The 144,179-nt window shown below is 44.1% G+C and overlaps 1 protein-coding gene across 1 annotated transcript; it reads left to right on the top strand.

Moving 5' to 3' along the window:
* Positions 1-47,142: 47,142 nt before the first annotated feature.
* Positions 47,143-143,051, top strand: LOC122403558. The gene is made up of 7 exons (XM_043407149.1): positions 47,143-47,175; positions 109,887-110,172; positions 132,605-132,707; positions 134,069-134,091; positions 140,600-140,758; positions 141,410-141,764; positions 142,658-143,051. The coding sequence occupies exons 1-7, from the start codon at positions 47,143-47,145 to the stop codon at positions 143,049-143,051; spliced, it is 1,353 nt and encodes a 450-aa protein (XP_043263084.1).
* Positions 143,052-144,179: the final 1,128 nt, after the last annotated feature.

Genomic DNA, 144,179 nt, shown 5'->3' with positions numbered 1-144,179 from the left:
AGTCCTGGTAACGTCCACTGGAGAGATTCAAGCCGGTGATTTTGATAACAGCGACACGCTTGCCAGGGGTATAATGTATTTAATACGAAAGATCGGCCCCTCGATTAAATTTGAGCCGCGATACGCTGGTCGCGAGTCGACATCCGAACTTTACCGCTAGACGTATCTATTAATTGTCCCAATTTTACGTCACAGCGATATCGCGATAAACATCGGGACGAATACACTCGGCGAAACGAGTTTTAACGAAGCAAGGAACGCGTAATTAGTCGTTGTTTATTTCGAGTCCTGTTACTGAAACAACATCCAGCGAAGGAGAACTGCATCCGGACGATTTAATTTCCCATCGTCGATGGTTTTTATTTAATTAGCCCCCGTGTCGATTTACTTTTTGAAGCTCACGCGCGCAAAGGACCGAGACGGCTCCTACCGTGTTAGCCTTAATAGGGTGGCAGAAGCTACCCTCGCTTAATCTCGTCTGACGCTGATGATTAACGACGGCGAGAGTGATCAACTCTGAAAGCGACCGACCGACTCACCTGCCTTCCACGTTCCGAGGTTAAGTGGGAAAGCCGGGCGCAAGAATGTTGCATTCCTGCGGACCACGGGGGAGAATCTCTCGAAGATAAATAGACCTAAGACAATGGGGACAGACGAGTGTTCTTGCGGCGTTCGCTGGGCGGAACAGCGAGTTCACGTGGTTGGAAATTTGCATTCGTCCCACCCCTCGATCCGTTTATAAATCACTCGAGAGGTTCGAGCCCTCACCCGGCTCTCCTGTCCACGACATTCTGCGCAGAGGTCCTCCAATCCCCACGGGGAACAAAAGACGTCCACGCGCGGGCTGGTGAGATCCGAGCACGCGGTATCGACGCGTTCGGGATCGGTGATGTTAAGACGAAACGTCTCTAAGCGATGAACAGCAAAATTAAAGCGTTCGTTTATTGTATCGCTTCTGGGCAACGATAGTAGTTGAATATTATTTAAACGAATAGTTAAATAAATTATATAAAGTAATAGCATGGTCTGAATACGTAAATAAACATTCAAATAATATTTTATTTTTACTTATTCTGTATTATGCACTCATGAGCAGAATTGAGGAGTCACGAAAGTATGATCGAAAATTTGTCGAACTTTTAACTGCTGTAACTTCGTAATGAAATATCGCATGGCAATCAGATTGGGTTCATTTTAAAGCTTGAAGTCTTTATTTTTACATCTGTGAATGATTAATTGCCGAAAATTTTCTTACATCAAAAAATAGAGTGATGAGATAAAGAATATTATTTTTAAAAAATTTCAATATGTTCAAACGATTCTACACATTTCAATTAATTTTTTGAGGAATTGATTTTGCAATGTGGTTACAGGGAGAGGTCTCCCCTTTAAAATGACTCCTTTAAAATCGTTGTACGATTTTTTGTTGCTGTTTTATCGCAGTTTGAATGAAAAGTGTACGTATAGTGACTACAACAGTTCTGGAGATTTCAACGCATGGTAAGAAGGTGCTTTCAACGCGGTGCACTTAGCCCCGCTCGAGTGATTTCAATGCGTGGTAAGCACAGTAACAGACCAAACATCTGAAACTAGATATGTATTTACTTTAATAACATTCGCCATAAATGTTTTACTTCATCTATCTACGAAAGTATTTATTTCCTTTAAATAATCGTTATTTTCAATTAAAATAGTATAAAACCGATGTGACTTGAATTAATTTCAAATGTAAACTTGTCTTGCGATAATCTTAGTTTTATCGAACTTTCACAGTGTAAAGCCGATTTGAACTTATGAAATAATGCAAAAAGTTGAAAATTCTCTAATATTAACAAGTTGGTATGCCGCAAAAAAAAAAAAAAAACTCGGAAACGTCCAATGAAACGATCAAACTCGACGCTCTTTCGAACCGTTCGATCGTAAAACGAATTTTAGCGATACGGAGCATGATCGCTGACCTTCCCTAACGCGTCTCGGGATGATCGCAAAGCACAACATACGGCCTGTTCGAATTTATCGCGATCGCGGGAGCGGCGCGATTACGGCGTTAATGTAAAACACGCGCGGGGGGCACGGCCGGTATTAAAAGCAAGGATTATACACGGTGTAAGCAACGACGGTCGACGCGAGAGAAAAGGAGAGGCCCAGCTAGCGAGCCACAGATTCTCGCCCACTGTTCTATAATTTTATAGTGGTCACTTTTATCCGGCCTCTAATTAATGGCCTATAAATTATACGCGACGAGTCGTTAATGGCCGACGCACACACGTGCGTGCCTTTTACGATACTCGAGAATCTTTCCACGCGATTCCACGCTATCCAATTCACGTTGTTTTCAATAAATCGATTGATCAATTGTGTTTTTGGCCGACAAGTGTTTAATGCTCGTAAACAATCATTTGCCAAATTAATGCAGCGACCTGATAACTTTGTACATGAAACATTCTTGATTGTGGGGAGTAATGGCTTGTTCAATTTGCAATTCCTATGTATTGAGGAACAGAATGTGTAAAAGTTACGACCGTAATCGTTTAATTGTTGCATCGTACGAGGTAGCATTTGATGCTTGAGGCTGAAATGCTGCTGGTTTTTTAAGTCTTGCTACGTGAAATCTAGTGAGAACTAGCAGTGGAGTTTTATTCTCACGAAAAGACATTTTATTTAGAGTCTCTGAATAGATCATACATTATTTGTATAATTCTTCCAAAGACAAAACTCGATGAACTTTTGTTTGAATTATTTTTTGAGCCTATTGGAAATACCTGACTAATAATGACGACAATTAGGTGCTTGTATAATACTGCCGTAATATATATGTGCTACAAAGGAAATGAATGAAGGACGCTGTGTTCCAGTGTTGCCCTGGGCGTCAAATTACCTAGGCGCGGCCTCGCCCGTTGCTATTAACACTAACTACCATGATCCTTCAAAAACAGGCCAATCTATAAGAATCTCTACCGTGAAAACTATATAATCTAGGAGGATAAAATTTGAGTAAATCAATTTAACTACTTTGGAAGTGTGTTTTAAAAAATCTCCGTTAAAAATATATTAAATCAACGATGCAACAAATAAAGGAAACAATTTTTCGAATTTCGAAGACCTCAAATTATTTTTGCATCACCAAAATTTAAGACTATTAAAAGAGTCAAATTTATACACAATCGGAGAGTAGTTGGACCTCTAAAATTTTTAGAATATCGTCAGTACGAGGAATTTGTAACGTTTCAACTCGTACAGAGCCGCAACCATCGCCAGGTTCCTTCGACGATCGACCTTCGCGAGCGAATTGACGAATTCCTAAAATCGTCTTTCGTTTATCCCCCGGTATCCACGTACTCGCGATCGTTCGTGCCCCGAAAGACACGAGGCAGACCGCCTCGAACGTATTCGTACGTGCGCGTATATGTACGAAACGGTACGTACGCGAAGAGAGAGAGGCTCATTGCCGAAGCATGCAGGCTTGTCTTGTACAATTTGCTCGAACATGTCCGTCGCGGTCGGAACGCTCGTTTGAACCGGTCGGGGAGCGTCCTCTCTTCCACGAGGAGATGAAGAGGATACACGCTGCCCTCTCTCGGTCCCGTGGGATCGAGCAGCGACCAAATCCACGGTGTAAATTCCCCAAGTCACTCTCCTCGCCTCTTTCTGTGCTCTTGCCCCGTTTGCCCCCCCTCTTGGACCGCTACCGCTCTTTCCTCCTTCCCCAGGGAAGTCGGACGTACCAAGTGGACCGCGATAAATCTGTGTACCCTGCTCTACTACGACGATCCTGAGAAGACGACATCGATACCGGGTCCCGATCGTAATCCTGCGACGACGACGTGGATACCAAACTTACCCCTCCAAGTGATCGAGTTTTAAATGCTCTTTTCGGGGCGTTATTCCTCCCCTCGATGAATTATTTCCTCTAACAGCTGTCTACACAAATTTTAACGTCGTTTCAATGGAAATATTGTCTATCTTAAACCATAAGTGCAACTGTGGTCAAATTTCGAAAGCTGTTCGCTTCTTGCTATTTATTGTATTAACAATAAGAAGAATCACACAAAACCCCCCACAAATTTGCTCGTTCGTCACTTACTTTTTTTTAAATAACACGTTAAATGTTACCTATTTTTAACGGATTTTAATCTGTCTTCAGTTAAACCAGAAGTAAATTCCTACGTGTACCCCAATAAAAATTACAGTTTGAATGATCGAATGCAGCAATTTATGTATAATAATTATAGCTGTTCAATCTAATGAACGTCATGAATAAATTGCTACACGATGATTTTATTCGTCGTCCATTAATCGAATATATGTTACTCATCTCTGATGAGCGTTCACCGATCGGCGATATCGATCCGGCGCCGAAGCAAATTGAATGCTATTCCTGTAGCGCGTGAACGACTACTTTGTGCGTAATTTTATATTACAGGTTCGACTTACCATAATAAGGACGTAATTATTATCATCGTTACAGTTTTCCGTTATTGCAGATGGCAAACATAACGGCCAATGTTACAACTCCCTGCACCGATGTTAAAATATTCTAAGTGTGTTGACATCTTTTATCATTATATAGACGAATGAAATTTCCTTGGAATAAAAATAGAAAGCTTAGATAATAACAAAGGCTAACAAAGATATATAATTCTACGGATAGCGGTCATTACTGCACAAGTTCAAAGGAAGTGGATGGTTCAAGGTACGATTCCGTGCGAACATCTCTTCCTACCACGCCTCGAATACGATTCAATCGCATAATTAACGTCTCGTCCTGGAGACGAGCAATGGCCTCGTTATCATCGCCATAATTCCATAGAAGTGCCTAATTAAAATACAATGCTCAGCAAGAATTCGTGATCAGTGGCGGAGCACCGGCAACTCCGGAAGCGGAATTCATCTGTCAGAATGATTAACAGTGGGTTAATTAGGCGAGCAAGACACGAATTTCACGGGCCATGTTGAAAGCTCGATGAGAAATGACTGAGTGTAAAAACTAGAAAACGTTCTATATTTAATACGCGCGCGATTAATGTTTCGTTTGACGTAGATATTCTGGAAACGTCACGTGTTACTTTCAAACGGAAATTAATAGATGCCAGAATTTTTTTTTGGTAACAGGCAGTTACGTTGAGAAAGAAAAAACGGTTTCGTTAACATCGTCAATAACGGTGGGTTTCAAAATATAAACGCGATATTAATTTTATTTACACGGTATGAAGTATTGGGGACTACTGACTTCGATAATATATGAGACATTAATATTACAGATCAAGCATGACAGACATGGCTCGAGGCAGTGTTTGTTATTACTGTGGCCTGCCAATCCCCAGGGGTCTACGCGTGGTTGACGAAGGTCTGCGAATTCTCAGAAGAGAAAAAAGGAAGCATATTATATAATGGAATAGAAATATTTCGTACAATCCTCTTTTTATTAAATCAATTTTTATCCAGTATGGACAATTAAGTACGTGTAATCGATCCATGGAGTGTAAACGTATGAAATGATATTCATTTTATTATCGCTGACAGAATAGGCAGAAATATGCAAGTTTTTGTAACTGCTGTGTTACCAGAACTATTTCAGAACAAATTCATGCAAGTCATTTTCGCGATGCACTTGTAGCTCGTAACAGATTAAATAACAAATTTTCTCAGCGTTGGATCCGGTCGTGGTACAAATACTCGATGGCCTGCTCGCTCGCTTAAATGACTCGACTTGTCTGCGAGGAACTGTGAAAGCAGTCGTTTATAACAATATTTCTATGACGCCAGAGAGCATGAAGGAGCGTATTAAAACAGCAGATGCTAAAATATTACTGTGTGATTAGTCAAGTCACTATGAGAAGGGCCAGAGAATCTTTTATTTATCGCCCACGGAAGTGCGGCGACGTTAATGGCCACCATTTTAGACATTTACAAAAATAAATTCTTTAGCTGCACCAGTTTTTCTATCGCGATCATTTTTAATTATTTTCATGAAGATCACCCTATTACATAGTACTTTTTTGTAAATTGTTCATCAAATAAAATTAATCTGATATGATGGGATGATTCATACAAAATATTAATAATCTTGAAATCTCAGAAAATCTAATCTTGATAAAACAGTTCTTCGAACCGAATATTCTTCTTCTTTGACGTTTCTTTATATCGTCAATAACAATATAGATATTTAAAGTGCACAAATTAATTAGAATCCACTGTACAATTTGCAGGAAAGAGTATTGCATTTGCTCAATTTACGCGATCGTAATAATTCGATCGATCGCTATATTCAGGAAACGCTCTGTTATTTTATCGTGATCGTAAACGTTTCTCCGCGAGAGACAGTTTTCCCGGGATGATTTTATGACGAGTCCTCGAGCGCTGATCAGCTCGCATGACGTGCGAGCGAAGACTGATGCCCGCGGCAAGGTTCACGGGATTGATTGCTGCAGTCAATAACACACGGCTGTGTGTATTGATGAGAGCGCGGAACGAGGGAACGTTAACAGGTCAATGAAATTATACCGTAACAAAGATTGATGCTGGTGTGATTGATGATTGATGATACGCCGACCGTGGAAGTGGCAAAAAGCACTTTTCACCTGATCAACGTAACTCTATCCTATTTGTACGTCTATCGTTACAATTTGTATCCGACTTTTGTGAGCGTAAACGCCCACCGGCCGTCTCCTCGCTTCGAACGAGCTCCTCCATCAAACTCCGTGCTTCGATCAGCTTTCATCAGTGCATGGTCAACGTTTAAATTGCTTTCCTCGAGACGGACCTGGTTTAGGTTAACACTACTGTTACTGTCTGCCCTCGGTTCCTCAACTACAGTTCCTGTTCACAGTTAGCAAAATGGTTTCGTCGAACGATAGTCTCCTTATTAACGGCTATGTTACTCTAGAGGTTTCGAAAAATTGAATTTCGTTCACACCAGAAGTCTCAACTAGAAAATAATACAATATGTCCGAAAAATGAGAAAAATTGAAAAATTTTAGCTAAAACGAGCTGAACTTGAGGGCCAAAAAATGACCGTACCCTGTAGTTTGCTATCCGTAACAACGAAAAGTCCCAGAATTAGTGATTCCCCGGCTACACCTCGCGACGAGGACGAGAGAATCGTCCGTAGGGAGGAAAAGACAAGAGCCGGTGGCGCGCAATAAAAGAATCACGAGGTCGCGTCCCGAAAACTCATCGAGCCCCCTTTGTGCGATCGGGCCCCTGGCTCGCGCGAGCGTCGTCGGTTCAATCGTTCGGTGGTTCGCGCCGACGAGGAGGTGGACTGTTAGCGCGGTACTAATAAAAATAATTACGGTATCCGTCGTTGCTCCACGTCGTCCAAATCGAAATCTGATAAGGGCCTTAATAAATGCCGTGAGGCCGATCTTTCGAAAGGCTTCGCGGAGGGACGCCGTTGGACAAGCCACGTCGAGGGCCACCGGATGATCCGACGACGACTCTCTGCCTCTCTCGGTGCCCACTGCGGAATGCGTCGTCCCCTGGGCCCTAATGATTCCCGAACCCGGACCCTCCGGGGACCCTGATGGTATCTAGGCCGGACGAGACGTTTCTCGGACCAGCAGCCAAAGGACCAACTCTCTCTCGCTACCGTCTCCCTGCTAAAGTCTCCCTGTCGTACTGTCGACGCGTCGATACCGGGACGGAGGCTCGATAGAATTCTTTGGGAGTTAAGTGTTACTAATTTAGCGATTACGATATTAATCATCCGGCTACCGGGACCACGACGTACTCTCCCGACGAGATGGATGATCGCCTTGACGTTGGGATGCCTATGATATACCGATTCGCGCGCAATCGAGCACCGTAAACGAGCCTGGAAGTTAACGACGATATACAATATTCTAGACGTCGATAGTGTACGTTTTAACCATTATGTCCATAACCAGATATTCACGTAGGGGAGACACCGAGGTCAATAGTAACACTGACTTTGGGATACAATGACTCAAAAAATATTACACTTGGAATAAAAATTGTTGTATGAAAATGTCACCTACTTATCTGACAGTATTCGCTCACAGTTACTTTATTGTATGCCAAGTAATACTCAAAAATGGAAGACAGAGAAAGAATTACAACCGTTCCTTATCTTGAGACGATTGTAACACGACATGGGGTCAATAGTAACACAAAGATAAAATTAATAAACATAAAAAAGCTAAATATAAATCAAATTTAAAAAAAGAACTAAAATTATCTGTAATTCTTATTCGCTTTCACAATTGCCAATAATTGGGAGCACGTTAATCGGGCTAAAATCCGCGAGGCTTTGCACCTGTGCAGCGAGATCCCTTTATAGTTTCCAGTAAAACAGTCGAGCGTCGTGCGCACTTACGAGACGTAATCCTCGTGGACAGCCGGGAATCTTAATCGTCCGAACAAACACGAACTGCTTAAAGTGCTTTGCATAGAAATGTACAACTTCCACTCGGGTATTAGCCGACCGAACCTTTTCAGCCCCTGAAAGGCTTTCCGTCGGATTTAAGGAACCCGTGCGATGAAGTGACTGTGAAACGCGGATAAGTGGTGATTCATGCAAGAATTCGAGAATTAAACGAGATAGAACCTCGGGCCGGCGACGTTAAACCCTTCGTAAATATTGATCTAACTTGGTCAGATTCGTTTTACGCAATCGCGGTTTGTTTTAGCGAGGAGACTTTAAGGCGATAAAATCATCCAAACGTGTAAATTATCCTGAAACTTCCGAAGAAGGATATGGGACATCGTTATTAATACTTATTTATGAAAAGATTTAACAGCAACCTCGGTAACTCAAGAGAAGGCTTAAGAATCATTTCGATTCTGCATTTTTTAGATTTTTAAATACTGTACGGAGGCTTAAGATTCTTACACGTCAGCCATTTTTGTCTAAAAGTAAAGTAAAAGTAACTTATTGTTAGGCGTATCTCTCGAAGCTGAACTTTTGTACTGTCCAAGTATCTACGTATACCTACTTAATAAACTATTAAACATTAACACCTTTGTTTGAATTAGTATTTGTTTTCTTTGCGTAACAGTTAGAAGAACGAATAAATTCCCGTTATATCTGAATTAGTGGCGCACTAGTATTTTTGTGTTCAAGTTTCTAGAAATCCATCTACGACCATTTTATGGTTAAGAACTACTGCTTTATAGTATTCAAGTCGCAACGCTAAAACGATAACACAACAAAAAGGAGCGATTTCGGTAACCTTTGCTACGCCTACGATAATATAACGAGATCGACAAACCGTTCTAGGCAAACGTTACTTTTCCAGGAGAACGTACGAAAGTACAAAAACAAAAGGCAAACAGTAGCTGGCTGGCTGGAAAGTCGATTCCTGTTGGGGGATCGAGAGTAAAGGCCCCAGCGTTCAGCTCTCGCGAGTAAATTAGAGAGATAGTGCGAATGAAGGGAACAGAGGATGAACGTGTGAATGGATCGAGCAGAGCGGAGATTCCGCTTTATAACGCGCACGGTATTGGGGAAGACGCGAGCCAGACCGTTTCCACATGTAAATTGAAATACAAACTTACTTTGGTCGCGGTTCGAGAGACATGGTTTCGTAGAGGGATCGGTTTGAACGTTATTGTCCGACGATCGTTTTCCTGAAATCCACGCTCTACGCGGAGGGTGAACAATGGCGCGTCTCGGAGTAACTGCCAGTATCGGATTCGTTGATCGCGGCATTGGATCGGCCGGACGGGAGGAAGCAAAGGGTAAAAAACAAGATTCTAAAACGACCGTGGCTCGGTCCTCGTTGCGTCCCCCTCACCCGTGTGCCACGGTTGTACCGCGACACGGACGGACTTTGCTTCTCCTTTTTCTTATCAAAATAAAAAGTCCCCGGTAGTATTAAGCGTACGCGCGGCAGCCGGGGTCTCGACGGCGTAGGTTTCTCGATCGGCGCGAGAGAGCGATCAAATAAAGGGAGAGGCGAAAAAAAGAAGGTACTGGGGTACCAACGGGTACGATTGCTGGATGAAAAAGGAAAGAAAGAGTCGAGGGTCTCGTCGAAGAAACGACTGCGCGGCGGCTCCCGCTGAGACAAAGGGCGAGAACCTGCACTCAAAACAAACATCACTCCGGCCATTCATTCGGCCAGCGGATTTCGAACATTCATCCCCTACGGTTCGTGCACGGGGCGAGAGGGAGGGGGAGAATGCGACGCGAGTCGAGGGGACCACCGAAAACGACAATGCGTTGAGATCGAGCCGCCTCCCGCGGACCCCCTCTCGCTTTAGGCCGCATTCACACGCGGCTGTGAAAAGGAAGTGGCGCGCGGAACGTCGCGAGGACCAACGCGAGCAGAAAGAGCGTGCGACGACGCCAACACCTTCCTCTCGCTAGGCGTTAAAACGAGAACGAGTGCCCCCTGCCCCTCGTTTCTTCGCGCGAACGCCGCTTTTGTGCGCTCGTGTCAAGCTTTTGCGAGATCGAGATCGATCAACGGATCCGCGCCACCGGGGATCTACGCCTTGGGTACCTGTTATATGGGAAACTACGCCCACAGGATGTTGGATGGACGAATTCGGGCTGGCAAAAGAATTGTATTCGTTGGGCGTTTAGGTGACAATTGACTACTAGTCATTTTTGAGATTACGTTTTTAACCAGTCAGTCAGTCAGTTTGAATTGTAATTTTAGCGAAAACTAAATTATATTCGTAAATTTCACTATGTATAATAACGAGTCTGACTCGTCACAAGTTCTTAATGTCAAGTTTCACAATCATGAGGCTACTCACTTGTCATCCAGTCTTATATATGAATACAACACATCAAATTTATACAAAATCAAATAGTGCACGTTTGAAAAATTGCCTGGAATGAAATCGTACGTCAAGGGGTTGATTCGTTCCCCTATCAGCGTGACAAACCCAGAGCCACCCCAAACGACCGCAAGAAGCACCGTTCCACGAAACGGTGGCCGGAATTCCTGGTAGCGCGAGATCCATAATCTGCTCCCAGCCACCTGTCAATTTCACCGTTGAGCAAAAACTTTCGTGGCTCGTAAGCGTCTCCACCTGTTCCTCCATCAGGGTCCCAGCGTTATTTCCCGGTAGTTAACAAAATTCACAAACGAAGGACGAAACGGAGAAGAAGAGAGAACTTCGAGAGGTGGTAGAGGGGGGGTCAGAAAATGGAAGTCGGGGGCCAGAAGAAAGGGGGTTGAGGAAGGAAGGAAGGGGCGGAAAGGATCGGCGGCGTGACGCGACGTCGAGGGCCCGGTAAATTACCGGCGTACGCTGAAGAATCCGAGCGCGGCGAGGGTAATTCCACGGACGGGCGAGGTGGTATCGGTGGGTCGCATCTCCATGACAAATACTGGCAGGACCTCGCGCGGACGCAGATCCTATCTGCATTTTATCCTCGCAGATAAATGGACCCGCGTATAATGCCGCCTCTCGGTGGTTGCGTACACGTGTACGAGGGAATAGAAGGCCACCGCGAGCCGATATCGGTCGCCGCGACGCAAGAAACGCTTCCGAACCGCGTCTCCGACGGACGTCCTCCTCTGCTGGACACCTTTAAGACCAAGAGACTCGCCGCTCCGGGAACTCGCGCGTTTCCACGCTTCTTCAGTGCCTCGAGCCTCTTCCGATGGAATGGAGAACAGGTCGGTTCGTTTTCCCTCCGACGACGACGCGCGAAGAACGCTGCGTTCTGACTTTTCTGTCTCGCGGAGAAATTCCTCCTGCTTGTTCTTACGATTCGAGGTGCTCGGTGGCTTTGCGAGACCTTTTCTTTTGCTCTTTGAACTCGTTAAGGTCGATACTGGAGTTTGTTTTAGAGAAGTAATGGGGCTTGAACGAGATCAATAGCATGGACTCATTCGTTGACTTTAATATGTCTAGCTGGATATTTTTCTGCATTTGTTTTCGACAGTCGAAAACAGTAAGGATACATGACGATATATTATACATAGGAAAGGAATTCTGGGACAAATACGAGATGAGAACGTAGGATTATCTACCTAGCTTTGAAATAAAAAAAATTGATTTTGTTAAGGTTCTAGACTAGAATGCCCCCTTAATCGAGAAAAATGGAGATGAGCAAGTTACACCACTCAATTTGCATAAGCTTCCAAGGTATGAACCTTTGATTTCATTTTTCTCGAGTCACCACGCCATGACAGATATTTTCAAGTGTCCCGTGCTCTTATCAGTATAATTTATCTTCGAAAGAAATTCGATCTGCCCATCTCGTGGCTAAACATTGCTATTAGAAAACATACAATGTCCCCAGGTGCACCGTGGCGAGGTACTTTAGCAATTTTCCCAGGTTTTAGAGTAGACTCGGTACGGAGGTAATAGACATCCCTTAACCGAACAGAGTAATTTTGTAATATAATGTAACATAGTCGCGTGGATGAATGGCCAACGCGTAATGATGGCTTTCTGTGTTACGTGGAGGCCTGACGCGTGTAGTCGAGGCTGCACGCATCGATACCAATCGCATGCAACATCGTCTTGCTAGAAATCCGCTTTCGCGGACACGCAACGAGTTTCCTTGTGGAATTTTTCTTTACTGAATAGTCGATGAAACCATAATCTCTGTACATGAATGGATAATGATTCCGTGACACATTCAAGCGTATATTCATCTCTGAACAATCGCGGTTCGCAAAGTTGGACGTATCAATTTTAGTTTCTTGAGGTTAAAGTTAATATTAGTCACTATTGATACTATAAATGAAATAACTTCAGTATAATTCTCTGTTCCGTTCTTTTATCTTTCGAGGAAGATATCTCTCTCTTTCAAAACATTTCTAAATTAACCGACTCGAATGACAAAATCTTATACTCAAGATTAATTCTTGTTTCGAACTAAACCTATTTTCTAATAGTCACCCATTTCGTTTGCATTAAATGATCCCCCATCGCGTTCTAGATAACACTTTGTGTTTATAAATGGTCTTATAATTCTTCTAACTACAATAACTTTTTAACGAAGTAATGAAGAGATTGTCCGAGTCCTCCGGCTATTGACCGAAGGATTAAAGTCGATTAGTGAATATTCAGAGTACTCGAGCAATTACTTGTTTATGTACTACCAGGACATCCTCCCCAGTTCGTTAGAGGTCTTAAGTTAAGCGCTTTGCTCGACGGTCGATAATTACTCCGAAAATATGGCCGCGTAATGAAGACATTCGTATCGAGTGGTGCAACAGCCTTTTCCTCGAGTAATTTAAACTCGTTCCCAGTGAACCAGCCCGTGACAGTTAAGCCCAGATACGATCGAAACGGTACCGGTCTCCCTCCGATTCGAACGTCCGCCAATCCGTTGCGGCGAACGCTAATTAATTCCGCCCCTTCCCGAAGCCACGGTAGCCCTCTTATCTCCCTCGATTAACACGATACGCAGTCTTATCGGCCAGGAATTAGCTCGTTCGGCGAGAACGAAATAGCTGATATTGCTCTGATACCATGGGCGAGGCTTTCGAAATTACTACCATGATCTAGATCAACGTTATTGTCTGTGGAAAAAAATTTTTCGACATACACCCCGCGAGGAAACTATAAACCACGCGAGAATGCACGGGAAAAATGTGTTTCGCCAACGATTTCCTGTTTCTTTCATTCCGAATGCTATAGTTTCGTGTATAATAGACTGCAGATATTTATGCGTTTGTGGGAAATTTTAATTCCCAAACAACTACAGAATGCACTTAATATGCAAAAATGTATTCCACCAACGATTTCCTGTTTCTTTCATTCTGAATGCTATAGCTTCGTGTACAGGCTCTGACAATGCAATAAATAGACTGAAATTTTAATTCCCAAACAACTACAGAACGTACTTAATATACAAAAATGTAAAAAATACATAAGATACGAATTATTGTATTTAGGGAGTTTTCATTTCATTAATTCTATTAATCAAAATATGAATTTACTTTGACATGATAAACTTTGTCATTTTTGCGAATTTTACTTTAATATTTTAAAGAGTGATTCTTAAAACCCCAAGTATTGAAAGGAGATAAAAAAAATGTTCGACTTTTTCAATCCGCCACAGTGGTTTCCCTCCTTAATTGAAATTGTTGTTTTACATTTTGTTCGAAGCTTCGAATACCTGCCTTACCATACTACACGCTAATTTCATTACGTCTATTTTTTGCCTGAACAAAAATTGCAAACATCGCCTCGTGTCTCGCCAACCATGGTAGCCTCGAGAGCCTCTCAAATGAAAATACCCGAGACGAAAAACATTCATTAGCTCGCCGTCCGAGCACACAATCGCCGCGCCAGAAGTGCACAGTTTAGAGCGTAATGGACACCATATTCGCGCTCGCGATCTTTTCGAAAAACTGTTCTGTCCTCCCCTTTTAAGCGCAGCGTATCTCCATATATTTCCATGGAAGCGGAGCCCTCTCGCCAGATCCACGGGTTTAAAATATTCCCGGTCAATAAAAAGACACACACGGGTCGTGTGCAGAGGCTACTTGCAACATGCATAATTTGCACCCCGGTGCGCCATATACGTAAGTAGGTTGCCGGCTGGTCCCCAGGCCCCTCGGAGAAGATGCACCGAGATCGCGTTGCGCGGCGTGCAACAGAGATGTAGATAAATAAAGTGTGAAGCCCGTAAGGAGGCTGCTGCGCGCGGCCGCTAAAAGCCTCCTCCGTTGTCCTCTTCGGGGCCTGTTGGGCCGATTCAGGTGTGCGAGGTCGAGAGCCTCGACGAAAAAGAGAAGGAAGAAAAGGCCCGGCTTCCACCGCGGCGTCTAGACCCTAATTGGGCCGGGCGCGCGGACCAGCTGCCACCGCGGCGTGTGTTTAATTCAAATCGGTTCCCGGTAAAAATTCGGCCCGATCGAACCAATCGTGTATTACGCAGCCGTGCGCCCGCGACCTTGATCGACGGAAATTACCGGGACCCGCGATTTGTCTTCCTGGCACGATAAAAGCACGGATTCGTCGGGAACTCGCCGCGTCGCGGCCCAACATCCTGCGGGCTATCGTCGATCATACCGAGAATTCAACGCGAGAGAAGAAGGGAGGGGGGCGAAGAGCTGCCGGGAACGATGATTTTGCAACCTCATCCAAATAGAGTGTGGATTCCTATGTATCGAGATAATCGATCTTAATGGACGAGGCCTCGCCGCTAATGAACGCGGCCACGGGAAGCGAGGGATCGACACGCGCTTCAAAAGCTACGCATTCTACGTGGAGGAAAACACGCGCTGCTCGAAGCTGGTGAGTTGGCAGGCGGAAAGAATGCGGGTACAATTGGTCGAAACAATGTAAGGCGGCACATTCAAACGCAAACAGTTCGATATTGGTCTCAGATATAAGGGTCTGTGTGATCTAGATGATCAAAATCAACACATTTGACAAATTATTTGGGATGAAATCGTACGTCAAGGGGTTAATATGGTAAGAATGCAACCCAAACGTGCAAAAAGTTGTGTAAGAACCGCAAGAACTTTCTGACTAACCTAATATTAAGGAAAACTCGAGCAAAAGTATGGCGGCGAGTGTCAAACACCGTAAACCAGATACGAATCGCTGCATTTAGCATTCAAGAGATCCCGATGAACCTCGACCAAGGCAAGACCGGCGCCGTTTCTTCTAGGGGCCCGGCCACGCAATTACGCTTTATGTTTCGCAATCAGTAAAACTCTAAGTACGACCCCGGCGCGTAGTTTGCCGGGCGTAATTTCACCTTCGATTCCCCGCGCGCCGAACACCACGGGTCTTGTAATTTCGCGGGAGCGGGAGGGAGAAGAACCTGGAGCCTGGAAGTGTGCAGGAAGGTGTAAGCAGCGTCGGTAATCAGCACGTACCTCATCTTCGACGATAACGCGAAATTCCTTGCGCGTATGCGTTCCGGTGTTTTTTCTGCCGCATCCTCCGAGCTTCGACCGATGTTCAGAGGCCTCGAGACCCCATAGCTCGAGACCTCTTGGCAGGAGGTGCTAGAAATTACCATGTTGGTTTGTGCATTAAAACCCCCAGACGAAATTTCTTTCCCGTTTCGCCCTGGTGTGCTCGAATATACGCTGTGGGGTTCTAATTGTGCCGAGAAATGGATCGAGAATCGACAGGGGAGGGTAAATCAGGTTGGAGGTTTCAATGGATGGAAGGAAAAGTGTTTCCATGATTCGATAAATTGAAATCTTAACTGACAAATAAGTTAGTGGTCCTTAACACGTTCGTTCCTAGATCAAAATCGTAATACGATATACAATGTCTGAAAATTATTGACATAACAGTGAAATCGTTTTTTGAGATTGTAAAGAATGTGATTGTCGGGAGAACGAAAGTGCTAGAGGAAAAGAAAATCTGCACGACTGGTTTAATGTCTTCTATGGGCTAGTAACTATGAATAATTGTACTGGTACAAACATAGCAACGTGGGTACCGTATTTACATAGATGTTCGACCGATAAGCAGACCAAGGCATAAAATTGTCCTCCAGGAACAATCTAACCGGTGAAAGCAGTGGTAATGTAATAGAGAAAAGCTGAAACAAGTGACACGTTAACACTAGAACTACCGGCACATATGGTGTATTTATTTGTACCAGAGAAATTAAACTGATAGATACTTAAAAAAATGTAAATTTTTACAATTTTAACATTACTATTGACACGATCCAACTGTAACTACATAAGGATGATCTTCACGAAAATTCTTAAATTATGTAAACTCGTCATTACAGTACTATACTCTACAAATATTAATATAGAATGAAATTGTACCGTTCATTAAAATGTTTTATGTTTGCCAAAATTCTTTTGCGACCTCTAAAGGGAGGTTTCGCTCTGAATCGCGAAATATTTAGTCGCGTGGAGTCGCAGCTGCGTCGCGAGGGTCGTTCGAAGAAAATGTATGCCCCTTTGGCGGACATTAACGTGGCATCGGCATAAATTTGTACGCCGCCGATACACTCCGCGCCGCCATTCGGTACCTCTTCCGTTTTCTTCCTGTTTCACCAACTTCTTCGTGCTCGCGAGACTCTACGCGGGGCGCGTAGACGCATAACTCTTGCGTCTGGCCGCTAGGACACCGTATAGGATCGAGAGCGATCATTTTCCCTGGCGGCGACGCGCAACAGGAACGATCGCTTTCGCGAGATCCGACGACGCCTCGCGTCCCCTCCGCCCTTTTCCTCGCGGCACGGTGTACGCGTCTGTTTCAGAGGTTGTTAAGTACACATTTGGTTTCGACGTTAACGCTTCGGCGAGTGTACCGCCGGACGCATAAATACGTGTAGGCGCCATGTTAGCGGAGCGCAACGCGTCCCGATCGTCCTGTAAGGCGCGAATAGTTTTCGTGTTTGCTCGTCCCTATGGTGCGACCGTTCCTTGTAATCACCGGAATAAATCTCGTTCGGATTGGTAATTGGTCTTTTCGGAGTCCTCTTGTCTCGTAAATGGAGTACTCGCTAATTGTTCAATTTCTATCACCAGTTTCATGATTTTAGGCTACGTGAATGAATGGTTTCAGGCGTCTTTAGAATTACTGATTGCTACTAACGCGTTATCTATCAGGTAAAATCTAAGCAAATTAAAATTTATAGTATTCTTTCTTTTTCCTTAAAATTTTAACTCAAGAATTTTTTTGGCTCCTGAATATTTAAATAAATCTTTGTTTACTTTATTACGATTTAAGAAAAAACCAGTTAAAACAGAAATTCCTGTTTATAAGACTGACTTTTCCTACCTACATGCTCTTAAAAGGTACAAAAAGTGCTCAAGCACTTTTAAGATCTCGCCTCTTCATTAAGGTTATCCAATTTATCGAGATTCTACTTTGTGAACGTAAGCTTAAGCGTGCGAGGATTAGAATAAGAGGATCACGCAAGAGATCCAATTTCCTCGAAGAATCTCAGTCTCAGCTCTCTCAGTTTTACAAACTTCCAACAATATATCACTGTAACGCAACTAATAGATCCGAGATTTCTATCAAACCCGGCACTGTCTACGTTTCAGATCGTTAAATCTGATGATTGCGCGAGAAATGACTGGAATTTCGCACATAGGTTCTATTTATACTTTGTAATTACAAATGTATATCTTGGATCTTAGAACTTTGCCTTACCGTTAATTACAGAGTCTGAAACGCATTCGTAAAGTACATCAGATGCCAAAAATAACCATTCTTAACTTTCACAAAATGTTCGAGCTTGAAAAGAACAAGCAAAATCCCAAGTTTTGCCTGTCTTCCTAGTCGACTAACAATAGTGTCTTATAATTTTGTCCTATTAGAAAATTAAAACATTACATTTCTTCCAAGTGCTTCAACACTTTGTGTTTGTTTACATCGTGGTTTCAAGAAATTAATCTTCCATGTCTTCATCATACTTGCTACGTATTCGAGCTTATACATATGCTCTAAACACTTTGACTGTCACGTCATCCATATATGGGTAACAAAACTTTTAACAGTGGAACTAAAACAATTAATGCTCCCACTTATATTTCCTGAATATAGGAAAGAGAAATCGAACAAGCCAGACCTAGTACGAACGCTATTCGCGGCGCTCGTCGGCGACGTCGCGGCGATGAGACTTATGAAAGGGCCCGAAATTCCCGAAAAGATCGTTATCAGTACGGCGGTTTCGCAATAAGACGAGTCGCGGGAACGTGTAACTTCCCGACAGTCGTATGTATCTTGGGAGTACTCGGCTCGGCGCAGCTACGCCGCAGAACGTCAGGGACGGAGATTTAGAGGCCGCGACGGCGGACAATGCACGACACCTGCAGCACCTCGAAAAAGAAGAAGGCGTATCGGGAGTAAGGAGGACGGAAAGTGAAAGGGTGAACGAAAGGAGGGAGGGAGAACCAGGCCCCGGGGGCCTAGGCGAAGGAGAGAAGAGGAGAACAGAAAGGCGGGTTCCTCGCGGAGGCAATAGCAACGGCGCTCGCCTATGTGTAGCGCGCCACGGAGAACGGAAACTGGTACCGGTAGCGCAACAGGGTAAACTTAAGAGACGTCTTAAAAGGTCCTTAACATACGTACCCGGGGAGAAACGAGTTACATCGTTCCGGTGAGAGGCCACGGATGCATGAAAAACGCTTATCCAACAAAGGGACACAAATCAAAGGACGTGGCGCGAAGGGCGGACGTTCTCCACATTGTTGCAAAGTACCGACAACCGGCTGAGTTCCACGGTGAAATATATAACTCACGTTCGCAGACTTCGCGACGACGCTCGAATGGAACGTCGGATTACGAATCGAATGACCCACTGTTATCGAAACGGGACACGCCCCGAGTAACAATTTCCTGCTCCTTTCATCCGTCACCGCGTTTCAAACGAACTCTTCTGGTGCACTGTTCTTCGCTGGAACGGTAAACGTGGACGGCGTTTTGAAATTTATTTAACGCGTTAGAGAATGCTCGAATGTGCTACTGTTTCGTTTAGATTGGCTGTGTTTTAAATGAATGAAAAAATGTGACATACTTAGTGATAAGGAATAAGTGGTATGCATTCATTTGCCATGACGAAGAGAAGTGTCGTCTGGATCTACCCTGTACAAGCTGCAATTTGAATAACTGTCAAAACTGTTCTATATACATATGTATAGGAGCAAATATATCCTAAAATAGAATATCCAAAATATCTCTCAAATTCAACTAAAATATTTAACCCACTCACAAAATGCACGAAATGCAAAGAAAAACCCCATTTTTTGAACTGTCTACAGTAAAGAGACCTCTTAAAGGTTATCCTGTAACGAGTTTCCAAATTACGGGAAAAAATATCCGATCGTGCGTATCGAGAACGGAAAAAAAAGAAGGAACAGATAATTCGGCGGTTCGACGAATCGTGTGGCTCCGTGGGACGTTAGTTCGGTGGAAAATCAATTATCCGTCCGGTGGTCGATCCCAATCGCGATCTTCTTGTTGGCCGGACGCTTCTCCCGAAAGGGTATTCGGTAGTTCTGGACCCCCGCTGACGGAGCACGCGGCGAACCGAGCGAACCAACAACAGGGAAAGAGAAGTTAAACGACGGAAACGGGGCTACCGAGTGAGACAGAACGACACTCTCACAAGAGGGAGAAAGGAGGATACCTGAAGGGGGGCAGAATCTCGCGGAGGCAAGAGTTTTTTATCGAGATATTAATTGGACAGCCAATTATATCTTACGCGTCGAGGCATAAATTCATAACCATCGAGCTCGCAGTTAAAACGAATCAATTACCGAAGCGGGGGCCAATGCGTGCACTCCTGCCGGAAAGCAGCCACGCGAAATATCCCTCGAAATTGCCGGCAAGAACCGAATGGCCCGGGGAAAACGATTTCTTCGTCGCCGACGAGACGCATCCACGTCCCTGTGCGTTTGAGCTGCGAGAAATACGCTTACCGAGGAAGATCGTCGAGTCATTAAGAACGAAAGAGGGAGGGTAAAAGGAGCATCGCGCGCAGCCCGAGCTATTGGTATTGTAATGACAGGACGCGTACAAGGGGGGAACGAGTGCCGGAACAATTATTCAATTACGACGACGGATAATGAGGCGCTCAATTAATTTACATTCGACGATTAGCATTTTATTAATGGATTGGAATGCCCGGATACCGTTCACGCTAAGAACAGATCAAGTGGAAGGGCTCAGAAACTATCCTCCGACGAGATCTGTCGCCGCTGAATTACGCAGAAGTAAACATGTTCATGACAAATGTTCAAGATTGAAAAGAACAAGCAAAATACCAAGTTTTTCCTGTTTCTGTAGTCGACTAACATTGGTGTCACAATTTTCTCCTACCAGAGAATTAAAACATTACATTTCTTGGAAATGCTTCAACACTTTGTGCTTGTTTATTATACATATGCTTTTAAAGAGTAAATGGGGTGTCTTATAATTTAGTTCACCAGTGTATTTAAGTAGCTAAGCGTTTAAATGGTATTCGAATTTATATTTCCTGAATATTGAAGTGCAAGAGAAATCGAACAAGGAGACCCCAGACCTAGTATGAACGCTATGACGAAGGGGTCAGAAGCTGTCCTCCGACGAGATCTCGTCGCTACTGTGGTCGCTGAATCGTGGCTCTCTTATTTTGTGAACGATGGGTCTGGATTTATCTGCAGCTAGAAAGTAGGTGCCTTGAGGTGTCCTTTTGATCCATCTTAGAGCAACACCGGCCTTCAGGACCTCCATTACCAAAAATCCGGCTCTCGAATACGTGATCCTCATGTTCTTCATCACGTACTGCACTATACTTTCGAACCTAGCACCCTCCGTCACCTCATTCATCCTTTCGATTCTTGGGTTCTTGGGTTCTTGGAAACCTGCAGGAATATTTCAGGTCTATTTTCGCGAGATGCTTTGTATTATTGCCTAGTTGGAACAGTAATATAAATTCCAAGAAGATATTGTGAACTATTGCATAGTTGCAAAGCCAGTGAAGCCTACCATAAAGCTAAATAGACAGTCATCTAGAGTGCAGGCCTCACAGAGACTCAATACTGACTTCTGAGCTCTTATACGAATTAGTTGTTAAAAAAAAACGTAATAATAGAAAAAGATAATAAACTAAAATTCGTCATTGAACTTTACAAAAATTGTTCAATAATTTTGCGATGAATGAAACATCCTGCACAACACATTTTTAGTTAATTTGCTTCGTGGCTATTTTCGGAGCCTGAAAACGCAAACTCGGGAACAAAGGGTCCCCTGTCTTTGGAGAAACGATCGACGAGGTGCGAAAGCAAAGGTGCTGAAGCGATTTTAAAACGAGGAAGTCACTTTATGACAAGTTCATTGTACAATGGAAGTGCTAAAATTAGACAGATTTGGATTCTTCCGCAATTACACACCACGTACCCAACGCTGACAATCCTAAAAAAAGAGTGATTTGTTTCCTCCTTAAACGTTTATTTAAAAATATTTAATTTTATGATTTTTCTTTCTATTTAACGAGCAAGAGTTGTTTATCTTTTTCACTTGTTGTGCAAAACTTTTCCCCGTCTCTGGGAGCAACTACTAGAAACAAGAACCCCCACTTGGATTCGTTGAATGCTGATCCGAGCATCTGAACTGCCTGGTCAAGGTAATAAAAGGTGAAAGAATTTCCCCGGACGGAGCAACTGGCGGGAGACCTACCAAATCGACTCTTTCATTTGCTGGATCTTAATGGCCGGATCTCAAGCTAGAAACCTATAACCTTCTTGATTCGAAGATCACGAACGTATTCCAACCCTTGGCGTACCCGGTATCAGAAGATGTTCGACTCAAAACAACTAGCTTCTTCATCGTTATTAGAGTCGTAAAGAAACCGATACCGAAGACCCACCAGACTCTACTTAGCATCACAAATTTTCTCCCGACTCATTTTTACTGTTAAAGTCTGATACAATTTCGCTAAGGATTTATTGATATCAACGCTGGTGAATTTCCTCTGTCACTGCATAAAGTGAATAGTATTGCATAGAGTTGAAAATTTGACCAAGTTTGTTTATTTTGAAGTTCTTGATGCTTCTGTCACGCTGTTCAATAAGAACAAAGAATCAGGTCGTCAATATTTTTAAGTGCCAACTTTCCAGCTCTGCGCAGTACATCTCCAAAGATGGCAGCCTTCGTATCGTGGCTTTGAGCCCTACACCTCGTATAGCTGATTGAAACGCGTATAGATCGTAGATGATATCTATCGATACCTGTAGACCGCAGCGTATTATTAATAAGAATATTATTAAACATCGATCCGTTACTAACGCGGGTTTTAATCTTGATCTACGGAGCCTATTAAATTCTTTTCCTCCGTTTGGCGTCCGTTTCACGTACGACGCGCGAGCGTGTATATTTTAGAGCGAAAGTATAGAAGCTATCGGCGAGAACGAATCACAGCGAGCACGGATCTAATTGGATTACACACTCGCGCCGTAGGAATGCGCTGAGAAAGAATACGAGCGTGCTCGCGGGAGGACGCAGCGGCGGACCAAGAGACACAGGCGGTATCGCTTTTATGGCTCGTATATTAATCCCGTAATTGAGATATGGTTCCTGTCGTGCAGCCACACACGCAACGCCTTTCGACAAGAACGTGGCCATTATCTAAGGCGAGCCCTGTCGTCGAAGAAGTCGCGGATCAACCGCCACAAAAGACAATTTTGAACAGACGTTCTGTTGATGATATCCTTGGTAGCAGGCAAGACGCAGGGAAACGTGTGATTACCGCTCTCCGGGGAGAACGGTAATTAAGAAAATCATAGATAATTCGTATCGATTCGAAATTGTTGCACGAGAGATTACCTACGAGGCAAGTAAATCGCCTCGATATGCAGACCGCTCCAAGACTAATTATGTTTCCTGTGAACTTTTTGCGTTGACCTGCTAGAAGACTTTCTTGCCGCGATTCGATTAGGGAAGGATGCGAAATAGAAAAAGGTTAATGAGATTTCTTTTTGTAGTAATCCACGGTCATGTAATCTGAGATCGTTTTAAGCGCGGTCAAGTACGGACTTCCGTAAATTAGAATGGAAAAGAACGAACATTGTTAATTTTAATTCGCTCGTAGAGGTATTGATCTTCGAATAGGTGTGTAATGCAATCTTTAATAAGCTAGAAAGCATTTTTACCCTTACTATTCTATTTACTATTAGTAATTTCAAACGAGTAGTGTTGAATTTGCATTAGTTATTTTCTAAATCCTGACTTTGAGTCGCATGTTAGTGACCGTAGAACAGTGAAGATCAGAAAAAATCTTTACTACTCCTTTTCCTCTGCAACAGAAATTTTGATATAAAACATACCCTAAATTACAATCTCCAAGACAAGGTTATCCAGCCTGTGTTTGAAAGAAGTTTAATTACTCAATGTTAGATCTAAATAAAAAGAGTGGTTGTCCGAATAAAGTGCTACGAGCGCGGTATGCGCCCTTCTCGCAGATTCAATTTACAACAGCAAAGAGACCATCGAACCGAAACTCGAGCAAACAAACGGTCATGAGTCCACGATGACGAACATTCCCCAAGGGGTGCAAGGGCTGGTTTACGGTCGACGACAAAGGAGCGTTTTTCGTCGGTCGACATGGAAGCAGATGATTCCTCGGCCTAATTGAAGGGCGCCTCGGTAACGTGTAATTATCGGGTAGAACGAGCTCGAGAATGTGGCAGCCCAAGCGAGAATAGAGACATTATTCCACTGGTATCTTACCCCTTCTTATCCCTTCCGTTTCTTCGGGGCGAATAGGAGGCGGAGATACCGGATCGCTTGCTCCACTTAGCCGTACCTTTCTAGTTTCTTTCACGGGTCTCGAGTCGCGTTGGCTTTGCTACCGGCTTTCCGCCTGACCGATTCATCGGGAACAACCGTTGGCAGTGTTAAATCGTGGTCTCTCCTACTTAAACATGCGCCATTGCGTAACTATACGAAATGTCTACGGAAAAGGAATCTATTATACGAAACAGCCTCTGTGCTTTCAGTCTTACACAGTCCAGTGTGTTCCATCGATATCCCAGAAGCTTTACACGCGGTCACCATTTTGTTTCGTAGACATCAAACTACTAAATAACCTAAAATTTATCTTTTTAGTAATTGCAAATGAATATTATATTCTTAACCACTTCAGAATATTCTAAATTACCATTTTATACGGAGATTGAGGTCGATTAAAATTTGTTCGAATTAAAAATTAGGATACCTGAGGAACTGTGTCAATATTTTCGATTTCCCCAGAGTGTCATAAAACGATTGTGAAAAGAATTTATGATCAGACTATTCGGCAATATTCAAACAGGACACGTTGGTCAACTAGAAACAGACGAGGATTTCGAGAACGATGACGACATTGTTGCTCTTAACATAATTCAAATTCAGACACGAAGGAATCGATATAGCTGTCATAAAGAGATAAAAATAAATTTATACTTCCACCGAAAATAGTTACAGTAAATATTGAAGGACACGCGTGGTTTTGAAGGTACAAGTTAACATCAAACTCACGTAAATTGTATAATACATCTGTTGAAACATGACAGATGTGATCAATTACGAGCAATTTGAATTGGTTGAACAGTCACGGCAGATCGTTATCAACACTATTTATTTTTTGCGTTAAATTGGTTCTAAAAGGAATCATTTACTCGTCATAATGCTGCATGACAACGCTTGGTCACACGTTGTCCAGGCGACGAAGAACGTAATCTTTGGCTGAGAACTTTTTCAGACTTGGGCCCCTTTCTGATTGCCACCTGTTCCGGTCGTTTCAACATTATTGGCCGACTCACGCTTCAACGAAGCTAATAAATGCATCGATGACTTTATCACTTTGAAACTAACTTGGAAACACGATGGAAGCAGTTGGCAACAAAGACTGTTTCATATTTCGATTCCCTTAAAATTGAGATTGAATTTTGCCTAGAAAAGTACTCGTATTCTTTTTTGGAAATGAAGAGCATCAATAATACTTGTGAAGATTTCTAAATTAATTGTATGCTAGACAAACTTATATTCTCCAATTAAGCCCTTTGGGAGTTGAAAGGTTTAGATTCTGTATACTACAAATTGTAAAACTATTAAAATAACAAAGGGGTAGAAAATTGCAAGGGACTTAAAATCAGTGGATTCGATCGTGCAACTTGAACGACTGACTGGCCGAAAAATCGTTGGTTTCGCGATCAGCTAAGGGGTGGAATCGAAGGAAGATGGTGCCTCGCAATCCCCCATAATACAGGGCCGACGGTGTTCACCAGGACGCCGCGATTAAAAGCACATAGTGATTCGTGGAGGCGCAAATGGCCCCAGATACGGGTTAAGATAAGATCGCTGATCGTGGGCGAGAGCAACTTCTCGCGAAAGAGAAGTGGGAACGCGCGAGGATCGTGTCTTCATTCTCCCCGCGGTTTGTTTTACCGAAACGGACGAATTCATTTTTGCGTGGACAGGAACATTCCTCCTTCCTGGAAGAAACGTTTTACAGGCGCAAAAACTGCCTCGCGTTTCTCGAGCGCCCGATCGTTTTTTCGCATTATTACTTGCGACCAGTACTTTCGGAGGTGTTTAAATAGTTGAAGAAACATTCGCGTATGTAACGACGAACGCATTGATAAACTACATTCCCGGGTTGTTTCGGTGTGTGATTGGCTTAAGGCCCACGAACGAATTCGTTTTTTGTGGACAGAGACATTCTCCTCTTTCCTGGAATGGTTGCATCCGAAGAATTAAAACTGCTTCGCGTTCCGGCGCAGAAATGCTTAATACTTCCCTGCTGAGAATTTGTCGTCATCAGCCTTAATGTCTCTATTCTTTTTTGGAGAGGATTAAGACGAACGGTTTTTTTCTTTTAATCGTAAAGTTTTATACGCGCGAGCTGAAGGAGGGGAAGAGTTGTGCAAATGATACAGACTCTTTTTAAAAATGAATATCCAAAACGTTTTTACGATTTAATGTTCTCAATGAGAAAAAGGCATTTGGTATCTGATTTTTTATGATTTCAAAAGATAAGAAAATGGGGTAGAAAAATTATTAGTAAGCATTAAATTATAATGATAACGTGATCATGAATGACACAGCTGATGAATTAAATTTTTTTTAAAGTATTGAATAGAATTGCTACAGCTTTAGGGTGTGTTAGCATATTCAAACAAATGCATGATAAACTAGTTAAAATTATTTGACAATAAACTGTCTTTACTAAAAATAGGATCAAGAAAGTTTAGATTGTTAAATTTCGATGACTATTTACAGCTTTAATGAACGGGTGTATGAATCTAAACAGTATTTAAAAATCTATTACGAATCTACGAAGTTTGAAAATTATTATATTTTATTTCGATGAAGAAATTCGCCTCGTTTGAACAAACTGATTCCCATAGTCGACAAAGATATCTGGAGTAATCAGAATAAGAGGACCACCTTGTCCGTTCTTACTAATTCAGTGTAAAATTCCTTCCTGGAAGAAATACTCGCAAGACGTAAAACCATCCTGCAGTTTTTGCAAGCATTAACGATTCCAAACATTTTTATACGAGGTCAGTATTTAAACAATTCTCGATGTGAAAAGTACATTTACTACCAGCAATTCGTATACAAAGAGACGAGATTATTCTTCTCACTGCGAAATTATTTCTTTATGCAAGCAATTACCAATTCCAAGATCAATTTCTTTTTTACTTCGTTGTATATTTATTTGTTTATCCTCCAACGCAAAAATTAAATCTCATTTATTGCATACGTAAGCCACATCATTAACATACACTCCAAACGTTACAGCTACTATTATATATTGTGAAAATAATTAACTTCTTCGCACGTTGGAAAGTACAACGTTAATTTGATTTAAGAATCGAATCCTTTTTCGTTCCAACCGTATTAAAAAAACTTAATTGGTTCGAAAGGTGTTTCATTATCGTTTATTCCGTTAATCCGATTACTGTTACGGTGAATATTATGTATGTCGCTGTAGTGGCGCCAATGGAGTGCCAAGCGTTCACAATATCCTTTCAGTGAACGGTTGGCTTAAAACTCTCGAGCGCCCGCGGTGCCCTTTTTACGTTCCACTCGCGAGCTGTCCGCTCAGGAGGAATCTCCCCATCTCCGAGGCTCGTCACGCGACGAAAACGAGGACCGAGACCAATTAACCCATCACTGCCGCTAATTGCCCCGACACGGGGTAAGTAGGCGCTCTGTGTATCCAGACTTCAATATGCAGACTATTTATTCCAACCGCGGAGTTAATTAGATACTCTGAATCGATACTGGTGTGTCGACGTGCCCTTTAGTTGGCACGCCAGTGTTAAATGTTACGTGCATCTCCGTTTCTTCCCTCCCGCCGGAAAGATCTTTCCAATTCCCACCTAGACGAGTAGGAGAAAGAATCACGACTCGATTGGTATTGTTCGAGAAGTTGCACGATCGAGATCCTCGACTCTGTGCTTCACCTTTGTTTCGAGCGAAATGTTTGACATTTTACCATCTTCGAGCAACTTGTCGGGTGAATTTTTGCAAATTTCAAATAAAACATATCTAATTCAGTGGATCAATATATTTTAAGGTGCTAGAAAAGTACAGTGACGTTAACTCCCTACTCATCTAAGTCTCGTTAACACTAGAACTACATTATGCGTTTCTTCGTGTATCTATCGTTTCAATTTCTTTGGTACAAATAAATACGCTATAGTTATCTGTAGCTCTAGTGTTAACATTAAAGAGTTTCATATAAATAAAGAAGTGAATCGTAGGTTGTGTTCTACCCTTGTTAGCCTCCAAGATACTTCCACTGTGCAATTATTCTCGTTCTGGCACCTAGTCCGATAATAATTCCGCCGACGTAACGCAACTCGCGCGAGCAATTCCAAACAAGACAACCGGCGAGATAGATCAAACCGCGCGTACGCCGTAGCGCTAACAAATCGGTATTACATTCGTTATGTCAAACGTGGCACGTGGTCGAGCTCTGAAAGCCGCAACAGAAACGAGAAAGTAAAACCCGGTCGCACGGGTATACAACGATCGAGACTGCACGCGTTCCCAGTACGTGTAAAACACCCGTGGCTGAACGGTTGCAGGCCCGTTGATCCCTTCCAAGTGCACGATAGTCGCGGTCAACCATAGAGTCACGGACTATTACCGTAACATCGCTGGTTCTTCCTACCGCGGTCCCCCGAGTAGAACGCGTCGCTCAAGATAGAGTCATTACATAGCTGAGAGATAACTTTCCACCTGCGCCGCATAACTCGTCCGTCTAAACACCTGTAGTTGGGACGTCACGGATTCGTCAGACCTCGAATCTCACGTTGATGCACAATATTTTGCGTCCATTAGTTCCAATCCACCGTTTCAAGTAGTATACTCACTGGGTGAGTCTATAATCTCTGAGGATAAAACAAAATCTACTCCCTGGTCTGACTCGTCATAAGAAGTCCCTGTATATTAAAATCTGCACATGTCCACCTTCTTGAACTATTTGTAAAATTAGTTTGTCCATTTTTTGTGAACTCTACATGTGTGAATATATTTAATAAAATTAAGTAGTATAAACTACGGTTAATACCGTATTAAAGACAGTATTCCATTTTTGAGATACTATGCATTCAAGGGTTAAAATACCAATGAAATATAAACAGTCACAGAATGCATAATAAATACCAAAAACATGAACCTCTTAGAATGAAAAAATAGGTGTTATCTGGGTCAAAAAAGAGCCACCATTTACCGTGGGAGCGTTGACTAAATTAACTTAGCGTGTACCATAGTCAGAAGTTAATTTCCCGAGAATTAGGCTCGTCAAAATCACCTGGATCACGAACAAACTTATCAAAAATGAATTCTCTTAGAAAACATAATATAAAAGATTGAGACCCAAAATTGTTCCCATATCTATTACTTAAAATGGAGACTCTGTATTGCTGAGACGAACAATTCCACTGTGAATCTGGCCGTAAACCATCGTTCAATGCGCGAAATTCGAGAGCGGCGTAAATCATCGAGACGTTCGCATAATCTCGAGCCGCGGGTTCGTCGATTTCGGTAACGAGAAAGAAATTTTTCTGGCAGCGCAACGAGGAGAAAAACCGCCGAACGGATCGGCCCTTATCTTCCTGGGAATTTATGGGCGCCGAAGACCCTTATCGTATCATCGTCTCGCGCAATTTTGCTGTCACGATACGTGCGGGTTAAATTTTAAGACTCGTAATTACACCTATAAAGTACGCGTGTCAGAGGGATTGGAGCACGGTTACGGGGCCCCGACGCGCTTTCGTAGCGAAACAGCTCGAATACCCGTTACAGCGCGTTCGACCAATAAACGTCAACGCTCCCGCAGGTGCACGGGATTTCGACGTGTCCACCTCGAATTCTTAAGCATGAAATACTGCGCGTCACTGTTACAAACAACAAAGTGCTCGTTGAAGAAACCAATAAACATAATGTCGATCATTTTCAGAACACTTTCATTTTACCGCCGCCACGGTGTTTCCAAATCGTAAAAACGCGACCCAAAATAATGGGACTATTATTCTTTCTCTTATTTAGCGCGAATCGCGGCTATTTGGAGTTCCTTTCACTCGCAGTATTTTCATGTCAATTTTTATTTATCTAAAATTGTGTCTACAGTTTCGAAACATGAATCTCAGAATTCGTGACAAGAATTTCGAAGTAATCGTGTTTCTAATATAAAGTTTCTAAAATATGGTCATCATGTGCTTCTTTAATGTTACTTTTTCAGTTTCTGACGCATGGCCGAATTTTTGTCGTTTGTTTTGTGAACCTTAGAAAATGTTTCGCGAAGAACAGTTAGATTCGAGCTTGCAGGTACGTTTATACCGGCATTTCCGATTAGCTACGTGTTCCAGCATCGCGATGCCAATGCTCTATCGTTCCTTTTCGGATTATTATTACCATCTAATGACTGCTTTCCCGTATCCTGCGTCGATACTGTAGAATTACGTCCCGCTCTTTGGCCTTTCTATTCACGGTGCTCGCGCGCGGTGGACTGTCGGCCGGCGCCATCCCCAGCCGAGGTCGGCGTTAATGCAACGATTCACGGCCACCTCGTCCTCCTTGGGGAGGTCGTCCCATCACGACAACCAAGTAATCGGGATGGAGTCATTAGGCGAGCGGCGAGCATTCCGCGACGACTTATCCGGATACACGGATAACTGTGCGTGCGGTTGCGGTTAATGTGCGTGCACCATCTTGCGTGGGGAAGCACGAAAACGTTGACCGATATACGTACATGCGATCACGAGACCAGGGACTTAACCTTTTCGTTACTGGGGACCATTGCTGGCCCAAACTGTGACCTACGTTCGATACTAACGGGTTAGATTACCTTTGTTTATTGACAAACTTTAACATTTTTTGTCAATTTTTAGTCGAAGGTAATCTTGATGTGCTCATAAAATACCTCATTTAATTTAAATAAAATTGCATGGAATATTTCTTAAAATGTTATTTGAAAATTTGTCGTACCCGAGTACGATTTATTTCGATTTGGCTGGAGCGTCTGATCATTACTCACTGTTTCTACTGTGCGCCCACGAGAAGTGGTTAGAGAAAGGAATGCGGGTTTGATTGGGGCCTGGATCCCCACTCTAGTTTAGAATTAGCTTAATTTTCCAAATCGAAAACGTTTGATTAAATTACCAGTCTCCTACTCGTCTTCCACAACGATAATCGGCAATGTCCCTTCGTGGAAAGAGATGGTAGTTGTTACAAAATGAAACGTTCGCTGGCAACGAGTTTACTGGAGCGGGAATAATAAAGGGACGGTACAAATTGCGACAATAATAAGGCAAGCACATGCATGGTCATCAGCCGAAACGTGCACGCGTTTCCGAATGTCATTGAAGAAGTCTGAGCAACAGGAAGAGAGCAATCCACAGACGAAATGATGATAATAAACAAAATAACGTTGAAACCTACTACCCACTACAGGAATGTGTGTTTAGTCTAAAGATACTAAAGAAATACCAGGGTAATCGTCTGTGATCGCATACCGTACGCGTACTGAACTCCATCGGAAATACCATCTAGATTCGTTCGATTCGCAAACATCTCACCGCGTCAGATAAACTTGAATTAAGGACAAACCTCAAGATCCATTCTAAAGATCACGTTCGAACCAGTGTTTCTCCTCGAGATTGCCGATAATTCTGGTTTCTCCTTTCTCGAGGAATTACGACGTTCGTTTCATGAGAAATTTAGTTTCCAATAGACATTAATGAAAGTCATTTAGTTTATAATACACTATTAAAACTGAAGCTATCATCACAGACGTTAAATTACTACCATTTATATATAAATATATAAATAAGTATCAAAATAAATATAGAAGACAGCATAAATTATAACAGCAGTCATATGCATTGGATAGAGGATTAATTCCCTTTAAAGTGAGCCTTCGTTCAAGTCGATAGCGTAATTAGTTTCGGAGATATAGCGATTTTAATTTCAAGTCGATGCGGTGGCTAGTTTCGGAGATGTAAGGGTTCGAAGCGTTTGTTTACGTTTCATTGTTTACGTCCCGCGAGGTCAATGACCGCGCGCGTAGATAGTCAACAGTGCGTAGTAAATTCTTGGAAATACTATGGAACTGGGTCACGACAGTCACGACTCACGTGCGTCAAATTAAGAAAAATATCCTTTTACATAAATTATGATATCTCGAAAACGGAAGGTCGGATCGACATAAACCAAAAACCATTTTAAAGGGGAGACCTTGCTGCTTCTAACAGTGATTCAATTCTCTCCTTTTATCTTTTCTTATACTTTCTATTTACCCCAGAAGCTAACCAGAACTTTATACCAAATTTTGTCCAGTTTTTTACAAAAAAATATAAATCCTTCAACCGGTTATCTTATCAGCCTTGGTAGGTTTAACGTTAAACATCCACAGTGTAGTAATTATATGTAAAAACATATAATCATACATGAATTATAAGAGCAAGTGATGCATAAACATTTTCGATCTGCTGTTCGCTGCTAACAATCATCGTAATCGTACAGACACGATTCAAAGAGATACGAGAGATATCACCGGAAATCGATGATTAATGTGCCCCGATCGGAAAGCCCTCGCGTTCCACAGACGCATAAAATCGACGGTAACAGTACGATCCAGCATGGAAATTTTTATTGTCGCGGCGTTGGACGGGTTTTATTAGAACGCTTTTAACGAAGCTGACTGAATCGGTTCGCCGCATCATCAGTCTCATTACGCGCCGCTGAAGCTTCTGTTCTTCTCTTTCTCTTCCGTCGTCCTTTTTCATCGTTCCACCACCGTGATCATGCCGCGGTAACAATAATTACGTTAGGAATCGGGATTTTTCGCCAGGTAAAACCGGTCCGGACGTCGTTGCGCATTTATCGGTGGCACGCGGAGAAGAAAAATGCCAAGGGAAGCGTCATTGGTAGCGCTGCTATCAAAACTGACAAATAATGTTGCGCACGGACGTCTGCGAATACGAGATTCCCGTCGGATTAATGGACACCGTCCATGGAAAAGTTCGATCATTTTGTTGCGTCTCCGACGCGCCTGTCGTACGGCATTCACGACTCGTTGACGATCGGTAGAACTTCCTAGGGACGCGGTGAATTATTTGAGTGACGTTTGTTTGAGACGCGGATGAAAGCCGTCGCTGCGTAGGAAAAGATGCATGGAAGCGTGCAAGTCATTCACGGTTTTGAATAGGGGTTCTAACACTTTACAGATTGCTATTACTTCGCGAAGAATTTATTTTGGACGATCTTTTACTTTATCTTTCATTGCACGGAGTTGCTATACCTTGCCATTTGAATATAAATGGTTCTTTCTATTAACAACCGTAGAAGTATACATTTCTTGTATCTTTCAAACCTATATTCGTTCAAACCTTACAGTTTTGTGAGTGAGAACCACAAAACACTGTCTGCAGATTGCCGTTCTACAGGCGGAACTTCAAACGTTAATAACTTGTTAACAAAGCCTCAATCAACAAATTGGTATTCTTGATTTTCGTCTTATTTTGGTCTCTAGAATCTCTCCTTAAAATTTTTCTCATGTGTGGATGAACTGATAGTACGAGTACACTAACAGACCCGGAATGAAACACACTACCCTTTTCCTTTCCTATTTCATCTCATCAACAGAACCCCATAATTGGATGATTAATAACAAAATTATAGCAGTTTAAAGTTTGAGTAAATCTTTTGGAACAGTTATGTCCGACTTTTCAGTGCAAATACCCCATCGTGCACCGTGTGTCGAAAACAACGGTCGAGGTTCAGCCAGAGAGGATAACTTCGCGTCGAATAACTTTAAGAGAGAAAAATTGCGGCACTTTGAAATAATTTACTCTGCGGAAAGTGCCGCGTGAACGAGCACAAGTATCGGCGCCGAGGAAGCGGGTGAGGCAAAAAGGAAGAAAGGAGGGCCCCGGTGAGGAGAAAAAGGAGCGCAGGAGGAGAAGAAAGGGTACAAAAAGGAGGATAGAACGCGTAGCCCCGTAACCGAGAACAGTGCAAGAAAGGAAGGGAGGCCACCCTGCTTGAGGATTACCATAAACACTCGACGGGTCGTGCATGCGCGTTAGTGCTGCGCTAGCAAATACACGTGTAAATCCCGTGTTTCAGCTCTTATTCCGCCTCCACGGCATTCCCCTCCGTCGGCGCGGCCCTCTCGGAGTGCTAGCCTTCCCTTCAATCCCCTTCGACCGCCTCCTTCCTGCCCTTTCCCTCGTCCTCGATCGAGCCGAGCCTCCTCGTGGTGCTCGTGCCCGGTGTACGAACGAATCGGCAAAAAGAAGCCCCGGTGTATCGCGGTCGCGTGACTTTCATGCTCGTCGAGCCGTCTTCTTCTCTCTCCGTTGGGCCCCAACGCGGGCCCTTGGCGTCGTCGGATGTGGGCCAGTGCCGTATTACGACCTAGGGCCAGTTTTCGATCGCGTAAACCCGAGAGAGGTCGCTCGTTCCGCGAGACTCTTTCGTTCCGGCCCGATTTCGCGTCGAGTCGCGATCTAGGAACGTATCGAAGCCGATTCCAGGCCGGGAAAAAGTTACGAAAGGCCCCCGGTGCCGATCCGCGTAAAAGTACCGCGCGATCGTCGGCGTTCCGTCCATTGGATTCAAAACAGAGGCCTAACCGCCATATATTTCCCAGGGAAAGCATTGTCAGGTTCGAAACGGGAATACAAAAGCGCACGATGAAAGATAGCCGGGCAGCCCCCTCGAACAGGTAAAACGCCATTACGCGTACGCTCGTGAACGGGGCATTAAGGCGGTCGAAATGAATGTCTCTGCGCCGCGGAGCGTTCGATCCGGCGCATATAAATAACCGCGGCCGAGGCCTGTACGCTCGGTTTTCTCGTTAAAGAAGCGTAGTTACGCTACTGTATCGCGGCGCGCTGCGGTAGGTTTCCTAGATCTGAAACAAACGATCGGCGGGGAATCGCGCGCGAGCCTTTCCTTCTTGCGGACACGATATCTGTTTCTTCTTGGGCCCGCGAGATATCTGTTTCACGGAATTCCTCCGCCGCGCCAGCGTTGCCCGATCGTATCGTAGAGAACGAAACAAAGCGGGCACCGGCCGTTAGATCGACGCAATTAGGGGTTCCCCGGCCACACACCGTCGCCGATTTGTCCGTTCGGTGGTTTAATGGTTGTAATTAACACTCGCGGCTCCAACGCGATTTATCGCCGCGTCGATAGCGGTGCTTGTTTCGTTCGATACTCGCGTTACATCCTGAACGCGAGTTTTGTACTACATCCGGTCGACACGGAGGTCCAATAAGAGGCGTGTTTGTTTGATCCAGTCGCAGGAAGTTGCGTGTCCTTTCAACGATTTCCAAGAATTTCTTGCATAAATTACGGTAATTATACGTAGACGCAATTTTAGAAATTAAACTTGATTTTTGTGCGTGGGAAGTTGCATATCGTTTTAACGATTTCCAAGAATTTCTTGCATAAATTACGATAATTATACGTAGACGCAACTTTGGGAATTAAACTTAATTTTTTCGCGTGGGAAGGAAATATAAAAGTAAATATTTTAGTTGTTTAGTGAATTATAATATTAGTGCAACCCGCTATTATAAATCTGGTTCAAGATTTCATCTTAGACGGTCATATAATGCCTATAAACACCAACAAATGTATATTTATTTACAGATATGACTCACTGGCGAAATCTTTGTTTTTATACAAGACAATGGCTCTAAATACAGTTATGGAAGAATTAAATAAATTGGAACTAATAATAATTTAATTCGATCGTCTGTTTCTCCGACGTTTCACCGTTAATGGATGGCCCTGTAGAATAAGGCGAGGGCGTGAATCTGGGAGTAGACAGATTTTCACCTTGGTAGATCTTATCTTCTATTTCTCTTATCCGCTGCTCGATCCTTTGTACCACCATAGTCGCGCACTCGTGACGCACCAATTAAAGCCAATGGCCTCCCTATAGCCGAGACCTTCGGCCACGCGTCCTCGCGGGTTAAAAGCGTCGGGCGATAAAGTATTGCAAACATTACCGTGTATCGATGACTTATTGCCGGACGAGGAGCAACGTATAGTTACGCGGGGTTGTAATCATTCGTACACATGTTATAATTACCGTTGCACGACCGATTAATCACACATGGCTGCCCCAACCGGGCTGCATTACTTTGTTGCTTCTTCGAACCCGTCGTGAACTCGCGAATTCGAGTGATGATTTCGTGAGCAGAAAAAGGCAGCCACGAACGCCTCGTACACGACGCCGGTACCATCTTCCCTCCGTGTAATAACGGTAACTCCGAATAACGACGCGTATCGCGTCGTAAATATTGCAGCGCCTCGATTATACATTCTTTCGATCGTGCAGTTACATATCGACACGCTCTTATCGTGACCTTATCGTAAGCTTATCCCACGTGCTATTAAGTTCACCCAGGGAATTGCAATCTTCCTCCATAACTGGTATCTTAAACGGTCCTAACTTATTTTATCGAAGCGTCGTTGAAAATTCCTGTCATTATCGTTAACTAGCCAAGTATTTGACGACGCCATATGTTACGAGTATACGGGATAACATCAATGATTCTCGGTCAATGATTCTACCCTACAGCAACGCTGGTCCTTCGCTGATTAGAATGGCAACAACTCTATTTATTGGAACAAAATTTTACTCACAGGGACTTCTTTCGATTTCACGTATGTTGTGGCACGTATGCTTCTTTTTATTTCTGAGAATGTTAATTAACGTTCAAAACGTTGATAGTTTAGGGAATACTCCTCTCTTTAGTTTAATTTATCCTTTTCCGATATTTCTCATGTTACAAAGATGTTCAACAAGAAATAATTTTTTTCAAAGAGTAATTTCACCCCCTCGACGAGAATAACCAGCTTTTTCATTTTTTCCTTCTTTCTAATATCTTGCAAACTGCGCTACTTGTGTCCAGGTTGTGGAACCTCCCCTGTGAGTCACTGAGATTCCGTTCGTCGTGAAATAAAGCAGTCGTTTATATAAGGAAATGCGTTCGAGGTCCGGCCAGCCGTCACGGAACGTGTTGCAATTCGTTCCATCGTGCGTCGAACGAACACCGTTTCGCCACCGGTCGTATAACCCGTTACGATTGTTATTAACGCCTCCCACGCGCCACCTTGTATTCTATTTTCCCTCCGCCCCGACGCCGAGCGACTAGTTTTAAGTTACCGAGGACGAGCGGATTACCAGTTAAGTAACACAGTTATTGGACACCATCCCTGCTCGCCCGCGTGCAAGGTGAAGTTCAAGTACGCGGTAACGACTCGGATAGGACTTATCGAACGATCGTGCTGACTGTGCCTATCCCCAACGTGATCCTCCACGCCCACGCGATCGCTATTCGGCGTTTCGAAGGCAGCTCAGACCGCGCGTGGATTGAAAAACGTGGTTAATGGACCGAGAAGTCGAGAACGTGTTGCAACGAGCACGTAATATCGCCATGTCGAAAACCTGTGGTGCTAATTATGGAAACGAAACACAGAATAATTAACAAATTCGAAAGCAACGTGCAGCTTTCAATAGACTGAGAATACCAATACATGTCTAGACTTATCGTACGTCGAAAGGATTCTGAATGGAAATCCAAATTTCAATATAAAATGATTTCAACATTTGACTTCGACATTTTTCAGTATTTGAAAATTTAGAAATAGGGCTAAGTTGTATTATCTGAAAATTGTTTCATTCAAATACAAATGTTCTACTCTGTTTGAAAACCGAGCTCTGAAGGATACTTTTAAACCAAAAATAGAGAACTTAGCTGAAAAAAAACCGATAGTCAACGTCTTGCGAGGTAAAAAGATTAGCGCAGGAAGACATGGGTGCAGGTTATCGCCGAAAGTATTCGTAGAATGTTTGCCATCGCCTATTTGCTAGCACACGAAGAGCCTCTATCCGTCAATTCTTATCTTTCCCGAGAAAAGGTTGTGACCGGAAAACATATCTTCTCGTGTACTCCCACTGAATCGAAACGTTCAATCTCCGTTACACGCGCCGACTAATGACACGGTAAACAGAGACACGTTTTTCACGGTTATTAAGCGCGTTCCTCGGTTTCACCGCGAGCACGTCCAGAGGTGTTCAGAGCGTAGAATGTATTTTATTACGTCGGCGTTTCGACTCGATACTGTGGCCACCTCCAACTGGTTTTCGACTTCCTCGTTTCCCCTGGGATCGTGGTCTGGGCAATAACGATATACATTTCTTCTTTTTTTTTCCTGTCCAAGTTGTTTAGGAATTTGAGCTTTGTTGTTCTTCGAGAAATACTGGTCGTTCAAAAGTCGGCTTTAAACGATCGCGCGCGCGTCGATTTTTAGTCTCGCGACACCCACGTGAAATTCTCACAGGACAGTCACACCCGAGGCCAATCAAAATTCAAATCGAGAACGTTTAAACCGCGATAACGTCGAGGCGATTTTTTATCGCCGATGCGACGGCGAACGGTCGACGTCGTAAATCGCTTTTACATATTAATTCAGGCTCGACGACAAAATTTACGACAGACCCGCGAATGTTGCGCAACCGGGAGATAACGAATCGAACTTTCCCTCTGGTAGATTCTATCGTCGTTCCGTGACGCTTCGATCAAAATTCAAGCGTCGCGATTGTTAATGCCCACTTGGTCACACAATTGAACCACGCGTGTCGTTAACTTACGATTTAATTAGTGTTTTTTAAAATGTATAATATTTAATTTTATTTGAATTTGTTTATAAATGCAATGTTCACGATGGATTTGTTTTACTATTCCAGAAATTTCTAATTGTTATTTACGTTAAGTTTGCTATGTTTACTATGTCGATGCAGTTCCAGGAATTGATGGAGATGACTTCACGAACTACTGTATAAAGAACTTATAACGAGTTAGTGTTGAAAAGGTTATTTTAAAACCGTGTTCAAATCCAATTACCAAAGATCAAATATTATATACGATTGTCGTGTAAAATTCCCGAATACTTAGTTACAATATCAAAGGCTTGCAAGTAAACTACTGGGTACATATGCAACCGACGTTTCTTGTATCGACCTGATATAAGAGCGTAGATTGATTCCATTGAATTCCCATCGTCCCACCGTTCACCTTCGTAGCAGCGAACTAAACTAAAGTTGGCCGTGCAGGCGAGTCGTACACACGCAACGTGCACATACGCGTACACGAGACGCAGCATCTGCAGAATCAGAAGTTCTCGTCGAATATAAAGAATTCGTTGGAATGGATCCGTTGCGCCGTCCAACAGCGGCGAACAATGGCTGGAGATTTCTCAATCGTCCTGGCACGTAATCGATTACGGTCCTTCCCCTCGAAAGCGTCCTATCGGATTATCGTGGCTCAAGGTGCGCCCGAGCATTCGACCGGGCTAATTGAATGCGAATCGATGGAACTTCGCGTGTGGGATTCGCGTATAATTAACGATGATCGCGGCGATCGATCCCGAGGCGTGCCTCTACGCTGCTGGATTATTTAACGGTATAGGAAACCGTAGGAATCGCTCGTTAGTTGGTAACCATTCGATTTTCCGTATCGAGAAACTTTTCAACGCCGGTTTATCGGATTAAAGTGCATCATGGCCCGTTTTACGCCTCGTCGGCTTCTCATTATCGCCGCTGGTTGCTCCGCGCAGCGTTAGAACAGACAATAACCCGTCTGCGATAATCACCTGCGCCGCGAATTACCTTAAGTGCTGTTTCATTGATAGAAATTACCGTACTAGCTGTTCGTATCAATATTTCAGATACAATTTGTTCCTTTCGAGACGATGATTGGTGTAATAAATAAATAACAATTATCGAGGATACCGTTTTACGGATGTCAAGATCGAATGCGTTTACTTTATGCTTTTGTTTATGTAATTTTATAATTGAGAAGAGATAATGTTCTATATTCACTTTACGAATAAAGCCTGGTGTTCATTTAAAGAATTATTCCTGTATACAAATCTACGCTAGTACTCTAGTATGTATTCTTTTTTAAATATCGTCTTTCACACTTCAGTGACTCCAAGAAGAATAGAAATATTCACCTTCCAAATCGCGTGCTTGGTGTTGATTTTAAGAATCATCACTGTATACAAATCGTCGACACTTCAACTCATATTTTACTTAAATATCGTTTTTCACGCTTCACTGACCCCACGGGGCTCCCCAGTTGGGCTAGAAACGGTCAACTTACGAATCACGACCCGCGTTCACTTAAAGAATCATTACAGTACACATTCCCTCCGACAGAGAAGGTTATCGAGCTCGTAAAAGTGGAATAGGGAATTAATGGTGCCCAACGCGATTCGCGGTGGATTCGCAAATTGATTCTGCCGCGATTATAGGCTTTCCCACCGTCATCCGAGCCACATATTTCTCAGCAACGAGCCACATGGCGCCGTTCATACGCTGCATTCTCTCCCGGCCGGTGTGTTCGGCGTGTAACGCGCGCCGCCAATGAGCGTAACACGACGTAGACGGAACGCCACCCTCGCGCAACCTGCGGAACTCGGACGATACCGAGCCATGTGCACCGCGTACTGCACACGGACTCTCACCTGCGCCTCGTGTCCACCACACGCGTGCACCCGACGGTGCATCGCGCATTCCCGCTCCGAGTGCACGCGTTGCAGTCGCGCACCGACCCGCCAGCGATCGTTCCCTCTCGTTCTCTCACAGCGTCCGCGATCCTCGTCGAGCGCTGACCGAGTCCCTCGACGCTCGTTCCTCTTCCATCGGGGCCGGTGTACGTGCGTACATAAGCAAACCTGTTGTTACCGCTCCTCCCCGCTATTATCTCTCTCACGCATCGGCGCCGATTTTTATAGGCGAGGTGATTCACGAGGCAAGTTCATCAAGTCTCCTCCCTTACCTTCCGTGGGCACACAGCGCGCGCGCTTTCACGGGGGATTACAGAGGACGAGTTTCCTATTTGTATCCTCGTTTCCTGCACCGCTCTGAACCGCGTATCAAGAGGGTGGGGGGAGGAGAATAAGGGCCTGATCTCTTGCGATCGTTACGACGGAAGAGGCGATGATTCGACGCTTCCGATTGCCTAGAAATTGTTTCGATCCATTTTCTCTCTGTATTTGTGAAGGGTGCATTCCTGAAAACTCTCCCTTTTCTAGGTATTTTGAAAGTTTTTGGTTCTGAGAATATCGAGGTGAAATATGAACACAAGGTCTTGAAAACCTCTTCGGTTTTTAAAGTTTGAAAAATGCAAACGCTGTTATTGAGAGTTAGGTTGTTACTCTCGTTTTGAAAAATGTAACTTTTTGTTACATAGGGAATCGCGTACAGATACCTCCATGTATTTATTATTAATGTATTCCTTTTTTAGATCGATCGGTATCACGTAAAGAATGTATAATGGCACGTTACAGAATCGCATGAAAAATGTGATGCGTGGACGTTGAGATATGAATAAATAATACCGTATGTTTTTTCCAAGATTTCTTTTTCTACCCTTATCGTTTGACCAATAATGAATAATTTAATGAGACATAAACCGCCGTTCGTAACTCCCCGTACCACCGCTTAGTTAATTATTCACGAATGTGTTATTAATCATTGACGTTATAGTAAAACTTTTCTAAAGCTTCGTACCGTAATAATGGGTGCTATAAAATTACGGATCTCGTTAAGCTCTGTTTAAGTACCTTCTTGTGTGTCATGCGACCTAACAGACCAGCTTGCATCGCGTTGCTTGGAGCGTTCACTTTTAGATCCATCCACGCGTTCTCGAATTCCTGTGTAATCGCTTTGAAATATACTCCATTGTGGATTGAGTACAATTAAACCTCGTGTAAAAATGGTTTCGAATGCTGTGGGCAAATTCTACCAGTCGGCGGTTATAAAATTTATGCTTTACTTAAGTAATAACCCTTTTACGGTTGATAGGTCGATTTATCGTCACCTTGAGTATTTTACAATAGAATATATAGGTTACTAACAGTTCTACAAAGTAGCATTAAATAGATTGATCCGTAGTAGATCTTTCACTCAACAAATGGCTGGTAATTGCAATTCCTATTCATTGTTTTCTTTGCACTTTATCTGTGTCAAATGAAATTTTAGCGCTACTATAAAGTAATCGCAGTATTTATCATTCTTAAAGTCACTTCGCTGGTTTTATGTTAATTTTCAAATTGTGATTAGGAGCTTCCAAATGCAAATATCGTCTTATTATGGAACGTAAAATCACCGCCTTAAAAGATTGTCTACCTGTAAGAAAGTGCACTATGGATGTACTTCCATATCATCGACTTAATTGTACGTTCCTCCTCACTAACCAAATAAATTGATACTCCACACAGAGCCCCCACCAAGGTCGAAATGTTAAATATTAATATTGTTATAGGACTTGCTCATTTGCCCTAATACCACTCATCTTCTTATATTGATTAATGCTTCCTAGCTGTACAGGATGAGAGAATCTGTGTTCCGTAACGCTTCAATAGTGGAAGAGAAAAGGACAAGCAAGAAGGAAAGATGAAGACAGGTGGTTCTACTCAATAAACGGAGAAGCAAGAAATAAAGAAAACGTCGGGGGATATCTGTGCTCGACGCAAGAAACAGAGGGGCACAAGAGGTCAATGCGAAATATGGGAAGGAAACAGCTCTGGAGATAGGTATCGATCAATGGAGATACGGGAACTTGAGGTTTCAAGTTCCATAATGACGGAGGGAAGACAAACTGAATTAAAAAATAATAATCAAAATAATTTAATCCTTTCGAACTTGAACTTTAATTGCAGCTTCCAGTTGAGTATCAAATCGATGACATAAAACTTAAATGAGTGTAATGGGTACATAATATGAAAATCTAACGAAAAATGTAAACAATAAAATGTTTAAACGTTCATGATGGAACATTTTTATATAGAAAGACGAAAATCTGAAGAACAGTTTTGAGTATACATATATTGTAAAAGAAAAGAGCTCTGCCTCTTTCTAAAACCACCCTTCATAAGATAATTGCTTTTAAAATAAAGTAAACACACGTTACCAAAAGGAAGCAGAGGATCGGAAGCAAGGACACGAGAAAGCGGGATACTGTGCGCGAAAAGGGAGCCGAAGCAGCGAGTGGGAGGACGACCGAGATACGGTATCGTTATCGTTACACTTAAATCTAATACGGATGAAATTCCAAGGCAGCGGGCTTACAAATGGACGCCAGCACGAGGACGTCCGCGGCTTCCTGCTCCGGCGTTCCGATCAACGGCGACGATCAGCTGTTACGCGGCCCACCCACACACTCACTTGCACACCTGAACACACCGGACCCGGTCTCGCTCGTGCACCAGGCATCCGATCCCGTTGAGACGTGTCCGTAACCAGTCCACCGCGCCAGACATAATCGGGACACTTCTTTATACAGCGATTATTACGCTGACGCGCCGTGTTCCTGCTTGTCGTCGTGATGCGTGCTCGAACAGCGCCGTGTACTTTTTGATAACGTTTAAGAACCGAGATCCCGTGTAATCGATGGACACCGTAATGATTAAGTACCCGAAACGACGCGTGTTTCGTAGAAATGGATACGCTTGATGCATGCAGTGTACCGATTTCGATACTCTGGCGTTCGAATCACCAGTCAGCCCTCGTTAACGTTCGCTGGCTCTGTCTGCGAGGCGAAGAATAAAAAAGCTAAGAAATGATCCCTGTTTATTAAAATCTCAACTCATTACCTTAAAAGTCGAAAGAAACACTTGTCTTTTCTGGATCCTTGGTCGTCTATCAACACACCAGAATCGAAATATCGAAGAACGTCATTGTCAATACGTTGTCGCGTGCAACTCTCGTCCGGAAATAAATAATACTGTTATCGATCCAGGAAGAGGAAGTTCGAAGGCTGCAAAGAGGGAAAGGGCTCGAGAATTAAAAGAGATATAAATATAAACGGATTACTTTTCCTTTCATCGTGACTGGAAAGACGGTGCCGCTGTAAAGCAGATCCCGCCTATAATATGACAATATGTATGCTTAGAGAGCGCTGTAATAGAGTTCACCTAAATCACGACCATAATACGGACCGGGGTGGCTGGAACGAGAACTGGGATTATAAAGACAATGACCCCGAAAAGCAAGTCAGGTACGAACCGGTACGATAACTCAAAAGGATATCTAATTCATACGAGAAACTTGTTTTTTATTCCCGCTATAAGAAAGAAGTCATTCTAGATGGGAGGGGGGGGGGGGTGGAAGGGAAAAAAGAACAGCTCCCGTACGACGAATAAATTACCAAGTTTCACAACTTCCGCCGCCATGGAATCGTGAACGCCTCTCTTACGACGACCGCCGCTATCCAATTCGACCTATCTAAAAAGATTATGGTCGACGGAGGTCACCCCTATGCGTTGGCGACGAATCAAGAGAAATCTAAATGGACGAAAACCCGCATCATGTCCTCGCCCTCTGGTCACAGGCCTCTGGAAAGAGGATCGAGAAGAGGATTCAAGGAATTAGTTGTTCCCTGCAGTTCCAACCAATAGGGTAGACCCACGTTGTGCCAATTGGAAGAAAAGTATAAATAAATATGTACATATGACATAGAAATTTTAATACTCTTAGGAAAACTGATCGTCATTCTGTATTTATTAGGATCAGTGTTACTCAACCTTTTCCTCCCCCCAATAGGGAAAACCTCTAGGTCATTTTAACCCTTAACTGGACTCTCAATCTCAACTGAATTATTTTACTTAATGTTGATTTTTATCAAATTAGTAAATGGAAATTAACTTTCCTTTAAAATATTTAAAAAATAATGAATATTAAATAATTGTTAGTGTGAACCTGCAGAGGGTCGTAGTAGCTCCAATAATTCACTTAAGGGTTAAACTTTTGGCACAGAAGCTTAACCACTGGAATTACTGGTTCTACAGTGTATAGGAACATGACTCTAAGAACTGTTGCTACGAAAAAAAGCAGAAACTTTTACTTTGAGAAGTGTAGCTAATAATAATATGAATAATAACGTCAATATATATCATTATACAGAATGGTGCAATAGGCGAAGCGTAGCTACGCTGTTATTATGAATAATCTACAAGGGTACAGGGACGCCAGTTGAAGATTTACGAACAGATTATGTAGCTAAAGATAGGTTAAAACAATGAAAGATGATTCAGGATGAAGGTATTAGCCATATGCTTAAAGGAAATTGTAGTGGGAAGAGAGCGGATACGATTAAGTAAGAGATTGTAATAGTGACGCGTAGCGTGTGTTAAATAACTACTAAATTTGGCGAAGTGAAAGACAGAAGGTTCCCAGATTTCGTATCCTTTGGTTTTCTTCTGTGGGATCATGTTAAAACAAAAGTGTAAAAACAGATTACGTAGGACTCAATGATTTTTTCGTAACAATTAAATTTGTCAATAAATTACCCGCTGCAGCCATAATGCATCGCCACAAAATACACGACCACAATTTGTTAAGATTGATACGTTGTGTTTCTCTGTTTACATTTGTTATAAGATGCACATAGTGTAAGGTAAAATGGAGGAGGTAAAAGGGGTACGAAAGAGAGGAATGGACGAGAGGATAACGAGAAAAAATGTAAAAGAACGAAAACTATGTAAGAAAATATACACTTTGGTGTCACAGGGTTATATGTATAACACCTACGCACCCTAGTAAAGGAAAACTGAAACTGAATCATTCTATAAACTACTATAAACATCCACTCGATACCGATCGCTCTACCCCAAACACTCTTCGTTCGAATCTAGTCATACCTACAGATAATAAATAAATAATTAAAGGGAAGTGACTGATTCAGCGTCGGAACAAGACGTGTTTACCTCACACGGTGCTCCCCCAAGCACCTCTTCGCACAGAAGCGACCGGAGGTCCCAGGCTTCGGATCGGCTGGTCGCATAATTCACGGCGTCGGAGACGTTGCCCGCGCGATTCGATCGCGCGCCGTATTCGGCGGAGGCGCGAGATAGCGAGCGGAAAGAATAAGGGCGCCGCGAGCCCTCCGGTAGCGTGGCGAGCGTGTGTACCGTCCGCGACCCGAAAGGAGGGGGAATCCGTCGACTGGGCGTTCTTTAAGATGGCCGATCTCTTCGCGGCGCGAAATCAATATTGTTGGATTGGCTCGATAACGCCTCGTAAATATAATAAAGCCCTCGGAGAACCCTCTTTCCCTCGTGGTTCGAAGATCCGCGCGGCGCGAACGGGGCGAGCGCAGCCTAACAGAGATAATGGTCGAAGCCCTGGGCACCCGGTAGGCCTCTGGTGGAGGGGTTCGCGATGGAAGAAGGGCCCCAACCCCCTCTACTCGCGTTGCATCTCGCTCCCTCCACCTTCGGACGCAACACGTCGCGGCCAGACCCGCCGGCCACCGCAACAACCGAGTCAGTGAGATTCAGCCCGAGCCGGCGAACGGTTCGCTCTCGGCGCGTCCTTTGCATCCGCTCGCGCCAGCGTCGCGTCGCACTCGTCGTAATCGCCGTGTCGTGTTCTACGAACCCCCCGACGAGCGTGTGTGGTCCTCTGGCTCCGCCACCGGGCGCGCGGTTCTCCAGGAACGCGATAAAAACGAAACTCTGTTCGATCGAACCGGCCGATCGAGGGGGGGGACCATCGAGCGCGACACCCGAAGATCGAAACGGTTCGGGTGTTTCTCGGTGAGGGATCGCCCGGGTTGTTCGACGGTGTTGAGTGTCCGGAAGGGATCCGTGGTCGTCGACGGTGTGGATTCGAGCACCGGTGGACACGGATCGCGGCGGAAGGTCGCTCGAGGAGCAGTCGAGCGAGCAACGAGCACGCGGAGACTTCGACGACCGGTACGAGGATGTCGCACTCCGCGGACCACCCTGACTGTCGTTGTCGTCACCGTGTACCGGTGACGACGATCCTCGCGGCGATCTTGCGGTGAGATCGCGACCCCCGCGCCTCGAGCTCCGTGCCGTGTAAATGGACGACTTGTCTTCGATTTCGTCGCGATCGGTACCAAGTGGATCGGTATCAGTGTGGCCCAGTGAACGACGGGGAAACGTGACAAGAGTCGCGGCGAGGAAAGTTACGAAGGATAGCGATATTTTTTTTTAGCGACGAAGAGGAATCGGTTTGTTAAAAGAGTGGCATGTTCGGTTCGAATCGAAGTTCGGTGAACGATGATCGCGGGAATGACAGCGAGGTCGTCGTCGGATGAACCTAGAAACCTGTGGTTGTAGAACGACGGTGAAAAAGCGATCGAGTGAACCCGGGAAATAGTAACGCGCGTGTGCATATATGCTACGATTCGCACGACGCTCGTGGGAAGCTCTACGAATCACGGATTAATGCACGCCGGAAATCGCAGCATGGAGGACATAGTGAGTATATCATAGCTTCTCTGCGGTCCACGGTCCTGCGCTACGAAAATCGCGCTGGTCGATAGGAACTTCTGCGTACGAATAAAACACGCTCGCGACGACCATTAACGCGTTCACTGCCGGATGAAAACTGTACAATGTTGATTTTAGGCCATTCTTAACTACGTAATCTAAAATTTGTTTCAGTACTTGTTTTTCTAATCTAAAATTCTCAACTCCTACCCAAATTTATTTCTCTCCACATGTTAACTTGGGAATGAATTTTTCCAGCCCCATAGTGGGAAATCCTGTCATCCATATGTGGGTGACGTAGTAGTCAAAGTGTCAATGAATAAATAGAAACTTGAATTAATCATCATAATCCCTGAAACGAGATGCGATCGAAATTTTCGTGCAGTTTTTGCTTGCTTAAAAATTTATGTTCGAATTAATCTCCAGCAGGTATAATGCACTGGCGCCAACGTTTCTTTTAAGTACACTTTGTGGTATAACTTTCGCAAGAGGCCACAACCGGTGACTACGGTGATCGTGATATTAATACGTTGTCATTTTTTAATACAAGTCTTCAAACAAGCATCGAAGCGTAAGTTGATGTTTTATCGCGGTGCAATTCGACAGTTTCAGAACAAATTCCGCTGTCACTTGTTTCGTGTGCATATCACTGAAAATTTTTTCGGATTGGATACCAACTTTGTCAGCTACTTCCTTGATTGTGATTCGACAATTAACATTGGTTTTTTCTTAACTCCACTTTTTCATTGATCGTTAATGTGTTTGATCTTCTAACTTGCACATCATCTTTAACTGACTCGCAACCGGTCTGGGAAACGTTTGAATCGTTTGTGAACTGCTCGTTCGTGGATATTAGACTCATCAAAAGACTTTTACAATATTTTTACTACCTTAACACTTAACGGACGTGTCACGTAAATTTACGTTGCTCCATTTTGACTTTCTAGAACAGGGCACGTAGATTTACGTTTTTTATTTTTATTACGCTGCGTTAATCATTTTTATTTATTTATAACGCAACGTAATAAAAATTTAAGCAAAAACGTAAATCTACGTGGGTCATCCTAGGACGTCAGAATCGAAAAATGTAAATTTACCCGCCCAGTAATACACGCACGAAAGACTTCTACCAAAACCATTAAAAAATCGCGAAATCCTTACTTCCGAAAGGTATTATCGCTTATGAATGATCGATGTTATTATTGTGGGCCGCGATTAAGCGAGCATTGGCCGATTGTTTAGCACATCACGAATCGCCGAGGCGATCGTCTAAACGTAAGCGCGCCGTAATCACAGGTTCTACGAAAATGATGTACGATCGTCGAACAGCGCAACGTCATAGTTCGTAATTACAAGAGGAACGCTTTGCATGCGCATAAGTAAGGCGTCAGACTGTGGATCGAAACGAGGTGTGCAATTATTCGAAAACAAACATCGTTAGAAAGCGTGCAGATAGAGGACTCGCGATCCGCTGAAAGGCGATCGTTCGATCGCGGATCCACGACCTTTTGTGTTACTTACAGGTGTACCGCCTAACGCGTCAAGAATTCCGTTTAAAACAGTCGTTTACATAAGACTTCTGACGTTACGTAAGAATTTCGGCGGGGAACTGGTTGCTGAAAGGGTGACGTACGCGTAGGTGATTGAATATGTTGATTCCGTTGGCAGCTGTCAACTCTAATCGATAACCGTACACGAACGATTGATACTCTACCTATTATGCCTATACCGGTACCCGATACTCGATATAAATGATACTTTACCCTTTCGAGTAAAAGTATCGGTCGATGGTCGAATGCATATATTCTGAAACTTGGTTATTCTATTCACGACGCCGATAGACATCTTTCTCAGCGTTTCACATAAATGCATCGCGTTGCAAATAAAACAGCCTGCACGAACGTGTACGAGTATCCCGATAGTTCCGAGTTGCCAGGCACAGGTAGTGAAAATTGTCACATGACGTGCATTCTATTCAACGAACGTTCGTCGATCGTACCCGAAAGAGTAAAATCCGATTTATCGGACAAAGCGCGGATCAAAGGCGACGAACAAAACCCTCGAACGAAAGGACGCGGACTGGCCGAGGCACGGTCTTAAACTAATGTTTGATCTTTGCGTTCCCGAGGGTTTAAATCCGATTTCCTGGCCGGAATGTGATTCGAGAAGAATGAATAGAACTTCGACCGGGCAAACAGACCTGATTCCCAGTCTTGGTCTAATTGAGAAGTTGGGTTTGTCGGGATTACGAATGTTCGACCGTCCTGTTGGATAAGTTAAAACCGATTTCCTGAACGGAACTTTGACCGAGCTTAACCGGGGACTAATTAAAATCTGAACTGCAATACGATTTTATGTTTATTTTTATTTGATCAATTTTTATACTTATAATGATCAATGTTATTGTAAAACGATGCCTGGTAGGGTAAAATCTTGACACGGTTTAGTGGTTGGAAAGATAAAAGTCAGAAAGACAAAAATAAAATTAATAAAAATGGCTACTGTAACCCATCAACGTAACCCAGACCTAACCCATCAATGGTGAAAATTGGAAACTTTATGAAATAAATCGATATGTAGATTTACATATTTAGAAGTATAAATCGGTGTAAAACTGTAAAAGAGACTGGAATTTTGTATGTCCTTTGATTAAATTGTAAAGGAAAGTTATGTTTGCAATAGTTATACGAGTATCCAATGGTAGTAAATTTAGAAGGTCCAAGATCTGGTTATATTGGCGACTGCCATTACTTCTATTTACCCTACTCTTGGTCGTCAAGTAGCATTATACGACCGAAGAGGTTAAGATATCTCGCGTCATGGACCATTGGTCACCAATCGCCTAGCACGTGTCGTGGATCGTTGAACACCAATCAGAGCTATTTTAATTGCTCGATTGAACAATTAAAAGACTGGGAGAATGCATGCTGTGGATGGTAGCCTTTAATCTCTGTTATCTATAATAGTAAAGTAGAGGAGAAGGTAGGATTATGAGATAGGGTAGAAATATGAAACACTAACATTTTAAGCCATATGCAACACTGCAGAAAATTAATGGTATCTCATATAACCTCTCTATTTTCTAGAAGTCCAATTTTGCATTAATTTAAAAAAAGGGAAAAATTCATAGGTTTCGTTTTTCTTTTAAATTGATAAAAAATCGGACCTCTAGAAAATGTGGTGGTAATACGAGACAGCAGTTTTGCTGTTTAAAATTATAAAAATTTTGACTATTCTGAGAGTCTCTGGATTAAAAAATAGAAACTGTATCTCACATTCTTGCAACTTCCTATCATCCTGTTATCCTCTGCTTCGTATCGCGCAGAACCGGAGGCAAAACAGATCCCGAAAGGAGACGTAAAGGGCCGCGAGATAAAGATTGCACGATGAATTGCGCGGAGAAATCGCACGTGGGAACCGGCAAATGAAAGTCGTAAAAGAAGAGGGACCCCGCGTGGAGGAACCTGCCAGAAGTACTCTGGATGGATGAGCGTCGACGCGCGTGACAGCCGGCGTATTAAGGGAACGTACAGACAAATTTCCGAACCTTGGACGCAAAAAACGCGTCCGCTCGCGGAGACGAAACTCTTCTGGGGAAGAAGGGTACGGCATCGGTCGGTGGCTCGTTACGCCCTGGTCGATTAGTCTTCCGAGAGAGGCTCCTCTCTTCTCCTCGCCGGGCAACGCGCTCGCGTACGCTCTTGGAGCATCGTGCGCGCCGCGCGACGGAGGAGCAAATTCATTAAAACCGGTTCATTTAATAGGCGCGCGCATTACGCGCTCGCAGAAAATTTGAGAGGAAAGACAGACGCGCTCGGGCTCGAACGATTCTGATGATCATCCTTGCGGTCTTTCGCGGCGGATGAGGATGGGATCTCTCGGAGTCGTAAAGAAAGTTCCGCGAAACGGAACGCGCGCGCGGTGCGTTAACGGTAAAGGGGTTGATTGTGATCGACGTGATCCTAATGAGCCAGACCATCTGATTGGATCGCATGTAGGATTTATTATCAAGTAGCTGAATTGCTTGTACTTCGTGCGGGATTATAATTTGTAACCAGTCGCAGAAGACGTTTGCTAAACAGGAACTAATCTTGGATGGAGCTTCTCTTCACTCGTCTATTGCGAATTCCTCGGGATCGGTTTGCCGGATTCGATGGCGTACCAACTCTTTTTGAAACGGGGTGAATAAGTACTTGGAATTGTTCGTGTAACTCGTAAAAAATATTCCATGGTTTTTTGGTAGTTATTCTGGTTCGATTGGGCTGGAAAGTATTTTATTTGAATGTTGATCTTTAGTAAAATCAGGTTAGATCCTTTTGGAGGATGATTATGAAATTTTCAAATTATTGTAGATTATAAAATTGCAATAATTAGAAATGAATAACGTTAGCTGCTCTAAAACACTATTTCTTAACCTGTGGTCTGCATATAGGTAAATCTAGGAATCCATATTTTTTTTTGTATTCAATTGTATATGGACCTGTTGGAACAAAATACACAAAAAACTATTGAGTATTCACTACACGATGCTATCTTTTAACAAGATCACAAATCTCTCAATATACAAAATTCTATATATGTAATTCGGTGACTCGATGGAACCCTTTTCGTCCCTGATGATGCAATGGCATCAAAGCGTCTAAAACCTTTGATGAAGAAATCCAAGTGCCTGGAATCATACGCGCCCCGTCGACGCAAATCACGCAAATTTGTGACTCGTCCGTTTCTTCCATCGAGACACGCATTAGCGTCGGCCAACATCCGAGGGAAATGCTTCTCAGGACAAAAGGACTCCGACGTCCCACCAGTCGGTCAATTAGTCCTGAGAAAGTGCGCGGCAATAGGAGTGCTTCGCGGCTGTGTTCGAGCGTGTGCGAACAGCGGACGCGTTCGCGCACGGTGCGCTTATTAGTTGGCATTGGTCGACTCTCGCGCCTTGTTCGCTCGGGACAATGAGGCGGGGATTGCATATTGTTGTTTATATTTACGCGTTGCGGCATAAATCTTCGTTTAACTCGCATTCAGAGGACGGCGACGATACAGCCGAACGTGTACGCGCTTGGCCGACGCGAGCGGATCGCTAAGAGCCACGGGCTTCGTCGCGCGGACGAGCTTCGTCACGGATAAAGCGCGGTCTTCATTAAACCTAACCCTCTTTGCGTGCCGGACGACCATTAAGGACCAAGGACCGACCTACGACTAATTTGTACTGTAAATGAGATCTCGTGGAATCGTTACCCCCCGTGAAACAAAACGCCGACTCCGACGGGGCTCTGGCGCGATCTTTCCTTGGGGACTTCGAAGACTGATCGCACGCGCAAACGCCATTTTTGTTCCTCTGTTCTTGTTCTGGGAATATTTAGTCTTGGATCTAGTGATCTTTTCAGTCTCGATGTTTTCTATCCCTTTAATGGCATGTAAACTTCGTGTGTGAGATCAGAATTGCACTTTGGGGCCTGGTTAATGGGACTCATTCGGGGAAAGGCAACCTTAGCAGGCCCTAAACTTAACACGTTGACTGCCAAGACCAAGATTTTGATAGTAGATAATTTTAAACTACGTAATTTAAAATTTGACTTAGTACTTAGTCAATTTAAAGATTTAAAGGTTTATGAATCTTATTCAAAATTTCCTTTAACGTTTCAACTTGGGAATTAATTTTGTTTTAGTTTCACAGTGAAAAGTCTTGTCACCCATCATATTTGGCTAATGTGGCAGTCAAAGTGTTAAACATATAGTCAATCGAGTACTTGTGAGAGAGCGTAGCCCTCTACTGGCGAGTGTGGGGAGTGTCGTTACAACTATACGCGATGGCAAACGATGGTGATACAATATTGAATCGTCAATGACGTTTCAAAAAGATAAGAAGACAAATTTGCTAGATCAATAAAGAAAACACAAGATTTTGTTTTGTTTCTAGGGAGTGTTTAACCAAACTTTGGTCTTAAGAGCTGAAAATTGTGTGAAAATTATTGGAATGAACAAGGATAAGCTGGGCGTCTTTAAGAAGATGTGATCGCCTCAGTGTCCAGAACTCAATCCGATTAAGCTCTTATACTTACGAGTAAGGAAGATATGTGGCAGAAATTGCAAGAAAGAAGTTGAAACCAGATATCGAAGAAGCCATCAATGAAATTAGTTCAGCGAACGCGTGAGAATATGCATGCCGAGAGACGTTTGACTCATCAGTGTTTTGTGCAATAATATTATTATGTAACGAAATGTTATTTGTATTTTCTTCGATACGTGTTAATTTTAACTGAAAAACACAGGTTTTGTTTATTTTTAATTTGTAATACGAGTTAAAGTGGCGCTAATAATCCTAACACAGGCTCTCCACGAGACCCACTAGGTGTTCTAGATGCAGTGCACGTGTAATGTAATGAAGTGATTGACTACCTTCGGTAATACTAGCTTGAGTACACTCAATGCCTCGTAATCTTAATCTCTTCTAATGTAAGTTGTGAAGCCAATCTCTTGCATCCAAAAGCATCTAAAGGCAAATACATATAACGTATAGTGATTGCACATTCCTTTTTCAGTAGATCGAACAATTAGATGTTCCCAATTTTATATTTTATCGAACATCAATCGAAAAGAATCAATAGAAAATCCCAACAAGGCTACAAGTTAGTTTACACAGTTACCTAGAATGTATCATATCAAATAACATTTTGTCTTCGCTACATCTGGTCTATATTATTTTTAAAATATTTTTTAATCCACATTGTAAGGTTGAACTATAAATGAATATGAAGTTTATACTTTGATCAAACAAACAATATTGTATCAAGCACGATTGAAATAAACAACAGTATACAAATTTGACTTTTGTATGTTTCATAAGACTTGGTGAACGTAATAAATAATTTAATTAGTCACGCTACAATTACGCGCCCCGCCCGACCAGGTTCATTGTTTAAACAACTTACTCATCGATCTTACTCACGGTCTTCGCGATTCGCGTTATACCAATATTGTTACAACCTGTTTGAGAACTCAACTTGATAAATCGCGCAATGTACATATACCCAACCTCCCACGTTACAAGAGAAACAACTCGATTAGCGGAAACCACCATCGTTTAATAGCCGTTTCTCGTCTGGCATCGCGATTTTAAAACCGCTTCCCGCTTGAAATTTTCTTGTACATGGGTTCCGCGCCGACGATCTACACACGGGGGAACTCCATGCCCCTGGGCCACGATCGCCTCTAACACGCCGTGAAATTGCAAGCACGGCGACTACGGCTCGCTCGATGGAAATTGCAGTCGAACGTGTTGAACGTTTCGAACTCGGTAAACTCCGATGACATTGTTGGCCTCTGCTGTAATGACGCAATTTCAGAGACATTAATCATCGCGTTAAAACCACACGTGGAAATCTTCGATACTCTTGGCGAACCCTCTTACCCGACATAACCTTTCAACCGTTAGACTTTTTCACGAACGACGGCGTCTTCCACATTTTTCTAATTCATTTTTTCACTTCTCATTTCACATTTTTCATTTTGCTGATCTCACGTGGTCATAATACGACAACTATACTCTTAGATTCACAAGTTTCTGCTCAACTTCTTCGACAGCAACAACCACACGAAATGGATGATTCTTCTGGTTCCCAAAACCAGCTCTGTTTTCTACATTTTAGTGTATTTATTCATACAAATATCTTGCTTTACGACCCAAGCAAATCCTCCATTTTATGCGTTTAAGTACTTAGAAAGGACTTAATATTAACTTTCATCAAGAGTAAACTTTCGCGCGTACTATTATATATTCAACTACAGACAAAAGTACCAGTTAGTGCATACGTATTCCCCACAGAGCTCCATCATTCCGCTAACAGATGATGATGGCCTGTCGTTGGAAAAAGCACCCGCGTTTAAAAGACAAACTTACAAATGGCACGGATAATGACACGACGGCGCCAGCGTTCAAAGGACGAGGGAACGCAGAAACGAGCGAGTTACTCGTTTCTGCCCGTAATGCCCGTGTAACGTTTCCGCGAATTGAGACATTAGCTTCGGACGTACAATCGCGATGGGGACTCGAGCGAGCGACATCGTCGTGGCACGACGAGATTTCGTAGTTTTCCACGGCGACTATCGCGCGAGAAAGCACAGGGACGCTGATGACTACCCTCGGCGATCGTTCCGATGCAATTTTCACCGGGTCGACCTACCTGCTTATGCTCGCCGCGATCAAGCGTACACCTATCTGCGGCGAGAGCATTTATATCACGGTGGGCAGATGCAGAGGCGTGCGCAATATTTTGCCTGTCTACGAGTAGCTTTCAGAGGATACAGCTATCAGTAAATTGCCGTCGTGAAATTACGAATATCGTGGCTCGTATTTCACGGCACGAGAATTATTTCGCGTACGAACGGAAATTTATCGGCCGGACCGGCGTTAATTCTACGCGGCGACGGCGCGTTGTTTCGCCCGGCGTATTCGGCGACGCGATTATCTGGGAATTTTCGGTACAGAGAGACCCCCGGATAGCGTCCTTTATGGCCGATAGTCTTCGCGCCGGTGGTTTATTAGCTTTTTAGAACGAATCTGCAAGAAGAACGGGTCTCTCTGTGCTCGAAACGGGTGACAGATTAAACACGACGCGAGAAAAGTATACTTTTAATAGAAAAGAAGTAATCCAACACCTCTGCATTATGCAAGATAGTTTACACTCGTCCACATTCCCGTGGATAATCGAGGTTCTACCGTGTTACTCGACATTGTTCACATTCCTCTTACCGATGATAGTACATTAACGCTAGGTTTACGAAACGCGTCAATTTGAGGCATTCAGATTGTAAACATACAGTTGCAGAACTCATAAATATTATTTGTTTACGATTTATGGTGAATTTAATTGATGTAATGATATGAATATATACCTCATTAAAAGGAAAATTGCATTTTAGTGTGCAACGAGTGTCCGTAAAGTGTTAAATTATTGAATCTATAAATAAGATGATAAATATTTAACAGGTCATTTTGCATGAGAAAAAGAGTCTAGTAAAGTTTTTCCATGCAAGCTTTTGTTTTCGAGATAACTGACGTTGAATGAATACGATTTGCCTAGCTGTCTGCCCATTACTGGTCATTTCTACTTACGTTGAACAGTTGAAAATTTCGATGTTGGTACGCTGTTCTTTCAACTGGTTCTAATTAATTAAAAGACAGTAATATCATAATGTCAATGGGAAAGTAGACGATATCAAATCGTGATCAATGTTTAAAATCTCCGACATAAGTAGAAATGGCAAATGGTGGGCAGACGCGGTAACCATGTCGTACTTAAGCGTCTTTTCAAAACTTTAATATCTAAAAGCAAAGACTGTTTGTTTAACTTAGGAACAAATTAATAAAATTTCGATAAACTCAAAACGTAATATAAAATTAATACAATAATAAACACCTCAACCCTCTATAACCCAGTGTGACTTTAGAGTCACATATCTATTATTTACACTGTTTAAATCTGATTTAATTCTATTATCAATATGTACCAATTAAAGTATCAATGGAATAGTATAACCTACAAACAATTAATATAAAAAAACTATTTTATAATACCTCACACGAGGGTGAGTGCAGTTGAAAAGTTGTGTTTACTGAAACATACCTTCCAATTTATATCTCGTTGTTAGTATTTATCTATGTAATTTATTGTGTAATTTTCTTAGTCATACTTTGCCATACTGAATAAACTATAATTATTTTTTAGAGGCCAAACATAATTTGGGTTATAGAGGGTTAATAAAGCAATTCGTGTTTGCATCACGAAGTACACAATTTTTATTATTTCGTCTGTACAGTAAGTTTTCCCACCCTCGAATTATGTTTTTATTTCGAAAGCTAATCAATCCAGAAATATGTTATTAAACGAAAAGTGTTTCGTGACTTAAAACGATCTGAGAAACGGTGCGTGACAGACCGTAATATTTCCAGGACGTATCCTCGAGGCTATATACGAGCATTTTTCGACCTTTTAGTTTAGATATTTCTTTATTTACTGGCAAAAATCCATTGGTTTATAAAAATTATTAGTTCATCGTAAATTACAAAATATTATCTACCCGACCTCGAAATTTCTCGAAAGATGCATTAACACTAGAACTACCAAAGCAGTAAATATTATCCATTCATAATTTCTAATAAAACTTGTAAATAATTGACTCGACTGTAACTGTTTTATATCGAAAGGTCAAAAAACCCGCAAACAAATAAATAAATAAATAAATTATACATTTCTTCAAGTATCTATTGTTTCAGTTTCTTTGGTACAAATAAATAAACCATAATTGTAGTTCTAATGTTAAGAAAGTAAACAGATACAGAATATTTGTTAGTTGTAGTGTAGCTGGAGTATTTATTAGCATTTATTAGCATCTTAAAGGGACATAATATTGATATCGATCAATGCATTTATCGGTTAAAAAGCTACTAATTCACAAATAATTAGAAGAAAACGGGAGCTCTATAAAACACGTCGATATTTCGCCCGTTCGAGCAGCCCTGCTTTATGCTAACAGAAAACGCAGAAAAAAACCCGTAACCGATCTTTTGAGCGTTTTTAAAGGTAAAAGGCCCCTTAAGTAAACGAAACCCCCGATCGTTTACGTATGCCATGTTAGTTCGCTCCAAACGTATCAAAGCCACGCGCCGAACCTGCGATCGTCGTTGCCTTCTTCCGCGCGTATTCCGCTCACGCGCCGTATAATCTCCCGGAATTTTTGTTCACGAAAACGACGCCGTTGTAACGGGTCCGGAGCGATTATCTTACCCTGGCCAGCGTATGCACGGCGGTCCTGCAGGGAACGAAGGGACCGAAGGGTGGCGGAGATCTAACGCGAATTCGTAAATCTCGTGCAGCGGCTGCGGCGGCGACACAAATGCGCTCTGAATTCTGATCCGAATCGGCTCCGATCCTCCTCTATCCTTTCCACCGCCGACGCCACGCTCTTTGTTCTTTCTTTTCTCCCGGTGGACGTGTCTCTACGCATTCGAAATTCAGCGGGGCGCGTCGCGATCGCCGAAGGGGAGGATCCAGGATGGCGCGAGGGAACGCCGTCACCGGTCTTCGCGCCAGATAAATCTCAGTCGCGATCTGCCTCCGGGAACGTCGTTATCTTGCGTGTATGCACGCACACTCCGACCGCCTATGGCTCGTCGCGCTAAAATGGACTATCGCGTATCGAGTTGCATCGAGGTGCGGGCCTCGACGGTGGGAAGGAACACGTGGACCAGCCATTATCGATACGCCGCGGCGGGGGTCGGCAAACTTTTCCCGCGAGGGACCGTAAATTGTAATCCCTCGCTGGCGTTCGCTACTCTTTCCCTCCATATTGCACTACCGTCCCTTATATTGTAAACATATGCTCGATAATGGAAATTCGTACGCTAATGAAAAAGCACTGATGGAGGTGTATTAATTCACCACATGAATAATCAAAAATAGTCGAGTGCCATTAGAGTCTAGGTTATGAACTAGTGAACCATGTGAAATACTAGTCAGTATAAATAGGTATCACTAATGATCCAAAGTGTAAATGCGGAAACATAGTTTAAGATGCAACCCACATTGATTGAAATTAGTAAGACAACTCCAAAAAATCAACCTATATCTTCCCTTAAGTATAGATTTACTAATCGCAGAACCAAACGTACCAGCCTGTCCAAATATTCTCACCTTCTTTGAAATTAGTAATCTTAAAATTTAATGTAACATAACTTAGTGCCAACCATAATTTAAGTATTGTATAATCATTATACATAACTATAGCAGAAATAAACCTCAAATAAAATAATTAAATTAACCTCAAATTAAAAAAATAACAACTAAAATTCATAAACTTTATACGTTTGGATCCACTTATAGATAGAAAGTATAATTGTGTTTACCACCCCCCACGAATGGTCAAAACGTAACGAGAAATTTACTGCTTGAAGATATCAACTACGAAGTAGTCGACTCTTTTTAATCTCAAAATATTTATAACCATCTTTATCTATCCATTCTTTAATATGTATCTCCGCCTTTTTCTTTACAATTTAATCAAACGATATAAAAATATCGTCTCCCACACTTCAGTAATTCCAAGAAATGTTTACAAAATACACAAAATTTAATCTTATTGACAATTACAAAGACCATAGACAGACGAGAATATCGATAATTTGTGGAAAAAAGAAAATTAAAAATATTCTACCTTTATAGATTTACGTGTAGATGGTAGGTGGGTAATTACTCGAGTTCGTTCCGGCACGAACGATATTGCGTTGACCCCGGTTCAACCGGAGCATACGCCAGCCACGGGGACGGGTAAATTGTTCTTTATTTTTGTTCGCAAGGTCAATTACGCCAACCGAATTTAATTAACGCGCGAGGAACTCGGGCGAGCTATCGATTAACCGCGACACGAATTACACGCTGCTTAATGATTAAAAATAAACAGTAAACGGGAACCGGACGGGGAGAGGCACATAATGTATCAATGCGAGAAAAATACGCGTTGATCACGCAACGCCATATGCCGCGGTGAACTTTATCACCGTGGATCACGAACGGCTCGGTCCGTGGATCGCATGGTTCGTTACAGTATCACCCTCGATCGCACGAATTTTCTACGCATCTGGTGCCGTTCCCCGCGAAGCAGCCGCGCGTGTCCTCGGAACACCGGAGAATTACGAAGCTGCGAGCTTTCCATGGACGCTTTTTTCCACTTCGAACAGCTGCGTCGACTCTCGAGGGGAGGTCGCGACACGGACGAGCAATTTTCGAACAACATCCAGACCTCGAATTGTGGGAGGCGGACAGTACAAATAAACGGAACGTTACAATTATGTGGCAAGCTAATTCTGTTGAAGGCTGAGGTAAACATTGGTGACGACGTTAAGTATTTGGAATAAGATACTTCGCGGCGAGTGATTCGTAAGGTGAACATTTCATTCTCCTTGGAGTTACCGAAGTGTGAGAGACGATATTTAAAATAGGATACGAGCTGGATTTGTGAACTGGAAAAAAGAATATCTTTTCCTGATGGTTTCTGCGTTTCGATCGCGCGATCATAGAAATCGCGATTTCCATCGACGATTTCGCGTTCCAGTGAAAGTCGATCCTCCATCTCGCACGCGTCCCTCCGGAATCATTCGGAGATCCAGTTCTTGCGGTAATCCGGACGTGGAACGAGCAACTGGTAAACGTGGAAACAAGACCACAGTGCATACAGTTATTCTTTCTAAACGGATAAATTATTTATGAACGCTATTCTGGTTCTAAGCGTCCGGAATAACCCCCGTAGGTGCCCGTTGCGCGTCAACTCCCGCTGTTTCTAGCGCGGTCAGCGAACGTCCCGTTTCATATTTATGAACAGTTCTGCTCGTCGTAAAAGCGAATCTGTTTGCGTTCCTTTTGATATAGTGCACTATAAAGATCCACGTTTGTCGCAAAGTATATTATCGACGTCTTCGGAAGCTGAAACATTGGAGAGAGTGTACCCCATAAACCCGAGGACGTTTGAATAGAAATAGTTGCAACAACGACAATGTTTTCTTAAAAATCCCGACTACTGTACGGAGCTATAAATATTACCCCCGACGTATCGTTTCCCTCATAAAATACGTTTTCATGCGCGCAATTAATCATAGTAAAATAACCTTTTCAGAGGTCTCATCTTGTCTAACAAAAAATCTCATTCATTGCATACTTAAATCACACTAATAACGTTCATCAGTCTTAAATTAAGACAGTATTAACGTATCGATAAGTACTACAACGTGTTCGTCTCTATTGATTTCTCATAAAATATCGAATCGTAAAGTTCGTGATTAAAATATACAAATTTGATATGTTTGCGTAGGCTGTCCACGACCACGTGCATATTTAACGGAATACGATACTATCTTTCGTAAGTGCTGTTACTTTGACACATTCTGAAAATACAGGGTGGACGAACACTTATGAGCCGTAGTGTGTGCAGAATGAAAAGTGAGTCACCGAGGATGCGGGGGCGGCCTGCACTCGGGTTTCCTCCATCGGGGGCTCACGCTAATTGGCAGTTATTTCCTATCCGACGTTTACCGGCGTCGCCGTATACGCAGCGGCAGCATGCATATGCATACGAAGCTTCTCTGGAAATTCTTGGACCGCGGTGCACGGATTCGCGCGATAGCGTGGCCCCCGCGACCTCGATGAACCGACGGCCGACCAGAAGGAAGTATCCCGACGTGTACCGATGCACCCTCGCCAGGGGCCGTGTTCCGCCGGGAAACCGCGAATCTATTTACATATCGCGGTGGCCCTTTGTGAGCTGACGAATCGATAACACGGACACGACTGTTCGCCGCTGCACTACGCAGCGATTCTCGAATATTTGGTGGTCGTCGGTGTCTTTCGGATCGGTTCGGTGGAATGCAGAGGTCAGATTCGTGGGTAGAAGGATGCTCGTAGACCGAGATTCAATTAAGGATCGCTTGGTCCTTGTTTGATACTTACTTCGTGCAATTGAGCCATCCGAGACGTCGACGGACGCCATTTTGGTGACAGACACGCGTGTACTTTGGAGGTTCTATGAGATTTCTGTTAGTATTCTTGTGTCTTTGGAACTAGGTTTGAAGCTGGGGATTTTGTTATAGCTCTATTCGAGACATTGACAGACGCGTGTGCTCAGAGGTTCTACGAGATTTCTAACTATGAAACGTGATTAGTTTCTTATAAGTGAAATAAAGAAAATAAAAATATAACAATATTATTCAATCATCGTTACTTTAGAATACTTTCAAAGAATGCATGAGAACGCTAGAGGTATCTAGGAGACCGGTAGTTGTCGACCATTGACCTTACAGGCTTGTGCCAAAAAAAGACTAATTTGCATCAGCTATTTCCTCTCTATAGATCAAGAGAACAATTCCCATTGATGCAAATATGCAGCTTGCGAAGGTAAAAGACAGGTTCTTTGTTCGAAGTGAGTTAAACTTATGCAAATATGTGGCGTTCCTTCCGTACCATACGTAGCAAATAACTGTTCCTATCTTCACTTCTAAGAAATTCCCCCATCACACCAGTGTTTGTTATTTTTACAGAAAGATTAATCTATTTCAAAAGTTGCCACAAAGGAGACTCCTATACACACAGACTTTGAGATACATATATTAATATTTCCAAGATAATAAACGCTATAAAACTCTCAGCTGCCTAACCAACGAAGGAACTCGAGTCCGAGCGTGAAAAATAATTTGAAATAATTCAGCGTGCGTGTACGCGCGTGAAATAAAATTCTTATCTCAAAGAATGAAATATCACGAGCGAAAGGGTTAATTAAGAAACCGCTACCTCGCGAAGCTACGATTACCAGGCACGGTAAATCACTAGTACACGCGTTCTTAATGCGAGATCGCACGGCAGGTTTGTACTCCATTTCGACAACACTGCGGCCGCCTAATTTATTAGCGTGTCGCCGCATAACCGGTGATATATCGATAACAGGGGTACAGTGTTTCTGTCGACGGAAGACTCGCGTTTTTTAACGTGGTTCGCGAATTAACAGAAATCCGGAGGTGGTGTGGGGGGTCAGAGTAACAAGAAGCCACCGGGCGGATGCATGCATATTTATGCACGGGGCTTTCTTTTCGCGATGCTGATGGCTTATAACGCGTCCGGATCATCGCGAGAGGGTAACGCCTTCGTAAGATGAATTCACGGGCAAGAAATGCCATTAGCTATCGCGGGAAATTTATCTTCCTCGACGCGTGATAGAACCGTACTGCTTGCGAATCGGAGTCGACTTGCATCGCGCGGTCGCGTCATTATCAGTACTTAATCATTGTCAGGCATCGTCGCGACACCCCGGAGCACGTTAAGGCGACTTTCGCGCCTTCGGGCTCGTAGGCGTTGTCTATCACGCTGGGGCGCCGACATTATTACGAGATTCCTCGTTAAATCATCGCAACGACTTCTTAATTAACTCGGTAGACGCTCGCGCGACGGAAGGATACGGACTCGGACGTAGCAGGTAGACGTTATGCGCGGGATAATGAAGACCTAACCCAGACCCCGAGCTCCGCGTAGTCGCTGATTTAACAGCGGTGCACGATAATTGCGTTTGCCTTCGAGAATTGTAACGACATTAGGTTCCTTGGCAATGCGAGTAGTAGCAATCTTGCGAATGTTAGACAGAGATAGGATCTAAGGATGTACTAGAGCAAAGATTCTCATCAGAATCTACTGTTTTTATAAAAAATATTGTCATCCCCCTATGCACCCCTCGAAATCAAACAACTTTCACTTGACACTTTTCTTTCTATAAGTACAATTGAACGAAATATTCAGGCCTGTTTTAATCACTTCGACGTACTCCAAATTGTTTACACTCGCATTAAACGAGGCTCGAAAGAAATTATTATCATATCACCGCGTTATTACCTCAAACATCATAATGCGTCGGTGCGTAAATTATGTGCTAGATACACTCTGGCCCTTTTACGAGCAGTTTCCGCCATTTTCGCGGCTAAACGAGGCGAAACAAGCACAATGGGTACTGCTATCAGCGACAAACGGCGTGCACGGGAAACGATTCGATACCCCGCGGCCGCGTCTCGCGACGTTATGGGACGTAATCGTCTTCAGATAAATTCAGCGGCTTCTTAATTAGCGAATCGGCTGTTCTCGCGACGAAAGAAGGTGGGGGATCGCGAGAGATCCAGGGGAACGAGGAAGAGGCACACCGTGTACCGGCTCATGCATTATGTATAGTATGGAATACACCCGGTACTGGACGCCTAGGAACATTTACTGGCTACCCGAACGCCCGGTACGTGGCACCGGTACCAGCATTTATAGAAGTACGCAAATTGGTTGCAACCGCTGGCGCGAACGCCTCACCGAGGGTATGCGAAGTCGTGGAATCGTGGAATGCTTCCAGCGACTCTCGTATAATCTTGCGCGGATAATTATAATTGTTAATCGTTCGGGGAGGAAGTACGAAGGCGTCGCGATCTTCGTGGTATTTGTGACAACCGGGCGTTGATTATCGAGCGACGGGGCTTAATCGGGTCGAGGACGTTGTCGTTTCTTTTGCAGTAGAGTTCCTCGCGTTGCGACGTTCTGCGAAATTGTTGCGGTTTTTTGCGCCACGACGGCCACCGGAGGGCTGCTCGTGGTCATGAGTTGAAATCGAAACGGAGTACGGAGGAATGTAAAGTGCTGCATTGAAAGTCAGCGCGATCGGAGACTTGACGTAAGGACGCCGGGACGCTGGAATTCTGGATTAACTTTTTGCTTTGAAGTTCTATTCATGGTGGGCTGGAATTCGTAGCACAACCGAGAAAGGAGTTGCTCTACGCGAAATAGTAAAAAAAATTTGGAATGACATTTTGTTATCCATGGTTTCGTTTTCGAGAAAATCTTTACGACTTTGAAGTTTGTTCATCTTCGTAAAGTGTTCTCGCGTTCCTCGGTGAACCGTTTCGTTCGCTGCGATGATCAAAGGGTTAATTTGCCTAATTGAATATTCACACAGCCGTGCATAACAGATCCATATCTCGGTCATAAGAATTTTCACACACTTTCTTTGCGTTACGCAACACGCATAGTCTCGTAAGGAGCCTCGCGGTCTCGTTTATGACTCTATTATCGCTCGACGATAAGCATATTCCTCGCATATAACGAACAGTGTTTTGCATAAATTCATGAAGCTATTCTCGAAACTCCCGTACATGATCGTGCTTTTTCGAAAACGATACATCGAAGCAACGTGTATTACCAGTATCCTTAATTGCACACTCACGGGGGATATACAGGAAATTCGATAATTAGGAATTCTTTTCGCTCGTGACGCTGAAAGCGGTACGATCTAACAGTATTATACGGGAAGTTCTTGCCATCGTACGCGTCAGAGGCGAGTCATTTAATGACGGGTCTGTGCAAATGCCGCCATTCACCACGGACACGTACAATGTTGCAAGAGTTTGATACCGGTGATTAGATATTCCGCGATCGAAAATGCACGGGACACGTAGGAACGATTACATTAGGTGGAGCAATCGGTGAGATTTTCTGTGGAGGATCGAGCCCTATCGCGTTTACGCGAATTATGTGCAATCTGAAATCTGCTGCACGGAATGTGGACGTAATGGAAGTGGCAGAGCAAACATGTCAAACTCGTTTTACTCTGGGAAACAATTTGCACTTTGCTGCCATGTCGTGGGCCAGTAGCGAATCCATTTTCAATCATTCAAATTTTATTCGATTCTTTTGATTCTTTACCCTAAATTAGAAATACATAATCCTCAGAAAAAATGACACATGCTTCTAAATTACAAATTCGGCTCTGAAATTAGATACTGTAAATAAAATTTACAATATTCAAATTAAATTTGACCAGCGAGTTTCTGTTTACTCACAAAATATCTGATAAAGTGAGTTTCGAAACGAGCAGTATCTTTTGATGTACCCCGGTTCGAGAGCCACAGAAATGAAGGGAAATTGTCGAGTTTTCGTATTCGGTAGTAAGAATTAGTTAGCGAGCCAAATAGGGCGCAAGGGGTTTCTCTGCGCCCGCAAAGTGGAACAAACGAACGATAAAACTCCTTCGACGTCGCGACACACGAGTTCCCCGCGAAATGACGACGATCAACGTAAATTTCCTTAATCAGATTCCCGAGACGTCGAGAGAGAAACGCATTGTTACCGCGCCGTTTGAACTAGCCTCGCTTCTCCGCTTGATATGCATCATCTGCCAGTGCATGCGAGTTATTTCGATCGTAAAACGATGCCATCGCGGAAATTCCTTGGCCAAATGGAGAAACGCGCGAAATGGAAACGCATTGTTGCACGGCGACTACTCCGCCGCGTAGCCCCTTTTAAAAATCATAATTTCCCACATTATGAACGCTGAATAGCATCCGCCAGGATTCGTCGTGCCTCCCAGACTTTCGCGTGCGATCTTTCGACGGAATGCGTGGGCGTGTGTCTTCTTATGCGACGACTCGTTTACGCTCGCATACATTGCTATAGATGTTCTGGGTGAAACACAAAGGAATGGGATTTTCTTTTTGCCCAATTATCCTCCAGTTGTGTCTTTGATGATCCGATAGCGACGCAACAAGCAAGATTTATTTAGATTGCTCAATATTGCATTGATCATGTTTTTTAATTTTACTTTAAATAGTATTTATATTTACTACATTAAAAATCTCAAGTTAATCGAAATGCAAAGTAATTTCAAGATGTTTGCATTGGTTCTGACTTGTGAAATCGTTCAGTATAATTTAAAAGTGGTTTGACCAAAGCGGGCAAAATTTCCACGCCTCGAAATTATGAAACAAGAATAATAGCAAACGTTAATCTCGTGAGCTTCGATAAGATTACACGTTCGTTTTAATTGCAGGTACATGGAATACAGCAATCATGCAGGTTTAAGTTAGTCTAACGTCTAGGATTACAGGAATTCTTCCTAAATTGCTCGTGCCTGTAATCGAATTTCTCGTCGATCGTTGCATGATACGATGGACTATATAAGACGTAATAGGAATTAGATGCTCGCGCGGCATATAAACAATCCGAGTGGTGGGAAAACACGCGTGAGCGTTATGTGTTAATCGACGCTCGCGAACGCGATACGCGATCAGCGTCAGGGCGTAGAATTATTAGCTTTATCGAGTATGAAATTAAGACGTAGGCCGTTTCGCTGTCGGTGTCGGAGTTACGTGCAACGACTACGCTCGAAGGTGTAACTCGTGCAACACGTGTAACCCCGTATTAGGGACGTAACACGTGTATGCACGCGCTTTTTCGTGATCGGTACGCGCACGTCCCAGTCGAGAGTCCCTGAAGTCACGTTAGCGCTTGCCATATAAACTGAAACCGACCAGTTGGCTCTGCTCCGTACTATCTCCCTTTTTTCTCTCATCTTCCTTCTACTTAGGCTAGAAGTTCCTTCGAATTTTTCAGAAAACTCAAATTGTCCGTGATTGTACAACTATCGGTCCCTTTCAAATCAAAGAGGTCTCGTCTAAACCAATTCTCACTAAAGATAATATTTATGGAGCACATCTCTATAAACTTGTAATCACATAAATTTCACAGTTAATTGAGTAAATTGTATTTTCTTTAATAGCCGTGGTGATGTGTTCCATGAATTGTTATTTGTTAAAAAATAACACCCACAATAAAATTACAAGCAACGTATTCGTTAGATACACCCAGACCGTCGAAGATGTGGCGATACTTTACATACTCGCCAGCAGAGGGCTATGCTCAACCTGTACTTTCTCACAAGCACTCGACCAACCACCTATATATTCATCGAAAAGTACAATATAGATGAATAAGGACATTCTTAAATAAAAAGAATTGTACTTTCAGACGAACCCATGTATGTACTTGTGTAACAGATAAATATTTGCTCGTATTACGTGTAATGGTGTTCGACCAAAGTGCCTGAAAGCCGTGTTATTTTTCAGGCCATCAGCCCTGTCGTAATCCCTTAAGTGTTAATTCGGAATCGTACTTCCTCCGCTGAACGACCGACTCGCGTTAAAACGTTTCCAAGCAGAGCGCCCTTCGCAACGCTTTACGAGCACCATGATGTATAAATATACCGTGTGTAAAGCGGCGTCGTTCCCTTTCGCCCTCGTGAAACCACGTTTTCCGGCGTAAAGGAACTCTTCTCGTGGCTCGAGGCATCGATCGAAAGACGGAGAGGAAAGCGGAGCGAAACATTCCACCGCGGTGAAGGATAGCGTGCACGTTTCGCTACGGACTGATGTGCTCCGAAGAATACCCACTAGCCTGACCTAACTAAGGCTTAACTCGAGTTAAGTGCGAGCCGAGAGTCCCGAGAGCACCGCCGGTCCTGGCATAAGGAAGTCCCTCGCGCGAACGTTAATCGCTCGAGCTAGAGGAAATTCTGACTCTCTTGGTTGCCTGTGCTGCGGTTCATCTCACCCTCGACGCGTCCACCGGATAATATTCGCCGCTAATATTCCCCTCGTTACTGTTCCGCGAGCTGCAAAACTCGTTAGCGTGCGGCGGTTAACGTTAAACGAAGAGGAATGCTATTAGGTCGTCCCACGAGTTCGTGCCATTCGACGTTCTAAAATTGACGAGGATAAAATTTAGTAGAAAACGAACATCAGGTCAGTGAATTTCTGAAATTTTAAATATACCAACAAATTAGCTGTACCAGCTCCATTCGCGAAGAAGAATTATTAAATCACCTACGTTCTAACATTTATATCTTTTTCTCTTGCTCCAACTAACTAGTTCTAACCCTGGTAATGGAATCATCCCCTTCGTTGGTTATTTTCCCCATTAAAACGTTTCCCGTCGGTCGCCAGCTTCACAAAGGTAGACCTAAACGTCTGATCCAAGGCGAATCGCAATTCCTTCGAGTACTTTCTTTCTCCTATATCAGACGAGTCAAGGCTATGTCAAGTTCAAGGGGAAAAGTACCTCTACGGCGGACCGATTGGACAAGATCGACGTATTGAGCCTACAGAGACGCGCCGGTGAAGCTTGATGCTGTAGCTCGCGTTTATGGCGACGTTGAATAGTAATAGCGGTCGTAGCGCGGGTAATAAACTCTATTAATGAGTTTCGTTAATGGCACTGGGTGCTTTGAGCCGCTCGGATAGTGCGTTTGGACTTCGTTAAACGCGCGGTGCACGAGAATCGTAGAGATTGAGCATTTCTGTTATCGTTTTGTGGACCTTTTCTCGTACGAGCGTTAACCCTTTACTTGGAAATGCCCATTTTTCCCCCCGATACACGCGCCAAACGCATGGGCGAAGTTCGTGACGTAAATGGCAGGCTGAACTATTACACCTCGTTCCTTAATTACGGAAATGAGTATCCTGAGCGATATACTACGTTACTGAAAAAGATCAATGCATTCTGAGACCGTACACTTCTGCAGAAATAAATTAAAAATTCTATTTATTCAGCGCCGTTTCGCGACCATGATTCGTGCACTCGATTCGGACAAAGTTTAGCGATCGAGCTTTCAATTGCCACTATTTGAACGGTATTATTTACTGGAAACCGTAATTCAAACGATGCACGCGAGACATTTCGTCGAGATACGGTGAGAAGTAGGACATCGGATCGACTAACCGCTTTCCATGATGAGCGATTACCGATTTTCATGCGCGTTTATCCTCGGGGAAAGGTGAAATCGTTGACCACGTGATACGCAACGTCGGCTGCATTAAGGCAAATGCACGAGTAATAGGCTTCATCCTAGTAATCGATCACTTTTCTAAATTTCTTGCGTTATTATAACCTTTTAGCTAACGGAAAATTATGTTAAACGAGTGTTTTTGGTCTCACCTGAGCATGAAAAATTCATTTCTTTAGTAACGTCTCCTTAGACAGAAAAAGAAGAAATTTATCATTATTAATTTTTGACCATTTGTCCATAAATAAGGTCACCGCGTTATTCTATGATTATTCATTTCTTTAATAACGTCTCCATAATCCAGAAAAAGAAGAAACTTTTAAAACATTTGTCCACGAATAATATCACCGCATTATTCTACGATTATACCAATTACTTGTATACAAGTATTTCTAGACGCACCAGTCTTTGAATGAGTATTCAATTACTGATACAAAATAACGCTGGAAAGAATTCTGCTTATTGTGTAGCCCGCTGCAAGTCTTTACCTCGTTTTCTGCAAAACCTGAATGAATTTTAACCTTCAATCCGAAGGACTAACGAGCCTCGAAATGATTACCTCAATCAGCTCCGACAAAAACATTCCTCCGTGACCAGAGACTATTATTATTATACGTCTTCATTCTGAACATAAATGCAGTGTACATATATTGTCATATAAAGAACAACTTGCACAATGGCGAGGCACAGAGGCTGCTTTTCAACCGAACCTCAAAGTTGTTGTACAAACACAAACAAACTGGTAGTTATCAAAAAGTTCGTACCAAGCAGTGCACGCTATGGGATACTCTCGATCGTTGCATTTTATTTCAAAGAAAAATTGAAAACAAAAACTTGTAAATACCTTGTATACCTGTCCATGGTTTCTAAGAAAATTTTGTTAGTAAAATATTGCCCCTTAAAAATAAATACCCAAGGAAGTATTTTTGAAACGCATCAAGGTGGTCTGACCACTTACAATGAGAATCGTACGAGAAGAATGATCACCTTCCTACGTTCAATTGCCACGTTACACGATACAACAACGTCTTCGTTCGTAGAATACGACGGGAAGCTGTCATCGTGTATAGGTAAAAAAAACTTCAAGCTGTGCAGCTGCCAGAGAAGTCTGTGAGATGTCCGTTCGTGAGATACGACCGAAGTCAACCCGGAGGAAGTAAAACTTAATGTCCTTGAATTGGAGTCGTCGGTTCACGATGGCACATACATTTAGAAAAGACAGTACATTTCAATCGTCTGCAAACCAGCATCGCAAAAACGAAGCACGTGCCCTGAACCTCGCCGCAGGTCATAAACCGCCACTCACTGTCGACACTTGGTCAACAGCCGTGTCCTGTTCCAGGAACTTTCCTCCCACCAATTTTTTACCACCCAAAAATCGTCTCTTCTTGCTCCTTTAAAACGAGCTTTCGATCGTGCAAAACGAAGAAGGCAGTCCAGCTACGACCACTCGAATCATTAACACCAATCCTGTTTTTACATTCGGTTTATCGTAACGATAAACGTTTAACCCATAAGCGAAGTGGCCATATCACTAATTCTATAAAAAAACAAATAATGTTTTACAGTCTTGTCAGGGAACGTATACGCCAAATAATAGTCTAATTACAACTGTCCGAAACGACGCTCGAGAAGAGTGCATTTTAATGCATGTAGATCCGCGTTGAGTAATTACGCTTCAGAGAGACGAGGCTTTTTTCGCGGTCGAAAAACATGCCCAACGAAGGGAAAGAATAGCACGCAGACGACTGGCTGGTGCCCCGGTGGTAATCACGAGATCACGCGAACGCCCGAGCGTCGAAGATGACGGCCGTGGTGGACAGACGTCGGTATAATTTGCAGACCGGATTATTGAGACATCGGAGGGACCCCATTGATTCCCGATGAAGATGTCCGGTGGTTAACGAGAAAGATGAATGGGAGGTGACCCTCCGGTGAGGCCGATCTCGTTCGAGGGAACCGCAGAGAGGACCGGGGCCGGGTCTCGACAAAAGTGTTCTCCCGTGGCACGAAACGTACAAGGTGCACGCCAAGGGTTCAAAAAATAAATTGCTCGGTGCAGCGGAGGTTTCGTCTCGCATACTGATCTGACCGATGGCGTGGCTAGGCTGTGTTCCCTCCTCTCGTGCTACCCGGAGCGAAATCGTGCGGATCGGTAGGCAAATTAGGAGACCGCGAGGCCCGAAGGCGCGACGGTTTCTAATGGAGACGTTCGTAGAACGGAAGGAGAACGAAAAGACAGACCCAGGAACGACCAAGAGAGAAACGAGAAAAGGTTTGGAAGGAAGAGGTGGTGGTCGCTTTGGGCGAAAGGACCGCGGTCGTTTTCCCAAGCGAGGTGGAAGAAGAGGATGAAAGGGACCGCTTCTGACTGGACCACAGAGCAACGAATAAAAAGGGGATGCGGAGCCGATTCGTAGGTAATTCGTTTCTCCTTTTCGAACCTGTATTTAGCCTCTGCGCCGCCTCCCCGCCATGCTTTCACGAGCCTACGCGCGCGAGCAAACGCACCGATACTCTTTCTGTCGGATCGACCTTCGATAACCGATCGGAACAAGGATAGGCGGAGAAAACAATTATTTACGAAAAAATGCTGGCATACTACAGAAGCTGTATACAAATTTAAATACATTTTCAATTAAGTAAATAATTTATAATCTAGTTTTATCGCGTACTAGTCGTATAATCAATAGGAATTGCTGGATCGTCTATAAGTATGTAGCGTCAAAGTAAATTTCAAAATAAACATCGAAGATAGCAAAAATTATAGTAGGTGATATGGTCATTGGATAGAGGATGAAATGGCCTTCAAAACGAGCGTTCGAACAAGTCGATAGCTCAATTAGTTCCGGAGATATAGCGATTTTAGTTTCAAGTCGATGCGGTGGCTAGTTTCGGAGATACAAGGGTCCGAAGCGTTTGTTTACGTTTCATTGATTACGTCCGCGAGTCCAATGGCCGCACGTGATCGTAGTAAATAGTAAACACTACGTCACGCGGTCAGTGGGCCAACCTGCGACAAAGAGGTCCGACACGACGCGTCAGACGGAGACAGAGATAGTCGAATTAAGAAAAATTACCTTTTACATAAATTACGATATCTCGAAAACGGAAAGTCGGATCGACAAAAACCAAAAAGCATTTTAAAGGGGAAGCCTTGCCGCTTCTAAAGATGGCTCAATTATTAATAAAACACTAGTAGTTTTAAAATTGTACGTGTGTGAAGTTCAGCTATTTTTAATACGCGTTGTTAGTGGAAACTGAAGACTCTTTCCGTTCATCTTTGATATAAATTTACTATTTACATCGGAAGTTAACGAGAACTTCATACCAGTTTTTTACAAAAACAAATGTAAATCGTTCCGATTGTGGTAGCTTTTGTGTTAAAATAAAGTTTTAGGCGTCTGGAGCAATTTAATCTAACCCAGACCAATACTTGACATTTTCCTAATCAACTATCAAGGGTTTCTGTTCACACATGGCATTCAGCTACTACATGAATTTCTTTCAACGTTAGAAAAAAATTTTCTCATGGGTATTTATAGATTCATGAACGTAGCGATACGCAAACTGGAGAATGAATGCTCGAGTACTTCATAATCGATCACCCAGAGCACTACAAAGCGTATACTTATTTTTAAAAATGAAACGATTTCCTTCTCTACGTGGGAAACTGTTTCAAATAGGTTTTTACATCCAAGCTATCGCATTAAGTAAATTGTGAACTCGGTTCTCCGAGGAAAGTTCACGTTCCAACAAATTGCCCGGTGATGACTATTCGCTCCTAATTAACAGTCACTCGCACGCAGGACTAAAGCCATAAACATAACGTCATTTGTGTCACACAGAAAACACGACAGACGCGTCTCGTAAGCAACGCGTTTCATTTCGATGTTTATACAAACGCGAGCCCCCGAACCCTTTTTTAGCCGGTCCCCTGTGGCCAAGGGAACATGTGGAAAGACGACTACAGTCGGTTAAAATATCGAGAACAGCTGCCTCGTTATAAACAGTACAATTTAATACGCCAAACTATGCGTACGGCTTCGCTTCCTACGACTCGGGAACAAAATTTAAGAATCGAATAAAGTAGAAGAATTATCACGAACGTTTCTCACAAAGGGACAACTCAACTTCTCTCGCGTCGAGTTTAACCTAATTCTGCAACATGACAAATTCCATACCGCTGTAGTTACGTGTCAAATGTTAAGTATAATATAGTAAGAATAACTTTGCAACAACACGAGAACAATACTGTATATATCGTGATATTTAATTACGTGCGTTACTAAAATGATCGAATTTCGTACACGTAGCAACAGGAACTCGCAATCAACGGTCTTGCATAAGTAACTAAAAATCGTTGGAGGGGTAGATCGAGCGGTGTCCTTGTCAGAGTAGTCTCGTTCGAGAAGGAACCAGTTTTATTTAATTCCGCTGCCCCGTAACAAACAAAGTCTCCGGGGAACGTGTCGGCAGAAACGATCAACCTCGCCGGTAACATAACAGGGTGGAGCATCGAAATTCCTGCTCGACAATTTTCGCGCAGCGAAACACGCTCGACCCGCCGGCCGACAAGCGTTCTCGCGAGGGAAACAGCGCTTAAAAGCCGCTATAAAAGGACTGAACGCGGCACGGACAAGCGACGCGCGACTCCACTTAAACCCCCTTTAAAAAGAAACAGATCCTGGCCAGAAGAGAGCGGTCTCTCCGTGCCTAATTAGCGTTATCAACGCTCCGCCGAGAGGAAGATGCGACCGGTCTCTCTCTCTCCGCCAGAGACACACAGACCCTGGTGCATGGTACTCTCGAAAGGACACTCGAGGGAACGTGTCCTCGTTTCTGTTCCCGCTTAACGAGAACTCTATCTCGTTCGACCCTCGAGAGTCCCTCTCCTCTCCTCCTCGATCCTCGTTCGTAGAGTTTCGGGAATCCGGGCGCAGATAATGCCACCCGTAAAACCGCAGTAAAACTGCGTCAGGGCCTCGTGACCCGCCTACTTTTCCCGCGAGCGCCGTAAATGCTCGAAACGATCGTTTCCACGGTGGCTAGCGCAGAAATCAGGGCCGCCACGGAGCCTCGACGAGCAAATTAATGGACTCGCGGTTTCCTGTTCGCGAACAGGCACCAACGGAGAGTTCACGATGTTTCGTAACGACTCGAAACGCCACTTGGAGTGTTCGAGCAACTTGGTATTCTTCCAGAAATTTATTTATTTCACGCGCAAATGGAACGAATGTATACGAGAAACAATCTTCAGCGCGCAACCGAGTGAAATTTCTAGACGTTTGAAGATGTTTCTCCATGGATATGGTTGTTATTAGACATAAAACAGAATAAAGGACAGACTATGAACGATGAGAACTCGGGAAACCTTTTAGTCATAAAATCTTCCTAGTTTGATAGAAGAACTATCAATCTGACCAATCTTCCGTTTAATGGAGTGGTTAGATGAGGAAATGAGTTTAACGAACCGGTCAGCAGATACAGAAAAGCATCTTCTCCGATCATTAAGACGCTGAGGAAGTTAATACTGTTGACAATCTTCGTATAGATAATAAACTGGAGCCTACATGAGGTGCAAGGAATTGGAAATGATAAGAGCATGTTCATTTTCTAGCAATGTCGATGAATTCTTCCGAACACAAAAATGTATTTACAGTTTTATTACCATATTTGAATAAAGTTAGAGAACTGTTTCGTTATCTCGTTATGTGGTCCCAGAAGTGTTTGATCTGTCCCAATATATTGGCCACCGTTTGCAAAGATGTTTACATCGTGATCTTATATTGAGGAAGATAAGGTAGTCGCAACGATGATAAGGCCCCTCAAAGTTCAAAGACGCAACTTTCTTTTGACAAATTAATTATTTCAGTCTTCGCGTGAACTGATTTACATTTTGAAATTGGCACGGTAACGAGGAAGGGAGAGAAAAATCGACGATAATCGAGGCGAGAAGATCCCGAGGGGCCGAGGAGAAGCCAGCCAAGATCGGTTCGCACGATCTCTCGGCGTACACTTGGTCCGCCGAAGGAACGGAGAGGGGAGCCAGCCCGCAATAAATATCCCATTAGGAACGCTGTGTTATGGGTAATATTATGTTAATTGCCCGTACGCCCGCCACCATTACGCGTGTCCGCCTCACCACTACAACCCAGTCGCTAGTTTCGACCGACGATGGTCTTTCGCGCTACGCGCATCAAAACCCTCGATTCAAGGTTCTAGAGAAGAGTTCCGAGGAGAAATTATGGTAATTAACGTTTCTTAATCACCCGTGCACGTCGGTATCTCGCGCGATGAATTATTCAGGCGCGGATTATCGACGGGTAATCGAGAATATCCGTGGGTAATTTCGATGATCAATGAATTTCGTTGGAGCAATGGCGCGGAATATGGACTTAGTATTAGGTCATCGCTTGAGTTCTGAGATTCAGGGAGTCCTCTACTGTAAAACGCGTCTTTTTATGTTCACTTTGATGTTTTTTTATAAAGAAACTATGCAACTTCTTGGATCGGCGTTTTGCATATGTATTTATTACTCTTTTAGTACTATTTACAAATTTTTACAACAAGAAATAATCAAAATTAATGGCAGTACGGAGCCTCAAACCACTTGCTTGTCAACGAATTCAAAATAGCTTATGGTGGTTAAAATTGAGATAATAAATTTTTCTTAAATATAAACCTGCAAGGCATTTACTTTGATGTTTCAGGTTGATGGTACTGTCAACCGTCATCAATATTGTTACTGGTTATCTCAGAAGCATTATATAATTAAGACGTATGCGTCATCTTGTGAAAAACTAAAATTATTTGGTAAAATGTCGATATATTAGCATGTGTCTGACGACCCTTCAACTTTAAATTCGCATTATTTTCGCGAACCTCATCCGCGACACACCGTGATCCCCGTAAACGGAAACTTACTCGGCGACTTCTCGCCTGCGCGTTCCCCCGGCGTCGTTTAATAAAGATATTCTTATTGCCACAGCAGATTTGCGTAACTTCTACAGATTTGGCGGTAAGATAAGGACTGCATAATTTAAGTGGATAGAAATATTCACGATACCTTTGACTTTGTTCAAACACTATGAATAAAATGTAAACTCTTTGATATGTGAATAAAAAAAAAACAAATTTATACAATACGTTGGTCCGATAATTTATCAGACCGGGTGTGCATACGTTCGAACCGATTATTCCGATTAACCAAACATGCAAGGAAGCGGTCGTAAAGGGACAGAAGGGAGGAAGAGGCCGATTAAATGGGGAGGTCCCGCAAGAATCGGAGACACTGGCCGTCGATGGCTCGCGCGATAGATTCCTGCGGCACAGAGACCTGGCCCATGGTCCACAGGGGATTCCTAATTCCCATGCAAATCAGCCAATTTATTTGGTAGACCGGCCACGAACGATTAGGCTAATGCGAGTCGACCGTCTCACCGCGAGCGTTCGCCGCTCGTAAAATCGTGTTCCCCGCTTTGCCGAGAGACTTTAATTCGCGACTTCTTCTGGCACCGGATTGGCCACGGTGGTCTTGTCTTGATTAACAACCGTCCTCGCCGGCCCGTGAATACCTCCGTCCTCTCTTTTTTTTCGATCGGCCACGGCCGATTGCGTAATTAGACGATAAGCCGCGCGGCCACGGTGCTCACGAAACCGACGGAAATCGCGGGATCGTCGATTTTCCTGCGCACGTACGAATCGCCAGCCACCGTTCGCGTGCTCGCCGTGGCAGCTCACCACCGAGATTAGAAGTTACGGTACGCGATTGAAATTTATAGCCCCTGCGCGTCTCGGGAGATTTTACCGAAGGAGATCTCTCGCAATCGGCAGCCCGCGCGAGCCGATCGACGCCCACGCTCGATCTGCCGACATTCTCGGGGGCCGCGAGTCAGGAAACGTCGGTTGGAACAATGGGACTGTGTCGATGATATTCTTAAATCAGAGTTCCCGATTAACTACACCCCTCTGCGGCCCCGTTATAGAAAACGAGCAACGATCGACACGCGAAGCGCTTCCCGCGGATTCTTAGATCGCCAGGCAGGTATTGTCAGCCCTTAAAAACTTGGCTAGGCAGAGGTATACCGAGTCCAAGTCTTTCTTCTAGTTGATAGTCGCTGAAATATCGATTGCGTGACGTGTCATAGCAGGGAACCTCTAATCCCTCTCTAACGTTCGTTGGTTTGACTTGCAACGCGAACGTTAGAGAGGGAGGTTAAAAAGTTATAGAAACATTTCCGGCCACACAGTATATTTTCGGTAAAGAATTTTTTTCTCGAAAGTGCGTAGGATTTTGAGGGTGTGTCTATTCACCAAAAATGATTGTAACTGATCCCCTCACCCGAAAATAATTTTTTTCGAACGATTTATTGTCATTAAAGAATTCGCGAAAAAGTAGATACGACCACCTAGATCGAGATTCGATTCCTCGAGTTTCTATCCACGCTAAATTTTATTCAGACTTCACGAAACTCATCCTGTATCCTTGGAAGGAACAAATCCTAGCGATTCAGGAAATACACGCGCGGATTCTGGCCCCGTGATTCGAGCGTCCGTTTCGTCAAGAGAACTCGGTCCTCATGAATATTTATATATTTACCTTTTAATCTAGTTTCACGAAAGCGATTGTGCCGCGCGCCACCGGCCGACAAAGTCCGAATCATTATGTCCGGCCCACGCATTCTTTCCGCGGCGGTCGGAGAGCTCGGTCTCAGCTTCTCTTTTTGATTTTGGTCTCGTCGAGAGGAGTCGAGGAGGTTGCTGCGGGCCCCGGGAGAAAAGAGGAACGTCCGCGAGGCCCGAGGAAGAAAAGGCGAAAGAGGAAAGAGGACGAGGCATCGAGGGTAGGGCAAGGAAGGGGAGAACCGATGGAGGGGAAAGAGCGAGAAGAAGGAAAGGGCGGCTATACGCCGGCTGCACCGGCGGTCGAGGTGGTCCGAGCTCTGCTGGTGGCCTGCTCTCGCACTTACACACTCGATCGCACATTCGATCTTGGGTCGCAAGGCATCGCAGACGACCTCGGACCCTACGTCACCGTCTACGTGGAAAGAGGCGGCCAGACTCGGTCCACGTAGAACGAAACGGAGAACTGGATCGGGGGAACCCTGCTCGAGTCTAGGATGGGAATGTTCTGATCGAAACTCGAAACGTTCAAAGACCACACGACTTTTATTTTCGTAACAATAATTATTTTGTACGAGTTCTTCTCGAAGAAAATCACACGTGAATGGTTGAAGTACTCCTCCACAGAAACATCTGGTTTTTAGGAGGAACTCTGCTTGAGTCTAGGGTGGGAATGTTTTGATCGAAACACGAAACGTTCAAAGACCACGCGACTTTTATTCCCGAAGAATAAGAAAATCACGGACACAATCTCTTCGTCTATCATGTTTAACAGTAAGTTTTTTACGCCCCGTACAGTATAACCTCAATTAATGCAAAAAATCAGGGTCGGGGATAGGATCGATTACGTCGACTGGTGCAGGAGTTTTTAGCCTCGATTTTCTGCAACAGTCGAGGCAATCAATTTAATGCCTTGTGCAGTCTACTTCCGTTACATCTAGTCTTATTGCTTAGCGATCATCCGCTCCACTTATTGACACTATGCAATAAACGAGGCTCTCGTGCAATAATCGAGGTACTATTATATTTCATTTGAATGCGATCGAAATGTGTTGTGTAATTTCTTCCTGATCCTAAATATTTGAAATAGTTTTTCATAACTGATCCAATAGTCTTGGTAGATGAAAACAAGATCTATTGCAATTAAATTCAATCGAAAACAACACTTATGATTATACTTTAAGAATGACTGAGATAATAAGTCATAGAAGATGGTACTCTCGTATAAACATAAATATTATTCAAATAAGCGATCGTTGCTATCACGAATGTTCGTGAGGCACGTATCCAACGCCGTACGAGAATCACAATCTTTCCATCAAGAATAGAATATTCTAATAAAGATTATTACTCCCGTGAATGCTCACCGAGTCGATTACCTGCCTCGTTGCGAAAGGAAGCAACGCAATCTCGCCATCTAACGTGCATAATTCCGTTGGAGGAAGAGGAACCGTTAATGACACGAAAACGGTGTCCCTAATGAAGCTCATAGAGATCGCGATTTACGCACGCATTTTCGTCGTTAACGAGGCCCGTAATTCTCGAAAGTAGGATATGCCGCGAAGCGGATGATCGCTTTTCCAGATATCGGCGCGCGGACGAAAGAAACAAGAATTTTCCGCGATGCACGAGAAGCCACGACTAAACGGCTCACGAGCTCGATTGGCCGAGAAGCTGCGTGTCGCTCAACTGATCGCGAAAAAGGGTCGACCAAGAGGAAGTCTATCCTTTCTAATCACGGAATGGCCGATGGTTTCCACGTGTATCCGATCATCTCGAGGCGATACCAGGACAGGAGGCTGATTAAAACGGTGAAATATCGTCGCGATCTCGCAGGTGCGCCCGTTACGTAACGCAGTCGGAATGACGGCCACGACCAGATCGTAATTACTAAGCCTAATGAGGCTGGGACGCGATCGATGATCGCTCGTAATTTGGCGGGAATCCCTGACAGTCCTGAATCGACCACGATTACCGTAGCCGAGAATCCCTGAGAGAGATACGAGGCAGGCTACTAACCTATCGAAAGGGTCACGTTTAGGCATTATATTAAATTCTGCATGTAAGAATGCAGTTATGATTCTTAAAATGAACATCGTCGACGGTTTGTATCGTTTTTTAAATGTCATCTTTCACGCATTACTGGATTCAAAGGGGATAGTTGGGAGGGATAGAAATGTTCAACTTACGAATCACGACTGGGGTTCATTTTAAGAATCATTGCTGTAAAGTCCAGGAGACTTCTTGTATAGAATCTTCCACGCGCTTTACTGGCTCTAAGGGAATCCCCTCAGGGATTGAAATGTTCAACTTGCGAATCACGTGTTCATTTTACGAATTTTATGACTCGAATAACGATGCAAAAGCTGGTTATGTCAAAAATACTTTGATAAGGGGGGATTAGAAAAATGCAATATATTCATGACCTTCATGATGGTTTCCATCTATGGACCTAAAAGATGAGACCTAGTTTAGGGGTTTAAGTTGCAAGGTGGAAAGGGAACCAGTCTCTAAATGACTTTCAACCAGCTTGATATAGTGATACTTTAATTATCAGAATTAATATAATTTATCGTTTATCGTCGTTGCAAGAAAACGACTTACATTTTTATTGTTATTTGGAATAAAACGGTTCGACAGGTGAGACGTCATTAACGTGTTATAATTACTGCGATCAATAGATAATATTTAAATACGTAAGCTCGATGGTGCATTTTAAAATTTTACAGCGATTCAAAATAGACGACAGCGATACACTTCCCTTTTAGAACCATACTTCTGGCATGTGTATCTCTGAGCGCTATGACTTCGAGAAGCAACTAATACGAACCTGTCGACAAATCAGAAAAACGAACGAGCGAATGTAATTCGCGCGATGAGCTCGCTTTCTCGAGGCAGCATCCGCTCTTCACGCACCGCTTAATAGAGACGAAAGGTTTCGAGCGCTGAAAACGAGATCGAGATAACGCCGATCGCCGCGAGATCGGGCGCGAATCGAACGATGGAAGGGCGAGGGGCGAGGGGATCTCAATCGTAATAACGAGCGTTTCGCGGCTGCAAAGAAGCTAACCAGACTTCCTCAGCGGCGTTGACCTCGCGGAATTGAGATGCGAATACCCGATATTAGAACGGCTAATTAAATCGTACATATTGCCAGGCCGAGTGATTTTCTCGGGTCATCATCGTTTCGCAGTTCGTTAAACGCGATGCTCCGAAGCGTTTCCATTGCTATTAATACGGTCAATGGGGAGTCGTACAAATTGTCAAGCAGCCCATCGGAGAACTTAGGATCAAACGTCAGTGTTTGTGTCACGTAGTATTAGATATAGTAATGAATCTTAAAATGAACATCGCCGACACCTCAGCTCGTATCGTTCTTTAAATGTCTTTCATCCTTCACTGGCTCCATGGAACCTCCCAGCTGGGAAGGTTAGAAATGTTCAACTTACGAATCACGTCTGTATTTGGGTTCGTTTTAAGAATCATTACTGTAGGCGAAATGTTCTGAATTTACAGGCAACTGGAATGATACAGTCAACATATAGATTTGACACATTTTGATCCTGCTGTTGAGCCCCTCTCCATGCATTTGTATAGTAAATATTATAATATGATCGAAACTCCTGCTTTATTTCTTTAGAGGATTAATAATACAAGTTGTTGAAACAATATAAAAAACTGTGTATTTATAAATACACAATATAAAATTTGTACACTAATTGGGCTTGCCGTTAATTGAACAAATAAATAAATATTGTAACCCTCCAGATACCATAACAATGATTTACTACCGTCCCGTGAATCTTCTAAGAAGAAGAAATACTAAGAAACACTTTGATTGGTGTCTCTAATCCCTTCCAAAGCCTCGACGTCTTGCAGACACGCCGAGAACACGGTTTTAGGGACTTAAACGCTGTTTCTCCGACGCGTCATCTCTATCGCGTTCGGAAATCAACTTTGACAGGTCGAGGTTGAAAACGCGAGGGTTTCGTGTCTATTTTCGACGGAACCGAGCAAAAGAACGGCCCTGGATGCCGCGAGAGAGTAACAGTATTTTTACGGTCCTGGACAGCAACGCCGGGCCGAGTATTAGCGACAGATGCGCGCTCCGAAGAGCCAATTTAACGGTTGCCACAAAGGCGGATCGAGCGAAGCCGTAGGACGCGTAGAGCGACTCCGAGGTCGCGCCAAGAGAGCAAAACGAAAACGTGGAAGATAGGAGCGCGGAGGGGAAAGACTGCATTAAATCTCACCCTCTTCTGGCACCCCTGCCCCTATGCAACGCGTCGTATGACGTGTATCGCGCTTACAAAAGAAACCGACCTGATCTGCGACCCAGAAGGAAGCGAAAAAGCGTACGGGGTGTTCCCTTTGAAATCATTTCCACGGTTCACGTTTGCCTTCGTCTCTGCGTCAGAAACGCGTCTTAGACAAAGGTAACGCGGCATTGAATTCGACGCGCGCGGTTAAAAAAGTTTTGGAGCCCTTTGACTTTTCCTTTTAATGCCTTTCGCAGCGAGATGTTACTGTTTGAATCATTACACGTCGAATCGTATAAAGAAGCAACAGGATATATGTATCCTCTATAATCTCCGTCGTGGATCTCCGGATAAAGACGGTTAAATTACTTGACAACCAACAGTTTTGATTTTTAAGTGACACGAGATGAGATTCTAAGCAGCAATCAAATACTCTAGTGTCTATTCAAATTACCATTCAATATTACGCGAAAGCATTTTTCCAACTCGCGACAGAACGTTCATTAATCTCGTCTCGATTCTTTCGCCGTCTATCACATCGATGCTAAATGTTTTGTTTGTTAAAATTACTATCCAACGCTACCCAGTAGTCTATCGAATTCAAATACGCGCACCTTATTATTACACAAACGATCATTAATCTTCATTCAGTTCTTTCCCCGGGTGTGTAAGTTGTCGAGAGAAACGCGCAGCAACATCCTAAATCAAAATCAATCATAGTAGTATGTATACAAACATTGGCTGCTTATTATTCCATATCGAACAATAGCCTGCTGAATTAGAGATGCAACGATTGCACCACAGTTTCTTTCAACAACGCTCTTTTAAGATTGCGCAATCCTAGCGCGGTCGAGCTCGAAAAAGTTTATTTTATGCAGAAATTCCCATTTCCCACGACGAGCCCAAGAAATAGCTTTCCATCGACTGTCCGTCAAACTTTTGCTACTCCTCGAAAGTGCTTCGAACGTCCTACACGCGCGTGTGTGTGCACGCAGGGTGAAAGACCAGAATCCGTTCTCGCGGTTGACCTATCCCGACCCAGCCTTTGTAACGTCGACGCGTCGTCGGGGCCCAGGAACACGTCGAGGATATCCCTCGATCGCCGAGGGGAGCACAATGGCATCGCTCGCGTGCAGATACATGCCGTCTCTGCCTTGAATAGATACATTTTCCCCGATTGACGGACGCGTACATGACACTCGGGGGATCGTCGACGGTCAGTGGTCGGAAACCTGAGACACCAAACTTTTCATCCTTTTTTTCAAACCTCAAATTCCGGAGTTGGTAATAGCGTGAATACTGCTGAGGGATATGTAGACATTAATAGAGTGTGACGAGTAACAATGGACGTTTCGCTCTATGATAGATCCACTAACCCTTTGCACTACAAGAATGAGCAATACCAATTGCAATTTTGTGATGTGACTTTTAAGAATAAATAATCTAAATTTTATTCATATATCTAAGATTGAGGGTGGAAAGTGTCTTCTACAAGAAGAGTATTTACATTAATTTTTAGGCGACAGAGATCTACCTAGTAGCTAAGAGAACTGAACAAACTTCTACGGATTTTTTGAACTAATATGTTGACAGTGATAAATTTGAAATTTTGTGGGATTTTCAATCATTTGTACGTCAAATGACAAAGAGGATTCCGCTGCCAGCGTCCACTGTCGAAGGGGAAATCGGACCGTTGAATACGTAGAATACGAAAAATTCGACATCGAGGGCGCTCGAGCAAGATGATCGGGCACAATGGCGCCGCTGATTGCGGATTGGGGAAAATATTTGCGTTGCGTGATCGGTTCGAATTGAGAGTATCGGTGTATACGAGCGGAGGGGCGTTCCATGATCACGATTGTTCGAAATTCCAGGGTTAGGCCTCTTTCGTACCTTCTGCCACCTTTTTACCAGAATTGGTAGAGACCTGGTAAAAGTATTAAAAATCATCCTATGAACCAGGTGTACGCGCTTCAATGCAGACATGTGGTTTTTCTCACCTTGACTAGACTTCTGAACCAGGGAGAATCGATAGTACATTAACCCTTTGCATTCACCACAACTCGATTTAAGGTTTATGTATAGTAATACAAACTAACAAAACAAATGAAGAAATTTTAACCCTTACCTACGTCGCCATATAGTCATCATCCTACATTTTATTATTAGACATTCTAGGGACTCTTGTAATAGTTTTCTTTTAGTTTCTGTTTAAATGTGTCTTGGAGTCCAAAGGGTTAAAGCTTACAACACAACTTAGAATAAGATTCCTAGTCTCCTTAGGCTCTACGTACAATTTAAAAAGAAAAACCTGCCACAGCTTTTAATCCTCAATAATTATACCAATTATACCACCAGGATGAAACTGTTACGCCTGGATAAAATCGAACGTACGTTCCCAACTCTATTCGAGTTCCAACAAGTGCCTCGATGGACAAGAATGCGAGTCAAACAAACAAACGGTAAGCTAGAGATCTGAAACGTCTAATAGACGAGAGTAAGCGTGCGAAATCGGGGTATTTCACGAGGTCGCCGCTGGCAGCCGAGTCCCGTTGATCAAAGCCGGTATCCTTTGACGGCCTCCAATCCGCGGTACGTACGAATTTAAAGGATTTCGTGAAACTACGCCCGACGAGAGAGCAGCGGTATCCTTCTCTTTCGGAGCACAGCTTGAGGCAGGATGAAGACGTCCAGAGCTTCGTGGCAGCTCAAGGTCTGCCACTTCTCCCTTCTCTTGGGAACGCTTCCCCGTCCCCCCCTCCCGTCGTTCGCCGATTTCCTCCTTCTCCCTCTCGTCGTGTACACTGCGCCCTCCAGGTCCTCTCTTTTCTCGTCGCTCGTTGTCTCTGACCGTCCCTGTTGCCCTCTCGCTCTGTCCCTCCGCGTTCTGCGTCCGTCTGTTCGTGCCGCCCTCGGCGGTTCGGCGTTCGACAGACAGAGACGCCACGAAGGAACGTGGTCGGTCGATAGAGGGGTGAAAAGGATGAAACGAGCCACCGCTCGAAGGGGAAGAAGAGAGGGGATGACTAGCAGAAAACAGTGAGGGGGCAGGAACCCAACCGACTGAAATAATAGGTTGCGCCTGCGCGCTCATTAACCTTTATACCCTGCCAGGCTACAAGTACCACCGACCTTCTTCCTTTCTTCCTGCGATACGTCGGTATACTCTTGGTAGACGATACGTGTGTTTGCTTTGCCGTGATCGGGCACACATGAGCCGTCGATTTCTGCGTTCGACTCTCTCAGCACCTTTTGTCGGGGCTCCGTTTCATGTCTGAATCGAGGAGCTCCACCGACCCGGCGGGCTCGCCTTGAACGCGGGATTACGAACGCGGACTCGCGCCGGGAATCGACCGGGTCCTGGGAAGAGCTTTCGGACCACGAATCCTAAATTAAGTTGTTGAATCGATCTCCGACGACGTGGAAATTCCTGTTGATTGTAGCTGGGCGACACCAGCCATCTGGCGTGACACGAATGATTAGGACACAGTCACGACAGACTAAATTAACCCTTTGCACCCGTATGTCGCCGTACAGCTGACACTATACGTTTTACACTGATGATGTGAAAATTTCAGTTCATTATAACAAAGAAATACAATTTGTTGCAACGTTGTTGAATGGTGCATCAAAATTCTACAATCCATAAATTAACTCTAACTGGCTTTTAGAGTAGTTTCTGAACCTGGTTTGTAAACACTTTAAATAGCTTCTAGATAGAATTGAAACAGAGGTATAATTTGAATTGCAACATTTAGAGATATGTATTTTATTTCCTCAGTGATACTTTTAATGTGGTTTCGTTTACCAGTTTCTAACAGGAACTACTTTCGATTTCACCACCTCGAAAAATGGCGAAGATCGAGATTTGCTAATCTTGCAACAACCCTGATATATCGTCGAAAGAAAAAACGAAATCGCGTTGTGGTAGACAATCCTGAATTCATCGTAACTCACGGATTCTGCGCATAAATTTACACCCCTGGTGTATAAGATGTCCGTGGCTGCTTTGTTCCAAATTTAAAGCGCGTCTTCGAGCATTCCCCCATTAATTCCAACCGCCACCTCGGCCTGTTGATCTGGATTTTTCGAGTCGCCGGAATCCGTTTGACCGAGCTCCGTTTCGGGATTCTCCGAGAGCTAGCGCGACTAATGCGATCGCGAAGTCACCGCCACGATGGGGGTTGCTCGACGCGATGGGGGCGCGTGTGCGTGCGCTGGAAGGAAGAGATTACCGTTGCCTCGAAATGCCACGGTGAGCGTTCGTCGTCGACGAACGACGTGTTTACGGATTAAAACGTTGCGTTCTGCCCGCGTCGGCCTTCTCTTTTCGGGGATTATGAGAGTTTCGATGTTATAGGCCGGTCCGCGGAGCTTCTTATATCGTCTGTCGTCCGCCTGACAAACGTCCGATCTTTTCGGATCAGCCGTCGAATACGATATTTCGGGGAACTTGCTCGCAATCGACGGGAACAAGCGTCGTTCTATCGACTTTAAAACTGTCGACGACCAGCGACCCTCGATGACGAACGAAAATTTCGCCATTAGAGGGATGTAAAACGAAAAGACATCCTTAACCCCTTGACGTACGATTTAATTCCAAATAATTTGTCAAAAAATAGAGTAGATTTATTTTACGAATATATCGTGAATGTAAAAATGTGTTGACTTTAATATATAAGACTTGATGACGAGTGAATAGCTACGTAATTGTGAAACTTGACATCGAGAACTTGTTGAAGCTAGGCGATGAAAATTTATCTATAAAATCGCCAGTAACCGGCTTCACAAATATCTTGAAAATCCAGGAATGAGTCATGTGGAATGCTCCCTGGGAAAATTTATGCGACTTCGATGAGCCCCTCCCTTTCCGCAGATTTTCTTCGCGCAGTAAAAAGGATTCATGGCCGAGTCCTGCCTAGGCGACGTTTCGAACGCGTCGACGATGACCATTCCAATTACGCCGCGGAAAATACCTCGTGAAAGAAACAAACACGATTCCTCGGAGAGTCAGTCTTGATTGGAAGATATTTCACGACGTAAACAGGAATGGAATTCAAGCGTCAGCCTCGGTTTAGTTTCTATGCTATAGATTGCAATAGAGATTTAGATGTGTACCTGGTTAGTAAAACTATTTTAACAGGTCAAAGTATAACGTGAAGTACCCTGCGGAAGTCTACTTAACACTCATCGTCAGATTTCTATAGAGATACTCGTTGATTCCCATAAATATACACCGATTTCACCGATACTGCTCGCTTTCAAGCAGCTAACATTTTATAAATATGAAATAGTTCAAAATGAATTCTATTGTAGTTCTATTGGAAAATAATTGTAGTTTTCTATGATCTTCCTTTCGTAATAATTAAAGAACAATTTAAAAAAAAACATAGATCTAACACGTTCACTGTCCGGTCTCTCAGCAGCGTATCCAATAGCATGGTGATATGACCCATATACGGGTCCTAGACAGTGAATGTATTAGGAAATTTTGGAAATAGCTTTTCGATCGCTCGTACATTTTTCGAGAGTGTAGTTGTCACCGATATCGGTCAATTATTTCCGTCGTGGTGGGAAAGAAAAATCCTTACCCGCTGTGCATCACGTCGAATTCCATCGAGCGTCGAGAGTGATCGTTTATCGCTATCGTCTATCGTTCGATCGTTATCCGTGAACGTCGGACCCGGGCCAGGTCGGCGCAAAGACACGAGTCCGCGACGCGTTCCACGGTGGCGAAATTCGTAAGGATTTGATCGATTCCGGCTATCTCGGGCCCCGACGAGACAAAGGAGGCGCGCGCGGTAGGAAGCTGATCGCCGCCAGTCCGTTTCGTACGCTCGGAGCCTGTGCGCCTCCACCTGACAGAGCCCCACAGATTTATCACCGTGCCTACCCGAACCAGATATCATCTCGCCTCCGCCGTCCTCGTGTCCCGTCATACGTAATCCCGCCGCTCCGACAGCTCATCTATTTATGTGGCGTTTCTTTTCTCGTCTCGCTCCCTTTGCCTTTCTACCCTCCTCTCTCCGTCCTGACGTTCTCTCCGCCGTCGCTGTGGCACCCCCCGCCAGGTACGGAACTCTTTTCTCCCCCCGAGGACTGTCCCTGTCCAACCTGGGGACTCCACAGGCCCCTCTCGCGTTCTCTTCGGAGAAAATTCGATCGACCACCATCCTGTCTTTTTTGTATTTACCTGGGGGACTTGCCCGTTGAGCGCGACGGAATTGTTTCCCTGACTTTACAGGATACAACGATCGTTAAAGTTCGCTGGCTTGGGCGACGATGTGAGGGTTATCGGGGGAGGTGTACTATTTTAGGAATCGAAAAATGTTCAACGTTTGGTTATATTACAGACTTTAAACTCAAGAAAGTCTGTTGTATTTTCATCAAATATATTCTGTTTTTTTAATAAATACATCGACACTGGCATAGGTTCGAATTGGAATCCCAAATATTCTTCTTCGTCATCTGCCACATCGAAGGTCTTAAATATACTTATTATGAGCTTTCGACTGAGTTTGGGGAAGCAATTTATTCCCATTAATGTACTCTTACAAAATATAGTAAAGAGGAGGATACATAAAGTTCCTCCATGGACCATCCCATCAATTGAAACACAGGATTTTCTAATTATAATAAATATCCCAAGATTCTTGTTCTTTGTCGCTAATTCGACGTTTCCTTCTTGTTTCAGGTAAGTCACAAACATTTAACATTGTCGAATCCACAAGCTAATTACCAAAAAAATTTCTCGTCACAGGTATTTATCACAATTACTCGTTGTCGAGTAAAAAAAGCGTTAATTTAGCTCATAAATATGAAGTTCTTTTTTATACTGAAAGTGGGAATAAACAGCAAATTTTGTCATAATCTCCAGTGATTTTGTACAACTATACATACATTTAAAATATAGTTTGTCAATTCGTGATGGAATGAACATAGTAGTGTACGAACATTTTGGACCATAAACGTCAGAAAACCGCAAGATAATAACACGTACCTAAAAATTCTATTACCCACTATATAATTTCTGCTTTAATTTAATTAATTATCACGTGTGTAATAAGGAAATGAATTTTTAATGATTTGTGGTAACGAGCTTATATAGAATTTTACGATGCACGACCAAAACGGTGAAAGTATGTTGTCCAAACGCTATCCTTAATCATTATTACCTTGCAGACCGTACGATAATAGGCGGCGGTCAGATTTGACCCGCAGGCCATAATTTTCCATGCCTTGGTCTAGATCAGTGATTCTCAACTTTAAATAACTTTCTAGTAAGTCACCACCGTATTTATTAACAGACTCGAATTGAAGATGTAAACGAAAAATATTGCCAAAATTAAATTAGAAAATAATTCAACAATTCATGCTAGAATTCCCCACTTCTTATTTTCTCGAGCCTGACTGCAGTCAAACTGTTCATCTGTTATTAAACACTCATAACCGTATTAATATTATAAAAATTTTCATTTTCACCTGCGATCAAGCCTAATAGAGATAAGAGTCAACAATTCCTTAATTGAGTACCTCCCTCGTTAACGTTCGCGTCGTGGATCCAAAGCCATCAAACGTTAACGAGGGATCACTTTGTTCCCCACTTCTGAGTTTCACTTACGTATCTCTGTACAGTGGTCCCTCGTTAACGTTCGCTGGCTCGAGTCCACGACGCGAACGTTAACGAGGGATCGCTGTACAGAGATAAATGAAACTCAGAAGTGGGGAATGAATCGCAAAAGATTGAGAAACGCTGATCTAGACAACGCTCCACTACATCGAGTCTAAAACGTCCAACTGAAAAGTTAATACGTAGGCGAAGCAGGAAGTCCGCAATATCTAACCAGCTATCGTACGAAATCCAGCTTCCTGCAGAACATTGGTGTCGAACTTCGAACCGTGAGAGAGTTTCATCATTGAATATGTCGCGTATTCGTTTCGAAAGCGTAATTTCAGCGTTTCCGCTTCGCGTGTTCGTAGCATCGAAATATCCCGGCCACGTCACCGACGAGAAATACGTTTCCGCTAAACGCGGTCATTTTTTAGGCAAAACCGTGTTACGAAGTCGAAACGTTTCTCCGAGTCGGTTCTTGTCGGCCGTTCTAATCTTGATCGAACACGGGAATACCCACGAAAAAGAAAAAAAGAAAGAGAAATATTACATACGAGGCACTCGAGGCCGAACAAGTTCGGCGTAGCCGTGTATCTCCGAAAGATCTATTCGAATATGAAGTATCGCGGCGCGCGGTAAACGTAAACGTCGTTAAACATGGCGGCGCAGCATAATGTTTCGGAGGCAGGTAGCGACGTCCTTGGCGGGAACAGTTTCGTCGCGGGGACCCGCGGCAGAATTAATTTTACAACCAAGACGGACGTAAAAACATGAAACTAAAAGTGATACTTGTTCGACTGTCGTAAAATGCACGCGACTCGATATTAATGGGCCGCGAAGCGTGTTCCGTGGAGCAATAAAGATTAGGAGCAGCATTATGCGACCGGTAACACGCACTCTTCGTCCTTGGTCTCGTTAAGCGTGTCCTTTTGATGTTTTCCTTAATGGTCCGCGTAATGGTTGGTCAGTCACAGTTTGACAGGATACAAACGATTCGACGTGTACTCGTTCACCGGGATTACGAATTACACGCGCCCGGTTGACAAATCGTGTTTCAGGGGAAACGCGGCGGCGATGAAATTTTAATGAACGATCAAACCGATGCACGATACGACTCCATTTGTCCTGATGAAATTTTACTGACCACCCGATTCATTGAACTTGGCCACCGATACTCTGAAGAAACTCTGACAGAATCGAACTGCTATTTTGTTTGCGAATGGTAGGAGACGAAACAATATTCTTCAGATAAATAGATTGATATACAAAGAAACTTGAATTGAATTACAACTATGTGATCTTGTTTTGTTTCGTATCTGTTGATCAAATTTGTTGAAAACTGTATTAATTATCCTGCACGTATCCCCAACGTTGCATAATTCCTCGAGAGTCACTCTTTCCTCGTCGTCGGCACGCGGAACTTGGCGATTTACAGCACGGCGAGGTCTTAAATAGTACGAAACGCTGGACACAGTTGAAAAGGAAGAAGTACCGGAAACCGAAGAAAAGAGAATTTTATGTATCCTTTATCGGCGAGAAGCGAGGTATGAAAAATATGCGTTTCGATCTGCATATTCGCGTGTACGTTGCTTAACGGTCGTTATCTCGATCGTTTCCGTGAAATCTCTCGATTTCCTGCCGAGACGAAACTCGCGAAGAAACGCGGGGATCCTTTAATGAACGAATCGCAGAATAAGAACGGGGGGAGAAAAAAAAAATAATCGCGGAGGAGTTTTCGTTTCGTGAACGTCATTCTCGTGCTAAATCGCATAATCTGCGAAGGATCTTCGACGTTAGCGACCGCCACGCTGTCTCTCTCGTTTAGTTTCGCTGGACGCCGGCTGTCCGTCAGATTTCTGGCGATGAATCGCGGATCACGGAAGACGCCTTCGAAGTCGCGCACGATCGAACGGAAAGATAAACGGTCGGCGATGATAATCGAGCGAACGAAACGTGGCGGGCAAGTTCGACCGTACGTCATCCGGAGATCGTTATGCAGGACGGATTCCTTCAAAGCGACCGACGCCGATCATCTAACCGATGGCTATCGGAATTACGAACTTTAGATACATTTTAAAACGTGTTCTCGATCGATCGTTGGACGAAAACTGGCATCGACTACTATTAAGCGAGAACTTTCTATACATGCTCTATGAAATGTAACACACTGTTCTTAGGGGGCACGCAAAGTGATACACAGCTATTAGTATTCAAACTGATTATATCAAAGCACATATTAATTGCTTCTATTTGTCAATTAACACTTGATTCAATGACGGATAAATTATAATCCTTAAACGCGATCATCTAACCGATGGCTGTCGAAATTACGAACTTAAACGTGTTCTCGATCGATCGTTGGACGAAAACTGGCATCGACTACTATTAAGCGAGAACTTTCTATACATGCTCTATGAAATATAACACTGTTCTTGACAAACACGCAAAGTGATACACAGCTATTAGTATTCAAACTGATTATATCACAGCACATATTAATTACTTCTATTTGTCAATTAACACTTGATTCAATGACGGATAAATTATATTCCTTTAGCGTATAATCAACGACGTCTGTGTCAATATTACAGAGCGATAGTAATGAGAAATGCATTAATTGGCTGCCGATTGAAGGTGTATTAACGAACTGCGATTTGCTAGCAGCGATTATTAATTCGTTATGCAGTCATGCGAGCAGGAAGCCGAGCCACACATGGCGCACAAACTGTTAACGCAATTCTATCGGAATGATTCGATCATTTACAGGTTAAAATTGAACCTGCGTTCAAAAATTGATGTATAACCACGCCTACAATAGCGAATTAAATCTGTCAGCGCGTTTCTGTTTTTGGGCAGCGCGGTGTCGCGTGGAAAGTAAGACGTTCGCAAATAGCATGGCGTTTCGGTTGATTCGATCCGCTCGAGCGACTATTATCATTTGTCGGGTCGCGTTGCTGGACGTTGATTACGCTACCGGCGATTTAATGCGGCTGTCCCTCGCGTTTAAGCGACCGTTGAAAATGCAAGTCCTGCCGCAACGACACTACGCACGGTTGCGTTCAGTCGCGGCCGCGAAAGTAGGCAAGAACACGATAATGGCTTCTTTGAGTACGACAGCCAGCGTCGAACAAACGAGTTTGTGTTACGATATGTGATAAAAGAAGACCTCGGGGCTGTAATTAACCTTGTAAAACGAAACTTGGAAAAATATTTAATGAACGGATGTAAAGAATCTTAATTAGACGATGCTTTTTACATACGCTTCCGAGGCGTACGCTGAACAATGTTATAGTGCAGACCTTCTTTGGTGAATTCCACTTTCAAGAAACTTATATAGGTTTTGGAAGTATAAAATGTTCATAATTAAATTATATTACAGCATCCTGAAGCTAATCTTTATTTTGAAAAATTTACATAAAACTATATTTAAAATTCTTCGTGAATTGGATGGGAAAATAATTTCTTTTATTGCGTTTAATTATAATGCAAGATTTACAAGATGTGCTCTTAATATTGCAAACCTCGCAAGAGACATACAAATTCAATTTTGTTAGTATAATAATAATATAATTAGAGTAAATACAGGGGTTGGACACGAAAAAATAACCTGTATTCGTCGTCTGGAGAAATAACCTTCTATGGACCGAATTTTTTTTTTTAATATTAAACTTGCAAGGCATTTACTTTGACACACCAAGTTGATGGTACTGCCATGTCATCCATATATGGGTGACTGAATATTTTATTATGGAACTGAAACAATTAATTCTCAGGTAGAAATGTGTGGCGTCGCCTCCCATGCTCGCCACCAGAGGGGTCGCGCTCTCACAAGCGCTCGACCGACCCCTCGGTTGCTATACATTCCTCGAACGACTTCCCAATATCCCAGTCGTCTAAGGCAGGGCCTGCTAGAAAGCCTTACTGACGAGTCCACTGGCAGGCCCGGACGAAACGCGCCCCCTCCTTTCCTTTCCTTTTCTGTCCTCCTACGAATTCTCACGAGTTCCTACCCGCAGCGAAGCAGCGCCACAAATGTTAAAGCTGGGTTACGAAAGTGCTAAGACAAATTTGAATGTGTATGTAGTTTACAATTGTATAAAGTCAATGTTTTGGTCTCGTAAAAATTGTACGATTTTGGTTTTGGCACTCAACGTGTTAAGTGGATTATTAGGTCCGCTGCAGCCCTCTACAAGTTTAAACTAACAATTATTTAATATATGTCACTGTAATTATTTGGAAATTTATATTATCCTCCATTAATTCATTATTTTTTAAATGCTTTAAAGGAAATTCGATTTTCATTTACCAATTTGGTAAAAACCAACTAACCCAGACCTAACCCAGACCTAACTCTAAGTAAAATAATTCGGTTGAGATTGAGAGTCCACTTAAGGGTTAAGGAAGCTATATGGTCGTCTCTCCGGTCCCTCGCCCCGCGTGAATTTGAATTCCCCGGGCATACCTCATCGACGCCTTAGATACAAAAATCCGCCGCGGCGAGCAAGCCGTCCAGGCGTCGATAACGCGCGTTAATTGCGATTAAACGAACGCGACGTCGTTCGCGAAGGACGCAGCCGACAGAAAATATAATTATCCCGAGGCGGACGTTACCTGTTGCCCCGGAGGAAAGGGGTGGAGGGTGAGGGCGATCAGTTAAAGGCGAGAGACGACCGCATTAAGCGGTAAGCAGCGTGATCAGGGGCCACGAAACGCAAATCGACGAGCGATGATAATCGCGCAAATAAGACGTCGGGATGCCGGGGCCCCGATCGGCCGTCCGCGTTTCGTCCCCCTCCATCCCCTTAAACGGCCCCCCGAATGCCGGAGGGGAGGAGGCGAAGGATCGGTTGGGTGGAGACGCGCGAGACCAGCCGAAAGGGTTTGGACGAGGAACGGTGTGTGACAGCGTGTAATCTCGCCTCAGTTTCGAGCCTCGCCGAAATAACAGGTTCCTCTTTCCCTCGTTCGACGCGATCGCCTCTCGTCGCTCTTTCCTCGTTTCTCGGTCCTTCTCGTACGGTCGTCGAGCGTCTCGCGGCGTCGCTGGATCTCGCCGCGAACTTGTCACCCGCCCCGCGCCGCGGCACAAAGTTACGATTCCGTGTCGGGGACATTATTAAGCCAGCAGCGACGTCGTCGTCGTCGTCGTCGATGCCGAGGATCATCGTCGGGGCGAACCGAGAGAACCGGATTTTCTTAATGCTCGCCTCCTGTGCCGTGGCTCGCGCGCACTCCGGTGGGACTTTAACGGGCGCGATCGCGGCTCGATACCGTCCGTAATAACGAGTTTATAAAAGTGCACCGTGGCTCGTAACAGTCGCGATTCCGGCAGGAGGATCTCCGGCGATCGCGCCGCCGTTATCTCGCGACGATTTCACCGGACGCGGCTCGAGAGCCGTTCATCCGCGTGTAGAATGTTGCGAGCAGGATAGTAATGGAGACTCGGCCGACGACCACGACGTAACGAGCGGTTGTTGAAGTTAACGCGGACGGCTTACACACGCCGAGGAGACACACGATCGGAGCTGTAATTATACGTATACGCTTATGGCGCGTATTCGATTCGAGACTGGATTTTCCTCTACGGTAGCCAAGGACGGAATCATCTACCCCATTACTTTTCTTACTTTTCTAGCTGTTATTAGCAGAGGGAAACTTGGCAAAAGTTGTTTTCGACCTATAAGTCTTGTTTCCTTGGATGCAGAAGTATGCAATGTAAATGTTCTTCTCCTAGGGTTAACGATTTCAAGAAGCGGGGAAATCAGCCAGGAATATTTATAGATTCTGTTCCTCGACGTGACATGGTCGGAACATGAAAATTATGAACACGCTATCAGTTAACACTGAATCTACTGATATTTTTCATTCTAGCATAACCGGTCAAATTATCAGTTTTTCTTTTTCAAAGTTGTGTAAATTTGGTCGTGAAATGATCATGCATACAAACGCTTCTATCATGCTTCTTGCATCGAACAGTTCACACCTACACGTTGCAAAAATATCAAGTTACGCAGCTCGACGTAGACTTTTTATCCCTAAGTCTACTTTCCAAAGCTCTCTGCTATGTACATGCTTCGAACACCATAGTTCCACTTCCGTTACGCCCCAGCGCATAGAAGCATCGTAAAATCTACCACGCATTCCAACCGCATCATACCGCGACAGACTCGCCGTCGCGTTGGCGTATCGTTACCGCGCGTTACATAAAACTTCCATTCGCCGCGCGGCAACAAATTACAATCGAAGCAGCCACCGAGTCCATCGGCGTGCAAAACACGGTAGCAATCCCGACGACGACAGACTTATCGTCCTATCATCGATACATTATTACCGTGTCGCTGTACCTATCCGGGCGCCGCGTTGCCAGTGATGGCATAATGTTCGCCGTGATACCTGACGGACCATATATCAACGTCGCGCGAAACTTCGCGTTATTGTTTCGTCGGTGCACGTTGGCGATTATTTCATCGTACCGAAATCTTGATTAAGACGCCAGGCGGCGTTGCGTGGGCGCAGTGGGGGAGGGATCTAGCGAAACCATATTTCACAGATCGATTTCTCCCGGGAGAGAGACTCGCGGCTGCTGAAAAATGACGTTTCGCTCGGATGGCGTCGAGGAGAGGCTCGAAAGCCTGCGTTTGCAAGTTGGTCGGTGGTTACATCGACAGATCGTTGACGCCGATCGGAAGTAGAGACGATTTTACGAGGTTCGCGCGGCCGCGACCGTGCGTATCTCGCGTGGTGTCTTTACGTGGCAGGCCAAACGCCAGTTTCACGATGACGACGATGATATCGCGGCCCGCCGATCCGCATGAATACCGAAGAATCAATCATCGCGTCGATCGGTGTGCCCGATAGCGAGCCCGCTGCACGATCTAGATTCGCATCGCCGGGCCACGCCATTGAAATCATAATAATACTTCGATTCATTACTACAGGGACCGCGAAATGGAATACAGATGTCGTTTACCGGGCTGGTTTCCAACGAATGCTTTCGCGGTAATTGATCCATCTCTGTCGGACGATTATCAGGGCTTGTTAGATTGCTTTGCAGATCCGGTCGATTATATCCTTAGATCCGTGCGTGTCTGTCATAATCGCGAGCAACGAACGTTTACCAGATACGGGCGAAGCTGATTCTTCGTCCATTTTTCTTTATTTAATCCTCGAGATAGGCAGTATTCAGAGATCGTAAGATGTCGACGAATTTGATTAATTATATCACCTCCATCATGGACTGAGCCAGTGTAAATGTTAAAAATCTATGAGTGGGGATTTCTGGAAAATTTTTCGATACCTCAGCTACTCACGATTGCTATAGGGTATAATAACAAATATATTAATTTTTTCTTTAAATATCATCAACTTTTAAAGAGAAACGAACAAATTTTGATCGTCTCTGGCCCCAGAAAGATGTCCGCTTGAAATTGAATAAATGTTTGTACTTTCACCCGAGAGGTCAGACTAAAGGGACGTGTCTCAATTCGACAAGACAGGCCGTCGAAAAGTTCAGGTCCCTTCGACGACTACCGATATTTTTGAGAAGGCAACAATGTCCATGGAAATTTATTCTGATAATGAACTCAAGTAGAACACCCGGTACAAAATACCACCGTGGGGCATGCAATCCAAAAAGGTGGCGCGTGGACCGGTTCGAAACCACATTCCCCCCTTGACAGAAGTGCCGAATCATTCAGAGCTGTTCCACTGTCAACGTTGAAACACAGAATTTTTATCGACTGGAGATTCGAGCAACGTAGTTGCCCCCGTACGATAGTTTGATATCTTACGCTCAATTAAGCGATCATTGTACTAGAACCGTTCGGTGTCCCGATTCTTCGAATCTCGGTTAGAGAAACGTTGAAGGCGAAGAGACGAAATGTAACTTGAATTTCACAATTCTAGTCGATGGTACATGAGATGAATAATCTGGTACAATCGATTGTCGAAGGCGACATCGAAAAACGACGCGACGGCTGCAATGCTACCTTTATGAGCGCGTACGTGAAAGTATGAAGTGAGAAGAAGATGCGAATTATTTGATAACCGGGTGTTGGTAAAGTAGCAATGTGTACAAGGCGAACGGTTTGTTACTTTTGGAACGTAATAAATCAAAATAAATTAACCTTGTATTCCATTTCTATATTTACAAAACTCAGTTTTAAAACTCGAATAACAGTGATAGATAGCTATACAAAATATTAATATTCCATCAAATGTTCTCTTTACTATACTCGACAGTCAACGTGCATAAATACGTGGACTTGTTGGGACGTCACATCAGAAAAAATTTCAAGTACCGAATAGTACAGCCAAATGTTCGCCAAAACGAAGCAAATGGTCGAACGATTACCTTTTCATACGAACTTTACAGCGAAAACAGGTACCCGTGCTTGCATGTAACGCGGTCCTTCCGCAATTAAACGAGATTTACGCGAACCCTTTGATCCCTTTGCTCGATTCCCTGAAAATGTGGAAAACGCGCGTACACGTACAAGACGGCATTGAAGTTACCGTACCGTTCGATTCAGGCCCATCTGAAAATTCATAGGCGCATTAGTTTCCTGTCTTACGAGAAACCTCTGGACGGCCCCGGACATCGAACATTACTTTGATAGCTGGGTGGTGGTTCCTATTTCACGTTATACGGTCGTCCCGACGGTGGCGATCCCGCGTCCGCGGCGTGAATAACCAGCCTACGGTGCCGTATGGTAATCGCTACTCGGATTCCTCACCACGGGTCGCTGGATCATTGCGTTTCCTAGCAATAAATTGTCGAGCTGAAGCTCCATGTGATATGTACAAGCTTCCACTCGACGGCGCGCTTTGTATCTTCCTAATCTATGGATCCACCGTTAAAAATCCGAATGACTGGACGCGCGCCGTGTATCCCGCATTCCGATAAAATTTCCCATGGCGCGGGTACGAAACCCCTCGTCGTTTCCGCGACGTCCCCGTGTCCTCATCGAGGCTCGATAAATTATCGATTAACGAGGTTAAGTCGCGGGTCCCCAACGTATTCGGGGAACGACAAAATCGAGACTCGTGGACGCGAAATACTGTGCCGGAGTCACTGGTGACTCGTCTCTAATCGTAAGTTTCGCTATTAACCTCGAAAGTGGATTATTGTACAGAGTGTTTAAGGTATATCAAGGGATGATACACCATATTACGGTGGGTTAGGTGAAGACGAACTCTGTTCTTCAGCTTCCCATGGTTTCAGCTTACAGACTGTTAACGAACTTAATCGCGTTGAAGATTTTTAAACGAAATACGGGAAAGTTTAGCCGGTTACTTGGGTTATTGACGTTAAGGTTAACACTCGTAACAGGCAATCTCAGATTTTCTACACGGTTCGCGCAAATGATACGGTCGACCTGCAATCAGCCACCGACCTTACGCGTTCGTCCGTTCGTTCCAGTCGTTCAGGGACGTTCCGCGTCTCGTCGCCTGGTTCCTTCGTCATAGCGGGCCCCGGTTCGTAAGGTGTAATCACGGGTGGGGTCTTCGAGCATTACAAACAGCACCGCGTCACGCGAACGGAGCGAGTTAGCGCCGCTCGGACCAAAGGTATTCGGTGTTTGCCTCGGGGAGGAAGAAGCCGGAGGTGATACGAGTAAAACTGACGCAAGTTGGGTCGAAGAAATGAAAAAGGTTCGTGACAATGAAAGGCAAGACGAAGAGGACAGTGAAGAGTAGAACGAAATTGATGCAGGATGTTTAGAAGGAATCAGACGCAAGAGAAACCGACAGACTTCTTCGATAATTTTAGGTTCTAAACTATGTACAAGCTAGGATGTCGATGGAACTGGAGAAAAAATAAATAAAATCGTTGAATCCAATGGTAGGAACTAAATCAACAAAAAGTAGAGAGACAAGAAGAGTGAGGAGTGAAGATACTATAAATCTCTAAAAGAAAATGACGAGAAAAAACAAATAAAATTGATGACTTCATCAACTGGTATCCCAGCGCCAAGGGGAGCAAGACGTTGAAGATCGAAACGAAGAACGATCGTCCACGTCCAGAAGAAGACAGTGAAGAGAGAAACCGCAGGTTCTACCGGACTTCGGCTCATCTAGTTAGCATCGAACCTTCGACTACAACGTTCACCAGAAACGAAGTAGCAGAGAATGTGCACAGTGGTCCCTCGCTAACGCGAACGTTATCGAGGGAAAGAGGTGGCGAACATTATAGCGAGGGACCACTGTACGGAAGCTGAATGGCGAAAATGAAGAGGGTCGCTGGCAGTGAAAAGCGAGAGGAAGGAGGGGCGAAAAGGATAGGGTGACGAGAGAAACCGCAGGTCCAGGGTCTCCAAGTTTCGCATGGAACGCGAACGGGCGTATAATATTGGCGCGAGGGAGAAAGATAAAGGCCATGGGATCGGAAGAAAGAGGCGGGGAGGTGAGTGAAAGGAAGATCTCTTCCCCCGTGGTTGGGTGGAGAGGGTGGGGGCAAGGTGGATCGCGGATTGAGTCATTATGCTTGCTCCGAGGAGACCACAGGGCTTGATGCGGGAACGGCTGCCATCGGCTCGTGAAAGGAAACCGACCGGATGATTCAACGTATACAGACGGACAAAGTAGTCGCGGTGCTTACTATACGCTGCACTCATCCTTTCCTCGTCCCTATTCTTCTTCGTCCACTTCATCGTCCACCTCTTCCTATTCCAGCCCGTCTCCGCGTTCCCCCGTGCGCTCTTCGTTCGACCGTTCATAGTCAGGCATAGCGGAACTGGTTTATAGTGCGTTCATCAAGTTTGACTACGGCGAGGAGGCCGATCGTCGAAGAAGGACGATGGATCCTTTCTCGATCGCGTTAGCTAATTCTCCGAGAGCCGGTCGGTCGTTCGCGTTTCTGCGGAATTGATCGCGTCCCGTTTCTCTTTTTTTTCGCGGACGTTGATAAAACGGTCGAACTCGTTACGGGGAAATTTATTAACGGGTTTGGTGGGTTTTCGAGGCGCGACCGCGGCCGGAAGGAGACTGGTCGGTCGGTTCGTCGAGACGAAGGGTATCGATGTTTTTTCGAGCAATTAACCGTTATTTATTGCAAAATATATCGGTGTTGGTTAAGGAAAAGTAAGTGGGCGCTATAAAGTTTGATCGATTTCTATTTTTGCATCGACGACGATGAAAATGAACCTTCCGCGTTTCTTGTTTCTATTTCGAGGAAGCACAGTGGTCGCAACCCGTCCTATTACGCGAGCGTTCGTTGACAACTTTTGTAACTAGTTATAACTGATGACGATCGCGAATTACATGCCTTTATTATCGTTCGTGATAATCAAATTCTGTAGTATTTGGTTGTTTTATCTGTTAGGAATAAAGATCAACACGTTGCACGCGACGCGCTAATGAGTTCTATTCCTTTTGCGTGTAATGCATTGCCACAGTCGGAAACTAATTTATGGTATTCCCAAGTTAAGCCTGATCGCGCGACTAAAACATAGCAATACACGATACGATTTTTGATAAGCTCATATTGCGACTACCCTCGTTGCAACTTTGTTTCCAACCGCTGGTACCAAAAATTGCATCGTATACGAGCCCGTACATTTAATACCTTGACACAACGAATATAGCTATTGCCTCGATAGATCTACATCGTTGCCCGCGAGAGTGTAACACAATATTATGACATTCGGTCCCGATCCATCGACGAGTTCCACACCGATGCTATTATGAGGCTAAGCCGCCACTGGATTTTATCTCAGCCTCCAAGCCGGTGTAAGCCAAACGAGCTGACAAGTCCTCGCCTCGATAGAGAAAGGAAGATCGAAAGACCTGGGCGACAAATAGGTACCCGGGGGGATCGTGGATCCGAAAAATCCTTGCCCGAAGCCACGCGATCGATTACCTGGCTCTCGAAGAGCGCCAAAAATCTTTTGACAAGTCACTTTGGCTGACTCGGGCCAACCTTCTTTCGCGGAATCGGTTCCATCGCTGCCGGCTGATACCAATCTTGCTAACATATTGTCCAACCCACGGACACCGCGGTGAAATGCATATTTCTGGTAGATCGCGTGTCGTCCCGTTACCGGTCGTTTATTTTCCCCGTCTTTTTTCTTTGTCCCCCGTCCAGAGCCGTGGAGGCAAGTGCAGATGTCCTGCGGCGTTTCCGAATTTATTCACCTTTGATCTCGTTCGAACATCGGTGGAAAGAATTATACTAACGTCCAGCCGAAATCGGCAATTAACGCGGCACACGATATCCATTCAACTTGTGTTTTAATCCCCGAATTTAATTGAATTTTTGCGTCCCTGTATTTGTGAATTCGTAATAATTATTTCTTATTAAGTTTTAGTCATCGACTGCAAAAATGCTTAGAAACAAAAGCCAAGTATGGAATTAATAATATTGTATTATTCTATAAAACTCACAGATATCGTCAAATGCAATCTGTTTTCTAAATATTAAACAAAACCATGCCAAGTGCTGGATTACTCGAACAGCTATCTTACGCTATTTATCTGAGTTTGTCAGCTGTCCAAACGCTTATTGATGGGAGTATATGATCTTTAGGTCGAGTAGAAAAAGTTGGACCATCTGTTTCGAAACCGTCGTGTATGTTTTTAGAATCGGCAAAAAAAAAGTCAATTTCTTAAAACTGTCAGTATAGTAATATCCCCTTAAGCAGGTTCACGCTCGGCGATTTACGTCAGACGCGTCGAAACGAAGCAGCCGCGAAAGAATTTCTCCGGGGCGCAGATTGGCTCGGTCGTAACGGTGAGAAACGCGCCGAAGGGGGGAAAAAAGGCGCTCGGTAGAAACGCGCACGAAAGACTTCATCAACTTCTCCTTAATGCGAGGGAGTTGCTCGGCGCTACGTACATCAAGGCACGCGTGGGGTCTCGCATAGCGAACAGCGGGAGATTGTAATTTGCAACGTAATTTGAAGAGGACTTCGTACTTTCACGGACATTGCGACCGCTCTACTTGTCATTCCTGTAACTGTACATTCTTATTTATTATACGTGACGCAAGTATGTAATGCGGAACACGTATTCGAGTAATGTTACGGTGCGCGCGAGTTCGTCAATCTTTTTTCTTCACGGTATATAAATCCCATTCTCAACAACCACGCGAGTAGTATTTATTTGCCCAAAAACACCTGCTACGTCGCTCAGTGTATAAATCACGAACACGTAGGTTCTGTCAAAACTCGTTATACTAATCGTAGGTGATGAATCGTGTATTTGCGACTCGTATAATGTCTTACTCTGCATGTGCATACTTAGTAACTTCGTACAGAAAACTGAGAAACTACGTCCAAATTTTTTAATTTTCATTGGATAGAAGATAAGACACCCTTGAACATGAATTTTGTTTCAAGTAGATACCGTAGTTAATTCCGGAGAAAACAATTAGTTAGTTACATCAAATATATAAATTCAAAGTTATTTTCAATTAAATAAATACTTTATAATCTAGTTTTATCGCAGACTAGAGTTGTATAGTCAATAGGAATTGCTGAAACTTATTTAGGTATGTAGCGTCGAAGTAAATGTCAAATTAAATATAGAAGACAGGATAAATTGTAACAGTAGTTATGTTCATCGAATAGGGGATGAAATGCCCTTTAAAATGAGTGGGCGTAGAAGTCGATAGTGTAATTAGTTCCGGAAATATAAGGGTTCGAAGCTTTTGTTTACTTTTCTTTGTTGGCATCGGCACGCGAGGTCATTGACCTACATAGAAAGTAAATAGTAAATAGTAAACATTACGTCACTAGGTCAGTTTTAAGACAATGGAAACTGAAGATTCCCCCCTATATCGAAAACTAACCAGACTTTAATACCAAATTTTGTCCAATTTTGTTAATTAATTAGTAACTAATTGAAATTCCCAAATATCATATCCATTGAAATAAGATCATTTTGGATTATAATCGTTTCTCTGTCACCAATGATAAAATGCACGCCGTATAGAATGTACAATATATATTCTATTCAAAACGAGAGTAACATTGAAGGTGTTGTCGAAGAGTAACGTGTCAAGAGTGAAATACTTCGAACGATAGACGATCTCGAAAGATTCTCAAGTATCCGGAAACTGCATCGTGCGCGCCAATTAACAGAAAAAACCCCGTTGGTCGTCCCAACGAGCGACCGCGGCGCAACAAAATTCCAATTCCAGCGGCAGCGAGCTCGCAACGCCCGGAGACTTCGATGCCGGCACAAGAAGGTTTCGGGACGTTTTTCCAGCGGCCGACAATTAAGCCCGAATCGGTACTCCGTGGTCGCAGGACCGGGAGGAAGGGTAGCATGTCACGGTCGCGTTTGTGCCTTTCCGAGCATCGGAATTGAAGAATTTACGAGGCCGACCGAGCGAGCATTTGCCTTTTCACCGCGCCTCCCTTAACCGTTCCCCGGGCTTCCTCGTATCTCCTCCGGCCGGTCTTCTCCTGCCTCGCGTTCCGTCGATGCCGGCCAAATTTCGTGGCCCCACGTCGAGTCTCTCTCTCGTCTCGTTTCGTCCATCCGTCCGTCCGTCCGTCCGTCCGCTCATCCATTCGTCCCGTTGCCGCGCGGATTCAATGTCCATGCAAAGTAAACGGCGGCCTCGGAACGGCTGTCAATTATCCGTTATATACGGCCCTGGCCCTCGAACCCATTCTTAACGACCCCTTAAACCTCGCCACAGTCCAGCCCCCACCTCCTCTGGCTGTGCATCGCGCCGAAAACTCTTTCGTCGGGGCCCCGGGGACCTCTTCACGACGAAGACGACGACGACGACGACGACACGAACGACGAACAAGACGAAATTGAAGGGAAGGGCAGACCGGCTGCGAATCGAACCAGAGCAGAAGCGGTTTCCGGGAATCGTTTGGTATTCCAACGCTACCGCCACTACCGCGGCACCTTCCTCCTTCAAACTGCGGACAGATTCCTCCGGTCGTTGGAGAGCCACCGATACACAGGGACGATCGCCTCTATAGCCGCGCCGCGAAGTGTGTCAGAATTGCAAATGGATAGCGCGGCACCCGACGAAACACAGGGAGCTAGCGGCCGGCGAAAAGAGGGCGCGAATTCCACCGTGTAATTCTCGGAGATGGATTCGAGCCGGGAGCGAGGAATTTATCCCGCGTCGGGGGAGAAGGGTTTTGGGAAAGGACGACGCGCTGGTCCCGTGGACCGGTGGAAAAGGCTCGATTTTACGAGGGATCCTTTGTCCCTTAAAAAACAAGTTACCAGAAGGTGTCGTTGCACGATAGAGAAACAGAAGAGGTATCTCGAATACCGAACCGTTCGTACTGTTACTTGGGCAGAGTATAATGTTTGCACGCAATTTCGATGCGACGTGATCGCCACGTTAAAGATGTAATTTCAAGCCAGCAACAGAGTAAGGGAATACGACGCTGGCTGATTGTACGCAAAGCTAACGAATCTTTTAACGACTCGGTGCCTCGCGAGCTGACCTGAGAACGATCGAACCGTCGAAGAGAATGTTGGGGTTAACAGGTACGAGGCATCATCCCTTCGCTCGTAAACGCCAACGCCTCGTAATTATAACGATACGCTTCGTTCGAACGTAACGAGCAAACCGAAGACGAGATCGGAAAGCCGTGACTCGCAGGTTTAGCACTTTCCAGCGGCTCGTTACGACGATAGTATAGAATCGCAAATCAATCAACTTCTCTCGTTTTCTAAACAGGTTTATCGACTGACGCGTGTCGGCGGTTCTACTCCGATAATTTCGAAAACTTACGGTTTAATCGAGCAATCGCACGCATATTCGGAACGCCGAGTAAATGTTACGTTCACTTACCGGAATGATGTTCACGAACTTCGGATTAAGATGATACGAGAATTTGGGTTAGGTTTCCGGACAGTATCGATCTTCTTTATTCTTGCGTACGAAATAATTCTGTGATCGATCCTATGGAACAACGTTAATTTCTTAAGGTAGATTTATGGAAGATCTGACACTGTAAAGAGCGACGGAAACTCGATAAATTTTCTAAAACTTCGAAACGTAACACCGTCCCGTGTAGAAAATGGCGGACGACGATGTTCGATTATTCGACGTGTCGACTTGGGTCGATCGGAGAATTCATTCGTTTCTTACGTAATTGGATTCTACAGTAACTGAAGAAGCTGCTACCTTCGTTCTGAATCTAATTTAAATAGTAAAACTTTGATAACGAACATTAACCCCTTGACGTACGATTTAATTTCAAATAATTTTTCCTACGTATTCAATTTTGTTTAAATTTGTTCGTACAAGGAAAAAGCACTGAAAAAAATAGATTTCTTTTACAAATACCTACATAAAAGTGTATTGATTTTAATATATAGTACTTGATGGCAAGTGAGTAGCCTCGTAATCGTGAAACTTAAAATTAAGAACTTGTTACGAGTCAGATTCGTCATTACACAGCAAAGGGCTAATTAACCATGTGTCTAACCTTTAAGAATAAATTGCAATCTCTAAAGTGCTACAAAATCCGTGCAACGCGTCATTTACAAAGCTATTCAAGGCAGACGTTTCGGGTGTTTCATTCTATACCCGGTACAAATAAAAAAGTTTCGTCCCCTTTCCTAATTTGCAACAGTCTCGCGCCTTAAAGAAGGCGTTCACAGCGTGCGGCGAGGACCGCTAAAAATTCCATCGAAATTTTTCCTGCGACCGGTGTGACCGTGGCCGAGGGACGAGTCGCGCGTTTTTTTAACTCGATTGAAGACGACCGAAGCGTGGAATACGCAGCGATTCGTCGAAGGCGCGTCGTCCCGCGGATAATGGCTTATTAACAGAGCGTTGCCAAGCCGCGCGAGAAAGTGACAGAGCGGTCAGAGACCGGCGATGACGCGACGAAGAAAAGGACGCGGAGGTAAAGGCGACGGAGAACGCGAGTCTGACGCCAGGAGTCCAGTCACGGGTTTCGTCGACGCCTTCGAGAGAAGGGTCCTGACACAACGGAGCTTTAATTACGCCGATATCACGGTAATTAAGCCGATCAATGCGTGCCATTGTACGACGACTGCGGGGCCCCATCGGCTCTTAAGGCCCATCCATAATCATGGCCACGGACCCCTTTCGTTCGACACAAAAGCACCCCGTCCTGTGGGACACCGAGATATGCCGTGCCCAGCACTCTTTTGGTATTTTCCAGACCGGATTGCATGAGTGACTGCAACCGATGTCAGTTTCGTACAATTCGTGAGGCAGAATTTGCGTTGAGACTCCAGTCACTCCTTGCAATCATCGAGTTGCATACTGAGATAATTACTTGTAGTAGTAATCGCTGGTCGAGTTTATTATTACGAAGTGAACCTTTTGTGAAATTTGTTACTCTAATTCGTGTTCAACGACAAATTCTTTTTTTTTTATCGTAAATAATTATTCGACTACCAACCATCAATGATATGGAGATTCTATCTTAGTTACGATTTTCTACTTAAAAAAAACTTATATGTATTACACAAGGTGAATATACTTATTGTTAGGTTTGACATGCGTAATGTTTTGACAGTAAATAGTAGAAATCTCATTCAACAGATAATTGGATAATATTGATAGCGTTATAAGTCATTAAAACTCGAAGCTTACATTTTTCTTTCGACCCATTCAGTCCTTGGTAATAAAGGAGTGGTTCTCTTGTATCTGATACCAGGTAGGTGTCATAAACCTTCGATACTACACGCCTGCGCCTTTGGACATCTGTTTCATGAAATACGTGATTTTTATAACGTGCATGGTGTCCGTCGGCCACAAAGGTTTAAATCCAGCGACTCTAACGGAAGGTCCAATATTTTAGGATAATTCCGTATCAAATATTTTAAAATTATGTTACGTATGTCCTTTAGGATGGCCCTTTCTTTTTTAGAAGATGTTTATTACCTTTATGATATAAAGAGACGTTTATACGATGTCCAATGCAATGTAAAAAATTGATCGAATGCTTCTTGAGATATTTAATCAGCAGAAATTAAACAAATATATCCACACTTTTTATTTTAAATTAAACCATCTTACTATTTTAAACAAACCAATTTTGGTGTAATCAAATGCAATTCAGCAGTGAAATTATGAGTTTCTTTTCGAAATAAATCTTTCCAGGCCTCCATGATCATAAGAAACGTTATGAAAATTATGGGAACGCATAGTATGGATTCATTCCTCATTACTAGGTTCCCCGGGGACCCATATTTTGTACGTTTCAACAGCAACAACAACCGTGACATAGATAATCCTTCGCTATGCATCGAACGTTTCTTCGACTTAGGGGAAATCGTGTGTGAAATTTATAGCTCACGGCGAGCACAGTCTAATGCAAGATCCTCGGTACCTACTTCGAAGCAATTTCAGTTCCGTGGGTAGGTAGCAATACCAGAAAATCGCACAAAATCGTTCTTCCCTAAAGCGTGCTCGCTGGGTGGTTCGTTTTACGTATAGGGGCACAACAATGTTGTCCGCATTAATCGGATAGAATCACGTTATAATCATCCGCACGATGCATCTCGGTAACTTGCGCAAGGTTATCCATTATCGAATGGGAGCCCTCGGGGATTTCTGTGTCTCAATTTGTTGCACTTAATAATGCTCGAGGCTTACAGAGAGTAAGAGGCACCCTCTTGAAAAATATTCCCAGCTATTTTTCGGTATTACAGGTAGTTTCATCGGTTGCCTTAGGACACACAGATGCCGTAGCAAAATACCTGACATACCTAAATGTCGATGAAAGTCTACTCTCTAAATCTGAATCGAAACAGTCACTGTTTCAATCGGTTACAAATACATTTGCAATTCTTCTTAATACCAGAAATTGAAAACAAAATAAGTTTACAAGAGTATTTATATCAAATTTAAAGATTAAGCTATCGAAAATCACTGATTTCCATATTTAATTTTTTGAAACAACAAAGCTGACACCCAGATGCCTGACCAGATCCATTCTCGTTGCTCGAAAAAGAGCCAAACGATCGCATCTTCCGCCCATGAATCGCGATGCAGCAAGAATGACGCGTTGGCAGGCCAGCGCAAAGAATATTTTCGAAGCTGCAGCGTCATTGTTCTTTTGTACGCTGTCCCAATTACAAGCAACACCTTCAAGGACGCGCTTCGTCGAGTTATTCGGTCGACGATGCACCGAATGCATTGTCACTGTTTATCGAGGTTTATCCGGCGCGTAAAACTTCCGAGTGGCCAGAGAAAACGGGACAGGGGAACCCAGAGGGGAGGGACGGAAGATTTGTTTGCGGCCGCCCGCACCGTTTTCGACTGTTTGTCGTAGGAGTTAGGACAACGGAGCCGTCTTCACAAAGCGCCGCTCCGAAGAACGGAACGAGTCGGAACGGTATACTTTACAATTCTCGACACTATTTGAACCGACATTTCACGAAACACGGCCGGAAGACGATCATCAGTTTGTCTTCCTGGACGCTCGAGCACTTCCAATTGAGAACACCAGTGTTTCCACGGTTTGCTCCATTAACCGTGTTTATTTGGAACCGTTCGCGTGTTTGTACTCCACGGAAACGTAACCCCGTTAGGCATCCCTTTTCCAAAATCGGCTACTTCCTGGAAATTGGCGAACTGACGTTCGAAAGATTTCATTGAAAACAATGCAGGGCAGATGATAAATTAATAAGAAAATTAAAGAGTAATATTAAGTTCTACGAAATAGATTTAAAGCGCTTAAAAAGGTTTGACGGTGTTTGGAACATTTTTTATAAATAACTATGACTTTATGTTTCGACGTTCATATTTAATAATTAAATTTATTGCTTGTGTGAAGCAATGTGAAATATAATTATTAAAAATCAGAATTGAAAGAATCTGAGATTACAGAAGAGTGGATTGTTAAGCGTTGATTCATAGTTAACCATCCTGAGGAATTAGGGATAGACGTAATCAAATTTTCGAACAGTATAAGAAACCGTAGGCAGTTGATTTAAAAACATTGAACACGAGATGCTGTGCGATATATCGAAGTACATAATTCGGTGTAACGAACATAACATTTAAATTGAATACATTTCTCCCTATCTCTCGATTCATAAAAATGTTTGCGTTGCAGGTGACAGTCGCCAGCACGAGCACACCAAGCACAAACACGGTTCATCCCAGTGTTAACGACATGGACTGGTTCGCCGGCGTAGCCGAGGAAGAACTGCTGTATTACACGGGCGTAGGGAACGACGTGGACTCGCTTTGGGCTGTGATAGGGAGCTTCGTGCCACCGCCGCCTAGACCACCTTATTTACCCGAGGAGGGTGTCACCACCGACGGACTAACCACCTGTGATTTGTGTTCGTGGGCGTGGAGGAACGACAGGCATCCCTTTCCCTTCGACGGCACTCTCGGTAAGTGTTTGCCACCGCGTCCATGTTTTTTCTGATTCGATGCAGTAATCATCGCCTCCGCATTCATCGTTTCCAACGTCACATTCGCGCACGATGACTCAAATACGCTACGTGCCCGCCTAAGCAAACGACTCGACGATATTTCCTTCCTCGAAATTAACAGCTTTTGTGACATTATTTTTTCTCGAAGACGTTTCCCTTGCAAGCACTTCAACCGAACCACTCACGAAAAGGGTTGAGAAACTGGCTGCTGGTAGCGACATTAGGGACCAGGTTATTCCTTCTGTACACACTAGACCGTATTTGTGGCGTGTTTGCTCGCCAAACAGCTTTTCTAGTCCGGTGGATACTTCGGAGTAGTCGACGCCCTGGTCCATCGTGACGATGCACCGGGGAGATCTCGTGTTTCGTGCAAGACTCGTAAATTTTTCTTACGCCTCTGGAGATTGTGTGTTTTGGAGATCTCCGTCGGAAATTGCAGCCTGCGTGTTTTTGCATCGGTTTATTACACGATGTAACGATGTACAACTGAGGAAACGATGCCCATTATCGGGCGGTTGGCGTACCATCCTGGGATACCTCTCTTGTTCTTCTCTTTTTACACACGAAAAGGGTTAGCGATTTCATTACAACGAAAGCCTCAAAGTCGGTGGTTAGGCAGCTGGGGATACAGTCGACGGCGTTACGAACCGGGCGGCCATTACGGGCAAACGAGGTGAGCAGGCCGAGTCAGCCCATTAGCTTTTGATGACAGGTAATAGAACGTTAAGATACGTATCCCTAAAGCAAATACTAAATAACGAAAAGCTGACTATCCCCGATCGCGAACGAGCCGGCGAAACGATCGATCAATCCTCGAGCCTCGCTTGCTGCCTTCGAAAAAAGAACACGCAACGAACGTTCGCCTCGCTAATGTGTATCGTCGCGTGGAACATTAACGTCGTGTTCCTCGGAGCTGTTGACGATGTCATAATCGATACGACGGAACTGGTCGAAACGCAAAAAAGAAACGAACACGCAAGGTGTGCGTCTTTCAGCGTGCTGGTTCCTCCGGGTCGAAGGTCAGCAGTTGGGCTCGCCATGGGAGGCCCCACGAGCTCTTCGTGCCTGTAAAACATCTCCTCGTCTCTCTCGCTCTGCTTGTTCTTCATTCGATTCGCGCTAATTCTCGTGACGGACAAATTAAGACGGATAATTCAAGGGTTCGTTTTAGCCCGACCTCCACATCCGGCCCGGGTGTTTCGACCAATCGTAGCCCCAGATGCGGACCACTCCTATGCTTCTCCCCTCGGCTATCGTTCTCGTGATCCATTTCTTTTCTTCTTAACTCGTCGACAATCGTTGGACAATCGTGCGCAACGTGAAATCTTTATTCGTTCAAAGAATCCGTAGATCCATATTGTTCGTTTGATGATTGATGAGATCAAAGTTGTATTGTCATGCTTGAGGAAGAATCGATTCGAAATACCTCCCACTCTTCGTCTCGAATAACTGCTAATTCCTATTGTACAAGGATGTACATAGAAAACATTCTCTAGAGGAATCTATGTAATAAAAATGCAGGTAGTTTAAAGTAAAATAAAAATAACAAAACACTCTAACAGCAACGTTTGCATCAATTTTCGAAGAGACCGCGTGACGGCTGACAAAAGAACCAAGTTTCGTTGTTTCAATCCCAAGAAAATCGAACCACAAACGATCGAAAGGGCCCCTTCGGTTGTCGGAGGCCGAGCTCCACATCCGGTCGAAAGAATTCGTCCAATCAGAGGAGCAGTTCTCTCCTGGTGAGGCCAAGTTCACACGTACGCGAGGGCATACGTAAGTTTCCGCTACGTGGCAGGGTGCCCCACCTCTGTCTTGGGCCTCTTCGTTTCGCCCTCCTCCTCGTTTCAGCCCCTGCGGGCTCCATCGTTCCAGGCACGCATTATCGCCATTACCATGAATTCCAGCAGTTATTACGCCTCTGTTGCGCCGCCACGAAAATGGCGGACCGGCGCATTCTACCGTGCAACGAGGAGGACGCTCCCCTTGGCCCTCGCCTCTTTTTCTTCTGGCGCCCATACCCTCGACGTGTCCTCGTACATCGGGGCACACAAAAGTTGTCGAGTCTTTCCACATATGCTCCAAATGAAAACATAACTGTCTCATATCTTTCCCCCATTTACGTGCAAGAGCAAATCTATTATTGGACGCATAAGCGATTTTCCAAAGACTTAAATGTCTCAACGACAGCCGATAAGAAGCAATTCCACCCCGCCTACTTTACTGACTCGAAGAGTGCTCCATACAGACCCTCGTCTCGACTATTGTGCGATCAAAATCCGTTAATTACATCGATGAATGGCGAAGGCTTCGTTTTTACAGTGTTTTTATTCGCTAGGAGATTCATTCCGCCCTTCATCGACGTCGTTACACCGCGTTGATGACCAAATCCTGACACGCGAATCCAGGAAGACCGAGACGACGATGGAAACCGTCGAACGGACGCGTGGAGAAAAACAAAATTGAAATTTATTTCCAGCAATCGAAAGATCCTCCCGCGAATGATGAACGATCGGTAATAAGCTATGCAGCCGCTTTCGATACTGTTATTAAAGCGATAAATCATCAATTGGTAGAGAAGAAGGGGGGTCGGTGTACGGAGGGGAACGACGCGTTTCATGTACAGATAAGATCGTTCCTTGATTCGCGGCGAAACGCCATTGTCTCGCCGAAACCGACGCAATTACGCTGCGAAATGCGAGGATAAATTGGAGGGTGGGAAGGGGCGGAGGGAACGCCGCGAGATGGTGGGCTCTTTAAAGGAGCCTCGCGATGGGGCAATCATCGCGTCACTTCGCATCTTCCGCGACGTAATAATTATGAGATCGCGCCTCCGACTCACGGACCGTGGTACCAGCGTGAGCCTGCGAGCCGAACGAGGGAGGCGGAAAGCGAGGAACGAACGGACGAAACGCAAGGGACAGAGAGAACTTAATTCGAGCTCTTGAGCTGCTTTCGTGACGCGGCAACGTCTCCGTCCCGTGCGAATCGTCGTGACTTCATCGGGGCCTGGACCGCTAGCTTCCGCTCGAGATTCGTTGCCAAGCACCTATGCGACTCGCGTGGGTGGCATTTGCTGCTGGACAGCAAAAACTGTCTGCTTGCATCCTCGACGGACGACCATTTCGAACGCTTCTTTTATTTCCCAAGGTGTGAAGTGAAGTTTGCCTGAGGGATGGTCCATAAATAATCCAACGTTTTTAAAAGAGGGGAACGCACTGTTATTTTAAACTTCGAGTCCAGGTGTAGCTAAATAGCGTACAATCATGGAACTATTATAATTGTACGAGGTGGCATTGGAACGATTTTGTCAAGTTCCTGCAACGTAAGAGGTAAAAAGAAAAATTGAAAATACGAATTCCACCGCAGTAATCCATACGGAACGTGTTTGCATACGTCATTTAACTGTATACTTCGTAATCAAGTTAATGAGGTCTCCGTTATGAAGGAACATCATCGTATCGAGAACGACAGTTCCTGTAATCAGCACGAAATATCACGAGAAGCAACCCGCAGGATGCTAAGCAGACAAAATCGCCCGGAGGCGGTGAATTACCATCAGAAATCACCATCATTTTTGCCATCGATGATCGACAGCGCAACATCACGCACGCTCTCGGAAGTAAGTGCGCGCTGTAACATCGATTGCCGCGAAAAGCAGAGCTGACACGATCGAAGCATCTACGCGGCGTCCCGTACGAGATCAGAATCTCCGAGTCTCCGTTTTTAAACGATCACATCGTTATACAAAGTATTTCCATTTTTGTCCAAGCGTAAACTACAAGTGAAAACGAGAAAATAATTTTATACGTTACTGTACACGATACTGGTGTATACGATGACTGAAAACCAATTACTGTGATCGTTGGACTCAAGGAATCGTTTCGTGACAAGAAATATCACATAAATACTACTTCAAACAATATTTGCCTGTAACTTTCTAACACGTTGACTGCTCAATGAAACCCCTCAAATTGTCCACGAAAACGAAACTTTGTTTTAAGACAATTGGAAACTGGCATACGCATTACAAGGATGTTCATATTTTCTATACAGATTTTTTATGGATATTCGATGTATTTATAAAGAATTTACATCGGCCATTCCGCGTATTAAAAAGAAACTCCCAAGCCTTTTTTCTTTTCGAATAATGATGGTCCCCCTTTATGAAACGATTGCAAAGCGTCAATTAGAACGCAATGGCTGCGTCTGGTCGTCGTTTCGTCGACGATGAGAGTCCCCCTGTACGCAAAACTGAGCGGACAACTTCATTTCCTCGCGGCGAGCGGCATTTATCGGCCGGCGAACGGTCCGTGACTTTGTCGTTTAATCGACCGCTCGTTAGGATATCCTTGCGTCTTGAAAACCTGCGCCGTCCTCACCTGAGTCATCCTTTTAATTCGCGTTACGCGCCCGCGGCCACGTATATTCGTATTGGGCCGATGTTATCTCATTGCGTATACGCCCGGGATCCCAGACCACGTAACGAGGCTTCTTCTTCTCTTTTTCTCGTCCCAACAGCCCTCCACCCCTCGCTCCAGGATCGTCCTCGTTGCTTCGTTCGGCCTCCACCTCCTGTCTCTGCGAAGTTACGATGTCGCACCTTTCAGGACGCAGACAATCGCCCTCGTGTCGGTGATGCTACTAACGATTATCGATAAGCTATCGATAGCTTATTGATAGATGCACGATACGTCGATAATATCGGTAGAATAAGTCAAATAGAAGTTGCAATGCGTAATGAATTTATCACTCGGATATGTTTAATTTCACAGCGCAAAGATTCTGATCAAAGAGATCGATTTCAATTACAGTAGTTGTATAGATCGCGCGCCTGCTTTCTTCTGTATCGTTTATCTGGCACTCCCGTCAGGTTATTTCCGCTTGTTTACCTCCTATTATCTCATCTAATACCGTGATGTCACTGCCAGCGAGCAGCTAACAGTCTTTCTAGTTAATTGTCAGACAGTCGACGCCTACTCGTTGTTCGTTACTGTTTTTTGCTTCGTTCAATTAATTCTTCTCCATAGCACGAAACACTCTGTTATCAACCACCAAGACTGCTAGGCCAATGACTTCAAAACTAAACAGTCTGCAAAGTTCTACATTCTTCTTCCCCACGATGTTAGAACTTTGTTCTACCTATGAGACGAGATGTTTAACACTATCATCTAATGAGCTTTGAAGACTCATTACAATATCTGATAGCTTTCTAGTGCCGAAATTCTGTAATTCACAGGTTGTGCGAATTCTTTCGAACGAGTTATGGCGGTAAATCATTGCAAAGGACGTCTCGGAAAGTCCTCTCTTTAATTGAGCTCTGCATCTAATCGAGGGATCCATCTTACCTCGTGGTTCTTTTTCGCGGAGCCACGATGTCGCATGTTCTCCGCGAAAAAGGAACAAGCTGGTTCGCGCCCCGTAAAGTGCGAGCTCCGGAAGGATGCAAACGAGAGCGGAGTCTCCTCTCGGGGCCCTTTCGTGCGACTGAAAATTTTTCGTAGGCCCCTCCCGAGGGCCCGGGCTTTTATATGCTCCCGAGCCGCGTACTTTTAATCTTAGAGGCGATCTCGCCCACGTAGATTTATTGGCAGCAGTTCTTGCTCGCTGTAGGGCTACCGTAAGCCTGTGTGCGTCTCTTTGATTGCGTGTACCCCCGATTCGTTACACGCGGCTCGTATTTATCGGCCCGCTCGCGGCTAATCCACGCCACGCCGAGGAATTGTTTTCTCCTCGATTCGGCCAAAGTATGCGAATAAATTGCACGAAAAAAATGCTGCTTCGATCTCAACCCTTTGCGCCGCAGCGACACGCGATTCTACGGCGATTCTGTCTTTTGCAAACTGAACTCACTATTGAGCATTTAACAAAGAAAAATGATACACTGTGACGAATCATCTTGCGTGAAATCGATGTTTCGATGATCTCGGAACGAACGCGCCGTTGACAGTAAAATTGCACGTTATAAAAACGGCGTGAAATTGCAAAATTGTTTGCACGATGAATTGAAACGAATTCGAGTTCCGCCGCACCGACCGCTGTGCGATTAATTAACCGTCGAGCCAGCTCGCGCTAATATTATGCAAATGAACAGCTTTCGGACGAAAGCGTGAATCATTTAATACGCACAGAAATAACCGGTATAATAGCGCGTTTGGCGTTGGATATAAAACACATGGATCGGTTAACACTACCGTGATACGTCTATTACTGCACCTATCGCGCGTGTAGAGGCGAAGGAGCGAACCGTTTTCGCAATAATTGCTCTCGCGAGTCTAACGATGATTGGAACGAAATTAATTATTTACTTCCCTCGGGTTATCGCGTTGACAGTGCTCGCAGAACGAATTACTCGGGGCGTAAATTACGCAAAGTTTACTTTACAACAACGGCTGTAAATCATAGCCGGAGAAGTGTTGCTATAAATTCAAGCGTAAGATAACTGGGACACGATAATTAGCGTACACGAGCAACGTTGCGTTCATTAAGGACCGAGAAGACAATTTCTCGAGCGACAGTCGACCCGGCCACGCCTAACGATTCGCTTCACGATTGTTTATCGTAAAATTGTACTCCCTCGGGACCTTAAATATGATATTCGTATGAGTTAATAGATTTCAAGCTACATACGTGTTTACGTGTTCCTTGAATAAGAAGTCGAATGGAAAGGTTGTCTCGAAGATAATATTCCTTCCATCCTTAACGCAGATGCGTCCTGTTTCCTACTATCAAGTCATTTGCGATACGTAATAGCGTGCAGCACTTTGCAGGCTATTCCTCCCGAGGAGCTGTAATTTGAAATTGAAATCTTCCAAGTAACCGCGGAAAAAGGATGAATAATTTTATTCTGAAACGTCAAAGCACATTTCATTTGAATACTATTCCAGTAGAAGCGATCGTGATGCAATAGACACCTGACTTTCCGACACGTGTTCAAATTCCATCGGAGCAAATATTTCTTTTCTCATAATTTTATACGTTAAGTATTTAAAAAATGTTTCCGTGCTCGGCTAAGTCTTCCATTTTCCTCGACTAGCCAATTAGTGATACTCGTATCGTGAAATTAATGCGTCCAATAATTTTCACCGAGAAAAAAGTCCCTAATATCAGGCAATTTGTAGGTCTCGAAACTAGAGGGACGCAGGTGTATCTGTCCCGTCGTCGAATCCAACCATTCCCGATAATACCATGGTGGCACACACTGAAATTTCTCACGGAGCTCGCGCTCAACAAGTTTTCTCGTTCGCTTGAAGCTAGACGACAGTCGTGTATCGATACACGCCGACCTACGCGATTCTCCCGCGGTATTTCGAGTAATTAAGATTACAAGCCGCGTCGATTACCCGGAGACAGGCTGTCGCGTGTTTTACCCCGGTCAGCGAACACACATAGTCGTCCCGGCGGCCCTCTTATCTTCGCCACTTACCGAACTATGCCCGAACTTAGGCGCCTTATCTCGGAAACACGGGCCATCCTCCGGGTTCCGGAAACATCCGCGTTCCAACTCGCTCTCTCTCTCTTTCGCGCCGCCTCTTTTTTTCGTCGCATGGTGTGACACACCGCCGGTCGTTTAGGAATTCCTGTCCCCTGGAAGGATGGCCGAGAAGTAGCCTTCGTTATTTATCCACCGTTTTTTCGCCTTATCTTGTTTCACGCGACGGGCGCGCTCACAGGCAGAAGGAAAGAGTTGTTAACAGCCGGGGCGTGTATCGCTACATTAGAAGCGATAGAAATGCCCGTGGCAAATCGACAGCCCACCGACTACTGACCACGATTCGTCGAAACGGCGATACACGACGATCCTGCGTTTCTATTTCTCGTAACGCGCCACTCGTTAGCTAAAAGCCACCGTGATGCGCCATTTGTCCCCGGTGACCACCCAAGCAACTATCGCACTTCGTTTCCCTGAATTCTTCGTCTTTATGATGTCGCGGAGAGGAATATAATCGGGTACCCCGACTGATTGAGCTGTTCAGCCTACAGGTAGATGCTTTTTCGGATACCCCAAATGGCTGCCGTCGTAGATACGAGGATCGTCGAATAAGCAAAGATAAACATAAACTGAATCCCTTATGCTCTTGAAGATACGAATGGTTTAAAATACTTGGAAACCTTTTGTTATAAGAGTAAGAGAACCTTGTTATAGTCTCTTAACTCGCGTAATTAAGTCTTCATTTACCGAACAACGTTCGTAATTCCAAGAATTTGATGACATTCGTTAGCTCGCTCCCATGACGCTGCATCAGCTGTACTTTTCACCTCCAGTTCATTCGGGACAAGCTCGAATTAGGTTCTCACCTCTTCAACATTTCCAAGATCGGTCGTTGGATAAACCAAAGACTCTTTCACGTTTCCACTCGTTATGAAACACGAGTGACGCACGCGATCGACCCTCCGTAGAGCGCAGACACCGAGGCAATAGAGCCATCAAATCATAATTGCTCCTTGAACTGTTGAAGTCGCTACAAGCGTTCGAGTTCCACGTACAACTACAATGCAGTCTTTGTTTTCGTCCCAGCCCCTTTTCGTACGACCATTGCTGATTACTCGTGTGGCCTCACGAGCATTCTCGAACGCGTGTATAGCGTTCGGACGAGAAGAAGTATCCGTTGCTCTCTCTAAACCGCGAGTCGAGACGAGGATGAGGGTAACCTATCCACTCGACTCGATTCCTACACTTTTACCGCGGCAAGTACGGGAATTTGACGTTGACGTGCACCAAGTGCCTTCGTGCGGATCTCGTGGGTTCGCGTACAGTTGACGTAGAGTATGAATGATTCCGTTAACTCGATGTCGGCTCGGACAGCTCGCTGGTTATTTCTCAGGAAACGTTGAAGGGTGCTCCGAGACGGAGGTACTTCCTTGAGAATTTTGGATTCTTCCGAGGAATCGTGTCCAAGTGGTTCCAGTCGTCGAGGGTCTTTCGTTCGGTACAATTATATTCTCTATTCGGTCGATTAGTTATATTGCAACGGATACTTTGACGTCTGAAGAGACCACAGACAAGGTATAGGAGTAGATCTTACATTAAATGTATTTTTTCAGACCATTCTTCTGGGATGTTGAGCTTCCATTACCCCCCATTACTCCATTTAGAAATGAACACAAGAGGTAGTGAGACAGAAAATCTATTGTTTTTTAACGGAATGAAAGCTGTATATATATGTTGTTTCCTTTATGAAACATTAAAATCCTTCAATCCGTTCAGAAGTTATGATTTCTTAAACATATATATGAAATTTCGAAGAAACAGTTCTGGTCATACATTATATTGTCGGTAAAGAATTTTTTTCTCGAATGTGCGTAGGATTTTGTGGGTATGACTATTCACCAAAAATGATTCTAATTGATCCTCGAAACTGAAAATAATTTTTTCAGAATGATTTGAAACTTTTCAATTTCGCCGAAAAATTGCACACCTACTCGAATTTTTTTCTCGAAAATGCGTAGAATTTCGGCGGTATGCCTATTCACCAAAAATGTTTGTAATCGACCCCCGGAACCGAAAATAATTTTTTCAGAATGATTTGAAACTTTTTAATTTCGCCAAAAAATTTGTACACCTACCCTGTCGATTTTTCTTTAAAATTTGTTTTTCATTCTGAATAAATTTGTTTGATGCTCTACGGAAAAGTTGTTTAATACTTTTTTGTAGGTATTCAATCATCTCTGAATTTCAGGTCGGTATGGCAATCAGATTAGGCCACGAAAGTCCATAAGTTGTAATGTCTACTCGTATACCCCGTCTGTGAAGAGACTACTCGCGGAGCGGATCAAGATCGACGCGCGACGTGTTCCCCATGAGCAGATTTAGCCTTCCCAATCGATCGATGCGATCTCTAATACCATGTTCGATGATCAATCGAGCAAGCCCGTCAACCGAGATACCAGTCGATAAGGGGAAGACTTTGCAGAAAGACATGATTTCATTCTCGCAATCTCGGGTCGTTTTCAACGACGTTGGGTCCTTCACCTCTTCGTTACCGCGACGTATGCCTGAAAAGCTATTCCGATAGCGCTACATGGTCGTGCCAGGACGTTAATGCACCCTCCACAAATAGATCTCTGACGCATCGCTTTAATGCGGGTAATTTATCGTGGTTATACAACATATTGTACGTTATCGCATAAGAAGGCTTTCTTGATGCACAAGATGCGTTCAACTGTGGACGATGGTTCCTCTTACTCGTCGCTTGCACACGGCTAGATGCGTCTCTGGGCAAAGCCGCGCCGATAGATCCTCTCAGCAATTGCAATTACCAAAGATTCCAACGACACGATCGATTCGTCGCGACGGATAAAACTGTTATCGATTGAAAATAGTAGGGACACTCTGTATTCTTCGAGGATGCTAAACGTTCGACAATTCGGTTGCTTTCTCAGCCACGCCCCCGTAGACAGATAGACGGACAAAGGCGCGCATGGAAGCAGCGGTTAGCGACGGCTGGCAAACTTTAGATGGGATGACGGATAAATCGACCGATCGATCGTCCCTACCAGTGATGGATTTGTTCTCGACTGTTCCTTTATTCTTTTCCCCGAGTCCGCTTCGCCCCGGACGCGCCGCGTTGTACACCTTACACATATTTTCAATCACGATCTACGATCCAGCGTTGTACGGCTTTATCTCGATTATAGTTTCGAGATGGCAATTGAGGCAGCCGTAAAAGCAATATAATTCCATCGCCGACCGTCCGGATGGTATAATGACCGTACAGCGATACAGTAATGACACGATTGCTGCGCCATTAACGCGGACGTTGATTGTAGATTAATATGACGTAATGTAATGTCCAGGTAGTTCGTTCCTGCGAGCTTGAAAAATATTACTACCACTTTTGCTCGTTCGATCTCTAACAGCAATAGAGAGTCTCAAAGTACGATACACTTTGGAGTAATCAGAAGTATTCAACTTACGAATCACGTCTGGATTCATTTTAAGAACCACCTAAGATTGTCACAAAAATGTTCAGTCTCGAATAACTCAATCAATAAAACTAGTACTGAAATGAAACTGATTCCGACTGTTCCCACGTTGAAAAATTCCGTTAGAATCCTAACATTCCCATAGCTCGTAAAACAATGACCGATCACCACTGAACACGAAACACGAACGCGAGATTCTGGCTCGTCTTGCATCCATCTATCCTGGCTTCTTTCCTCGATTGACTCGTTACGGTCGTCGACTGAATTAGGGAGGCGACCGGTCGAACACGCGTCGCCTAATCGTATTCGGGGCAACAATCGACGCAGGGAGGTGATTTACACGCCATTATCGTGGGCTCCGCTTACAAGACAGAGCCAGAACGATTAGCGGTGAAAGTCTCGCGAGTGAATTACGACGTGTCGAAGAGAAGCGTGCCTCTTGCACCAAAGTGGAGACGATCGCGCCGCAGCGGTGACTTCTAATTTCTCGAAATGCCTACTGGACCGGTCGTATTGTCGGAAATATTATCGAAGACCCTGAAACGACGCAATAAAGTCGCGAGTTAATGGCCCGCGCCTGCCAGCGAATGGAACGTATTTTGGTAATTAACTACGTCGAGTTTACTTCGTAAGAGTGGTTCGAGCATCTTTTACGAATTTCGTATTTAAATGCTGTTCCCTTAATTCCCATTTGCTAGCGTACACATAGGCCTCGATAAACGTGCGCCGATTTATGACAGTCCGATAGCGCTAAATTCGATTTCTTCAAGTTCTTTTTTGGAAATTCAATTCGTGGCTATTTCACAAGTTCTATTTTTCAATGGGTCTTGAAACGAAATATATAAAATGCATCAGCATTAAATGAAACAAACTAATGGTGCAAAGGCTAGTTTGAATTCAATGGTGGTACTTAAGTAATACTATCCCCAGTAAAAACGTCGTAAGTTAAAGAACAAGGTGACGACAGATGAGCAGGTCGAAAATACTTGGACGCAGGAGGAAAGCTGACGCGAAAGGGCCACAAGTTGTCGTTGAAAGACCGGTGCCGTAAATTCTGAGCGACATTCGTCAGTAGCTTTTGGAACACGATCTGTTTACACGAGCATTTAGGAACCGAGCACCGGGCTTAAATATCTTTTGACGTCCGAATAGCCGGGTGTGCGGTACAAGGGAGCATCCCATCGACCCTTTGGACATCTTTGCACTGACAGTGGACCGCTCGAGACCCATAAAGTACAAGTAAAAGTGATTTGCTGTCAGGACGCATCCATTCTTAAAAGGCATCGTCGTTTCTATATCTTAAAAAAAAAAAATTTGTAATGGTGTTGAGGGGGATGAAGCTATCCCTACAGTAATTAACGCCTACAGATCCACCGATAAATTCGAAACGGTTTAATAAATCTGCAACTCGTGGAATATTTTAGAGTTGCAGGGGGAAGAATGAACAAAGGATGATCCTTGAGAAAGACAAGAGTCGTAGTTAATTAACACGTTTTCTCGAATACGTGTATTTGATATCGCGGTGAAAAATACGCGTGATCAATTAACAATCCCAATGGAATTGTCGAACGGGTTTCTCTTTATGAATCACTGTTCCAGGAAATAACACCGACCGCATCGCTATTAAGACATTCCCGGCTTTACTTGGTCGCTTAATTGCTCAGCCGTGCTTGCGGTTTCCGTGATTTATTCCGTGTGACTATTTCCAGCTGGTAGCGAGAGAGTAAACGAGGATAAAGCCGTGAATATGTAATGAATTGGGCGATGCCGCGAGTATATTGAGCCATCAGGTAGACGAGACAGCCTATCGAGAACGGCGCTCCTAAAATTCTCGATCGCACGACAGTTTATTTACGACCAACCAACCGACTAATTTCTTGAGTAATCGCGCGAAATTTAGTGTCACCTTTTAAGGCGAGGCGGGCTCGAACGCTCCAACGACAAAGAAGCGTTTCCTGTGAACGAGAGAAAGGTAATCCCGAACGACGAATGTGTTAACTGTTGTTGAATTTTCATCTAAACTCAAGATGAAACTAACCGCTAAGTCAACTGTCGAACACAGCTTCCGTATCCACGACAATATCTTTTCTTTATTTTGTTTATTAGTTGTCAGAGAAGAGACTATGCAATCAGTACCCACCAATAGTTTAAAAAATGAACTCTGATCTTCCCATAATGAACGCAAGAATATAATCTAGGAGTTCAAGTAGAATGTTTATTGAACTGAACGACGTGTTATTATTTCTATGACTACGAGGTTTTAATTTTTCGACACAAACATGACACTTTGTAGATGAGAAATCTCTAAACTCCAACAACTTGCTTCGATCGAATAGACCGTTCGAACGGTTCGAAAGGCTCATTAAAGGAAGTTCGTGCCACGGACCGAAAAACGAACCGATGAAATATCCTTAAGAGCGCGTAATTGTCGGCTTCCCTTTCCTTATTGACCGTGCCGGTGTTCGCGAGCACGCCGACCTTGGACAGTTACAAAGCACACGATTAACAGTAAAAACGAGCAAACCGAGAATCGGTGAAGAGTAACAAATAGCACGAACGCGAGAGGGTAGGCAGAAGAAAGAACACGACGGGGGTAGAGGGAGCGAACGGAGAATCTGCAGAAGGTACTTTCGACCCGAGGCTAGAAAGAGCAGTTTAATCGACAGAGATAAGAACGTTCGGTCGAAGCGAAAGGAGGCCAGCAGCGGATCACGGATTTCGCCCGCGGTGCCAAAAACCGAGACCGATTAAAATTGCCGCGGCGGCCGGAGACGGCTCAATTATCGCCAACGCGCAGACTCGTCGCGCCTGCGCGGACAGACGTGCGTGTAAACGCGGCGCAATGGAACGCGACGCGATCGGTAAAAGATCGGCGCCCCGGAGCGACCAGCGGCGCCCGTCTTCTCGGATAAATTATTGTTGTTAATGATATATTTATTGACGTTACGCCGGTAGATACCGGGAAGCAGCGGCGTATCGGTCGGTATAATTTGCCGATTCAAGGCAAGCCCGATCCTCCGTCCTCCCTCTCTCTCTCTCTCTCTCCTTCTTTCCCTGCTTGGACCGCCTATTTTTCTCGGTCGAGATCCGGTGGTCGTGTTTTTCTTTGTTTTATCCATCCCTCCCTATCGAGAGGTCTCCTGTTGGTCCCTTCGAAACTGATTAATCGAACGAGAGGTGCCCCGAGCGACCAGAAAATCGCGAATAAAACCGATTGAGAGGCGCGCGAAGAGTAATTGCCGCTTTGTGCTCCGTTGTTCGCGGCACGAGACAAAATTTCGCGATTCGAGACGCGATGGGTTGCGCGTGGGCGCGTAAAAAGCGCGGCCGGTCTCGCCTTTTTTTCCTTCCGCGAGGCTCGTTTGTCACGCAATCGTGTAATTAAAAGCCCGGAGAGGACGGTTTTTAATTAGTACGGGGTGGCATTGTTCGGTAAGCGGTCCCAACGAGCCCGAAATACGCTCGTGGAAGAACTTCGGAAGAGATCTGCCGGGAATTCCAATGCTAATTTGGCCGCTGCTACGTTTCTGCCTCCACAGCAATGTTGGCGAAATGCAATTAAACTGGTAATTGACCATTACGATCGAAAACACGTCGATTGTTAATTGCAATCCGTTATTAACTTTTTCAATTGCGAAAATCAAATGGTTGCAGCAGCTATAATCGATCGGTTGTTGATCGTTGTTGAAATTGATAACTAACTGTCTTAATCGAGAGAATCAATTACAGCAATTATAATTAAAGTTACTACTGAAATTGATCAATCATCAATCTATCGAAGGAATGAAAACTGCATCGCGAAAAGAAAATGAGAAGCGAAAGTAAATGGACAAACAGTACGGAATAATTCTTAAGTTGTAGAATTAAAGTTTGAGAACTACAGTAAAAATGACAGAGTTGGACAACTTTTCTCAGTCGTACCGCCATCTTCGGAGACTAATCCTGAGCTATTTATATATCATCAAGCCATCGAAATACCCGCGATAAATGTTTACGTCATTTCCTTTGACGAACCATCCCGCGACTGGTTCGCAACTTTAACAAAGACCGTACGTACGGGGTAAGCGAAAAAAATATCCCGTGAAATCCTCCTGGACGAGGCGCTGCTGCGTGCGTTCTCCTTTTAAGACGCGAAATCTCACGGCGCTCGAGAGGCCGGTTCTGGCAAAACGTTATCAGGACACGCGAATCGTTCCTTAATGATGATTAATGAACGCACGCGGACAGTTCTGTCATTGCGTAACATCTCTCGGTAATTAGCTAACACAGTCGTAACTCAACGATCGTGGTCGTGGAAGCACGCCTGGCCTTTGAATGCTCACCGGTACTTAATTATTTTGTCACTGACTGAATACCAAACCACCGTAGGCCTCGTCCCGCGACATCAGCGACCCGCGTAATCATCGACAATGCAACGACAGCGGTGAACGTACCTTTTTACTTCGTCGCGGACGACGACACGATAAACGTTCCGTAATTAAACGTTGCGTGAAATATGGAGGATGGATGGTACGAAGCGCGACGGGGCCTTCGTGCCCGGTCGATTGAATGGCATTAAAGCGGAAGCGCGGTGAATAGCGTGCAATCATCGGTAACAACGAAGTTCGAGACCGCTACGTGGAAATTGACAGTGCGGTGTGAGCCGATAACTCGATTGGATAAATCCCTGCCTCGGAATAACAACGATCATCGATCTAACAAAATGAGATTGCTACTGCATAAAGTTATAATCGAATTACCGAGCAATCTTGCCCATCGTGATCCGGAAACTTCACAGTTTTTCTATTAATTATTAAAATACGATCGATTGAAATAAACGTTTACAGAACCTTGTCGAATTTTGTAAAAAAATACATCAAATTAAAATAAAAGATATTTCTTAAGACTCATAGGTGTGTGGTTAAGAAGAACACAACTTAGAACGTCTATAGCAGTGATTCTTCGGTTTATTTTCCTAGTCATGTGTTTTTTTTTGCCATAAAATATAAACCTATTATAATATTTTATAAAATATAAACTTTGCTATAAATAGACCACCAGCTATGATAGTGCCTTCAGATCACAATTAGAACACCGAAAAATCGAACCCCCAACAATTTATCAAGATGAAACCTTTGACGATGGCTACCGTATCGAGATCAGAAAACGTCGAGAATAATTGTGCGCGCAATTACCGCGGTTATGGGGCGGTCGTTTTTAGAAAAAGTAGAGAGGAATGCCGGCGAAAGAAACTTGGGTGGTACGACGACCAGCGTTCCGTGAGTGTGCTTTAAGAGCCGTCGCTCGAGGAGTCCGCCGGCACGGTTTTTGGCGAAGGAAAAAGTCCGCGCGTGCATCCGTGGGAGGGTAAGGGAAACGAGCGAAGTTACGGTAAATCTCTAATTATCGTGGCGCGGTCTTAGGGCGTCCGTTTTTTCGCGCGAAACGTGTCCGTGACGCGAAGGATGTTCCCGAGGAAAGATAATGACAAGTCGCTGTAATTACGCATATTGAACCGCGGTGTAATTTCCCAACAAAGATGGAACGAAACAGTCCCTGGGTGGATTTACCGTGCCAAAGGTGGGACGTGAAAAATTAATGAATCCAGTTAGGATTTTTGGCGTACCAAATAAGCAACGCGCCTGGGTGCAGGCGTTCCTTGTAAAATGAAAGATGAACCTAATGAGGCAGAACGACGATTAGGCGAGGATACGACGAAGGAACGGGCTACCGTCTTCGCCATTTTTAGTAGACGTTGGTACCATTAAACGTTTCCTTCTGGAATAGAATTGTATGTTCTAAAAAACAATGTGAATATAGGTATATTGAAATTTAAATGGCAACATGTACCGTTTTGAAATAATCTTAAGATAAGACGTCATGGTAGATTCAATTTGATCTTTTTCTTGAGGAACTTATTTGTAAACATCCCGCGGATCGTTTGTTAATAGCAATCCTATGCTTTATTGTATTTGTATCGCAAGGAATCAGCTGGATAGTACGGCCTTGGAAAGCACATATTGGATAATCTATAAAAGTGCTTCTATACAGGCAGCCATAGGCTCGATACGTATCTAGATGACATTGATGATTAATGTTTCGATGATACTTGCCCACAGCGTCAAATCGAATTCTCGATTTGAGGGGACGAGGGGGGCACTAGAATTCATCTTAAAATTAATAGATTTGCGTAATAGATTTCGAAATATCTTTCGTTCGTTCCCATTCAACGCTTTCGTTCGATGATCGAGCGTCAAATTAACAGGCGATCTCGGCCGATTCGGCCTTGAATGAAGATATACAAACTTAACGCGTTCACTGCCAGATCAAAACCGTATAATATTCTGCAAGACTAGACTCAACTAGAGAATGAATTTTTCTAGTTTCATAGTGGTAAATCCCTGTCACCTATTTACAGTGACGTGTACAGTCAAAGTGTTAAAGTGAAACACAATGTAAGATAATAAGTTTTTTGGCTTTACTGTATCAGTAATAGTGGATAAATAAAAATTGCCAATTTCACACACGATTTGACCGAAAAGTGCTCTTAAGAGTCTCGAATACTCTCGAACCTTCAGGGTGGTCGTACATCGTGCGCCTTTCATCGCGTTCCTTCGCACCTGTTCGCGACCGTGTCCCGCGAAATGGCCGATATTCGCATAAATTCTGCGAAGCATAAGTGCGAACTCGTTGCGTGTCGTGCGTGAGCGTCGCCGGTGGCAGTAAACACGTGTAAAATCGGGTCGGGGAATGCATGTAGCGATGGCGTTCACGTCGTCGTACGCGTCGACCCCCCACGGACGCTTACAAATCAAAAACTATTTAGACTCTGCTGGACCACGGGACGAACGGGGACGAAAGCAACGCATTTATTCGTGGTCCCAATAATCGAGGTTCTGAGTTATGAAATACGTGGCCGGTCTAACCAGAAACATCAATCTCTCGCTTTGATGAAATTCAGTACACGGACGCAGCATTGAAAAGTGTTAGATCAATACATTTTCTTAACTATTGACATTCTGTTTTATGGTTGCAAAGTAGTGCAAATACGCGAGAGAAAAGTTCCATCCACTTTCGCATTTTAAATACTTTTCATACATCTTGAAATAATTACGGATTGCCAGAGTGCGTCGTATGTTATATTTATGATAATAATCTATATTAATTCGATGGATCCGAGTGAATTATTATTAATATCTCGAGCGGCATCGCGGAATCGCGCAATAGAGCGTCAGTAACGCGACCAGCGACATCAAACGACCGCGGAATATCCAAGCAGAGATCCTGCGTCGCTTCGATGTTACAGTAGTTAATGGCCGATCGTCGGCCGAGCTGAAAATGGCAAAACGATGAAACGATCGCGCGTTAAAGCACGATCGAACGATCGAACGCCGGTACAAACATCGCGGCAGTCGTTGCGGTTTATTGCCGCCACGATGAACCATCGACCGGCTCAACTTATTTTTGCAACCAAGGAAATGAGTCGCTTTACGAGGAGCTCGAACGACGGATCGTCTAAGAGAAACTGTTCTTTCGCAAGCCCCGATCCACGGCGTGGAAAATTCATTCGAGACATCGGAGAAACGCAAGCAAAAAAAGCGACTGGTAATATTATTTTTACATCGCGAGACTGTGAGACAAGCAAAAAAGGTTATTTTATTTTACTTGTCCCACCCATCGTGTTTCAATACGGGTACAGATTTTTATAGTTTTTCGAGCAAACAGTAAGAGTTGCTTGTAATTATAAAATGTGTATGACGATGTCCACGATTTGACGTTTCAACAGTGGTTAAAAAAGATATTTATCTGAGACAAAGAAAGCTAATTTCGAGGTACCTCAGTCCTCTACTGGTGAACTGTTAGGCAGCGTTTTACGCGAGTAGCGAGGAACGAGAAATTGATTTACGGTAGTTGGAACGACGGGTAGGTAACAATATACAAAATCCAGAGGTCGGTGGAATCCTAAAGCTCGATGGTCGAGTGGTTTCGTACGGTCGACGCAAAATCGACAGGCGTACAAAGGGCCGAACACCGCAGAAAACGTGTCCCTTTTTGTACGCTTGGTTCGTTTCTGACAGGGAATCCGAGATGGAGGGACGTTCCCAAAAATCGAGGTGTTGTACTTTCTTTTTTCTTTCGCTTCCTCGTCGAAACAACGTTGTAACCTGACGCATAGCGAGGCTGTTCGCGCGCCTCGGAGTTAACACGAATTATCCTAGGGGGCCCGTCCCCGCGGGAGATGATTGATAACTCTCTTGTAAGGCGTTATCAACCGTGGCGTGCACGTTGTTATGTTCACGTCAGAAACGTGACGCTGATAGACGGGGCCCGCTCTCCTCTCTCTCCTTTCTGTTACACTGTCGTACCGTCTTTCGAGCCCGTTTCTTCCTCTGTCGGTGTACTTCCACGCGACCAGTTGCCGTTAATTCAAACTTACACGCCCGCCGTGTCAAAAATCTCTTTTTTCCTCTGTTCGATACTCTTCCGCCGTGTCTCTCTAGCCCGTCCCTTTTCACACGATTGTCCCGGCACCGGTTAATGAAACGGAAACCAGAGCATCGAGGAGTCGGTGTTTTCGCTCGCCAGGGCTAGATCCAAATCGGAGCACAAGAGAATGAAAATAGAAACGAAGGATTCACACGTTTTGTTCATTGGGCTCATCGAATTATTTAGCACTTTAGATGAGACTTTACTGTTTGTAATGGCTTGTGATAATCTGAACGCTAGGTTAGAGGAAAGAATTCCAATCGATGTCTACCAATCGTGATGAGACCTACACACTTCATTCGCCCAACTTGTTTCAACGTCACCCTTTGAGAGACTTCGAATGAAACCAGATCGAGTATCGAACAAAGGGCTAGAGTTGTTGGAGAACAGCTCCCAAACACCGACGTGAATGGGGCACGACTCTAACGTTGTCCGGTCAGTCCGCGGTCACGAGCGACTGGGTCTAGCGGTGAATTCTCAGGGTCGAGCGCCGGCAGCGGATTACAAGCGCCCCTCTTTTCCTCTCGAACGAACCCTTTCGTGTTCTCTCTGTCGCGAACAATCGGAACATCGACGAATTCAAACACGCGTGCGTTTCTGCACGAGGCGACAAATACAATAAACAGAGCACAATAACGCTTTTAGCCGTCGTCACGGGGGCACCTACGATGTCTGATACGAGGGTACGCCAGAATGATTCCACGAACCGTATCTGAAACTGTGCCCTGTCTCTCAAACTGTGAACCTAAGTGGCCAACGAACCTAGACGATCATGAATCACGATTCAAATCTACTGATTAAATTTTACTATTATTTCTTTCCATGAATACGAGTCTTGGAAGTTTGACAAGAACCATCTATACTGTTACTCTAAGAAGTCAAAAGAAATTAACAGAAGGCAACAAAAAGAAGATTTGTTATTTATTCGTATGCGAGGTATCCCTAATAGCATGTAATAATGTAGTACATTTAACATAGATAAGAACAAGTCGAACTATTCGATCGTACATTATCGATTGATTGCCGTAAATGCGAATTCTTTGTGCCACTGTAAACCGAAGTAAGGCTTCTTTCTGTCTCCTCTCGGCTATTTGGTCGCGACTCGCCTAACTAAATTACATCTTCCCGTCTATTTATGATCGCGGGAGCAGTAAAAGTTGACCACGGGTACTCGTTCCGCGAAAAACGCTCGCGATTAAGCCGCTAAATTAGGGATCAAGCAGAAACGTTTCATTAAAGGATTAAGATATCCCCGGGAATCGCCAGAAGCTGCTCGCTAATGAGCGCTACGAACGGAATAATCGTCGCGAGCTCGTACATCGACCGCGGCGCGAGCGAGAGAAGCGAATCACGAACTGTGAGAATTGCGGGGACGAACGAACCGAGAACTGGTTAAATAGCAGTGTTCCCTTGATAGGGAAGCATGGAAAATTATTTGGTTCGAGTCGCGAGGCAGCATGACTTCCGAGCGACTTTCAAGCCATTCGCGACCAACTCGCCCTATTAACCGCGGACATTTCTGCCTGGACGCGTTGCGAAATATCGCGGGCTAAATCACTTGAAAATGTGTGTTTTGGACAGTGGAATTCAAAATTAGCGATACAACTACTGGGCAATTATGGTGTATTTATTTGTATAAAAGAAATTAAAAGGACTCTCGAAGAAATGTATAATGTATAATGCAAAGGAAATAAACGTTTATTCATTTCCTCATAGAGAACTACAGTAAATTTTTTACAATTTTTGTTAGAAATTACGAATGGGTCATTTTGATTAGTTAGGTAGTTCTAGTGTTAATGGTATATCCTAGTTATTGACTTACGACCAAAAATACAAATTTCATTAAGAACTTGAGAAAAAAAAATATATTTTAGAATTGTATATTTTATCTATCTTCAATTAGAGATTTTCTATATTGCACACTTGAATAGCTAAATATTCGTGATGATTTGGAGGAATGGAAAATAATAAAACCATTAAATTTCTATACTTTTCCTCCGTAAGTGAAATACTATGTGCACCTCTGATTCTGATTCTGATTCGTTAAGACACTACTGCGAGTCACGTATGTTTGGACCCGACGCAGGGTCCACGCGAGCGATAATTTCGTGTCTCGTTGCACAGGATCAGAAAGGTTCCACGGCGAAAAGGAGGGAACCGAAGGGAGTCTTTCGGTAGGCGCGGCGCAGAGATAATACCGGAGCTCGCGTAATAAAGCTGCGACGCGTCCCGCTGTGCGGAAACCGGACGCGGCGAGTGCAACCGCGGCCCAATTACCGTGCAGTCCTCCAGCGATCACTGACGCTACATGCGAGCACCCCTGAGTCAATTTATCCAGGACCGTCCCCCGGGAATTTGTCCCAGCGGGTGGGTCATGGAAACGTTCGGAAGTAGTCCGATCGCGTTTGCGAGAGATCGTAGCGGTCACGTGAAGTTTCTCATTCTCCGTTGAATGGTGGACCGGCGAGAAAAAAGATTACCGTCCGGGATGGTTACCGACGACAAATTAACGCGACTTCATTGAGGTTCTGCACGCTGCGCGGTTCGTGCGAAACCAGATGGCTCGAAGAAGGGGACTAACGAAACGTTATGGTGGGGATGACTCATCTTCGGTAGCCTTGAACGACCAATTCATTTTCTCCAACTCCGTAAAGCGTTCGCTGTCGAGTCTTCGTGTTAATGCACGCGTTGCACGACACGGTGTTTTGCATATTTTTATGCTTCGTTTGCTACTGTGAATCGGACAGTAGTCCCTCGCTATATGGCTCAATTTTGTCCCCGATGACAAGGCGAATCTTTCTTACTCGAATTGATGAAGTTTTTACCGATGACAATGATAATACATTGAGAGTATTTCATACAAATGAAAGCAATGAAAGTTGGTCCTGTGATAGGTGATTTATCGTTGATTTTCTATGTGCTTGCAATCATATTTACATCTAAATTTCTAAACGACGCATCTTCACGTTTAACATGGTATATTTTGGTTTGTTTACAGAAGCTCCCGGAGAACTAGGATGGGTGCTCACCTTAGTGATAGTGTCCCTAGTGTCGGCGGGGATCGGTGCAGTAGTGATGGTGACGCTTCTACACTGTCGGAGGTTAGTACGATTCCGTAATTGTAGATTTAGCGAACGGTCAGCGCGGCGATTCCGTCGGATTCAATCTCGCGGCTCGATGAGGAATTTTATCCGTTCGATCGCGGAACCTGGAATCGAAATATGAGAACGTAAACAACTGCACGCGGTCGGTTTCCGTGAGAGAGATTGCTTTCGAAATCTATACAAAGAGGAAGAAGCCAGCGATGCATCTCGATACGGATCGACGATCAGGCAGATCCGCGAAACGATCGCGGTTTAACCAAGAGCTCGCTTCTCTCGCGGCCGATTGCCCCGATCGATTCCCCCTTAAATTACCACCTCCCTGCAATGCATCAAAATCGAGGGAACCGGACCATAATAAGAAGGGTGAAACCGGTTGCTAACTAGATCGGTCGATTTGAATCCGCGCTGCGACAGGGCAAAAAAGTTGGAGAGGAAACAATGAAAAAAGCCGCGGCGGCGGCGCAACGCCGAGGGACAGCCGTAACTACGGTCAGCCCTTCGTTCCACCGTGACGAGAAATCGACGATCTTTATAGCGATCCACTTCCTCTGACGATCGAGACAAAGGCTCGCGTTCGTAAAGCGATTAGCGCGAACTTTTATCGTGTGTTTTGCGCCCTGCGTCGCAATTTTAATAGCCTGTTGGCTAGGATGCGGCTCAAAAACACGCGATACCTTTGTCCTAGTAATCGTAATACGATCGAGCTTACAGACAAATGTGAATAACAGTTAGTAACTCTGAGAATAGTATCTCAACATTAACTGTTCCTCGAAAGTTGTCATAGCACTACTTTTTAGACAATACTGTATTGGAATATTCTTAAATCATACACGAAGGATATTCAAAGTTGTTTTTTTCTATAATTGGAGGACTTAATAAGGCACAGTGTCGCGATTACGATTAATTTACCGGACAAAACTTATGACTTAATTTTGTAAAAAATTAAAACTCATCATATAAAGTACTCTGTAGATAATATGAATATTGATATTTTTCTACTCTTAATGTCGATAAAATTCGTTTTATTTCACTTTACTTTACTTAGATATGGCAATTTACATACTTGATGATACAACATTTGAAACGTATTGTTTACAACGAATAGCAGCAAATACTATTAAAATAAATTGTACAACTGCTTTGTAATATTCCAAATCAAAGATTTATAATGGAAATATATCACAAAAGTACGTACATTTATCGAAATTGAAACTGTCAATTGATTATATAATTTTTAACGTTCACTTGTAGTTGAAATTATAAATAGTCTTTAAGATCTATAATTTCTCTAAAATCGTACGACTATCTGGCAATATGTATTCAATGTCTGATAGATCCGTTTGTATTTTCTGTTTCAGAATGAAGAGCGCCGGTGGCAGAGGTAAAGAAAGCTTCTGGGATTATTATAAATCCGGTGTTCTTATGGTTCACCAGTTGTTTCGAGTTACATTTATTAATGCGGTTGATAGGATTATATTTAAGCTGCTTATCGAAGTTACGATTAATGTAGCCATGCATTCCGTCCAGTTATTATTACAGCCCTCTATCGGTACGATTTACATTTTCTATCTGTTACATTTTCGTAATATAATAAATTACCGTATCACCGCGCTAACGATTGGCTTAGAATCAAGCGCTGTTCAGAAAATTATCCACCTGAAATTATGCCAATCCGCTCGAGAATATTAGTTCCAACGTTGTCGTACCCTCGTTGAATAGAGCGCGACCGAGAATTACCGAGCAATTTTTGAAGTTGAAAAATGCAAAACCTGCGCGACCAGTATGACGTGTAGTTGGAATAATTACGTTCCAATTATGCGAAATTGGTACAATAGGCATATCAATCGAAGCGTGTCGGGTCCGTAGCAATAGCGCTGACAGGTCATGTTCGAAATCGTTCATAATTATACCAGTTCCCTGCCGGGATATCGGTTCGCAGTCCCAACCTATTCTACGGTTCCCTAACTGCTCGTTAAAATATGATATCCGCCTCCTAATAATTCCTTTTTAAGACGCCATTGTGAATGCTCCCTGTAACCTTATCTGTATTCAAAAGGCCACGTGTGTTGACACCGAAATGATGAAAGAAGTTCAAATTTTTGTTAGAAAATTATGCTGTACCCATAATTCAGTAGCACATATTTTTCTACAATCTTCTAACGACAATCTATTAAACAAAATCCTGTTCTGTCAACATTGCAATAACATTACATCCAAATAACACGACATCTAATTGAACAAATTTTACTTTACAAACCATTTTAAATGCAACAATACAGAAGATTAATGAATTCTACAAATCACTGAATTATTTAAAACCGACAATTGTGGTGTACTTATTTGTACCAAAGAAATTGAAACGATGGATACTTGAATGCAATGGAAATAAATGTTTATTCATTCTCGTATAGAAAACCAGGATAAATTTGCAAAAATCTAGTCGAGTAAATTTTTTACAATTTTTATTAAAAACTACGAATGAGTCACATTTACTACTTTGGTAGTTTTACCTAGTGCAAATAAATCCAGAGGTTCCAACAACCTTTTCCGAAATTTTATTAAATATCCTAACGAACGTAGATCTTTCAAAGTTTAAAGATGCCAAACGAAGAGGGATAACGATACACAAGTAACTAATGTAGCACCAGAGTTGTCGTAACCTAATTGGAAGCATGAAAAACGTATAACCGAGGAGCAAGACAGGTTTAAAGACACTTGGATAACAAGTGAACCAAGGACAACTGGAGACCGCCTCCGGTAGAGCAAATCAAACACCTACAAACTGGACGAATGGCTCGATCCTCCCTAGAAACGTAACAAACGAATCGATTTGATTCCCCTGAACGAAGAGGGTTACGTACGTGTACTCCGGTACGTGTCGAAAGAAGGAAACAGAAGGGAGACCGACACGTACCGGAGCCCCCGAGGTTCGAAGACGTATCCGGATGTCGTTCCCGCGACGTTCTGCCAACACAGGGCTCTCCTTGCGCCGCAGGAAAGACACATGGGCCTCACACAGCCGCGCGACGTACGGCGTCGATTGGTGCAAACGAGAAGCATAGTAGAGCCGTGGCGTCGAGTGTCAGCTTCGATTGGAGTTTAATTAGTTCGCATAATGAAAGCCGCTCACGGCGGTATATCCAGCCGTGCTACTGTTGCTCTCGTGCACGTAAAGGGTACCGGAGCGACGCGACGGACGGGCGACATAAAGGACAGTGAAACGCGTCTAATTAACTTTCTGATTTAAAATCACCCGCGGCACGATACGATCAACGAACCGGGGTAACGGAGACAGGAGCGAGGCTGGCCGGGGACCGAACGAGGACGGGAAGAAGGGCTGAAGAGGAGGGAGTAAGGGCAGGTTACCAGCGGCCCGGGATACAAGGGTCACCCGAATTAATTATCCAACACTCGTTTTACCGAACCTCCCCGGACTCTGTCGTCGATCTCCACCGATCCACGATTTGCCTCTTAAGTGCCTTTCACACCGAAATGTCGTGACCACTACCGACGATGGCTACAGAGAGCAGGCGCCAGAGGCGTCTATTTAGTAGGCGACGTCTGCACGCCGCGCCATAGAGAGGTTTAATAGGTGGAATTATTTGCCCAGACACCGATTCCCTGCCGATCGCCGGGGTTAAGTGTAGCGTGCGAAGCTAACATTTCAACGAGATACTAATTGGAGACACAATTTATAAGGGTCGAGCAAAATGTTAATTCGAATAACCTAGGAAAATGACATTAAGAATTTTACATCGTTAACATTTGAGGAACTATTTTCGATTAAAGACATAATTACACCTTCAGAAAGACTAATAGGGTCTAGCTTGATCAAAGTCTTTATCCGCGGAGCATCTAAATCATTCTCCAGAATCCGGTACACGAAAGGATCGCGTTCCGAATCCACGCACTAGAAGGTTTTAAACGCCACATCGTCGTTTTCTCTTCGTGCGCAGAAAGAGCAGCGATGATTTAAACCCTTCCGTTTCTTCTTAGTTTCTATCAATTACATCACAACCGCAATAACCACTGTCGCGGGCTTACCGTGTTCACGGTGGGTTTATTTATCCGGCGTGTATGTAAACTTGTCAGCGGTGAAATTATAGCTGTACCCGCGTACGGATGTAATTGGAATTCTCCTTGGAAAGTACAAGGGCGGCAAGTTCGTTAAATAAGCAACGCGGTGATGTTGCGCATTGAGCGCGTCGAGCAATTTCATAGCTCGCAGAAAAAGGACGAATTAATGAAACTCGGTTCGAAGTGTACGACCATCGGCGTTAAGAATCGCCGCGCGAATGCCAACGGACAAGAGAGGCGTTAATGGACGGCTGAAAGAGGCCGTTGTGGAAAAAAAACGACGAGTGCCCGTACACGTTTGGTTCCCGTACGATCGACGGGACACAATAGCGATTCGAGAGCCGGGTAGAATAGGTGAATCGAATGCGTTAATCGGCTTATCGCGCGTTCCCCCCGGCCGATACGCCGAATCAGCTGCTGCGCCCTGAAAGAGTCAACGACAGGATCTTGCACGATTCGTTGAAAGATCGCGTATTCTTGACCGGTTTTTACGCATTTCGATCTTACACTGGACACTATAAGACACTTAGCGTACAATATTTTGCGAAAGAAGTGTCGCTGACTGGGCCCTGATTCTTGATTATTTAGACCGTTATGGTTATTCTATAGTATTGTGACGTTCTTTAGCACGTTCTTTAGTAGTCCGGGATATACTATTCACGATGCATGCTTTAATCTTTACCAGTCCTCTATTTCGTTTCTACGAATACCTTATTCCCTCTGTATAATACACCATTTTGTATTGTAGAGCCTATGGTGCTCTTTTCCCTCTCTCTTCTCCTGCAAACCTTGTACATTTTATCCTTGTCACTTCTACTCCCTTAAATGAACCTAGTGCATGGCTGTCTGACTCTCTTCCATCTTGCAAATTCTAAAATACACTTTTCCGCTCCTCCCTGATACCTGCCCTCATTTCCTACCCCAGTCGGAATTTTGTTGCACTTATCACTCTATAATTATTTACCATGTTATCGACCCCAAAGCAAGAAATAATTATCACCCATACATAGCTAGTTTAACCCTTAAGTGTATTATTCGGGCAAGTTTAAAATGATAATTGTTTTACATATATCTATGTAATTTTTTGAAAATTTATGTAATCCTCCATTAGTTCATTGTTTTTTAAATGCTTTAAAGGAAAGTTGATTTCCATTTACCAATTTGATAAGAATCAACATTAAGTAAAATAATTCAGTTGGGATTGAGGGTTAAACATTGTACGCAGTAGAATAACATGATTGCGTTTCAAAAGTCGAGTAAAAATGGAGATGGAAATATCACTCCTCACGACAGCTATAAATATGAGAAAACAGAGTTCCACTGGACCTATCATAAAATTAAAATCGACGAGGTCGTTAGCACGGTAGATAATTACCGGAATCCTGCTCGACGCGGGAACACGTTCAGCCGTCACGAGGTTTCACAAAAAGCCAAAGCCCTAACGTACAATTTTCTCGCTTCACCGAAAATCTTTTTGACGTAACGATGCTCGAAAATGAATCGAGGTCGGTCGCGTTCATAGCTCCCCGTAACGGGCCCTGCGGTCACGCGAAGCTGCTCGAGGAAATAGAATCCGGGCCCTCGAATCATCTACTTCGAGCGACGACCATTTTGCCCCCCGCTGTCACGACACGGCACGATTTTCACGCGTCCCGTTCGCCCTCCAATTAATATTCGAACCATCTAATACGGTAAATCACGCGGTGTAATGCGTCCACGGAAGTGCGAGGCAAAGCGACAGGCTGGAAAAGGAACGGATCCTATTACCTCTCGCCTCGTCCAATAGGTGGGAACGATGGCGTAATCGCGGTGGAAACGATCGTGCGCCACGCCGCACGTTGGACTAGAATTTATTCGTGGACCGACCAAACTAATTGTCCAAATTCCCTAGGTATTACACACAGGAGAATATATTCGATATATAATTTTTTCAAGCGAAGATTAATGATCATTCGATGTGGTTCTGACGAACATCCATATTTGATAACTTTGTTAGTTTTTTAAATGTCAAATTAAAGCTTCAAGATTCAAAAATAAGAGAATTTTCGATTTTCTCAATTCTCCATCTGTGGGTGACGTGACTTTTCACCGAGGAGCCAAAAAAGATAAATACTCAAGATTGAACGTTAAAGAAAATAAATCTAGATACTTTAGAATTTTAACGAGCCTGTAAAAATAAGTTCTATGAGAAATTGTGGGTATGGTACGAACCGGCTCGTCGATAAATCGAAACCGTCTTTATTTACGGTCTTAACGTTTGCCACGGAATGCTAAATCGCTGATCGCGGTTCATGCGTGCCCGTACTGAATGGTCAAGACTCGCGAGTACGCGAATAAATAACGTGATTACACCACGGCTCGTGGACATAATCGATTGCTCTCGGATTTCTAAGTCAGTCGCGCGCAAATGAAGTCGCGGAGCATGCCGGTACCCCAGGGTGGCTCCGAATGAATAGAAAGGTTGATTGGAGGCAGAAAGTGCGCGGCGTGCTATTGAATCCTTCGAAACGCGTTGGAAACTGGTAATTGGTCGCTAATTGGTCTTCGATCTCGAACAGGTTCGAATATCTTTGTCGAAAGAGGAACGAACATCGTTCGTCGTATTGAAACACCGAGAGTCTCGATGCATCTAATAACAGCTAGCCGTCGTTAAGATACGCTAATCGATACGTCAAAAGAGTTCTCTCGAGCGACGTTGGACGCTCGTGTCCTCCCATTACCCGGACGATCCCGCGGACGTTGCATAGATCCTAATTATGTAAATTGCCGTGTAACGTCTTGTTATAAATACACCGGGAACGGCGAGGTTCCGTGAGGCAGAATTAAATTTCTCCTCGGGTACGTCACCCTGCTTTTCATTCTGGAACGTCAGAGGCGCATCAGCAATTATCCTCGCGAGCTTCTCGGAAGAAGAAGAAAATAGCGTCTAGACGAGGCGCAGGTAGGAAAGGAGATTGTGCCTCGTTGCGCCGGGGCACACACGCGTGCGTGCCGCTGGTGTAAGGGCACCGCGATAAACGAGAACCAGTCTCTCTATCTCCTGGCAAGTGACAGCCGCCAAGGCGCGTCGTCGCAGCCTCGCCGAACAGGACGACGAAAACCATCGTCGAGAGACCAGAAGGACGAGGACGACAAACCACGAGGAGAGACTCGTACGTGCGTAGGTTATGAGGTACACCGACGTGAACCAGAAAGAGAGAGACACGACCATGGGATTCCCATAATCTCGTTTTTTCACTGCAGCATTCTCATGCCTACTTACCGAGTGGCGGTGCTTCTGATCTATGAATTCCAAATTCCTTTTTTTTTTTTGTATTTTCGACCGCTCCTGCGTCTTGCCCTTCGTACCTTTCTCCTTCTGCCTCGATTCCTCCACCTCTGCCCTCTTACCACCCCGAACCCTGCCGCGTTTCTATGAGGGCTATGACGGCGCGATGACAGCCGCACAATGAAGCCATACAGAAAACAGCCGTTTTTTTTCTCTCCTCTATCTTTCTCTTGCTCCCTATAAACCGAGCTCGTGTCATAATGCGGCGATCCGGGTTCGCGTGTGTACGTGCGCGTAAAATATACCGATATAGAAATATCTATACGCGGGATTCTCGTAGGCTCCGTGCGTACGCCGGGCCTCTCGCAACGTAACAGGATTCCCGGGGCCAAAAGCTCACCTGGCACTTCACCAGCTTCGTTTCGATTCGTGGGTCCTCGACCCTTCAACGATGAAACTCGAGCACGATTCGCTCGTACGATCCCGCCAACGGATTTTCCGAAGGAACAAGCCTCAAGACCTGCCTTTTTTGTTTCTGTTCCAGCGGGCTGCTGCAGCGTCGGCGTCGAGGACTCGAACGTTCAGGAAGCCGGCGGCCCAGGTGGCGGAGGCGGGGCTGGCGGTGGCGTGTCCGTTATACCCGACCGACCACCCCTCGAATTGGACAAACTGCCCCCTTATCACGATGTTGCGCCTAGTCCTGGTACGTATCGTTAACTAAATATTCCAATATGTATTTGCCTTTATTGGGGCGAGATAAGTCTGATTGACAGAACTCCGATACGTAAACTTGGGGAGAATTACGGAACCAGACTTTGATATACAGATTGACAGAATTCCAGTATAGACTTAGGGGGAATTGTAGATATCAAACTGGTCGAAATTCTCGTATCAACGATCCTATTCGAATTTAAACGAAAGTCTCTGGGTGTACCAGATCAGTGTTTCTCAACCTCTAGTCTGTGTTTTTTAATAGTCCACGAAATGATGTTGCTTCAAACAATTGGCATTTTAAAGAATCTGTTGCATGGTAACTGGAAGAGAAAGATGACTTTATGAATTTACACGTGAGAGACAACAACTAAACTAAGACTGAGAGTCCGCTTAAGGGTTAACACATAATAACATCGAAACTTTATTTCACTCGCTCGTTACAAGATTAAAGTAGAACATGATCGTTGATACATTCATTTACCTGTGAGTCATTGATGACAGTACGATGTCTGTCATGGATGACCAATGCAATGGGGAACGGGTTAGCGAGACTCTCGCGATTGAAATACGGGTTATACTGTACGCGATACAAGTCGCCGAGAACCGTGCGATCCTATCGATTCATGGGATTTGATTCAAGGGCACAATGTGTGGTCGTGGTTAGGCTCGCGACGCGGCGGTGGTACGCCAGGAGTCGTCACGACGCCTCTGTCTCTTCCGCAACATAGACGGGCCATGAATCTCCCTGTGGAGAACCACTACACCCACATGCAGACCGACGAGGCGCTCTACGCAGAACTTGACTCGCAAGCCGCGAGCTACGCGAGCGATCTTCAACTACAAATGAGAGGAAGCTCGACGTACGGTACAACTTCCGGCGGACAGGACGACGAATACCACGAGCTGGACGCCGCGAGGTTACATCGTCATTACGGCGCTGGCAACGAGGACGGATCATTGCAAAGGGACACGCTCCGTACACGGCACAGTAAAAGGTAAATTAGTCCTCGTAATTAAGTTTTTCGCTGTACAACTACTTGCACAAGATAACGCACCTAACGATCTCGTCTATGGATGAAACTAGATTACATCGCTTCGAGGGACAAACCATCATTTTGGTTCTCGATTTTTTTATGTAATAAATTTCAAACTTTTAATTTCAATTTTTACTTCTCGAACATGAAGCACACAATTTGTTCAACCTTTTAGAAATTACTATACCGTTTCACCTGTCTGATATATTCCTTTCCAAATAAGTAAAAAAAATATGGAGCAACACCTTGAGTAACGTCACTGTCAGAACCAGTTTCGAGGCTAACTTTCCAAGTCAGTTTCACACGCTTTTACGCTTTTCGAAGGACGGACAGTCGCATAACAACATCGTATTACGAGTAAACGCGTCTTATTAAAATGTACCGTTGCGAGACCGTGCATAATAATTATCCAGTCAAAGTGCATTTCTGCGAGTCAATCAAAGATTCATTAAAGGAAATAGACAATTATACACTAGCGACTCGGTTAAATATTAGCAAGTGTTATTGCAAACGCGTTCCATTAATAACATGCAACCTGTTCGACGAATACCAGAAACCTGATTTTACTCTTCTCGATTACGAGTCTTAGAATGGGTAAAGTGCCCGTTTGACTTGACACTGATCCTCGTCTTTGAGCTTCGGGTAATCTCGAGGTCCAGCTACCTGGCCCTTTCCCGGAACCAAATTCTAAGACAGAAGGACAAGTGTCGAGTCATTTGGCGCCACCATGGAACAGGAAACGACGTCCAAAGCCTTATCTGTCACTAACGTCGCCGCGAACGAGGCGTAAACTCGTAGGACGATCCAATCGATCGCTGACACTGGCTAACGTCCCGTAATCCGATATTTTTCAGGTTACAAGAACCGGATTACGAGATGTACGAGAACGGGCCGTCGACGCCGGTGCCGCCAGGTCAGATGCAGCATCACCATCACCACCATCATCACCACAACCATCACCATCATCACCAGGACCTGCGGATCGGCAGCAGGAACGGTGAGCATCCGTCGTACCAAAACACAGCGTACACCGGAAGCGACGCCGAGCCGGACGGACCGACGCTGAGCAGCGCGCCGAGCAGCGCCTACTACAGCGACCTGAGCTCCAACTCGGCGAATCAACAGATGCCAGCGGCTGCATCGTCCAACAACAACACGAACCTCCATCTGAATCCGCAGGGCCTAGAAACGCCACAATATCGGTTGGCGGCGATAAACGAAAGTTCGGTGCCGTCAGACTACATCTAACACGAAATCGAATAATTCAAACTGGGTGAAAAGTTCGACGGAACGAGTGTTTCTGTTCCTCAGACAGCTGTTAGATAGTATGTGCGGAAACGTGTTTCGACCGAAGTTTGAGCAAGTTTGAGAGTGCTTGACGACGTTTGAAAACGCTAAACGAAAGGAACAAGTGGGTACAGCAACGGGGGGATCGGTCGAGCGCTTGTGAGAGCGCGATCCCTCTGGTGGCGAGCGTGGGAGGTGACGCCACATGAGCTTTCGAAGACTGAAGCTTTTAACGACGATCAAGACTCAGGAATATTTTTGTACAAACCAGGTAGCTTAAGAGAGCTCGTGGAAAACGCGGCGACAGTCAATCAGCCGTTCAGAGTGCCTAACATTCCTAAGTGTTCGATGTGGGATTACGATAGTAGAGCTCGAATGTAAGTAAAACGTTAACGCCGGAGGAGAACTCTACAATTTCTTTGACACTGTAACAAAGAACGAATATGAAAGCGAGTCGAGTTCACGATGAGTGATTGAATACGATCAGTGACCACGAGTTGTAAACTTTCGCGTCTTCTTCAACAGTGCCATAAGTATTTTCAGCTCGATGTTCGCCATTCGTTTTGTGAGCAAACGATTGTGTTTCAGCCGAAACGGTTTCGCTTCGCCACGTAACGCGGGGAATCTTGAAACTCTCGACGCGTAATGACCCTAAATGAACAGTATCGCGTCGAAATTACAGGGACCAGAATCGCCAACATCGAGGCTACCGTGCAGCCATTCTCGCGAACCGCGAATAAAGGCCAAGTTTCCATCGTGCGTACCGTTCCCTACAAAACGAGTCGTTATTATGTATTTGTCAGCAAAGATTACGCAATAATTCGACTTTCGAACAGAAAACCGCATGTACAAGCCTCGCAGTTATTATTCTCTTCCCAGAGAATGGAGTGTCCGCGAAGAATTATCGTACGAACAAAATCGACTGGCCACTCGACAACGCGTCCTTTAATCTATCGTCGATTTCCTAAAATCTGCAGACACACGACCTCGTAACTTTTTCAACGACCAAGCAATCGATGCAAAACTAGAATTCGCATTTCACACGATCCACAGTCGGGGAGGCAACCTCGAACGGCCGATTGATTTTGA

The sequence above is a fragment of the Colletes gigas genome, unplaced genomic scaffold (genome assembly GCF_013123115.1).
Source record: "Colletes gigas isolate AHSC1104 unplaced genomic scaffold, ASM1312311v1 Colletes_gigas_Sc00060, whole genome shotgun sequence".
Taxonomy (NCBI): domain Eukaryota; kingdom Metazoa; phylum Arthropoda; class Insecta; order Hymenoptera; family Colletidae; genus Colletes; species Colletes gigas.
The sequence above is the reverse complement of the archived record's forward strand: the minus strand, read 5'-3'. Positions and strand labels throughout refer to the sequence as shown.

Coding starts and splice junctions, on each gene's coding strand:
- LOC122403558 (XM_043407149.1), top strand. CDS start 47,143: ATGCACGCCGGAAATCGCAGCATGGAGGACATA. Junction 110,173..132,604: donor TCCCTTCGACGGCACTCTCG/GTAAGTGTTTGC, acceptor GTTTGTTTACAG/AAGCTCCCGGAGAACTAGGA. Junction 141,765..142,657: donor CGTACACGGCACAGTAAAAG/GTAAATTAGTCC, acceptor GATATTTTTCAG/GTTACAAGAACCGGATTACG.